The 144,179-nt window shown below is 40.6% G+C and overlaps 1 protein-coding gene across 2 annotated transcripts; it reads left to right on the top strand.

Moving 5' to 3' along the window:
- The first annotated feature begins 73,965 nt into the window (after positions 1 to 73,965).
- Positions 73,966 to 143,344, top strand: LOC306864180 (mitogen-activated protein kinase kinase kinase 1-like). 2 transcript variants are annotated; one of them, XM_079407941.1, is made up of 20 exons: positions 73,966 to 74,403; positions 108,501 to 108,651; positions 110,292 to 110,483; positions 110,758 to 110,952; positions 115,242 to 115,358; positions 115,446 to 115,594; positions 116,179 to 116,300; positions 117,600 to 117,681; positions 119,505 to 119,697; positions 121,013 to 121,261; positions 129,907 to 130,028; positions 130,608 to 130,699; positions 131,171 to 131,363; positions 132,456 to 133,713; positions 134,995 to 135,147; positions 136,634 to 136,796; positions 137,155 to 137,286; positions 137,755 to 137,897; positions 139,460 to 139,591; positions 142,051 to 143,344. In XM_079407941.1, the coding sequence occupies exons 1-20, from the start codon at positions 73,985 to 73,987 to the stop codon at positions 142,198 to 142,200; spliced, it is 4,407 nt and encodes a 1,468-aa protein (XP_079264067.1). In that variant the 5' UTR covers positions 73,966 to 73,984; the 3' UTR covers positions 142,201 to 143,344. The 2 variants fall into 2 exon arrangements, with proteins under 2 accessions (XP_079264067.1, XP_079264068.1); XM_079407942.1 differs by lacking the exon at positions 73,966 to 74,403 and adding an exon at positions 106,338 to 106,470 and having other exon boundaries at positions 142,051 to 143,342.
- The last annotated feature ends 835 nt before the right edge of the window (positions 143,345 to 144,179 follow it).

Below are 144,179 nucleotides of genomic sequence, written 5' to 3'. Positions count from 1 at the left end.
CGGCAGAGCAGGGAGCTTGACTGGAGCTGGCAGAGCAGGAAACTCCGGTGGAGCCGGCAGAGCGAGGAGCTTTGATGGAGCTGACAGACCTGGAAGCTCGGGTGAAGCCGGCAGAGCAAGGAGCTTGGATGGCGCCGGCAGGACGAGGAGCTCGGGTGGCACAGGCAGGGCGAGGAGCCTGGGTGGCGCCGGCAGGGCGAGGAGTCTGGGTGGCGCCGGCAGGGCAAGGAGTCTGGGTGGCGCCGGCAGGGCAAGGAGTCTGGGTGGCGCCGGCAGGGCAAGGAGTCTGGGTGGCGCCGGCAGGGCAAGGAGTCTGGGTGGCGCCGGCAGAGCAAGGAGCCTGGGTGGCGCCGGCAGGGCAAGGAGCCTGGGTGGCGCCGGCAGGGCAAGGAGCCTGGGTGGCGCCGGCAGGGCAAGGAGCCTGGGTGGCGCCGGCAGGGCAAGGAGCCTGGGTGGCGCCGGCAGGGCAAGGAGCCTGGGTGGCGCCGGCAGGGCAAGGAGTCTGGGTGGCGCCGGCAGGGCAAGGAGCTTGGGTGGCGCTGGCCCAGCCTCCTGGCCAACCGTGAGCTCCTGAATGGCCTCCTGGCCCTGTGGGGCATGGGAGGCTTTCCTCCGCCTCCTCCTCCGTTTCTGAGAGCGGAATACAGCGGCAACTTTGGCTGCCCCAGGGGGCGCAACTGCGGCATCCTCCGCCATCTCCGCTTCAGAAACCTTCTGAGCGTGCCCCGACGCTTCAGGAATCTTGTGAGCGGACACCGCCGCTTCGAAAGCCTCGTGAGCGTGTAACGACGCTTCGGAAATCTTGTGAGCGTGCCCCGACGCTTTGGAAGGCTTGTAATCGGGCACCGCCGCATCGGAAGCTTCGTGAACGTGCATCGCCACTTCGGAATCGGGCACCGCCACTTTAGAAGACTTGTGAGCAGATACTGTCGCTTTGGAGGAACCGCGAGCGGTCAATGCCGCTCGCACCGACATCAATGAAGGCTCCCACACACTGCGCCTTAGCTCCAAACACTCCAGACGTGGACCAGAGGCACTGAGCGCGGCCACCGCCATCTCCGCCACTAACTCCACTCTGAACGTTGAGCCGCTCAGCTGTAAAACCAAGTTGATGTAATCCTCCAACGACTTCTCTGGGTCCCAATATGGTACCCAAGACTTGAAGGATTCCGCCAGACCACCCCAGAAGAAGACCACCAGGCTCTCCCCATGAACCTCCGACTGTCGAGCCAATTTGGTGAACTCCCTGGCGTAATCCTCCATGCTCCGATCTCCCTGGCGGATGTTAAGCAACTTCCCCGCTGGACCCATTTCAGCTGGTTGCATTCTGTCACGACACAGAGCGAGAACAGATGAGGGCTGGGTCCAAGATGCAGGTGAGTGCTATTTATTTATAACAAAAGGCCAACACGGCACAACAAACACATATAAAACATAAACAAGGCAGGTTAACAGGCAGGATCAGGCAAGACATGAAACATAAGACAATGCAACCAGACAGAGAGACGGGTGCAGAGACACTTTATAGTTCATGGTGATCCGGATCAGCTGTGAGTGAACTGATTGTGTGAGACGCGTGTAATCATCCAGGTGAGTGCAATGTGAGTGTAATGAGATGCCAGGTGTGTGTGATCAAACAGGTGTATGTGCATAATCCAGTGAATAGAGTCCGGGGGAAAGGGGAATAGCGACCTCTAGCGGGGAAGGGCAAACCTGCAGCCCGGCCTCATGACATCTAAAGTGCAGTAATATTACATATATCTAAAATGCTGCAGTAAGCTGTTTTCATATGAAGTGTGCATATAGTATGGGATGTCCTATATAAGAACCGATCATCCATTTCTTCTTCTTAGAAATGGGGTCTTTTCGGGAATCTGAAATTAAACAATGGCACATTACTCTGCAGTAAAACGCAGCAGTAAAAAGGTATCATATGAGGTATGAATATAGCATGAGACGTCTTATATATGAACTGATCATTGTTTTCTTCTACTTATTAGAAGCCCTCTGAAGTAGAATAGTGCAACATTTCTTCAAAACGGTGTAGTAAAAACTGATTAATATGAGGTGTGCATATATTATGGGACATCCCCTATAAGAACTGACCATTCATTTCATCTACTTATTAGAACTGGGGTCTGTATAGGCCTCTGAAATAGAATAACTCCCATAACTCTCAAATGCTGCAGTAAAATGGTTTCTTATCAGGTGTACCTATAGTATGGTACGACCCATATAAGACCTGACCATTCATTTAATCTACTTATTAGAAACAGGGTCTTTATACCCCACTAAATCGAATAATGTCCCATATCTCAAAAAATGCTGCAGTAAAATGATTTCATATGAGGTGTGCAAATAGTATGGGACGTCCCGTTTAAGAACTGACCATTAATTTCTTCTACTTATTAGAAATGAGGTCTTTATAGCCCTCTAAAGTGTATTAATGTCCCATATCTCGAAAACGCTGCAGTAAAATGGTTTCATATGAGGTGCGCATATAGTACGGAACGTCCTGTATAAGAACTGACCATTCATTTCTTCTACTTATTAGAAATGGTGTCTTTATACCCCTCTAAATCAAATAATGTCCCATATCTTGAAAACGCTGCAGTAAAATGGTTTCATATGAGGTGTACATATAGTATGGGATGCCCCGTATAAGAACTGACTATTAATTTCTTCTACTTATTAGAAATGAGGTCTTTACAGCCCTCTAAAGTGAAATAATTTCCCATATCTCGAAAACGCTGCAGTAAAATGGTTTCATATGAGGTGTGCATATAGTATGGGACGTCCCGTATAAGAACTGACCAACTGACCAACTGACCAAAAAAACCTTGGGAGAAACCAGGCTCAGTTGGGGGGCCAGTTCTCCTCTGGCCAGGAGATTATTGTTTATTTATTGTTTACTTATTGTTTTTAATAAAAAATTTAAATGTACAAATGTATTATATTTCTATTTTATATTGTTGCAATTTCTAACAATAATAGTATTATGTAGTTAGGTATTTTATTATATTTTTAATTACTTTCTTTTATTTTTAGTTGTATTGTATTGTATTGCCTCTGCCGACAATCAGGGAGACATCATCTCCCGGCGCCAATCCACCATCTGATCAGGACATGGACTGAGAAACAGAATAAGAAAGAAACAGACAAATATTAGCGTAAAATGCCAATATAAAAGAGATGGGTCTTTAATCTAGATTTAAACTGACAGAGTGTGTCTGCCTCCCGAACAGTTAGGTAGATTGTTCCAGAGTTTGGGCGCTAAATAGAAAAAGGATCTGTCCCCCACAGTTGATTTTGATATTCTAGGTATTATCAAATGGCCAGAGTTTTGAGAACGTAATGGACGTGAAGTACTATAATGATATAAGAGCTCACTCAAATACTGAGGTGCCAAACCATTCAGGGCTTTATAGGTAATTAGCAAGATTTTAAAATGTATACAATGTTTAATAGGGAGCCAGTGCAGTGTTGACAGAACCGGGCTAATGTGGTCATACTTCCTGGTTCTAGTAAGAACTCTAGCTGCTGCATTTTGAACCAGCTGGAGTTTGTTTATTAAACTTGCAGAGCAACCACCCAATAAAGCATTACAATAATCTAGCCTCTAGATCATGAACGCATGAATTGAATTTTCTGCATTTGCCATTGAGAGCATTGGTCGTAATTTAGATATATTTTTAAGATGGAAAAATGCAGTTTTACAAATGCTAGAAACATGTTTTTCGAAGGAAAGTTTGCTATCAAAAAGTACGCCTAGGTTCCTAGCTGATAACGAAGAATTTACAGAGCAGCCATATTAAATACATATAAGTATTAGACAGTGATCTAGGTTATTACATGCAAAAGTTTTTGGTCCAATAATTAACACCTCTGTTTTTTCAGAATTTAGCAGTAAGAAATTGCTAATCATCCAGTTTTTGATATCAACTATACATTCCGTTAGTTTTGCAAATTGGTAAGTTTCATCAGGTCGCAAAGAAATATAGAGCTGGGTATCATCAGCATAACAGTGAAAGCTAACACCATGTTTCCTAATGATATCTCCCAAGGGTAACATGTAAAGCGTGAAAAGTAAGGGGCCGAGTACTGAGCCTTGAGGTACTCCATACTGCACCTGTGATTGGTATGATACCTCTTCATTTACTGCCACAAATTGATGGCGGTCAGACAAGTACGATTTGAACCAGTCAAGATTTAAGATTCAAGATTCAAGAGTTTTATTAGTCACATACACAATTATACAGGGTATAACCAGCAGTGAAATGTAGGTCAGGTCCGCTCCAAGGACAGTGCAATTATAAAGTATACAAATATTAAGAGAAGAAAAGTAGAAAAAATAAAATAAAAGAATAAAATAAAAGATAAGATAAGATAAGATAAGATAAGATAAGATAAGATAAGATAAGATAAGATAAAAAATATAAATATAAATGTGCAGGTCAGTATGTTGTTGACTTAAATAGTAATAAGAGGAATGTGCAAAAATAATGTGCAAAAGTTGTACTGGGTATTTAAATAGAAGCAATATGAGGTAGAGAAAAATTATGAATAGCTTATTGATATGGTGATATTTACATGGAGTCAAGTGATGTTATGACAGAGTTAGAGTTTAGGAGCCTGATGGCCTGGGGGAAGAAGCTCCTCCTAAGTCTCTCAGTTTTTGCCATCAGGCTACGGAAGCGCTTACCAGATGGAAGCAAAGTGAATAGTCGGTTACCAGGGTGATTTGAGTCCTTGAAGATTTTAACATCTCTATTTTTGCAGCGTTTGAGGTAGATGTCCTGCAGAGAGGGGAGAGCAGACCCTGAGATGCGCTCAGCTAAGCGCACAACTCTCTGTAGTGCTTTGCAGTCCTGATTGGAGCTGTTTCCATACCACACTGAGATGCGCAGAGTCAATACACTTTCTATGGTCCCTGAATGGAAAGTTTTCAGGATTGCTGGTGAGACCCTGAATTTCCTCTGCTGTCGCAGATGGTACAGTCTTTGCCTGGCTTTCTTGACCTGTGTTTGGATGTGTTTAGTCCAAGTCAGGTTCTCGGAGATGTTTACACCGAGGTACTTGAAGCTACTCACCCTCTCCACAGGGGTCCCACTGATCATAAGAGGAGTGTAGGGCTGCTGCTGTCTCTTCCTAAAGTCCATGATAAGCTCTTTAGTTTTGCTCACATTCAGAGAGAGACAGTTGTCCTGGCACCATGATGTGAGACTCTCTACCTCATCCAAGTATGCGGTCTCATCATTGTTGGAGATGAGGCCCAGAACCACAGTATCATCAGCGAATTTGACAATAGATGTGGAGCTGTGAGAGGACACACAGTCATGCGTGTAGAGAGAGTAGAGCAGGGGACTCAGGGCTCCTATGTTCAGAGTCATGGAGTTTGAGGTGAACTGGCCAACTTTCACCATTTGAGGTCTGCCGGTGAGGAAGTCTTGAATCCAGTCACAGAGTGAGGAGTTTAGGCCGAGGTCTGTGAGTTTAGATGCCAGCTTGATGGGGACTATAGTGTTGACAGCTGAGCTATAGTCAATGAATAGCAGCCTTACATAATTCCCATTGTTGCTGTCCATGTGTGTGAGGCAAGAGTGGAGAACGTGAGAAATGGCATCGTCCGTGGATCTGTTTGGGCGATAGGCAAACTGAAGAGGGTCCAGAGTATCAGGTATGGAGGAGCAAATGTGGCTCTTTACAAGTCTCTCAAAAACCTTCATGACTATAGATGTGAGGGCAACTGGGAGGTAGCAAGGGACTCATTAAAGATAGACGTGAACAAACCAGCGAGCTGATCGAACACGGACCTCAGAACATGGCTGGTTATCCCATCAGGTCCGGCTGCTTTCCTGACGTTCACTCTCTTTAGCGCCCTCCGAACCTCATCCTCCGACACGGTGATTACAGGATCATCGCTGCTCTGCCTGCTGCTTCCTGATGCGCTGGTCGGCAGAGACGCGCCGTTGCCATCGAAGCGGCCGTAGAAGATGTTTAACTTGTCGGCCAGCAACGGATCTGCTCTCACCTCCGCGGAGGATTTGTTTCCGAAGTCACAGATGGTCCTCAGTCCCTGCCACATCCGTCGAGAGTCGTTGAGCTGGAAATGAGACTCAATTCTCTCTCTGTATCTGTGTTTAGCGGCTCTTACTGCACGACGGAGAGCAGAGCACGATGCTTTGTACTCGCTCGTATTCCCAGACAGAAGAGCCTCATTGTAAGCGGCAGTGCGTGTGTTAACCGCGGCACGGATTGTTCTGTCCACCCACGGTTTCTGATTGGAGAATGTCCTTATCGTTATTGTTTCTGTAGCTTGCTTGGTTAGCGTGTTTACGAAGCTTAATGCTACATCCGTGAACTCGCTGACGTCAGAAGAACTCGCCCGGAACATGTCCCAGTCGATGTCATCAAGCGCCGCCTGCAGCATAGTCTCTGAGTGGGAGGACCAGCGCGTCACTACTCTCTGCACCGGAGGATCCTGAACGAGCCTTTGTTTGTATCCCGGTGTTAGAAAAATGGTGGCATGGTCCGATTTGCCAAAAGCCGGTAGTGAGCGGGCTTTGTAGGCATCCTTGAACTGAGTGTAACAATGATCCAGTGTGTTTGGTCCTCTAGTTGGACAGGATACGTGTTGATGGAAGTTCGGCATGACCTGTCTGAGGTTGGCTTTGTTTAACCTGTTAACGTTCAACAGAGCGACCTCGCACTGAACGCTCTTTGTTTGCATGTGTCATTGTTTTCTAATAGAATAAATGAAACGGGACAAAGTTAATCTTGACAAACTATATATCATTCTGAGGGTCTAAGCCTCAAGCATCGACGACAGATCACTGTTTTTCGATGGAAAGCTTATAAGGAATGAGTGGCACAAATTTGCTACATTTGTGTAAGCAGTACACATCCAAACACGAAGAGTAAAAAAGCAGTACGTACCTTTATCATTGTAATAACGAGCCACAAACGCGTCCACTGCTGAAATCCCAGTTTAGTTAGAGAGGTAAGGGTCCACAGAACAACATCCCAGCGAGCACTTTTAGTCCAGCGAAACAATAACGTTGTAATAAGAATGAATATTCCTTTGTTTACGTTTCATTTCTTCAGAGAGTTATTGTTCGCGTCCGTTATGGAATAAATTACGCTCAAAAACAGCGTCTTGGTGGTAAAAAAACAAAACGATGTTACAGCATACGGTTTTACAAACATAATGAGACCGTCTACGGAAAAAAAAAGTCTCAGAAAAGCGGAATATAGATTATTTGAATTTGGCGCTCCCTCCTGCCGGCAGTGACGCTTCTGTGACGCAACTGTCATCTGAGCGGGGCATAATTTAGCGATCTGCTTTATCCATAAAAAACTGTTTTTTTTTTCTTCTACATTTTTTATATGTGTGTGTGTGTATTGTGTGGGGAATGTGGCCATGTCTGCATGATTATAATATGTATGGACGGACATCAGCGTGTTTATTAGCGACTCTATGACGGCTATCATTGTGATTCATTGATCAGCTATTATTGATTATATGGTCCATCTGTTTGATTATAATCTGAATGGAAGCACATCAGCGTGTGTTTACTGACTCTATGACCATGTCTGGCAATATCACTTCACGTCTGGCAGTGATATTTATCATTGTAATAACGAATAACGAAGAATACTTCAGTATACATACTATATACAAAGCATTTTTTTTTCAATTTTTTTTCCTTTTTTATTACTCAAATAATTATTTTTGTATTTTTTAGTGCTCAAATAAATCTGTCTATTATTTTATAATTGAAAAACTATGCAGGAACATGTATAATGACTAAAATAGCTTGTATAATTCTGCAATCCATTTGGTGGTTATTTTTCCTCAAACAGGGGGGTGGGGGGGACTATAAATAGTTTCAGAAAAAATATTGCAGGAATCTCATTTTTCATGGTATCTTCTTCAAATTTGAAATATGAACTCATGAGACACATGGCTTTTGATCCATTACTTTTCTGGATTGCTCCAGAACTTATTTCATGTATTTGTATATGAAATAAAAAAACATTCAGTGTGGAAAAATATTTTTCAAGGCACGTCAGTGCCTATAACTTTTTATCTTTTTGAGCATTATCAACTCTGGATGATAGATAGTAAAGCCCAGAGTCTCTTCTTTCCAAAGATACCTAATTTGTTTGTGTAAGCACACTTTGTCACAAACTGTTACCATTTTAATTTAGGTAGGTTATTTTCACCTGCGAGGCCCTAAATGGGGGTGAAGGTTAACAGGTTAAGTCCCCCCCGATGAAGGCAGCGTCAGGATGTTTGTTAATGTAGCCACTGAGCACATCGTGAAGTTTAGACAAAGCCAAGCCGGTGTCCGCCTGTGGTGGAATGTACACAGCAGTAACAATGACCGATGAAAACTCCCGGGGCAGATAAAATGGGCGGCAAATAATGGAAAGATGTTCCAGATGAGGCGAGCAGGAACGTGACAGAATGGAGATATTCCTGAGATCACACCATTTCTTGTTGATCATGAAACATACTCCTCCACCCCTGGATTTACCGGCCTCTGCTGTTCTGTCCGTCCGAAAGACAGAGAAGTTATCACTCGGCATTACAGCAGTGTCCGGGACCGAGGACGAAAGCCACCTTTCTGACAAACAAAGGATGTTACAGTCCCTTATGTCCCGTTGGAAACTAATCCTGGCTCTAAGATCGTCCATCTTATTCTCCAAGGATTGGACATTAGCGAGGAGAATGCTTGGAAGAGGAGGACTGTGAGCCCTTTTCCTGAGTCTGACTTGAATTCCAGCGCGCTTCCCGCGGTGTTTCTTGATCCGTCGCCTCGGGGGGGTATTGTTTATCTCTGCGTTCCGAAGAATCTCCAGAGGCCACGCAGGATTCGTGGATAAAGTGTCCTGAAGCAGGTTGGTGTAGCGGTTACCAATGTCCAAAAGTGTTTCTATGTTGTAGGTGATCAGTGCCGACGTGATATGTGTAAAAAGAGAAAGTACACATATGCCAGGGCACGATCAACCATGCCAGGGCACTTCCTCTAATGCCAACATAATTTTCTAGTCTATTTAAAAGAATGTTGGGGTCGATAGTGTCAAACGCGGCGCTAAGATCCAGTAGCACTAATAGAGAGATATGAATAGAGAGTAATGTATACAAGGACGAAACTGGGCTGCGTTTCCCAAAAGCATCATAAGCATACTGTTGCTATTGGTTTCAATGGGTCTACGATGTACTTAAGCTTACAATAATTTTGGGAAATGCATCCCTGCTTAGTTCAGCCTCAAGCATTACTGTTATGTTGGTCCGACTCCATACAGAGTGTACCGGGACCTTGTGATTGCTTTCACAAATCACGAGCATCGCTGCTGCTGCACAATCACCACAACTAGGCCCGCCTACACTTTAATCACAGATTTTTTTTACACAAAAAACTTATGCTACTGCTTTTACTAGTCAGAATTTAAGTCTTGCACTACTGAAAGAAAAAAAGAAAAAATTCAGGCCAATACAAATTACTGATATTTTAACACCACAACTGGTCCTATAGCAAGGTCACCAATTTTAAAGAAGCCCTAGCCACACATTAATATGCTGCAATTAAACAAATGGTAAGATTTAGTGAAGTACTAACAAGTCAGTGAATAACAGTGCTGATGTTACTATCAGTAACAAATAGTTGGTGGTCACTTTATAAAGAAATGTTATACACCTGCACACATATGCATGCCTATAGCCTGAAGACGCAATGTCACCTTTTCCACAAATTCATTTTTTTTTTAGGTTTTTAAAAAAAAAAAAAAAAATTTAGACCCATTGTCAAGAGCTTGCTTTCATTGCTTTCCACAGGTGCCACAGTTGAAACCCTTTGACATTAAACTAAAAGTTCATAGGAGAGCACTTTAAACCGTACATGGCACCCTTTAACAGTTACAGTAACTAAACCAGCAAGTATTCCACCATCCTTTAATGGCGTTTCGGGGGCAAGAGAGACACCAAGAAAACTGCTTTGCTTAAAACATTTATTGGAGTTTCAATTCTGGAAGACATTAGCATCAGTTTACCAGAGTCTTTTAGCCCTTGACAGAGAAGCGGCTTGAGGAAGATCTGCGGGTCGGTTGAGCAGGTGCATTCTGGTTGTTCCTTGAACTGTAGCTACTCAGGACCTCAGAAGCACTGGATGTACCTTGACCAGCAACACTTGTATCATAGGGCAAGTGCTGGGACTCAGGGGTATACTTGGTAGAAAGGCTTTGAGATTGGAACGAGCCACCGTAACTGGTGCTACCACCATGTGCAGAAACTAACTGACCAGAAACTCTCGATGAGCCTCCTGCAGATGACAGGGAAGAGAACAGCATTGGAGAGCTTTGAGATGAAGAGCTACCCTGTGATGCAGTAGCATCAGAGGTCCGAATAGCTGGTGTCCAACGAGTGGCTGAAGGCTGCCATTTTTGAGATTCTTGGCTTTGGGACACAGAATAGCCTTGATATGATTGGCTGGACTGACTAGCAGCACCTTGGGGTGAGGACAATGACACACTTGCATAGGAGGACTGAGACCCAGGGGCAAACTGACTTGCATCTTGAGACTGGACAGAACCACTGTAATGGCTACTCACTCTTTTTGGGGCAAAACCAGTAGAGGATCCAAACGGAGTCCCAGAGCCGCCTTGAAATATAGAAGTAAACTGCTTCCGTGAACCCTGAACAGTACTAGGACCAGTAACAGCTTGGGGTGAGGACAGTGACACACTTGCATATGTATAAGACCCAGGGACAAACTGACTAGCAGCATCTTGAGGTTGAGGTGATCCACCATAAGCAGTGCTTCCCTGCAGGGTGAAGGGAGTAGAGGATCCTGCCTGGGTGCCAGAGCCCCCTGTAAAGGTAGATGTAAACTGCTTCCGTGAACCCTGAACAGTGGTAGATGGACCAGCTTGGGGTGAGGATAATGACACACTTGCATATGGATAAGACCCAGGGACAAACTGACTAGCAGCATCTTGAGGTTGAGGTGATCCACCATAAGCAGTGCTTCCCTGCAGGGTGAAGGGAGTAGAGGATCCTGCCTGGGTGCCAGAGCCCCCTGTGAAGGTAGATGTAAACTGCTTCCGTGAACCCTGAACAGTGGTAGATGGACCAGCTTGGGGTGAGGATAGTGACACACTTGCATATGGATAAGACCCAGGGACAAACTGACTAGCAGCATCTTGAGGTTGAGGTGAGCCACCATAAGCAGTGCTTCCCTGCAGGGTGAAGGGAGTAGAGGATCCTGCCTGGGTGCCAGAGCCCCCTGTGAAGGTAGATGTAAACTGCTTCCGTGAACCCTGAACAGTGGTAGATGGACCAGCTTGGGGTGAGGATAGTGACACACTTGCATATGGATAAGACCCAGGGACAAACTGACTAGCAGCATCTTGAGGTTGAGGTGAGCCACCATAAGCAGTGCTTCCCTGCAGGGTGAAGGGAGTAGAGGATTCTCCCTGGGTGCCAGAGCTGCCAACATAGCTGGAAGCTAGCTGCTTCGGAGAACCCTGAGCAGTAGTAGATTGCCTGGCAACACCTTGGGATGGGGATGATACACTTGGATACGAGTGAGACACAGGGCCAAGTTGACTTGCAGTATCTTGAGTCCGTGGCGATCTATCATAAGTGATACTTCCTTGCAGGTTGAAGGGAGTAGAAGACCCTGACTGGGTGCCATAGCTAGATGTAAACTGCTTACGTGAAGTCTGAACAGTAGTAGAGTCCCCGTCTACACCTTGGGGTGACAGTGCACACTTGCAATATAAACTATCATATGGAGAAGGAGAGCCAGGGGCAAACTGACTTGTGGTACCTTGAGCGTGGACAGAACTGCTCATTCCCTGCGAGGCAAAACCAGTAGAGGCCCCAAACTGGGCTCTAGAGCTGCCCTCGGAGGCAGAGGCATATTGCTTATGGGGACTCAGGACGCCTGCAGACTGACTGGAAGTGCTTTGAGGTGAGGAAATGGGTTTGGAGTAGCCAAGAGCATATTGACTAGAGATAGCTTGAGACGGAAGCAATCCACTGTAATGGTTGCCTCCCCGAGATGCAAACTGACCAGAAGCTCCCACTTGAGACAGAGAACCAACCTTTGAAACATCTCTATAGGAAGACCCGCTACTTGTGGCCTGGCTATAAATAGCTTGGGGCGAAGACATGGGAGCACTAACATATTTGGTAGGGGACAAGGGAGCATACTGACCCGGAGTGCCCTGAAGCTTGTGAGAAAAACTAGTAGAGCTACTACCTCCCTGTACAGAGACATAACGACTAGAAGTTGCCAACTGAGTGCTAGACCTGCTCTGGGTGCTTGGAGAACTACTAGGTGAACTTTGAGCACTTGTAGAATGGCTAGAAACCCCTAAGGGTAAAGCATCAAGCTTGTTAGACATCAGGGATCCTGGAGTATACGGACTAGAGGCACCTTGAGACAAACCACTGTAGCTACCTTCCCCCTGAGAAGATACAGGTTGACCCAAACTTCCTGAAAGTAGTATAGAGCTCCTTTGAGAAGTGAAAGTGGCACCTGGAGCAGATGAACTGCTGTAAGGGATGCTCTCCTGAGAGAACACAGGCAAAGAGGCTTCTGCTGATTGATGAACAGAGGTTTCCCGGGAGGTGGACAAATGCAAACCATCACTGGTGGACTGGCCAGAAATGCCAAGCTCGGCAGGGTAGCTACTACTCCCTCCCTGGGTAGAAGCGAGGTGTCCAGAACCACTTGCAGCATACTGGGTTTGCAAACTTAATCCACTAGCAGCACCTGAAATAGTTGATCCAGCAGATGTCAAGCTGCTTAAAGGCTGTTCATCTAGGGGCAGAGGCCAGGAAGCAGAGACAGAGCTGCCTGGAGCAGTTTGGGCATGGGACGTTGACTGAGAGCTGCTGGAACCACCGTTGACAAACTGGAGTAGAGGAGACTTTGACCTGCTCTTCAGGGGTTTGTTAGAGAACAAACTGGAGCCCACTTCTTCAACAGGCAAAGTCCCAGTCATACGGGCCTCTGACATAGAAGACTGGACAGCACGATGTGAGAAAGTGTCAGAAGGCTGACCCCACCGATCATGGCCATTGGAATAAGCTCCACCTATAGAGTTAAAGAAAGCGGAACACCTTTGTACACAAGTCCCACTAAACAAGCACCTTTGGAAGATAAAGCAAGAAAAGACAGAGATATACTGCACCTTTATATCCGTCAGCATTCTTCCAAAATAGCAGGAAAATTACTAGAAAGGGTAACCTACGAATGTGAAGAAAAAAAAACATTAATAAACGTTTGCAGAGTCATTCATAAGCACAGACTGAATGAATCAACTCACCTTTTCCACCCATGACAAAAAATCCACAAGTGCTCTAAAACTCCAATGTTCACGTTCTCAAACCCTTACAAACAATCTACAAATCCAGACATACATGCAGCTGGTGGTGCGTGTATTTTATAGGCCTTCACCAGTCCAAGTAGAGCAATTGACTAATTACATGAAATATTATTCACCTGGGAAACTTGTCTTTAAAAGATGATTGATGCTTGTTTTTGACACCCTCTGCAGTTTAAAATTTTAAAGCAGCTAATTAATCCCCGAACATTACTTTCACTGTCTACATCCACATACACCTTATACAAAATTGTATTTATTGGAGTATGTGCTAATTATATTACTTTTATCAAAATAATTTTGATATTAAAAGCATTAGTTTGCAATTATCATATTTTCTTCTCTATTATGTTTTGTTCTTTTTTTCCTTCTTTTTTTTGCAAAACTTTGTTGTTGTTTTTTTATTTTTGCTCAGTATTTTCTTTTGCAAATATGTGGCATGGATTTGAAAGAGTTATACTAAATTAGGTGGAGATTAAAAACAATCCTGTACATTTTCTTATTGCCTGAGTTAGCAAGCTACTGTACACGAACCAGGCTTAGACAAACTACAGAACTTCCTGGTGAAATGAATATGTACATTTAATGAGAAGCACCTTGTATTTTGTAAAGTCCCTAGTACCCTTTTGCATAAATTGCATCTGTATAGAAATTAATCAAGACCAAACTGTCAAGAACTATCAGCATAATCATTCATTTACATCACATCAAGTTCAAATGCATAATTTCTATATAGCGTACATGCATTAAGACAACAATCACTTAATTATGAATTCACTTGATATCACACACTTTACCACAGTACATATATTCATGGCACCAAAATAAATTATAATAAACATATTGCTTACACAAACATATATCACACATTTTTATACGAAATGTAAAATGACTAACAGTACATGTCTTACACAAAAGACAAATCTATTGCACAGTGTTTGGTTTTCCTACTTTGATTTGATATAAGGCCACTATGCTTTTCAATTCCTTTGTAATGCATTCTATGAACATATGGCTTCTGTTCACACTTCATGATAAATATGTACTTTTATATCTAGTGAATTCATTATAACGATGAAATATTCATAGAATACATTAAGCCATTATATATTCACTTCTGAAATACAGATACAGGCTGCTTTGTGATGTTCTAAAATCTTAGAACAAAGAGAAAAGTTGGCCTTTTCCGCACTGAATACCACTTGTTCAGAACACAGTCTGCCACACTGAGCTACAGACAACAAAAAAACTTTCACACTGCAGTGTGGCAACAATATTTATACAATATATGCTTTACTATTCAGCAACAATTTAATCTCAGTTTGTGTCCACAGTAGAAAGAAACTCACACTTGTCTCCTGCCACACTAGAGGAGAAAAAACTTTGGATCATGTTTACACAAACATCGCTGGAGCTTACATCGCGACTCCCCTCCCCCACCTCGGACAGTCTGATCACCTTTCTTTGTTTCTCACCCCCAAGTATTCACCCCTCATCAACCGTGTGAAGCCATCAGTGAAGACCATCAAAGTGTGGCCAATGGGAGCAGAGTCTGTACTTCAGGACAAGTTTCAACACACGGACTGGAGTATGTTTGCTTCTCAGGCTGCCAGTGGCTCTCACACGGACATTGACATCTATACCACCTCTGTACTGGACTACATCAATACCTCCATTGACAGTGTCACAACAGAGAAACAGATCACAACGTACCCTAATCAGAAGCCATGGATGAACAAGGAAGTGCGGCTCTTGCTGAAAACCCGCAACACTGCTTTCAGATCAGATGACGCTCAGGCCTACAGCGTATCCAGGGCTAACCTGAAGAGGGGCATCAAGAAGGCCAAGCACTGCTACAAGCTAAAGGTAGAGGAGCATTTTTCCAACTCTGACCCCCGGCGCATGTGGCAGGGCATCCAGGTCATCAGTGACTACAAGCCATGCAACTCCACTCCAACGGTCACAGACGTCTCCTTCCTTAACGAGCTAAATTACTTTTATGCTCGCTTTGACAACAACAACAAGGATACAGCCACCAAGATCACACTCTCAGGAGACCATCAGACCCTCAAACTCACCTCCACAGATGTCTGCACAGCATTGAGCCGGATCAACGCATACAAGGCTGCTGGCCCCGACGGCATTCCTGGACGTGTGCTCAGGACATGTGCAGAGCAGCTCGCAGGGGTCTTCACAGACATTTTCAACCTGTCACTCACCCAAGCAATGGTGCCAACATGCTTTAAGTCCACATCCATTGTGCCAGTGCCGAAACACTCCTCCCCAACGTGCCTGAATGACTACCGCCCCGTAGCACTCACACCCATTGTTATGAAGTGCTTTGAGCGACTGGTCCTGGCACACCTCAAGAACTGCCTCCCACCCACACTGGACCCACACCAATTTGCCTATAGAAGCAATAGAAGCACTGAGGATGCAGTAGGCACAGTACTGCACTCGGTACTCACACACCTGGAAAACAACAACACATATGCACGGATATTGTTTGTTGATTTCAGCTCAGCATTCAACACCATCATTCCCTCCAAGCTGACCACTAAACTTGGAGACTTGGGTGTTAACACCTCCCTTTACAGCTGGATTATGGACTTTCTGACCAACAGACCTCAGCATGTTAGGTCAGGCCTCACCTGCTCCACCACCATCACACTCAACACCGGCGTACCACAGGGCTGTGTGCTGAGCCCATTTCTCTACTCCCTCTACACCCATGACTGCAGGCCTGTGCATGGATCCAACTCCATCATCAAGTTTGCTGACGACACCACAGTGATTGGCCTCATCAGAGACAACGATGAGACTGCCTACAGGGAGGAGGTACAGCACCTGGCTGCATGGTGTGCTGACAATAGCCTGCTCCTCAACACCAGCAAGACAAAGGAACTTATTGTGGACTTCAGGAAGAAGAAAAGTGGAACGCATGACCCCATCCACATTAACGGGATGGTTGTTGAACGTGTCTCCAGCTTCAAGTTCCTGGGAACCCACATCTCGGAGGACCTGACCTGGACCACCAACACATCCAGCCTAGTCAAGAAGGCTCACCAACGCCTCTTCTTCCTTAGGACACTGAAGAAGAACCACCTGTCTCCAATCATCCAGCTGAACTTCTACCGGTGTGCAATTGAAAGCATCCTGACCAACTGCATCACAGTCTGGTATGGGAACTGCTCAGCTGCTGACCGCAAGGCACTACAGAGGGTGGTGAAAACCGCCGAACGCATCACAGGGACACCACTCCCTGCCATTGAGGACGTCCAGAGAAAACACTGTTTACGTCGAGCTCGCGGCATTCTTAAGGACTCCTCTCACCCTGACCATAGACTGTTTAACTTACTGCCCTCTGGGAGGCGCTTCAGGAGCCTCCGAACAAGGACAAGCAGACTCAGGAACAGCTTTTTCCCTACAGCTGTTTCCCTACTAAACTCTGCCCAATGATACCCCCCTCACACACCACTACAAACTCTTCAACCCTCCCCATCATTAAATCGATAAAAAAAAAAAAAAACCAATCTACACACTGAGTACTATGTACTGTAAATTTTTATTTCTATGCACTTTCAATGTTCATTGCACTAGTGTTTATATATCTTAATTTATAGCTTATTCATATCCATTTGTAATTTTTCATAGTTTTTGCTCATAGTGTACATACATTTACTGCACAATCCATCTGTATGTTCATATCACCCATCTGTATATCATACTGATAGTATTTAAAAACTTGCAAATTATGTCCATAGTACTACTGCCTTATTTGTATATTCTGTACATATGTAACATATTGTAGGCACTGTATATCCTGTACCTCTGCTTATTGCACTTCTGGTTAGATGCTAACTGCATTTCGTTGCCCTGTACCTTACATGTGCAATGACAATAAAGTTGAATCTAATCATCTAATCTAACCACATGAGGGTGAAAGAATTTTTAGTTTTGGATGGACTTTCATTGCAAGGTCAAGGTCATTTTTATTCATATAGCACCTTAACACAACATAAATGCTGACCAAGGTGCTTCACAAATAAAAAGATGACAGTCATACAAAAATACAGAGTTTAAAAACTTAAATCAACAACTTAAACCATAAAAACGAATGAAAATCAAGATGAGAATTTAACTCACTAAGACTAACATATCTAAAATTATGAATAGGGCTGAAAAAAGAGATATGATTTCAAAGATGATTTAAATGCAGATGAAGAGGAGGATAACCCAACAGATTGAGGTAACGAATTCCACAGCTTAGGGGCTAATACAGAAAAGGCTCTGTCACCTTTAGATTTCAAGTGGGACAATGGGACGGTTAATAGTTTGTCAGAGGATGATCTAAGAGATTTATTTGGGGGGGGGGGGGGGGTGGACAAATAAGGTCTGAGATCTAAACTGAAAACTGTAAACACGCATTGGAATATACTGTCAGTTACTATACAGCAATAAATAAATAAATAAATTCTGCATCCTCTGCCAAGTTGCATTACAGTATTGGTAATATCCTTATTTGTTATACTATAGCAGTTTCTTCTGACAAAAGATGTTTCCTCCCCTAGACAGTCAGCTCTCAGTTCTGCACAAATACATGTAAGAAGTACTTGGCTACAAATAAATTCAACAGTTACGAGTTTGAGGGTGTGTGGTACAGTATTTACAGTACAAAGAATAGTGAAAGTCCTCTCATCTGAAATACTGCTACTATGTACTGCAAGTGTAATGTGTAAGTAGTGTAAAACCCTGTAGATGAGCCTGCAGGCCAGCTTTCCTTATGGTCGTTCCATGCACAAGAACGTGGTCAACTATAATGCTTTATATTTCATCAGCAACAAATGACCCTTGACCTCAACCCCTTCATTTTTCTTTTCTCCTCCTATTCCTCTTTGTATCCCATTAACAGGATTAATTTTCCAAAACACATGATCACCTGTGCTCCTGTGCATATCATCCTGAGATTCTGACCTGTGTGTTATCAGTTTTGCTACTTAATGTTCACACAGGGATAAATGTGTGCAAGCATTTTTTGATGCTTGAGTTAATTATATTGTGTGTTTGTGTTTTCTGAATGAGAACATGGTTAAACCTGTGCAAAAGGATGGCGTTGTTTGTGTAAAGTTTTGCAGAAAACACTGAGCAAATTGGAACGTGTGTGCAAACAGGTGAAATGTGTTAAAAGTTTTGAGAAACGTGTCTTTATTTTGAGAACTGTATGAACGGTTTGGAAAATTGGGCCAAATTAATCAGTTATAGTGTGTTAGCAATCGAGAAAAACTCTAATAAAATGGATTTGATTTATTTTTTGTTGCAAAACTTTCATTTATTTATTTTCAACACCGCACCTGTCACGTTCCCTCTCGGGGGACAAGGAGGTGCGGAGACGTGGAAGTTCCAAACAAGGTTCTTTATTGGAATCCAGCAGACAGACAGGGAGCATGGGGAGAGACGAACATCAATGACGTTTAGACCGGACACAGGGGCTAGGAAACATAGGGCTTATAAACACAGGGAAATAAGGAACAGGTGTGGACTAATCAAAACACAGGGCTAGGGACTAATTAAACTAATGAAGACAAACGAGGACAGGAACAGGAAGGCCAAATATGGGCACGGGAGGTGGGGAAACACAAGACAAGGACTGACATTACGCCCCCCTCCGGAAGGCGTGTCCTCACGCCTAACACCATCCAATGGGGAGGGGGGGTGGGCGCTCTGGAGGCCTCCAGGGCGGTGCCCGTTCCAGGGGCCATGGCGGGTCAGGGGACTCGGGAGGCCATGGCGGATCTGGAGACTCGGGAGGCCATGGCGGATCTGGAGACTCGGGAGGCCAGGGCGGGTCAGGGGACTCGGGAGGCCAGGGCGGGTCAGGGGACTCGGGAGGCCAGGGCGGGTCAGGGGACTCGGGAGGCCAGGGCGGGTCAGGGGACTCGGGAAGCCACGGCCTATTTTTTTCGGGTCGTGTGGCCTTGGCCCTTGGCCCGGCCACACAGGCTGTGACCCTCTTACCCCCCCCCAAAATTTTCTTGGGGAAGCTCCCCCCTGGGAGCCACAGAGGAGCGGACTCTGTCGGGCGCTCTTGCAGCATGGACTCTGTCGGGTGCTCTTGCAGCGCGGACTCTGTCGGGCGCTCTTGCAGCGCGGACTCTGTCGGGCGCTCTTGCAGCGCGGACTCTGTCGGGCGCTCTTGCAGCGCGGACTCTGTCGGGCGCTCTTGCAGCGCGGACTCTGTCGGGCGCTCTTGCAGCGCGGACTCTGTCGGGCGCTCTTGCAGCGCGGACTCTGTCGGGCGCTCTTGCAGCGCGGACTCTGTCGGGCGCTCTTGCAGCGCGGACTCTGTCGGGCGCTCTTGCAGCGCGGACTCTGTCGGGCGCTCTTGCAGCGCGGACTCTGTCGGGCGCTCTTGCAGCGCGGACTCTGTCGGGCGCTCTTGCAGCGCGGACTCTGTCGGGCGCTCTTGCAGCGCGGACTCTGTCGGGCGCTCTTGCAGCGCGGACTCTGTCGGGCGCTCTTGCAGCGCGGACTCTGTCGGGCGCTCTTGCAGCGCGGACTCTGTCGGGCGCTCTTGCAGCGCGGGGCTGGACGGAACCAGCGGGAACTCAGGAGGGCCGGACGGAACCAGCGGGAACTCAGGAGGGCCGGACGGAACCGGCGGGAACTCAGGAGGGCACGTGCGTGGAGCCGGCACGGGAGGGCACGTGCGTGGAGCCGGCACGTGCGTGGAGCCGGCACTTGGGGGCGCTCGGGAAGCGCGGACACTTGGGGGCGCTCTGGAAGCGCAGAAACTTGGGGGCGCTCTGGAAGCGCAGAAACTTGGGGGCGCTCTGTCGGGCCGGGTTGTTCTCGGGTTGGGTTGGACGAAGATCGGTTTGACATTCTTCGACTTCGAAATCAATGCCATGTACATTGAGGACATAATTTATCAGCCCGATAAGAGAAAAACTGGACGTGGGGATATCGCAGCTGATGACATCCTTGTCCAACCCAAACCGAAAACACACACCGAGCGAGGCGTCAATCCAGCTCACCTCGTTGGAAATCTCAAGGAACTCCTCAACATACTCTACCAACTCCCGACCATCCTGCCGCAGACACCAAAGCCTGTCTTCAGCCATAGTGTTGTTGTAGGTCCGGTCTTCTGTCACGTTCCCTCTCGGGGGACAAGGAGGTGCGGAGACGTGGAAGTTCCAAACAAGGTTCTTTATTGGAATCCAGCAGACAGACAGGGAGCATGGGGAGAGACGAACATCAATGACGTTTAGACCGGACACAGGGGCTAGGAAACATAGGGCTTATAAACACAGGGAAATAAGGAACAGGTGTGGACTAATCAAAACACATGGCTAGGCACTAATTAAACTAATGAAGACAAACGAGGACAGGAACAGGAAGGCCAAATATGGGCACGGGAGGAGGGGAAACACAAGACAAGGACTGACAGCACCCCCCAGCCCCCCATTTTTTCTCGGGCTACACGACAGGGGGTGCTGCCACACCCTCAGCACCCCTACGTCCCGCGGTCATTTTTATTTTTTTACTATTATTTGTATAGCGCTTTTAACAATGCAAATTGTGTTAAAGCAGCTTTACATCAGCTTGATATAAAGCTGGGTGGCTTTATATCAGCTTTACAGTATTTAGACAGGGAATTAGTTTGTCGAAATAGTGTCATTCTCCTCTGGCCAGACAAAATCAGCAGTTTAAATCTAGGCTAAAGCAGAGTCAGATTGTGCAAAGGACTCATCATGTTCCTGTGGTCTTGTCCCGATGGCCGTTTAGGAGACAGGATCTTCACTGGGGATCAGTCTCTGGGGCTCATCTAGTTGTCCAGGTCTCCACTGACGTTCAGGGCTGTAGAGGTCATCTCTAGTGCTGATCCACCATCTGATCTGGATACGGACTGGATTCGGGTAGCTACGGTGACCTCGGAATAAGAAAGAAACAGACTAATATTAGCGTAGATGACATTCTTCTAACGATGTAACAAGTACATCGGGTGTTTTGGGAAGTGTTCCCCGTTCCGGTTGACCTAAATAATGCAGCCTAACAATCCTTTAACGGATTTGAATTATAGAAATGCAATAGTGTATTATGTGTAAACCAGGTTAAAGAGATGGGTCTTTAATCTAGATTTAAACTGACAGAGTGTGTCTGCTTCCCGAACAGTGTTAGGTAGGTTGTTCCAGAGTTTGGGCGCTAAATAGGAAAACGATCTCCCGCCCGCAGCTGATTTTGATATTCTAGGTATTATCAAAAGGCCAGAGTTTTGAGATCGCAGCGGACGTGAAGGACTATAATGCGATAAGAGCTCACTCAAATACTGAGGTGCCAAACCATTCAGGGCCTTATAGGTAATTAGCAAGATCTTAAAATGTATACGATGTTTAATAGGGAGCCAGTGCAGTGTTGACAGAACCGGGCTAATGTGGTCATACTTCCTGGTTCTAGTAAGAACTCTAGCTGCTGCATTTTGAGCCAGCTGGAGTTTGTTTATTAAACTTGCAGAGCAACCACCCAATAAAGCATTACAATAATCTAGCCTCTAGGTCATGAACGCATGAATTGAAGTTTCTGCATTTGCCATTGAGAGCATTGGTCGTAATTTAGATATATTTTTAAGATGGAAAAATGCAGTTTTACAAATGCTAGAAACATGTTTTTCGAAGGAAAGATTGCTATCAAAAAGTACGCCTAGGTTCCTAGCTGAAAACGAAGAATTTACAGAGCAGCCATCAAGTATTAGACAGTGATCTAGGTTATTACATGCAAAAGTTTTTGGTCCAATAATTAACACCTCTGTTTTTTCAGAATTTAGCAGTAAGAAATTGCTAGTCATCCAGTTTTTGATATCAACTATACATTCCGTTAGTTTTGCAAATTGGTAAGTTTCATCAGGTCGCGAAGAAATATAGAGCTGGGTATCATCAGCATAACAGTGAAAGCTAACACCATGTTTCCTAATGATATCTCCCAAGGGGTAACATGTAAAGCGTGAAAAGTAAGGGGCCGAGTACTGAGCCTTGAGGTACTCCATACTGCACCTGTGATTGGTATGATACCTCTTCATTTACTGCCACAAATTGATGGCGGTCAGACAAGTACGATTTGAACCATGCCAGTGCACTTCCTCTAACGCCAACATAATTTTCTAGTCTATTAAAAAGAATGTTGTGGTCGATAGTGTCAAACGCGGCGCTAAGATCCAGTAGCACTAATAGAGAGATATGAGTAGAGAATAATGTATACAAGGACTAAACTGGGCTGCGTTTCCCAAAAGCATCATAAGCATACCGTTGCTATTGGTTTCAATGGATCTACGATGTACTTAAGCTTACAATGATTTTGGGAAATATATCCCTGCTTAGTTCAGCCTCAAGCATTACTGTTATGTTGGTCCGACTCCATACAAAGTGTACCGGGACCTTGTGATTGCTTTCACAAATCACGAGCATCGCTGCTGCTGCACAATCACCACAACTAGGCCCGCCTACACTTTAATCACAGATTTTTTTTACACATAAAACTGTTATGCTACTGCTTTTACTAGTCAGAATTTAAGTCTTGCACTACTGAAAGAAAAAAATATATAAAAATAAAAAATATTCAGGCCAATACAAATTACTGATATTTTAACACCACAACTGGGCCTATAGCAAGGTCACCAATTTTAAAGAAGCCCTAGCCACACATTAATATGCTGCAATTAAACAAAAAGGGTAAGATTTAGTGAAGTACAAGTCAGTGAATGATAGTGCTGATGTTACTATCAGTAGCAAATAGTTGGTGGTAACGTTATAAAGAAATGTTATACACCTGCACACATATGCATGCCTACAGCCTGAAGACGCAATGTCACCTTTTCAAATTCATTTTTTTTTTAGGTTTAAAAAAAAAAAAAAAAAAAAAAAAAAACCCCATTGTCAAGAGCTTGCTTTCATTTCATTGCTTTCCACATGTGCCACAGTTGAAACCCTTTGACATTAAACTAAAAGTTCATAGGAGAGCACTTTAAACCGTACATGGCACCCTTTAACAGTTACAGTAACTAAACCAGCAAGTATTCCACCATCCTTTAATGGCGTTTCGGGGGCAAGAGAGACACCAAGAAAACTGCTTTGCTTAAAACATTTATTGGAGTTTCAATTCTGGAAGACATTTGCATCAGTTTACCAGAGTCTTTTAGCCCTTGACAGAGAAGCGGCTTGAGGAAGATCTGCGGGTCGGTTGAGCAGGTGCATTCTGGTTGTTCCTTGAACTGTAGCTAGTCACAACCTCAGAAGCACTGGATGTACCCTGACCAGCAACACTTGTATCATAGGGCAAGTCCTGGGACTCAGGGGTATACTTGGTAGAAAGGCTTTGAGATTGGAACGAGCCACCGTAACTGGTGCTACCACCATGTGCAGAAACTAACGGACCAGAAACTCTCGATGAGCCTCCTGCAGATGACAGGGAAGAGAACAGCATTGGAGAGCTTTGAGATGAAGAGCTACCCTGTGATGCAGTAGCATCAGAGGTCCGAATAGCTGGTGTCCAACGAGTGGCTGAAGGCTGCCATTTTTGAGATTCTTGGCTTTGGGACACAGAATAGCCTTGATATGATTGGCTGGACTGACTAGCAGCAACTTGGGGTGAGGACAATGACACACTTGCATAGGAGGACTGAGACCCAGGGGCAAACTGACTTGCATCTTGAGACTGGACAGAACCACTGTAATGGCTACTCACTCTTTTTGGGGCAAAACCAGTAGAGGATCCAAACGGAGTCCCAGAGCCGCCTTGAAATATAGAAGTAAACTGCTTCCGTGAACCCTGAACAGTACTAGGACCAGTAACAGCTTGGGGTGAGGACAGTGACACACTTGCATATGGATAAGACCCAGGGACAAACTGACTAGCAGCATCTTGAGGTTGAGGTGATCCACCATAAGCAGTGCTTCCCTGCAGGGTGAAGGGAGTAGAGGATCCTGCCTGGGTGCCAGAGCCCCCTGTGAAGGTAGATGTAAACTGCTTCCGTGAACCCTGAACAGTGGTAGATGGACCAGCTTGGGGTGAGGATAGTGACACACTTGCATATGGATAAGACCCAGGGACAAACTGACTAGCAGCATCTTGAGGTGATCCACCATAAGCAGTGCTTCCCTGCAGGGTGAAGGGAGTAGAGGATCCTGCCTGGGTGCCAGAGCCCCCTGTGAAGGTAGATGTAAACTGCTTCCGTGAACCCTGAACAGTGGTAGATGGACCAGCTTGGGGTGAGGATAGTGACACACTTGCATATGGATAAGACCCAGGGACAAACTGACTAGCAGCATCTTGAGGTTGAGGCGATCCACCATAAGCAGTGCTTCCCTGCAGGGTGAAGGGAGTAGAGGATCCTGCCTGGGTGCCAGAGCCCCCTGTGAAGGTAGATGTAAACTGCTTCCGTGAACCCTGAACAGTGGTAGATGGACCAGCTTGGGGTGAGGATAGTGACACACTGGCATATGGATAAGACCCAGGGACAAACTGACTAGCAGCATCTTGAGGTGATCCACCATAAGCAGTGCTTCCCTGCAGGGTGAAGGGAGTAGAGGATCCTGCCTGGGTGCCAGAGCCCCCTGTGAAGGTAGATGTAAACTGCTTCCGTGAACCCTGAACAGTGGTAGATGGACCAGCTTGGGGTGAGGATAGTGACACACTTGCATATGGATAAGACCCAGGGACAAACTGACTAGCAGCATCTTGAGGTGATCCACCATAAGCAGTGCTTCCCTGCAGGGTGAAGGGAGTAGAAGACCCTGACTGGGTGCCATAGCTAGATGTAAACTGCTTACGTGAAGTCTGAACAGTAGTAGAGTCCCCGTCTACACCTTGGGGTGACAGTGCACACTTGCAATATAAACTATCATATGGAGAAGGAGAGCCAGGGGCAAACTGACTTGTGGTACCTTTAGCCTGGACAGAACCACTGTAAGAACTGCTCAATCCCTGCGAGGCAAAACCAGTAGAGGCCCCAAACTGGGCTCTAGAGCTGCCCTCGGAGGCAGAGGCATATTGCTTATGGGGACTCAGGACGCCTGCAGACTGACTGGAAGTGCTTTGGGGTGAGGAAATGGGTTTGGAGTAGCCAAGAGCATATTGACTAGAGATAGCTTGAGACGGAAGCAATCCACTGTAATGGTTGCCTCCCCGAGATGCAAACTGACCAGAAGCTCCCACTTGAGACAGAGAACCAACCTTTGAAACATCTCTATAGGAAGACCCGCTACTTGTGGCCTGGCTATAAATAGCTTGGGGCGAAGACATGGGAGCACTAACATATTTGGTAGGGGACAAGGGAGCATACTGACCCGGAGTGCCCTGAAGCTTGTGAGAAAAACTAGTAGAGCTACTACCTCCCTGTACAGAGACATAACGACTAGAAGTTGCCAACCGAGTGCCAGACCTGCTCTGGGTGCTTGGAGAACTACTAGGTGAACTTTGAGCACTTGTAGAATGGCTAGAAACCCCTAAGGGTAAAGCATCAAGCTTGTTAGACATCAGGGATCCTGGAGTATACGGACTAGAGGCACCTTGAGACAAACCACTGTAGCTACCTTCCCCCTGAGAAGATACAGGTTGACCCAAACGTCCTGAAACTAGTATAGAGCTCCTTTGAGAAGTGAAAGTGGCACCTGGAGCAGATGAACTGCTGTAAGGGATGCTCTCCTGAGAGAACACAGGCAAAGAGGCTTCTGCTGATTGATGAACAGAGCTTTCCCGGGAGGTGGACAAATGCAAACCATCACTGGTGGACTGGCCAGAAATGCCAAGCTCGGCAGGGTAGCTACTACTCCCTCCCTGGGTAGAAGCGAGGTGTCCAGAACCACTTGCAGCATACTGGGTTTGCAAACTTAATCCACTAGCAGCACCTGAAATAGTTGATCCAGCAGATGTCAAGCTGCTTAAAGGCTGTTCATCTAGGGGCAGAGGCCAGGAAGCAGAGACAGAGCTGCCTGGAGCAGTTTGGGCATGGGACGTTGACTGAGAGCTGCTGGAACCACCTTTGACAAACTGGAGTAGAGGAGACATTGACCTGCTCTTCAGGGGTTTGTTAGAGAACAAACTGGAGCCCACTTCTTCAACCGGCAAAGTCCCAGTCATACGGGCCTCTGACATAGAAGACTGGACAGCACGATGTGAGAAAGTGTCAGAAGGCTGACCCCACCGATCATGGCCATTGGAATAAGCTCCACCTATAGAATTAAAGAAAGCAGAACACCTTTGTACACAAGTCCCACTAAACAAGCACCTTTGGAAGATAAAGCAAGAAAACACAGAGATATACTGCACCTTTATATCCATCAGCATTCTTCCAAAATAGCAGGAAAATTACTAGCAAGGGTAACCTACGAATTTGAAGAAAAAAAAAAAAACATTAATAAACGTTTGCAGAGTCATTCATAAGCACAGACTGAATGAATCAACTCACCTTTTCCACCCTCTACCCATGACAAAAAATCCACAAGTGCTCTAAAACTCCAATGTTCACGTTCTCAAACCCTTACAAACAATCTACAAATCCAGACATATATGCAGCTGGTGGTGCGTGTATTTTATAGGCCTTCACCAGTCCAAGTAGAGCAATTGACTAATTACATGAAATATTATTCACCTGGGAAACTTGTCTTTAAAAGATGATTGATGCTTGTTTTTGACACCCTCTGCAGTTTAAACATTTTAAAGCAGCTAATTAATCCCCGAACATTACTTTCACTATGTCTACATCCACATACACCTTATACAAAATTGTATTTATTGGAGTATGTGCTAATTATATTACTTTTATCAAAATAATTTTGATATTAAAAGCATTAGTTTGCAATTAATCATTTTTTTCTCTATTATGTTTTGTTCTTTTTTTCCTTCTTTTTTTTGCAAAACTTTGTTGTTGTTTTTTTCTTTTTTGCTCAGTATTTTCTTTTGCAAATATGTGGCATGGATTTGAAAGAGTTATACTAAATTAGGTGGAGATTAAAAACAATCCTGTACATTTTCTTATTGTCTGAGTTAGCAAGCTGCTGTACACGAACCAGGCTTAGACAAACTACAGAACTTCCTGGTGAAATGAATATGTACATTTAATGAGAAGCACCTTGTATTTTGTAAAGTCCCTAGTACCCTTTTGCATAAATTACATCTGTATAGAAATTAATCAAGACCAAACTGTCAAGAATTATATTTAATAACTATCAGCATAATCATTCATTTGCATCACATCAAGTTCAAATGCATAATTTCTATATAGCGTACATGCATTAAGACAACAATCACTTAATTATGAATTCACTTGATATCACACACTTTACCACAGTACATATATTCATGGCACCAAAATAAATGATAATAAACATATTGCTTACACAAACATATATCACACATTTTTATACGAAATGTAAAATGACTAACAGTACATGTCTTACACAAAAGACAAATCTATTGCACAGTGTTTGGTTTTCCTACTTTGATTTGATATAAGGCCACTATGCTTTTCAATTCCTTTGTAATGCATTCTATGAACATATGGCTTCTGTTCACACTTCATGATAAATATGTACTTTTATATATAGTGAATTCATTATAACGATGAAATATTCATAGAATACATTAAGCCATTATATATTCACTTCTGAAATACAGATACAGGCTGCTTTGTGATGTTCTAAAATCTTAGAACAAAGAGAAAAATTGGCCTTTTCCACACTGAATACCACTTGTTCAGAACAGTCTGCTACACTGAGCTACAGACAACAAAAAAACTTTCACACTGCAGTGTGGCAACAATATTTATACAATATATGCTTTACTATTCAGCAACAATTTAATCTCAGTTTGTGTCCACAGTAGAAAGAAACTCACACTTGTCTCCTGCCACTCTAGAGGAGAAAAAACTTTGGATCATGTTTACACAAACATCGCTGGAGCTTACATCGCGACTCCCCTCCCCCACCTCGGACAGTCTGATCACCTTTCTTTGTTTCTCACCCCCAAGTATTCACCCCTCATCAACCGTGTGAAGCCATCAGTGAAGACCATCAAAGTGTGGCCAATGGGAGCAGAGTCTGTACTTCAGGACAAGTTTCAACACACGGACTGGAGTATGTTTGCTTCTCAGGCTGCCAGTGGCTCTCACACGGACATTGACATCTATACCACCTCTGTACTGGACTACATCAATACCTCCATTGACAGTGTCACAACAGAGAAACAGATCACAACGTACCCTAATCAGAAGGCATGGATGAACAAGGACGTGCGGCTCTTGCTGAAAGCCCGCAACACTGCTTTCAGATCAGATGACGCTCAGGCCTACAGCGTATCCAGGGCTAACCTGAAGAGGGGCATCAAGAAGGCCAAGCACTGCTACAAGCTAAAGGTAGAGGAGCATTTTTCCAACTCTGACCCCCGGCGCATGTGGCAGGGCATCCAGGTCATCAGTGACTACAAGCCATGCAACTCCACTCCAACGGTCACAGACGTCTCCTTCCTTAACGAGCTAAATGACTTTTATGCTCGCTTTGACAACAACAACAAGGAGACAGCCACCAAGATCACACTCTCAGGAGACCATCAGACCCTCAAACTCACCTCCACAGATGTCTGCACAGCATTGAGCCGGATCAACGCATACACGGCTGCTGGCCCCGACGGCATTCCTGGACGTGTGCTCAGGACATGTGCAGAGCAGCTCGCAGGGGTCTTCACAGACATTTTCAACCTGTCACTCACCCAAGCAATGGTGCCAACATGCTTTAAGTCCACATCCATTGTGCCAGTGCCGAAACACTCCTCCCCAACGTGCCTGAATGACTACCGCCCCGTAGCACTCACACCCATTGTTATGAAGTGCTTTGAGCGACTGGTCCTGGCACACCTCAAGAACTGCCTCCCACCCACACTGGACCCACACCAATTTGCCTATAGAAGCAATAGAAGCACTGAGGATGCAGTAGGCACAGTACTGCACTCGGTACTCACACACCTGGAAAACAACAACACATATGCACGGATATTGTTTGTTGATTTCAGCTCAGCATTCAACACCGTCATTCCCTCCAAGCTGACCACTAAACTTGGAGACTTGGGTGTTAACACCTCCCTTTACAGCTGGATTATGGACTTTCTGACCAACAGACCTCAGCATGTTAGGTCAGGCCTCACCTGCTCCACCACCATCACACTCAACACCGGCGTACCACAGGGCTGTGTGCTGAGCCCATTTCTCTACTCCCTCTACACCCATGACTGCAGGCCTGTGCATGGATCCAACTCCATCATCAAGTTCATGGATCCAACTCCATCATCAAGTTTGCTGACGACACCACAGTGATTGGCCTCATCAGAGACAACGATGAGACTGCCTACAGGGAGGAGGTACAGCACCTGGCTGCATGGTGTGCTGACAATAGCCTGCTCCTCAACACCAGCAAGACAAAGGAACTTATTGTGGACTTCAGGAAGAAGAAAAGTGGAACCCATGACCCCATCCACATTAACGGGATGGTTGTTGAACGTGTCTCCAGCTTCAAGTTCCTGGGAACCCACATCTCGGAGGACCTGACCTGGACCACCAACACATCCAGCCTAGTCAAGAAGGCTCACCAACGCCTCTTCTTCCTTAGGACACTGAAGAAGAACCACCTGTCTCCAATCATCCAGCTGAACTTCTACCGGTGTGCAATTGAAAGCATCCTGACCAACTGCATCACAGTCTGGTATGGGAACTGCTCAACTGCTGACCGCAAGGCACTACAGAGGGTGGTGAAAACCGCCCAACGCATCACAGGGACACCACTCCCTGCCATTGAGGACGTCCAGAGAAAACGCTGTTTACGTCGAGCTCGCGGCATTCTTAAGGACTCCTCTCACCCTGACCATAGACTGTTTAACTTACTGCCCTCTGGGAGGCGCTTCAGGAGCCTCCGAACAAGGACAAGCAGACTCAGGAACAGCTTTTTCCCTACAGCTGTTTCCCTACTAAACTCTGCCCAATGATACCCCCCTCACACACCACTACAAACTCTTCACCCCTCCCCATCATTAAATCGAATAAAAAAACAAAACAAAAAAAACAACCAATCTACACACTGAGTACTATGTACTGTAAATTTTTATTTCTATGCACTTTCAATGTTCATTGCACTAGTGTTTATATATCTTAATTTATAGCTTATTCATATCCATTTGTAATTATATTCATAGTTTTTGCTCATAGTGTACATACATTTACTGCACAATCCATCTGTATAGTATGTTCATATCACCCATCTGTATATCATACTGATAGTATTTAAAAACTTGTAAATTATGTCCATAGTACTACTGCCTTATCTGTATATTCTGTACATATGTAACATATTGTAGGCACTGTATATCCTGTACCTCTGCTTATTGCACTTCTGGTTAGATGCTAACTGCATTTCGTTGCCCTGTACCTTACATGTGCAATGGCAATAAAGTTGAATCTAATCATCTAATCTAACCACATGAGGGTGAAAGAATTTTTAGTTTTGGATGGACTTTCCTTGCAAGGTCAAGGTCATTTTTATTCATATAGCACTTTAACACAACATAAATGCTGACCAAGGTGCTTCACAAATAAAAAGATGACAGTCATACAAACATACAGAGTTTTAATACTTAGATCAACAACTTAAACCATAAAAACGAATGAAAATCAAGATAAGAATTTAACTCACTAAGACTAACATATCTAAAATTATGAATAGGGCTGAGAAAAGAGATACGATTTCAAAGATGATTTAAATGCAGATGAAGAGGAGGATAACCCAACAGATTGAGGTAACGAATTCCACAGCTTAGGGGCTAATACAGAAAAGGCTCTGTCACCTTTAGATTTCAAGTGGGACAATGGGACGGTTAATAGTTTGTCAGAGGATGATCTAAGAGATTTATTTGGGGGGGGTATGGACAAATAAGGTCTGAGATGTAAACTGAAAACTGTAAACACACATTGGAATATACTGTCAGTTACTATACAGCAATAAATAAATAAATTAATTCTGCATCCTCTGCCAAGTTGCATTACAGTATTGGTAATATCCTTATTTGTTATACTATAGCAGTTTCTTCGGACAAAAGATGTTTCCTCCCCTAGACAGTCAACTCTCAGTTCTGCACAAATACATGTAAGAAGTACTTGGCTACAAATAAATTCAACAGTTACGAGTTTGAGGGTGTGTGGTACAGTATTTACAGTACAAAGAATAGTGAAAGTCCTCTCATCTGAAATACTGCTACTATGTACTGCAAGTGTAATGTGTAAGCAGTGTAAAACCCTGTAGATGAGCCTGCAGGCCAGCTTTCCTTATGGTCGTTCCATGCACAAGAACGTGGTCAACTATAATGCTTTATATTTCATCAGCAACAAATGACCCTTGACCTCAACCCCTTCATTTTTCTTTTCTCCTCCTATTCCTCTTTGTATCCCATTAACAGGATTAATTTTCTAAAACACATGATCACCTGTGCTCCTGTGCATATCATCCTGAGATTCTGACCTGTGTGTTATCAGTTTTGCTACTTAATGTTCACACAGGGATAAATGTGTGCAAGCATTTTTTGATGCTTGAGTTAATTATATTGTGTGTTTGTGTTTTCTGAATGAGAACATGGTTAAACCTGTGCAAAATGATGGCATTGTTTGTGTAAAGTTTTGCAGAAAACACTGAGCAAATTGGAACGTGTGTGCAAACAGGTGAAATGTGTTAAAAGTTTTGAGAAACGTGTCTTTGTTTTGAGAACTGTATGAACGGTTTGGAAAATTGGGCCAAATTAATCAGTTATAGTGTGTTAGCAATCGAGAAAAACTCTAATAAAATGGATTTGATTTATTTTTTGTTGCAAAACTTTCATTTATTTATTTTCAACACCGCACCCCCCAGCCCCCCATTTTTTCTCGGGCTACACGACAGGGGGTGCTGCCACACCCTCAGCACCCCTACGTCCCGCGGTCATTTTTATTTTTTTACTATTATTTGTATAGCGCTTTTAACAATGCAAATTGTGTTAAAGCAGCTTTACATCAGCTTGATATAAAGCTGGGTGGCTTTATATCAGCTTTACAGTATTTAGACAGGGAATTAGTTTGTCGAAATAGTGTCATTCTCCTCTGGCCAGACAAAATCAGCAGTTTAAATCTAGGCTAAAGCAGAGTCAGATTGTGCAAAGGACTCATCATGTTCCTGTGGTCTTGTCCCGATGGCCGTTTAGGAGACAGGATCTTCACTGGGGATCAGTCTCTGGGGCTCATCTAGTTGTCCAGGTCTCCACTGACGTTCAGGGCTGTAGAGGTCATCTCTAGTGCTGATCCACCATCTGATCTGGATACGGACTGGATTCGGGTAGCTACGGTGACCTCGGAATAAGAAAGAAACAGACTAATATTAGCGTAGATGACATTCTTCTAACGATGTAACAAGTACATCGGGTGTTTTGGGAAGTGTTCCCCGTTCCGGTTGACCTAAATAATGCAGCCTAACAATCCTTTAACGGATTTGAATTATAGAAATGCAATAGTGTATTATGTGTAAACCAGGTTAAAGAGATGGGTCTTTAATCTAGATTTAAACTGACAGAGTGTGTCTGCTTCCCGAACAGTGTTAGGTAGGTTGTTCCAGAGTTTGGGCGCTAAATAGGAAAACGATCTCCCGCCCGCAGCTGATTTTGATATTCTAGGTATTATCAAAAGGCCAGAGTTTTGAGATCGCAGCGGACGTGAAGGACTATAATGCGATAAGAGCTCACTCAAATACTGAGGTGCCAAACCATTCAGGGCCTTATAGGTAATTAGCAAGATCTTAAAATGTATACGATGTTTAATAGGGAGCCAGTGCAGTGTTGACAGAACCGGGCTAATGTGGTCATACTTCCTGGTTCTAGTAAGAACTCTAGCTGCTGCATTTTGAGCCAGCTGGAGTTTGTTTATTAAACTTGCAGAGCAACCACCCAATAAAGCATTACAATAATCTAGCCTCTAGGTCATGAACGCATGAATTGAAGTTTCTGCATTTGCCATTGAGAGCATTGGTCGTAATTTAGATATATTTTTAAGATGGAAAAATGCAGTTTTACAAATGCTAGAAACATGTTTTTCGAAGGAAAGATTGCTATCAAAAAGTACGCCTAGGTTCCTAGCTGAAAACGAAGAATTTACAGAGCAGCCATCAAGTATTAGACAGTGATCTAGGTTATTACATGCAAAAGTTTTTGGTCCAATAATTAACACCTCTGTTTTTTCAGAATTTAGCAGTAAGAAATTGCTAGTCATCCAGTTTTTGATATCAACTATACATTCCGTTAGTTTTGCAAATTGGTAAGTTTCATCAGGTCGCGAAGAAATATAGAGCTGGGTATCATCAGCATAACAGTGAAAGCTAACACCATGTTTCCTAATGATATCTCCCAAGGGGTAACATGTAAAGCGTGAAAAGTAAGGGGCCGAGTACTGAGCCTTGAGGTACTCCATACTGCACCTGTGATTGGTATGATACCTCTTCATTTACTGCCACAAATTGATGGCGGTCAGACAAGTACGATTTGAACCATGCCAGTGCACTTCCTCTAACGCCAACATAATTTTCTAGTCTATTAAAAAGAATGTTGTGGTCGATAGTGTCAAACGCGGCGCTAAGATCCAGTAGCACTAATAGAGAGATATGAGTAGAGAATAATGTATACAAGGACTAAACTGGGCTGCGTTTCCCAAAAGCATCATAAGCATACCGTTGCTATTGGTTTCAATGGATCTACGATGTACTTAAGCTTACAATGATTTTGGGAAATATATCCCTGCTTAGTTCAGCCTCAAGCATTACTGTTATGTTGGTCCGACTCCATACAAAGTGTACCGGGACCTTGTGATTGCTTTCACAAATCACGAGCATCGCTGCTGCTGCACAATCACCACAACTAGGCCCGCCTACACTTTAATCACAGATTTTTTTTACACATAAAACTGTTATGCTACTGCTTTTACTAGTCAGAATTTAAGTCTTGCACTACTGAAAGAAAAAAATATATAAAAATAAAAAATATTCAGGCCAATACAAATTACTGATATTTTAACACCACAACTGGGCCTATAGCAAGGTCACCAATTTTAAAGAAGCCCTAGCCACACATTAATATGCTGCAATTAAACAAAAAGGGTAAGATTTAGTGAAGTACAAGTCAGTGAATGATAGTGCTGATGTTACTATCAGTAGCAAATAGTTGGTGGTAACGTTATAAAGAAATGTTATACACCTGCACACATATGCATGCCTACAGCCTGAAGACGCAATGTCACCTTTTCAAATTCATTTTTTTTTTAGGTTTAAAAAAAAAAAAAACCCCATTGTCAAGAGCTTGCTTTCATTTCATTGCTTTCCACATGTGCCACAGTTGAAACCCTTTGACATTAAACTAAAAGTTCATAGGAGAGCACTTTAAACCGTACATGGCACCCTTTAACAGTTACAGTAACTAAACCAGCAAGTATTCCACCATCCTTTAATGGCGTTTCGGGGGCAAGAGAGACACCAAGAAAACTGCTTTGCTTAAAACATTTATTGGAGTTTCAATTCTGGAAGACATTTGCATCAGTTTACCAGAGTCTTTTAGCCCTTGACAGAGAAGCGGCTTGAGGAAGATCTGCGGGTCGGTTGAGCAGGTGCATTCTGGTTGTTCCTTGAACTGTAGCTAGTCACAACCTCAGAAGCACTGGATGTACCCTGACCAGCAACACTTGTATCATAGGGCAAGTCCTGGGACTCAGGGGTATACTTGGTAGAAAGGCTTTGAGATTGGAACGAGCCACCGTAACTGGTGCTACCACCATGTGCAGAAACTAACGGACCAGAAACTCTCGATGAGCCTCCTGCAGATGACAGGGAAGAGAACAGCATTGGAGAGCTTTGAGATGAAGAGCTACCCTGTGATGCAGTAGCATCAGAGGTCCGAATAGCTGGTGTCCAACGAGTGGCTGAAGGCTGCCATTTTTGAGATTCTTGGCTTTGGGACACAGAATAGCCTTGATATGATTGGCTGGACTGACTAGCAGCAACTTGGGGTGAGGACAATGACACACTTGCATAGGAGGACTGAGACCCAGGGGCAAACTGACTTGCATCTTGAGACTGGACAGAACCACTGTAATGGCTACTCACTCTTTTTGGGGCAAAACCAGTAGAGGATCCAAACGGAGTCCCAGAGCCGCCTTGAAATATAGAAGTAAACTGCTTCCGTGAACCCTGAACAGTACTAGGACCAGTAACAGCTTGGGGTGAGGACAGTGACACACTTGCATATGGATAAGACCCAGGGACAAACTGACTAGCAGCATCTTGAGGTTGAGGTGATCCACCATAAGCAGTGCTTCCCTGCAGGGTGAAGGGAGTAGAGGATCCTGCCTGGGTGCCAGAGCCCCCTGTGAAGGTAGATGTAAACTGCTTCCGTGAACCCTGAACAGTGGTAGATGGACCAGCTTGGGGTGAGGATAGTGACACACTTGCATATGGATAAGACCCAGGGACAAACTGACTAGCAGCATCTTGAGGTTGAGGCGATCCACCATAAGCAGTGCTTCCCTGCAGGGTGAAGGGAGTAGAGGATCCTGCCTGGGTGCCAGAGCCCCCTGTGAAGGTAGATGTAAACTGCTTCCGTGAACCCTGAACAGTGGTAGATGGACCAGCTTGGGGTGAGGATAGTGACACACTTGCATATGGATAAGACCCAGGGACAAACTGACTAGCAGCATCTTGAGGTGATCCACCATAAGCAGCGCTTCCCTGCAGGGTGAAGGGAGTAGAGGATCCTGCCTGGGTGCCAGAGCCCCCTGTGAAGGTAGATGTAAACTGCTTCCGTGAACCCTGAACAGTGGTAGATGGACCAGCTTGGGGTGAGGATAGTGACACACTTGCATATGGATAAGACCCAGGGACAAACTGACTAGCAGCATCTTGAGGTTGAGGCGATCCACCATAAGCAGTGCTTCCCTGCAGGGTGAAGGGAGTAGAGGATCCTGCCTGGGTGCCAGAGCCCCCTGTGAAGGTAGATGTAAACTGCTTCCGTGAACCCTGAACAGTGGTAGATGGACCAGCTTGGGGTGAGGATAGTGACACACTTGCATATGGATAAGACCCAGGGACAAACTGACTAGCAGCATCTTGAGGTGATCCACCATAAGCAGTGCTTCCCTGCAGGGTGAAGGGAGTAGAGGATCCTGCCTGGGTGCCAGAGCCCCCTGTGAAGGTAGATGTAAACTGCTTCCGTGAACCCTGAACAGTGGTAGATGGACCAGCTTGGGGTGAGGATAGTGACACACTTGCATATGGATAAGACCCAGGGACAAACTGACTAGCAGCATCTTGAGGTGATCCACCATAAGCAGTGCTTCCCTGCAGGGTGAAGGGAGTAGAGGATCCTGCCTGGGTGCCAGAGCCCCCTGTGAAGGTAGATGTAAACTGCTTCCGTGAACCCTGAACAGTGGTAGATGGACCAGCTTGGGGTGAGGATAGTGACACACTTGCATATGGATAAGACCCAGGGACAAACTGACTAGCAGCATCTTGAGGCGATCCACCAGAAGCAGTGCTTCCCTGCAGGGTGAAGGGAGTAGAGGATCCTGCCTGGGTGCCATAGCTAGATGTAAACTGCTTACGTGAAGTCTGAACAGTAGTAGAGTCCCCGTCTACACCTTGGGGTGACAGTGCACACTTGCAATATAAACTATCATATGGAGAAGGAGAGCCAGGGGCAAACTGACTTGTGGTACCTTTAGCCTGGACAGAACCACTGTAAGAACTGCTCAATCCCTGCGAGGCAAAACCAGTAGAGGCCCCAAACTGGGCTCTAGAGCTGCCCTCGGAGGCAGAGGCATATTGCTTATGGGGACTCAGGACGCCTGCAGACTGACTGGAAGTGCTTTGGGGTGAGGAAATGGGTTTGGAGTAGCCAAGAGCATATTGACTAGAGATAGCTTGAGACGGAAGCAATCCACTGTAATGGTTGCCTCCCCGAGATGCAAACTGACCAGAAGCTCCCACTTGAGACAGAGAACCAACCTTTGAAACATCTCTATAGGAAGACCCGCTACTTGTGGCCTGGCTATAAATAGCTTGGGGCGAAGACATGGGAGCACTAACATATTTGGTAGGGGACAAGGGAGCATACTGACCCGGAGTGCCCTGAAGCTTGTGAGAAAAACTAGTAGAGCTACTACCTCCCTGTACAGAGACATAACGACTAGAAGTTGCCAACCGAGTGCCAGACCTGCTCTGGGTGCTTGGAGAACTACTAGGTGAACTTTGAGCACTTGTAGAATGGCTAGAAACCCCTAAGGGTAAAGCATCAAGCTTGTTAGACATCAGGGATCCTGGAGTATACGGACTAGAGGCACCTTGAGACAAACCACTGTAGCTACCTTCCCCCTGAGAAGATACAGGTTGACCCAAACGTCCTGAAACTAGTATAGAGCTCCTTTGAGAAGTGAAAGTGGCACCTGGAGCAGATGAACTGCTGTAAGGGATGCTCTCCTGAGAGAACACAGGCAAAGAGGCTTCTGCTGATTGATGAACAGAGCTTTCCCGGGAGGTGGACAAATGCAAACCATCACTGGTGGACTGGCCAGAAATGCCAAGCTCGGCAGGGTAGCTACTACTCCCTCCCTGGGTAGAAGCGAGGTGTCCAGAACCACTTGCAGCATACTGGGTTTGCAAACTTAATCCACTAGCAGCACCTGAAATAGTTGATCCAGCAGATGTCAAGCTGCTTAAAGGCTGTTCATCTAGGGGCAGAGGCCAGGAAGCAGAGACAGAGCTGCCTGGAGCAGTTTGGGCATGGGACGTTGACTGAGAGCTGCTGGAACCACCTTTGACAAACTGGAGTAGAGGAGACATTGACCTGCTCTTCAGGGGTTTGTTAGAGAACAAACTGGAGCCCACTTCTTCAACCGGCAAAGTCCCAGTCATACGGGCCTCTGACATAGAAGACTGGACAGCACGATGTGAGAAAGTGTCAGAAGGCTGACCCCACCGATCATGGCCATTGGAATAAGCTCCACCTATAGAATTAAAGAAAGCAGAACACCTTTGTACACAAGTCCCACTAAACAAGCACCTTTGGAAGATAAAGCAAGAAAACACAGAGATATACTGCACCTTTATATCCATCAGCATTCTTCCAAAATAGCAGGAAAATTACTAGCAAGGGTAACCTACGAATTTGAAGAAAAAAAAAAAAACATTAATAAACGTTTGCAGAGTCATTCATAAGCACAGACTGAATGAATCAACTCACCTTTTCCACCCTCTACCCATGACAAAAAATCCACAAGTGCTCTAAAACTCCAATGTTCACGTTCTCAAACCCTTACAAACAATCTACAAATCCAGACATACATGCAGCTGGTGGTGCGTGTATTTTATAGGCCTTCACCAGTCCAAGTAGAGCAATTGACTAATTACATGAAATATTATTCACCTGGGAAACTTGTCTTTAAAAGATGATTGATGCTTGTTTTTGACACCCTCTGCAGTTTAAACATTTTAAAGCAGCTAATTAATCCCCGAACATTACTTTCACTATGTCTACATCCACATACACCTTATACAAAATTGTATTTATTGGAGTATGTGCTAATTATATTACTTTTATCAAAATAATTTTGATATTAAAAGCATTAGTTTGCAATTAATCATTTTTTTCTCTATTATGTTTTGTTCTTTTTTTCCTTCTTTTTTTTGCAAAACTTTGTTGTTTTTTTCTTTTTTGCTCAGTATTTTCTTTTGCAAATATGTGGCATGGATTTGAAAGAGTTATACTAAATTAGGTGGAGATTAAAAACAATCCTGTACATTTTCTTATTGTCTGAGTTAGCAAGCTGCTGTACACGAACCAGGCTTAGACAAACTACAGAACTTCCTGGTGAAATGAATATGTACATTTAATGAGAAGCACCTTGTATTTTGTAAAGTCCCTAGTACCCTTTTGCATAAATTACATCTGTATAGAAATTAATCAAGACCAAACTGTCAAGAATTATATTTAATAACTATCAGCATAATCATTCATTTGCATCACATCAAGTTCAAATGCATAATTTCTATATAGCGTACATGCATTAAGACAACAATCACTTAATTATGAATTCACTTGATATCACACACTTTACCACAGTACATATATTCATGGCACCAAAATAAATGATAATAAACATATTGCTTACACAAACATATATCACACATTTTTATACGAAATGTAAAATGACTAACAGTACATGTCTTACACAAAAGACAAATCTATTGCACAGTGTTTGGTTTTCCTACTTTGATTTGATATAAGGCCACTATGCTTTTCAATTCCTTTGTAATGCATTCTATGAACATATGGCTTCTGTTCACACTTCATGATAAATATGTACTTTTATATATAGTGAATTCATTATAACGATGAAATATTCATAGAATACATTAAGCCATTATATATTCACTTCTGAAATACAGATACAGGCTGCTTTGTGATGTTCTAAAATCTTAGAACAAAGAGAAAAATTGGCCTTTTCCACACTGAATACCACTTGTTCAGAACAGTCTGCTACACTGAGCTACAGACAACAAAAAAACTTTCACACTGCAGTGTGGCAACAATATTTATACAATATATGCTTTACTATTCAGCAACAATTTAATCTCAGTTTGTGTCCACAGTAGAAAGAAACTCACACTTGTCTCCTGCCACTCTAGAGGAGAAAAAACTTTGGATCATGTTTACACAAACATCGCTGGAGCTTACATCGCGACTCCCCTCCCCCACCTCGGACAGTCTGATCACCTTTCTTTGTTTCTCACCCCCAAGTATTCACCCCTCATCAACCGTGTGAAGCCATCAGTGAAGACCATCAAAGTGTGGCCAATGGGAGCAGAGTCTGTACTTCAGGACAAGTTTCAACACACGGACTGGAGTATGTTTGCTTCTCAGGCTGCCAGTGGCTCTCACACGGACATTGACATCTATACCACCTCTGTACTGGACTACATCAATACCTCCATTGACAGTGTCACAACAGAGAAACAGATCACAACGTACCCTAATCAGAAGCCATGGATGAACAAGGAAGTGCGGCTCTTGCTGAAAGCCCGCAACACTGCTTTCAGATCAGATGACGCTCAGGCCTACAGCGTATCCAGGGCTAACCTGAAGAGGGGCATCAAGAAGGCCAAGCACTGCTACAAGCTAAAGGTAGAGGAGCATTTTTCCAACTCTGACCCCCGGCGCATGTGGCAGGGCATCCAGGTCATCAGTGACTACAAGCCATGCAACTCCACTCCAACGGTCACAGACGTCTCCTTCCTTAACGAGCTAAATGAATTTTATGCTCGCTTTGACAACAACAACAAGGAGACAGCCACCAAGATCACACTCTCAGGAGACCATCAGACCCTCAAACTCACCTCCACAGATGTCTGCACAGCATTGAGCCGGATCAACGCATACACGGCTGCTGGCCCCGACGGCATTCCTGGACGTGTGCTCAGGACATGTGCAGAGCAGCTCGCAGGGGTCTTCACAGACATTTTCAACCTGTCACTCACCCAAGCAATGGTGCCAACATGCTTTAAGTCCACATCCATTGTGCCAGTGCCGAAACACTCCTCCCTAACGTGCCTGAATGACTACCGTCCCGTAGCACTCACACCCATTGTTATGAAGTGCTTTGAGCGACTGGTCCTGGCACACCTCAAGAACTGCCTCCCACCCACACTGGACCCACACCAATTTGCCTATAGAAGCAATAGAAGCACTGAGGATGCAGTAGGCACAGTACTGCACTCGGTACTCACACACCTGGAAAACAACAACACATATGCACGGATATTGTTTGTTGATTTCAGCTCAGCATTCAACACCGTCATTCCCTCCAAGCTGACCACTAAACTTGGAGACTTGGGTGTTAACACCTCCCTTTACAGCTGGATTATGGACTTTCTGACCAACAGACCTCAGCATGTTAGGTCAGGCCTCACCTGCTCCACCACCATCACACTCAACACCGGCGTACCACAGGCCTGTGCATGGATCCAACTCCATCATCAAGTTCATGGATCCAACTCCATCATCAAGTTTGCTGACGACACCACAGTGATTGGCCTCATCAGAGACAACGATGAGACTGCCTACAGGGAGGAGGTACAGCACCTGGCTGCATGGTGTGCTGACAATAGCCTGCTCCTCAACACCAGCAAGACAAAGGAACTTATTGTGGACTTCAGGAAGAAGAAAAGTGGAACCCATGACCCCATCCACATTAACGGGATGGTTGTTGAACGTGTCTCCAGCTTCAAGTTCCTGGGAACCCACATCTCGGAGGACCTGACCTGGACCACCAACACATCCAGCCTAGTCAAGAAGGCTCACCAACGCCTCTTCTTCCTTAGGACACTGAAGAAGAACCACCTGTCTCCAATCATCCAGCTGAACTTCTACCGGTGTGCAATTGAAAGCATCCTGACCAACTGCATCACAGTCTGGTATGGGAACTGCTCAACTGCTGACCGCAAGGCACTACAGAGGGTGGTGAAAACCGCCCAACGCATCACAGGGACACCACTCCCTGCCATTGAGGACGTCCAGAGAAAACGCTGTTTACGTCGAGCTCGCGGCATTCTTAAGGACTCCTCTCACCCTGACCATAGACTGTTTAACTTACTGCCCTCTGGGAGGCGCTTCAGGAGCCTCCGAACAAGGACAAGCAGACTCAGGAACAGCTTTTTCCCTACAGCTGTTTCCCTACTAAACTCTGCCCAATGATACCCCCCTCACACACCACTACAAACTCTTCACCCCTCCCCATCATTAAATCGAATAAAAAAACAAAACAAAAAAAACAACCAATCTACACACTGAGTACTATGTACTGTAAATTTTTATTTCTATGCACTTTCAATGTTCATTGCACTAGTGTTTATATATCTTAATTTATAGCTTATTCATATCCATTTGTAATTATATTCATAGTTTTTGCTCATAGTGTACATACATTTACTGCACAATCCATCTGTATAGTATGTTCATATCACCCATCTGTATATCATACTGATAGTATTTAAAAACTTGTAAATTATGTCCATAGTACTACTGCCTTATCTGTATATTCTGTACATATGTAACATATTGTAGGCACTGTATATCCTGTACCTCTGCTTATTGCACTTCTGGTTAGATGCTAACTGCATTTCGTTGCCCTGTACCTTACATGTGCAATGGCAATAAAGTTGAATCTAATCATCTAATCTAACCACATGAGGGTGAAAGAATTTTTAGTTTTGGATGGACTTTCCTTGCAAGGTCAAGGTCATTTTTATTCATATAGCACTTTAACACAACATAAATGCTGACCAAGGTGCTTCACAAATAAAAAGATGACAGTCATACAAACATACAGAGTTTTAATACTTAGATCAACAACTTAAACCATAAAAACGAATGAAAATCAAGATAAGAATTTAACTCACTAAGACTAACATATCTAAAATTATGAATAGGGCTGAGAAAAGAGATACGATTTCAAAGATGATTTAAATGCAGATGAAGAGGAGGATAACCCAACAGATTGAGGTAACGAATTCCACAGTTTAGGGGCTAATACAGAAAAGGCTCTGTCACCTTTAGATTTCAAGTGGGACAATGGGACGGTTAATAGTTTGTCAGAGGATGATCTAAGAGATTTATTTGGGGGGGGTATGGACAAATAAGGTCTGAGATGTAAACTGAAAACTGTAAACACACATTGGAATATACTGTCAGTTACTATACAGCAATAAATAAATAAATTAATTCTGCATCCTCTGCCAAGTTGCATTACAGTATTGGTAATATCCTTATTTGTTATACTATAGCAGTTTCTTCGGACAAAAGATGTTTCCTCCCCTAGACAGTCAACAAATACATGTAAGAAGTACTTGGCTACAAATAAATTCAACAGTTACGAGTTTGAGGGTGTGTGGTACAGTATTTACAGTACAAAGAATAGTGAAAGTCCTCTCATCTGAAATACTGCTACTATGTACTGCAAGTGTAATGTGTAAGTAGTGTAAAACCCTGTAGATGAGCCTGCAGGCCAGCTTTCCTTATGGTCGTTCCATGCACAAGAACGTGGTCAACTATAATGCTTTATATTTCATCAGCAACAAATGACCCTTGACCTCAACTCCTTCATTTTTCTTTTCTCCTCCTATTCCTCTTTGTATCCCATTAACAGGATTAATTTTCCAAAACACATGATCACCTGTGCTCCTGTGCATATCATCCTGAGATTCTGACCTGTGTGTTATCAGTTTTGCTACTTAATGTTCACACAGGGATAAATGTGTGCAAGCATTTTTTGATGCTTGAGTTAATTATATTGTGTGTTTGTGTTTTCTGAATGAGAACATGGTTAAACCTGTGCAAAATGATGGCATTGTTTGTGTAAAGTTTTGCAGAAAACACTGAGCAAATTGGAACGTGTGTGCAAACAGGTGAAATGTGTTAAAAGTTTTGAGAAACGTGTCTTTGTTTTGAGAACTGTATGAACGGTTTGGAAAATTGGGCCAAATTAATCAGTTATAGTGTGTTAGCAATCGAGAAAAACTCTAATAAAATGGATTTGATTTATTTTTTGTTGCAAAACTTTCATTTATTTATTTTCAACACCGCACCCCCCAGCCCCCCATTTTTTCTCAGGCTACACGACAGGGGGTGCTGCCACACCCTCAGCACCCCTACGTCCCGCGGTCATTTTTATTTTTTTACTATTATTTGTATAGCGCTTTTAACAATGCAAATTGTGTTAAAGCAGCTTTACATCAGCTTGATATAAAGCTGGGTGGCTTTATATCAGCTTTACAGTATTTAGACAGGGAATTAGTTTGTCGAAATAGTGTCATTCTCCTCTGGCCAGACAAAATCAGCAGTTTAAATCTAGGCTAAAGCAGAGTCAGATTGTGCAAAGGACTCATCATGTTCCTGTGGTCTTGTCCCGATGGCCGTTTAGGAGACAGGATCTTCACTGGGGATCAGTCTCTGGGGCTCATCTAGTTGTCCAGGTCTCCACTGACGTTCAGGGCTGTAGAGGTCATCTCTAGTGCTGATCCACCATCTGATCTGGATACGGACTGGATTCGGGTAGCTACGGTGACCTCGGAATAAGAAAGAAACAGACTAATATTAGCGTAGATGACATTCTTCTAACGATGTAACAAGTACATCGGGTGTTTTGGGAAGTGTTCCCCGTTCCGGTTGACCTAAATAATGCAGCCTAACAATCCTTTAACGGATTTGAATTATAGAAATGCAATAGTGTATTATGTGTAAACCAGGTTAAAGAGATGGGTCTTTAATCTAGATTTAAACTGACAGAGTGTGTCTGCTTCCCGAACAGTGTTAGGTAGGTTGTTCCAGAGTTTGGGCGCTAAATAGGAAAACGATCTCCCGCCCGCAGCTGAGTTTTGAGATCGCAGCGGACGTGAAGGACTATAATGCGATAAGAGCTCACTCAAATACTGAGGTGCCAAACCATTCAGGGCCTTATAGGTAATTAGCAAGATCTTAAAATGTATACGATGTTTAATAGGGAGCCAGTGCAGTGTTGACAGAACCGGGCTAATGTGGTCATACTTCCTGGTTCTAGTAAGAACTCTAGCTGCTGCATTTTGAGCCAGCTGGAGTTTGTTTATTAAACTTGCAGAGCAACCACCCAATAAAGCATTACAATAATCTAGCCTCTAGGTCATGAACGCATGAATTGAAGTTTCTGCATTTGCCATTGAGAGCATTGGTCGTAATTTAGATATATTTTTAAGATGGAAAATCGCAGTTTTACAAATGCTAGAAACATGTTTTTCGAAGGAAAGATTGCTATCAAAAAGTACGCCTAGGTTCCTAGCTGAAAACGAAGAATTTACAGAGCAGCCATCAAGTATTAGACAGTGATCTAGGTTATTACATGCAAAAGTTTTTGGTCCAATAATTAACACCTCTGTTTTTTCAGAATTTAGCAGTAAGAAATTGCTAGTCATCCAGTTTTTGATATCAACTATACATTCCGTTAGTTTTGCAAATTGGTAAGTTTCATCAGGTCGCGAAGAAATATAGAGCTGGGTATCATCAGCATAACAGTGAAAGCTAACACCATGTTTCCTAATGATATCTCCCAAGGGTAACATGTAAAGCGTGAAAAGTAAGGGGCCGAGTACTGAGCCTTGAGGTACTCCATACTGCACCTGTGATAGGTATGATACCTCTTCATTTACTGCCACAAATTGATGGCGGTCAGACAAGTACGATTTGAACCATGCCAGTGCACTTCCTCTAACGCCAACATCATTTTCTAGTCTATTTTAAAGAATGTTGTGGTCGATAGTGTCAAACGCGCCGCTAAGATCCAGTAGCACTAATAGAGAAATATGAGTAGAGAATAATGTATACAAGCACTAAACTGGGCTGCGTTTCCCAAAAGCATCATAAGCCTACTGTTGCCATTGGTTTCAATGGATCTACGATGTACTTAAGCTTACAATGATTTTGGGAAATGCATCCCTGCTTAGTTCAGCCTCAAGCATTACTGTTATGTTGGTCCGACTCCATACAAAGTGTACCGGGACCTTGTGATTGCGTTCACAAATCACGAGCATCGCTGCTGCTGCACAATCACCACAACTAGGCCCGCCTACACTTTAAACACAGATTTTTTTACACATAAAACTGTTATGCTACTGCTTTTACTAGTCAGAATTTAAGTCTTGCACTACTGAAAGAAAAAAAGAAAAAATATTCAGGCCAATACAAATTACTGATATTTTAACACCACAACTGGGCCTATAGCAAGGTCACCAATTTTAAAAGAAGCCCTAGCCACACATTAATATGCTGCAATTAAACAAAAATGGTAAGATTTAGTGAAGTACTAACAAGTCAGTGAATAATAGTGCTGATGTTACTATCAGTAGCAAATAGTTGGTGGTCCCTTTATAAAGAAATGTTATACACCTGCACACATATGCATGCCTATAGCCTGAAGACGCAATGTCACCTTTTCCACAAATTCATTTTTTTTTTTTAGGTTTTTAAAAAAAAAAATTTAGACCCATTGTCAAGACCCATTGTCAAGAGCTTGCTTTCATTTCATTGCTTTCCACAGGTGAAACCCTTTGACATTAAACTAAAAGTTCATAGGAGAGCACTTTAAACCGTACATGGCACCCTTTAACAGTTACAGTAACTAAACCAGCAAGTATTCCACCATCCTTTAAGGACCCGTCAACTTTCCTAATTTTTGAAAATGGCATTGTTTTTCACTCACTGAAAGTTTCATCTGTCCGCGCGCATGCAGCGCACCACTCTTTGCTCTCATCACTGCACGCACGATTGCACCCAAATGGCTCTAGAGCTGATCTTGATGTGCTTAATATAAATTTTATTTATTAAATTAGCGTTTGGTATTTATTTATTTCATTATGTCAAAAGCCTTCACGAATTCGGACCGGGGTCTGCCAGTTGGCGACCCCACTACCACTACCGTACAGACTACAAAAGCTGTGCCGGCTGAAATAGAAGCACCTTGTCAGGTATAAATCTTAACCTTCTGTTTTGGCTGTAGACGGGTCCGTATAGGACGGCTTTTGGGTCCGGACCAGGACCGCGGTCCGCCTGTTAGTGACCTATGGAGTAGAGGATCCTGCCTGGGTGCCAGAGCCCCCTGTGAAGGTAGATGTAAACTGCTTCCGTGAACCCTGAACAGTGGTAGATGGACCAGCTTGGGGTGAGGATAGTGACACACTTGCATATGGATAAGACCCAGGGACAAACTGACTAGCAGCATCTTGAGGTTGAGGTGATCCACCATAAGCAGCGCTTCCCTGCAGGGTGAAGGGAGTAGAGGATCCTGCCTGGGTGCCAGAGCCCCCTGTGAAGGTAGATGTAAACTGCTTCCGTGAACCCTGAACAGTGGTAGATGGACCAGCTTGGGGTGAGGATAGTGACACACTTGCATATGGATAAGACCCAGGGACAAACTGACTAGCAGCATCTTGAGGTGGAGGTGATCCACCATAAGCAGTGCTTCCCTGCAGGGTGAAGGGAGTAGAGGATTCTCCCTGGGTGCCAGAGCTGCCAACATAGCTGGAAGCTAGCTGCTTCGGAGAACCCTGAGCAGTAGTAGATTGCCTGGCAACACCTTGGGATGGGGATGATACACTTGGATACGAGTGAGACACAGGGCCAAGTTTTAATCAGTTGAACATTTTCAGGAAAAGCAGGCTTGTCTTTATTTGAGCTGTATGAAGGTCCAGACACAAATACAGATCTTTTCTTATTCCTTTAAAGACACAGAACTCACAGCAGCACAATTGAAAGATTCAATTGACTTTAATGCGTTTGTGAGAAATCTCTTAAGAAAACATTTCGTAGCAATTGACTTTCTACTGTAAGTTTCTTGCAACTGGCATGGATCAAAGCCTGGAGGCAACAACAGTCTTATTTCTCTGCACTGAAAAATACCATATGCTTGCTAAATATATGTCTAATATACATTTAGCTAATGCAGCATATTTTCAACTGCATATGTTTCTGTTATGTTCTGAAGATTGCCATAGTAAAGAAGAGTTTGTATTTAGATTAAAGCAATTATTTGGTCCAATGCAGAGTGGTGACTTGTGTCTTCTTCCGTTACTCTTTCTGTCAAAACCATACAGTATATATGGTTAAAAATGTGACATTTATCATGCTTGCATGCACTGTTGTTCGTATTTATTGTTTTACTTATTTCATTGGTTTTCAAATGTAAGTTTTTAAAAAATATTTATTTATGGGCTTTTTATGCCTTTAATTGGGCAGGACAGTGTAGAGTAGATAGGAAAGCTTTGGGCAAAGAGAGAGGGGAGCAGTTGCTGTTTCACTGTTCATAGAAATAAGGCCATGATGACAGATGAGGGAAGAGTACATGGAGGGAACTGACCTCCCTCAGGATCAACACTCTCCCATGTCTCTCTCTGTGTGTGTGTGTGTGTGTGTGTGTGTGTGTTTATCTCTTGCTTTCATTCTGATTAGTGAGTTCAGCAGTCCTTGATTCTTGTTGTATTTGTGTATAATTCCAGTGCTTGATTATTTAATGCATCACAGTGAATTAATTGAAACAATTAAGAATGCTGAAAGCATATTTTGAATGAACCTGTTACGGTTCGCTCCACGAAGGACTTCAGGAACCAGCGGGTAAATAGAAAAACAGATCTTTAATAACATAAGGATTTCCGAGTACAAGGAAACAATCTTTAAACAAAATTAATAGCTTTAAGACACGACAAACTAGACCAGGGAACTCAAGACTTATAAAGACCAGGAAACAAAAGAGCAAACGAGATAATTAACACAAAACAGGTGACAGGACTAAACGATGATTACTAATTAACTAAACCAGGACAGGAACTACCAAATAAGGTAAACACAGAACTGAACAGAAACTGACACATAACAGATATCGCCTCCCTCCCGGAAGGTGCGTCCCGCACCGTAACATACACATAACGGGCGGGGGGGCGGGCGCTCTGGAGGCTGGAGCCGGGCCAGGACAGGGAGGAGATCAGGGAAGCCTCCAGGGGGCGGATCAGGAGACACGGGAGACCATGGCGGATCAGGAGACACGGGAGGCCATGTCGGATCAGGAGACACGGGAGGCCATGGTGGATCCGTGGACACTGGAGGCCATGGCGGATCAGGAGACATGGGAGGCCCTGGAGGGACTATTTTTGGGGTTGGCCGAGATAGCACAGGGAGCTCAGTGGCCTTTGCCTTCGGCCCGGCCACGCAGGCCCGGGGTATATAGCCCCCCCCCCAAATTTTCTTGGGGAAGTTCACTCCAGGGAACAACTGAGGAGAAGCGGGCTCTGTGGAGCACTCAGGAGGAGCGGACACTGGAGGACGCTCTGGAGGAGCGGACATTTGGGGGCGCTCTTGCAGCGTGGATACTTGAGGGCGCTCTTGCAGCGCGGATACTTGAGGGCGCTCTTGCAGCGCGGACATTTGGGGGCGCTCTTGCAGCGCGGATACTTGAGGGCGCTCGGGAGGTGCGGAGCTGGACGGGACCGGCGGAGACGCAGGAGAGCTGGACGAGACCAGCGGAGACGCAGGAGAGCTGGACGAGACCAGCGGAGACGCAGGAGAGCTGGACGAGACCAGCGGAGACGCAGGAGAGCTGGACGAGACCAGCGGAGACGCAGGAGAGCTGGACGGGACCAGCGGAGACGAAGGACAGCTGGACGGGACCAGCGGAGACGCAGGAGGGCTGGACGGGACCAGCGGAGACACAGGAGGGAGCTCTTGCAGCGCGGACTCTCGGCGGCGCTCTGACAGCGCAAATTCTCGGGGGTGCTCTGGAAGTGCGACTTCTCGGGGGTACTCTGGGAGCATGGATCCGTACAGGACCAGCGGGGACGCAGGAGAGCTGGGCGGAACCAGCAGAGACGAAGGAGGGTACTTGCGAGGAGCAGGCACTGGAGTGCACTTGCGAGGAGCAGGCACTGGAGGGCACTTGCGAGGAGCAGGCACTGGGGGGCACTGGCGAGGAGCAGGCACTGGAGGGCACTGGTGAGGAGCATGCACTGGAGGGCACTGGCGAGGAGCAGGCACTGGAGAGAGTACGGGAGCCGAGAACTCCGGGGGCAGAGCCTCATCCAATAACCCCCCATCTTATGTCGGCGGAACTATCTTCGCCGCGGACGGCAGAACTGTCTTCGCCGCGGGCGGAATCATCATCGCTTTGTACGGCGGCACAATCATCGCCGCGGGCGGAATCCTCATCTTCGCCGTGGACGAAGGGCTGGGGTGAGTTGTGTTGGTTCTGGATCGGGGCAGGACGGTCTCCAGACACCGGAGCATCCCTTCCCTCCAGCTGAGTCCGGTGGTGTCTGGGAGGTCTACGGGGCGACGGTAATTCACCCCGATCCAGAACAGGGAGTTCAGCGTCGCGTCATCTAGCCCCGTCCATACATCGAGTCCGCTGAACTCCCTCGCAAACTCTTCCAGCGGTAAATCGCAAATGATGCGATCCGCAAACTCCATCTTCTGTTCAGTCGTGTCTTCTGTTACGGTTCGCTCCACGAAGGTCTTCAGGAACCAGCGGGTAAATAGAAAAACAGATCTTTAATAACATAAGGATTTCAGAGTACAAGGAAACAATCTTTAAACAACGTTAACATAACTTTAAGACACGACAAACTAGACCAGGGAACTCAAGACTTATAAAGACCAGGAAACAAAAGAGCAAACGAGATAATTAACACAAAACAGGTGACAGGACTAAACGATGATTACTAATTAACTAAACCAGGACAGGAACTACCAAATAAGGTAAACACAGAACTGAACAGAAACTGACACGTAACAGAACCCATGTGGCATATATATTAGCATAATGTTTTTGGCATATATATTGAAATACTGTATCTGAAAAATGTATTCTTTGTCGTATGGGAATGCAGGGAAGGTTAATATCAAAGCGCTGGTTTTCATCTACTCCCACCTGTTTTTTTCTAAAGCGCAGTGCCTGGTACAGAGCCTCATCTCCCTCCTCCTCCACGAGAGTCCTGTTACCAAAACAACCAGTGAGAGCATGTGAGGCTTTACAGCATATACAGTGGCCACACATCACTGCTCTATAGCTCTTGTTTTACAGCTTTTGACAATTGCTAAGACTCGATTTCTGGAACTGTGGCTCTTTCTCTTTAAACTCTACACATAAAACCCCCAAACACACACTATCATGCATTACATTTACATTTGTCCCACGCACACACAACATACAAAATGTCACACTTCATTCAAAAACTATTCATACATACTATTCTGTTATTTATGAATTTGATTTATGAGAAAAATTAGCTGTAAGTGTTTTAGAGTTTTTAAAAAGTTTGTTTTACAATATTGCAAACTGAGTGTATTTTCAGGTTTGCTATCCTCATTTGGACATTTGGACCGCACAATGTACACTGCCATTCAAAGGTTTGGGATCAGTGGGATTTTTTAATGTTTTTTTTAACAGAGTCTCTTATGCTAAACAACGCTGTATTTATTTGATAAAAAATACATTTCTAATACTGGTTTCCTATTTTAATATACTTTAAAATGTAATTTATTCCTGTGTTCAAAGCTGAATTTTCAGCATCATTACTCCAGTCTTCAGTGTCACATGATCCTTCAGAATCATTATCAGTGTTGAAACTGTTGTGCTGCTTAATATTTTTTGGAACCTGTGATATTTTTTCTTTGATTCTTTAATGAATAAAAAGTCAAAAAGAACCATGTATTCAAAATAGAAATCTTTTCTAACAATATTAATAATATAAGTCTTTATCACTTTTTATCCATTTAACACATCCTTGCTGATAAAAGTATAAATTAGTGCTGTCAAACGATTAATTGAGATGAATCGCATCCAAAATAAAAGTTTTTGTTTACATAATATATGTATGTGTGCTGTGTATATTTATTATGCACATGCATGTATTCAGAAAAATATCTTATGTTTATATATGAAATATATTTATAATATAAATTATATGAATATAAATATAGACATGTCAAAAACAAAAAGTGGGTTTTTTGTTTTGCAATGGAATCCACTTTTTGTTTTTGACATTTTGTACCCGCTCTGGAGCACCCATAGTCCCGCTTGTGATCACTTGATGCGCCAGATCCCAATCCCCTGATTTCTGATCACTGCCACCTGTCAGCACTAATCAGCAGCACTATATCCCTGCACTCCTCCCATTCACTCACTGTCTGGTCTCAAACTTTCCATGTTGACTAACCTGACCCACTTACCTTTTGTCTACTTACCAGTTGCCCCAGTGTTCCTATCCCTGTTCTCCACCGCTCTTGGTCTCCACCTTCTCCACGCTCCACTGTTACTTCCGGATCCCCTGGAAAAGGAAAAAGGACATTCACACTCGGATAAGCCCCTAGAGACATTCCCGTTCCCCACCTGCTTACCTGGACATTCTGCTCATCTCATTCCCCTCTGCTACTACTCAATAAACCTGTTGATTGCATTGCACTTACATCTGTGTCCTGTGTCTATCTGCTGACATATAGACGTGTATATACATGTAAATATTTTCAAAATATATTCTGTGTGTGTATTTATATATAATAAATATACGCAGAACACAAGCATATATTATGCAAACAAAAACTTTTATTTTGTATGCGATTAATCACGATTAATCATTTTACAAAAGTATTAAAAGTAATTTTCTTTTTAAAAAAAAGAAAAAATTTACTGACCCCAAACTTTTGAATAGTACTGTATGTTGTAACACAATTTCTATTTTGAAAAAACACTGTTCTTTTAAACTTTTTATTTATCAAAGAATCTTGAAAAAAGTATCACAGGTCCCAAAAAATAGCAGCACAACTGTGTCCAAGACTGATAATAAATCAGCATATTAGAATGATTTCTGAAGGATCATGTAACGCCGAGGACAGGAGTAATGATGCTGAAAATTCAGCACTGCATCACAGGAATAAATTATATTTTAAAGTATATTCAAATTGAAAACTGCTATTTTAAATTACAATATTTCACAATTCACATTTTTTTCTGTATTTTTGATCAAATGGATACAGCCTTCATGAGCATAAAAAACTTCTTTACAAAACATTAAACACACACAATGGTACAATAGTACAAAAACAATATTACTGTTACGGAGTAACGTAACGTGTGGATCCATATGCAAGGCTTTTATTGGTTAAAACAGGCAAGGGTCACACAACAACACAGATTTAGCACAGGCAAGACAAAAGAGTAATCCAGAGACAGGCGTGGGTCAAACGAGGGCGAACATAATCCAGAGGGCGAAGCAAACGGGTAATCCAACAGACAGGCTATATTCCAGGCAAGGTGCAAACATAGTCCAAAACAGCAAGACAAAAGGGATAATCCAAGGCAGGCTAAAATCCAAGGCAGGCAGAGAACACACAGAAGATTCAAGATTCAAGAGTTTTTATTTGTCACATACACAATTATACAGGGTATAACCAGCAGTGAAATGTAGGTCAGGTCCGCTCCAAGGACAGTGCAATTATATAGAATACAAATATTAAGGAGAAGTACAAAACATAAAATAAAATAAAAGAATAAAATAAAATAAGATAAGATAAAAAATATAATATAAATGTGCAGGTCAGTATGTTGTTTGACTTAAATAGTAATAAGAGGAATGTGCAAAAATAATGTGCAAAAAGTTGTACAGGGTATTTGAATAGCAGCAATATGAGGTAGAGAAAAATTATGAATAGCTTATTGATATGGTGATATTTACATGGAGTCAAGTGATGTTATGACACAGAGTTAGAGTTTAGGAGCCTGATGGCCTGGGGGAAGAAGCTCCTCCTAAGTCTCTCAGTTTTTGCCATCAGGCTACGGAAGCGCTTACCAGATGGAAGCAAAGTGAATAGACGGTTACCAGGGTGATTTGGGTCCTTGAAGATTTTAACAGCTCTGTTTTTGCAGCGTTTGAGGTAGATGTCCTGCAGAGAGGGGAGCGCAGACCCTGAGATGCGCTCAGCTAAGCGCACAACTCTCTGTAGTGCTTTGCAGTCCTGATTGGAGCTGTTTCCATACCACACTGAGACGCACTGAGTCAATACACTTTCTATGGTCCCTGAATAGAAAGTTTTCAGGATTGCTGGTGAGACCCTGAATTTCCTCAGCTGTCGCAGATGGTACAGTCTTTGCCTGGCTTTCTTAACCTGTGATTGGATGTGTGTAGTCCAAGTCAGGTTCTCGGAGATGTTTACGCCGAGGTACTTGAAGCTACTCACCCTCTCCACAGGGGTCCCACTGATCCTGAGAGGAGAGTAGGGCTGCTGCTGTCTCTTCCTAAAGTCCATGATCAGCTCTTTTGTTTTGCTCACATTCAGAGAGAGACAGTTGTCCTGGCACCATGATGTGAGTCTCTCTACCTCATCCAAGTATGCGGTCTCATCGTTGTTGGAGATGAGGCCTAGAACCACAGTATCATCAGCGAATTTGACAATAGATGTGGAGCTGTGAGAGGACACGCAGTCATGCGTGTAGAGAGAGTAGAGCAGGGGACTCAGAACACAGCCCTGTGGGGCTCCTATGTTCAGAGTGATGGAGTTTGAGGTGAACTGGCCAACTTTCACCACTTGCGGTCTGCCGGTGAGGAAGTCTTGAATCCAGTCACAGAGTGAGGAGTTTAGGCCGAGGTCTGTGAGTTTAGATGCCAGCTTGATGGGGACTATAGTGTTGAAAGCTGAGCTATAGTCAATGAATAGCAGCCTTACATAATTCCCATTGTTGCTGTCCAAGTGTGTGAGGGAAGAGTGGAGAACGTGAGAAATGGCATCGTCCGTGGATCTATTTGGGCGATAGGCAAACAGAAGAGGGTCCAAAGTATCAGGGCTGGAGGAGCAAATGTGGCTCTTTACAAGTCTCTCAAAAACCTTCATGACTATAGATGTGAGGGCAACTGGGCGATAGTCATTCAGGCAAGAGGGTTTATTGTTCTTTGGCACAGGGATAATAATGGATTTTTTGAATGAAGTGGGAACCACGGAGGTAGCAAGGGACTCATTAAAAATGGAAGTGAACAAACCAGCGAGCTGATCGGCGCAGGACCTCAGAACACGGCCGGTTATCCCATCAGGTCCGGCTGCTTTCCTGACGTTCACTCTCTTTAGCGCCCTCCGAACCTCATCCTCCGACACGGTGATTACAGGATCATCGCTGCTCTGCCTGTTGCTTCCTGACGCGCTGGTCGGCAGAGATGCGCCGCCGCCGTTGCCATCGAAGCGGCCGTAGAAGATGTTTAACTCGTCGGCCAGCAACGGATCTGCTCTCACCTCCACGGAGGATTTGTTTCCGAAGTCACAGATGGTCCTCAGTCCCTGCCACATCCGTCGAGAGTCGTTGAGCTGGAAATGAGACTCAATTCTCTCTCTGTATCTGTGTTTGGCGGCTCTTACTGCGCGTCGGAGAGCATAGCACGATGCTTTGTACTCGCTCGTATTCCCAGACAGAAGAGCCTCATTGTAAGCGGCAGTGCGTGTGTTAACCGCGGCACGGATTGTTCTGTCCACCCACGGTTTCTGATTGGAGAATGTCCTTATCGTTATTGTTTCTGTAGCTTGCTCGGTTAGCGTGTTTACAAGACTTAATGCTACATCCGTGACTCGCTGACAGAAACGAGATACACAGGCTAGGATCAAGACACGAATGACTAAGGCAATAAACAGGATTAAACTAGACTTTGACAAAGAAAACTCGGAATGGCTCCGTAATGTAGCTATCACTTGGAGAGCGATAAACGCTAAACAATACTTGGCGATCAGAAAGAGGAAGTCCATGGCTTATAAAGCGTGTTTGATTGGTTGCAGCTATGTATGTAATCAGTGCAATGGATGATGGGAAATGTATTCTGGGGTGACATGCAACAGTTTGTGTGAGAGTCAATGTAACTGGAAGGCAACATCTGGTGGCGAGCAGATCGAAAAACCACGGACAGGATTCGTGACAAGTACAGTTTTAAGTTTGAAAATCATTGTGTGTGAACAGGAACGATTTTCATTGCTATTTCACAATAATGAGGTACTTTTTCACATAATGGTAATTTTGGAAGAAATGTCACAAAGATAATTAAATAAATAAATTATCTGATTCTGATATGAAACTGATTGTCTCCTCAACTGCTCATTATTAGTAAAAGAAAAGTCATAATTCCTGAAGCAGTTTTATTGTGTCACTAAATGTTGAGTAAATGGAAAGGGGATCAGTGAAGAGCTCAAGGGCTGGTTAGGTTTGGGTGGGAACTACAATTAATCGGCTTTAATCACAGCAGTGGGGAGACTCAAACACATACCCCGCAGACAGTGTGTTCTTTTGGCTTGGCCAATTAGTCTACCAACTAATCTTATCCAACTGCCCCAAACAGATTTGATCCCAAAACAAGGGCCATGCATGTAAGGAGGCTTTAATTCCACAGCAGTCTTCAATGACATCATTGTTGAATGCAACAAAAGGTATATTTTTGGTGGAGTTGAGCGCTGCTGATGAAGTAATTCTGCTCATACATGTATGAACAGGCTGAAATGGTGGGCAGTCTCAACTAACATTACGATCAGAAGATAAAGCAAATGAGACGCATATTACTGCAAGTTTTGTCCATTCCTATGGAAGTTAATTTCCTCATATGGACATCAGCAATGTTTTCTGAGCTAACTATAATGGAGCTATTACTCTGATATTATCTTGATGCTTGGGATTTCCTTGTCTTTCTTATCTTAGTTCTTCTAACTACTTGCCTAGTGCACAGTACCAGAGAGCGGATGCTGAAGCAGGAGGTAATACTTTCTGTTCAGAGGATATAATGCTGATAGACAGCTGGATCTCATGACCATACAGTTTATTAGATCAGTGGTGATTTTTTTAGAAGCATGCACTCAGCTTTGTCTCCACCCAGACTGCTTTAGTTCAAATATATAAACCAAAACTTGTATTTGCAGATAATACTGTATAATATTAATGAAATGCCACTTAAGTGGACTTAAGACAGTAAACTTTCATGATATTTATTAACGTACTTTTACAATGTCACAGATCGGCCAGGCTCCCCCATCAGGCGATCACAACGATCTGCATCACCTGAATACTAATCACGAGCACCTGCACCTCATCACCACAGTCATCAAACCACCTATTTAAGCACACTCCACATTCACTCCAGCGTCTGATCTCGTACCGACTACGTGGACCCTACTCTGGCAAGACTCTAGCTGAGTATACTCAAGAATTCTACTTACCTGTTATCCTTACCTCCTGTTTCTGCTCCTTGTGTTCTCCTCCTCCTTCAGATCGTCCTTCTCTGTGGTCAGTGTGCTCCAGAAGATCTCCTTGTCTGCGTCTACCCCCGTATCTGTGAATTGAGGAAATAATATCAGTGATCATCATTACCATCCTTTGAATCTTCCATATACCAAGAAACTCACCCGCTATCACTCCTGCACTGTACTCCCAATCCAACCTGTTCAATAAACTGTAATATGATTTTACTTACCTCAGTGTCCCGTCTGCATAAATTACATACAAAGTGTAATAATGACAGTGTTAAGGTTTCAAGTATTTTCTAGTATTTTAAATTGTTTTATAATGTTTTGCTTTAAAGTACATTTATTTTGATTCGTTGTCTAGCATTAAAGCACATGTAAAGTTCTTCATCAAAATCTTAACAGTAGTGTGCAATTTTACATTTTAAGTTAAGATATTTTAAATGTACTAAATAGGAACTTTATCATTACAAATGTGTATGTTTTAGTTTACCATAAATGTTTGTCAGTGCATTCTTCAGTACGCTTTAACAATGTTTCAAGGTTCTACTTGAGTGAGTAAAAAACAAATAATAAATAGTACAAATTTTCCTATGATACTTTTCTGAATACTAAAGGAATAAAGAATAAGAACATCTATGAATTAATGGGAACACATTATAATATGTAAAGATTCTTAATATTCTAAAGATCTTAATATGCTTCTGGCACAGCTTGAAAGGCCATTTCTGGTAACAAGTTTTAACAGCATTTTGGAGGTTAGCAATACAGATAAAACAGAACGTTATGGCATGTGTGAATATGAAACAAAATTTATGAAAAGGAAATTTAGTGGTTTTGTGATATTGCATAAAAATGCTGGATAGAAACACCAAGATACAGTATAAATAAAATTCACAAAACTGACATAAAAACATTAAGTCACAGTTGTTGTTTAACAAGAAGTCATCTGACTAATTTTCTCAGATTGAAAAATGGGCATGTTTGCCATCAATTCAATGTGGAGTAACATCTTTTGTTAAAATTTCAGTGTAGTGCATGCACATTTATTGTGTGGAAATCTGTGCACTTTGACTATATTTATTCAGTTACATTTACTGTACATACGGATATCTATTTGGCAGACACTGAAAAGTGACTCACAGTGAAAGGTATGCTTTGTTTACAAACTCTGATGATTGATGTCACCGTTTTTCTCTGAAGTACAACCTGAAAACTATAACAATAAATTTTGTACGCTGATGTAAAATGTGCCATTCAAAACATGCCGTCAGAATCTGGTGGTAACAGTGGTTACAGACGTTGGCTGGCGCTCCACCTGTGCCTGCAGTGAGGGAGCTGTACACTGAAAGCATCTGCTTGATTGTTTTGAAACAGTTGTCCTGGGAGGTTAAGTTACAACATGCATCAGTCTGCAGTCTAAAGTTTGAGGTTTTGAATTTAAAGACCTTTTTCATCTTTGCAAAGACGTCAAAACTTTGGAATGCCACAAAGTGGAAAAACTAACATAAACGAAACCTAACAAAGACAGTCTGCTTCTTAGCAATTACCTGTTGACACCTTCATTTGATTGTCGTGTCATTTGATGCCATGATCTGAAATCCTTCAGTGAAACAGTTAACAGATACAGTGACAGATAAAGATGATGTGTCATGTTAATAACTTTAATGTATCCCAGCTTAAAGGAATAATTCAAAAATTTAAAGTAGCTGAAAATATACTCACCCTCAAGCCATCCAAGATGTACAGTATGAGTTTTTTTTTTGTCTCTTAATCAGAAGAAATGTTGGGAAATTTAGCATTCGCTTGCTCACCGGTGGATACTATGAATGGATGCCGTCAGAATGAGAGTCCAAATAGCTGATAAAAACATCACCCACAAGTAATTCACACCACTCCAGTCCATCAGTTAACATCTTGAGAAGACAAAAGCTGTGTGTTTGTAAGTTCATCTTTAAGAAGTTTTTAACTAGAAACTGCTGCTTCCAGTTAAATTTCAAGTCCATAATCCATAATATTGCTTTCTCCAGGGAAAAAGTCATGATTCATTAGAGAAATCTGCACAGATCAAGCACTGTTTACAAACCAAAATAGTCCGAAACAGCTTTAAGCAAATATGTGGTTGGATTTTGATGCGAGAGACAACAGGAGATGGACTTTTTCACTGGAGAGTTATTATGGATTATGGACTCATATTTTGTCCAGACTTAATTTTTTTAAAGTGATTGTTGTCCTAATGCATGAACGCTATATTGAAAATATGTGAACACTTGCTTCGTGAAATAAAACTTGATGTGATGTAAATGGATGATCATGCTGATAGTTATCAAATATAATTTTTGACAGTTTGGTCTTGATTAATTTCTATACAGATGTAATTTATGCAAAAGGGTACTAGGGACTTTACAAAATACAAGGTGCTTCTCATTAAATGTACATATTCATTTCACCAGGAAGTTCTGTAGTTTGTCTAAGCCTGGTTCGTGTACAGCAGCTTGCTAACTCAGGCAATAAGAAAATGTACAGGATTGTTTTTAATCTCCACCTAATTTAACTCTTTCAAATCCATGCCACATATTTGCAAAAGAAAATACTGAGCAAAAAAGAAAAAACAACAACAAAGTTTTGCAAAAAAAGAAGGAAAAAAAAGAACAAAACATATTAGAGAAAAAATATGATTAATTGCAAACTAATGCTTTTAATATCAAAATTATTTTGATAAAAGTAATATAATTAGCACATACTCCAATAAATACAATTTTGTATAAGGTGTATGTGGATGTAGACATAGTGAAAGTAATGTTCGGGGATTAATTAGCTGCTTTAAAATGTTTAAACTGCAGAGGGTGTCAAAAACAAGCATCAATCATCTTTTAAAGACAAGTTTCCCAGGTGAATAATATTTCATGTAATTAGTCAATTGCTCTACTTGGACTGGTGAAGGCCTATAAAATACACGCACCACCAGCTGCATGTATGTCTGGATTTGTAGATTGTTTGTAAGGGTTTGAGAACGTGAACATTGGAGTTTTAGAGCACTTGTGGATTTTTTGTCATGGGTAGAGGGTGGAAAAGGTGAGTTGATTCATTCAGTCTGTGCTTATGAAGGACTCTGCAAACGTTTATTAATGTTTTTTTTCTTCTTCAAATTTGTAGGTTACCCTTGCTAGTAATTTTCCTGCTATTTTGGAAGAATGCTGATGGATATAAAGGTGCAGTATATCTCTGTGTTTTCTTGCTTTATCTTCCAAAGGTGCTTGTTTAGTGGGACTTGTGTACAAAGGTGTTCTGCTTTCTTTAATTCTATAGGTGGAACTTATTCCAATGGCCATGATCGGTGGGGTCAGCCTTCTGACACTTTCTCACATCGTGCTGTCCAGTCTTCTATGTCAGAGGCCCGTGTGACTGGGACTTTGCCTGTTGGAGAAGGGGGCTCCAGTTTGTTCTCTAACAAACCCCTGAAGAGCAGGTCAAAGTCTGCTCTACTCCAGTTTGTCAAAGGTGGTTCCAGCAGCTCTCAGTCAACGTCCCATGCCCAAACTGCTCCAGGCAGCTCTGTCTCTGCTTCCTGGCCTCTGCCCCTAGATGAACAGCCTTTAAGCAGCTTGACATCTGCTGGATCAACTATTTCAGGTGCTGCTAGTGGATTAAGTTTGCAAACCCAGTATGCTGCAAGTGGTTCTGGACACCTCGCTTCTACCCAGGGAGGGAGTAGTAGCTACCCTGCCGAGCTTGGAATTTCTGGCCAGTCCACCAGTGATGGTTTGCATTTGTCCACCTCCCTGGAAACCTCTGTTCATCAATCAGCAGAAGCCTCTTTGCCTGTGTTCTCTCAGGAGAGCATCCCTTACAGCAGTTCATCTGCTCCAGGTGTCACTTTCACTTCTCAAAGGAGCTCTATACTACTTTCAGGAAGTTTGGGTCAACCTGTATCCTCTCAGGGGGAAGGTAGCTGTACTGGCCTTATTAGATTTCTCTGGCATCTAACTATCCAGTAAGTTAAACAGTGACTCAAAAACCTCGCTGGACACCTCAAGTCGTTTATGATTCAACTGTGAAACTGTAAAAATATACAAAAGATACAATCACTAAATATGAAATTGGAAAATTACAGATTGACAATAATGCAAGGATAATTAAACTAAGAAAATATACATCTTATTACCAAATAACCTTCTCAAAATGTATCACACAATAAATTTAACACTGTATACTTACAGACATTGCGTCTAACAGATGAAAAGAAAGGTGATGTTTAGAGATGTCACAGCTACCACATTTTGCTGAACTATTGCAGTACTTCCTGCTTCCTGAACTACGAGGCTGTCTGTGCTTTTCAAAATTAAAGTCCTCACTAGAATACACATTTACAAAATGATAAATCCACTAAAAAATCTAAATTCAGTCCTGCACACTCCCCGTCTGGGGTTTTTAGAATCCCAAATCAATATATAGCTTATCATTGGGTGACAGAAGAAGGACAAGTTCAGAGACGGGACGTGACAGGATCTTCTGAATGCCATCCTTAGTCACTTTAACATCAGCTTTCCTCACCAATCCATCTTTGCTTGGTGATGTTTTTGCAACGATTGCCATTGGCCACTCATTTCTGTTCACTTGAATGTTCTTTACCAAGACAATATCCCCTTCTTTCAAATTAGTTTTTTGTCTTGCCACTTTCGTCGGTGTTGCAAAGTACTAAGGTATTCTTTTTTCCATCTTGTCCAGAAGACATCTGCTAACCTTTGCACTTGTTTCCATTCTTCCTTAAGCAACTCATTATTCCTGAAGTCTCCAGGTGGGGGAAGTGTTGCACCTGTCTTTTGTGTCAAAAGAGTTGCAGGGGTGAGAATAAAAGGAAATTCTGGGTCAGAGGACACTGGGATTAAAGGCCGTGAATTCATTACTGCAGTAACTTCCGCCATGAACGTCGTCAAGACCTCATGTGTGAGATGGGAAGACTTCTCTTTAAGTAGCATGCAATCAAGAATGCGACTTGCAATCCCGATCATTCTCTCCCAGTGACCACCCATACGAGAGGCATGAGGTGGATTGAATATCCAGGTGCAATTGTGTTCTTTCAGATATTTCTGCACATTCTCTGAGCTGACACAAGATTCATCCATTTTGAGCTCACAGGAAGCTCCAACGAAATTTGGCCCACAATCTGAATGCAGTTGTTTAACTGGCCCTCTGATTGCAAAAAATCTCCTTAAGGCATTGATGAAACTACTAGAGCTCATTGCCTCGATTACTTCAATGTGGACAGCTCTTGAGCACATACATGAAAACATAACTGCCCACCTCTTGGAATTAGCTTGACCTCCTCTGGTCTTACGGGCAGTCACTTCCCATGGTCCGAAAACATCAACACCCACATAGGTAAAGGGTGGAGCTACTGTCAACCGTTCCACTGGCAAATCAGACATCTGCTGATGCTCTGTCTTCCCTTGCAGCTTCTTGCAGATTACACACTTGAAAAGCAAACTGCGTATGCACTTCTTACCTCCTACAAGCCAAAACCCGGCAGCTCTGACAGCACCTTCTGTAAAGTGTCTGCCCTGATGTTCCACGGACTCATGATAATGTCGCACAATCAGTTTTGCCACATGATGTGTACCCGGGTTGATAATAGGGTTAACTTCACAAGTTTCCAGACTTGACCTCACAATACGACCCCTTACTCGAAGTAAGCCATCGCTGTCAAGGACAGGAGATAGTTTCCTCAACACACTCTTATGAGGAAGGTTGTGAGTTGCAGTAATGCTTTTAATCTCTGTTGGATAACTCTCATATTGAGCATTCTTCAACGCAAGGATTTTTGCTTTCTCCAGCTCTTCTTCAGAAGGACCTTTGCAGCAGATATGCCATCCTCTGCAACTATCATCTTGCAAGCATTTGGAGAAAGATCTGGCAATGTGAATCAGACGTGCTATTGCACTGATGAGAGTGTTAAAGTTAGAGAATCTGCTCAATCTCTCAGAATTCCATGTGACCTTGGGAACTTCAGTAAGGTTTGAAACCACATGTGGGCGTATTTTAGAATCTGAGGTTGGGTCCACAAGCACAAATTACTTTTGCGATTCAGACCGAAGCTGAGAATTATGCAAGAAGTGTGGGCCTGTGAGCCATGAACTGGCACCTAGCGATGCTGCAGGTACAGATCTGGATCCGTGGTCTGCTGGGTTAAGCTCTGTGGGAACATATCGCCATTGTGCAGGCGAACTGGATTTATGTATACGTTGAATCCTGTTGTTCACGTAGACATAGAACCTCCGTGTTTGATTATGAATGTAGCCTAGTACTACCTTGCTATCAGTATAGTACCAGATATGATCAAAAGTCATGTCCATCTCTTCCACAATCAACTCTGCAATCTCCACTGCTAATACAGCAGCACACAACTCCAGTCTTGGGACAGTAATGTCTGGCTGTGGTGCTAATTTGGATTTCCCAAATAAAAGTTAACATTTGTGTAACCATGATGATCTTTCACCTTCAGGTATCCAACAGCAGCAATGGCTTTGACTGAGGCATCAGCGAAACACAAAGTTCTTTACTCTGAATATCGTACAGAGGAATGGACATACAAACACGTGGTATTTGCAGCTCTTTCAAATCTTGAAGAGATTTTTTTTTCCATTTTTTTTCCACTCTGCCTCCATGTCCTCAGGCAAAGGGGAATCCCAACCCTCACCTTGTTTGGTAAGTTCCCTCAACAGTAACCTTCCTTGTATAGTGACAGGAGCAAGGAATCCAAGAGGGTCATACAAGCCATTCACGGTAGATAGGACGCCTCTCCGAGTGAAAGGCTTGTCATCGTCTGAAACATGAAAGAGTCTGTTGCAACATTCCAGGACACACCAAGACTACGTAAGCTGGGAAGGCCATTTGAGAAAAGTTGCAGGTCTTTAATGCCCTCGGCACGATCTTCCAAAGGAAAGGCTTCAATCACATTTGGAAAGTTAGAGATAATCTTGTGCAGTCTAAGGTTAGACACTGCAAGCATTTCTTGTGTACGTTTAAGAAGGTCGATCGCCTCTGCCTGTGTAGCACATGATTTCAGCATGTCATCAACATAGAACTCCTTCTCCACCAGCTTTCTGGTGTCACTGCCGAACCTCTCTTCATGTTCTTTGGCTGCTCTCCGTAGGCCATAAATAGCCACTGCTGGTGACGGGCTATTCCCAAAAACATGCACACGCATTCTGTGATCCACAATTTCGTTGTCAAGGTCATTATTTCTGTACCACAGGAACCTAAGATAATCCCTATGATCCTCCCTAACCAGAAAACAATGGAACATGTGCTGTATGTCAGCAGTAATAGCCACAGGCTCTTTACGGAATCTCATCAGGACCCCTAGCAGGCTGTTATTCAAATCAGGGCCTGTGAGAAGTACATTGTTCAGTGAAACTCCCTCATATGGCGCACTTGAATCAAAGACAACTCGAATTTTGTCAGGTTTCTTAGGGTGGTACACCCCAAACAGTGGCAAGTACCACACTTCCTGACCTTGCTGAAGAGGTGGTGCAATTTCTGCATGCTCATTTTTTAGCAAGTTATCCAGAAAGTGTGCTTTCATCTGTGATCGTTTGTTCAGAGTGTGTCGCAGCGCGAGAAGACGTTTGAATGCATAGTCTCTGTTGTTGGGTAGACTTTGTCTGGGCTCACGAAAGGGAAGCGGAGCAACCCAACTGTTGCAGCTGTCTTGAGAAAACTCTTTGTCCATGATCTGAAGAAACCTAGTGTAGGAGAAAACTGAATAGCCAACACTTTCACCATCCGGCACTAACAGAATGGAGTCCTCAGATGTGGTTTCTAGAGGTTGTTGCCATTGTAGATTAACATCCAGTTTCTCTTTTACCTTGATTTGACTATAGCATGGACTCAGAAAGCTGTGACGGCCATTATCCAAGATGAAAGTCTTGAAAGTATGAACTGAAGATGGCCTATGAGCTCCTCTGAGACACACATCCCCAACGACAACCCAGCCCAAATCCAGTTTTTGAGCGAAAGGGGCATTATTTGGACCATTAATTTGTTTGTGTACTTTATGAACTTGCAGGATGTCTCTGCCCAGTAAAAGAAGAATCTGAGCATCAGAGTCGAGAGGTGGTATTTCTTGTGCTATGTGTCTCAAGTGGCTGTGATGGAACGCTGCACCAGGAGTTGGAATTTCTGTACGATTGTTTGGAATCTGATTACATTCTAGAAGAGTAGGGAGAGGTAGACTTATCTTTCCATCAATGGACTCCACAATGAAATCAGAAATTCTTCTCCCTGCTGTCTCTAAAAGGCCTGCACATGTTTTCAGTGTGTAGGGCAATGGAGTTGTTTTGATGTTAAAGATGTCAAAGAAATCTTTTCTCACCAAAGAGCGGTTGCTTTGCTCATCTAAGATAGCATACATCCTCTTTGCTTTCTCTTTGTGTCCAGCTGGATAGACGGAAACTAGACACATTTTCGAACAAGACCGTGCACTCAGACCTTCTCCGCAGACTTCCGTGCACTCAGATGTAACCTCATGACTATCTGATTTGTATTTCTCCCCGCCATGCTCTGAGGTAGGGGTAGATGACTGAGATTTCCAGGGGGCAGGACCTGGATGAAGGGCCGAAGGATGGCGATCACTACCTCATTCTTTGCATTGAACTTCTACAGTGCAGTTTTTGGCAAGATGGTCTGTAGAAGAACAGCAACGGAAACAGACAGACCGCTCTTTCAGGAACTGCATTCTATCTTGTAGAGATTTCTCTCTGAACCCTCTGCATCTTCTCAAAGGATGAGGTTTCCCATGTATTGGACCGCTTTTGTTCGGGCTAACTGATCTCTTTTCCTGTTCAGATTGTATTTTAGTTGAAGGATTAATTTGAGTCTTGTGAACAGATATTGGCATTTGTCTTTGTCTCTCAAACCTTTCTCCTTTCTCATATTTCACATGAGGAAATGTACTGAAACTAGGATCTGTACGTGCTTTTGCTTCTGAACGAACAAAAGTAAAGTCGTGACGTATTGTCAAGTATGGTGACCCATACTCGAAATTGGTGCTCTGCCTTTAACCCATCCAAGTGCACACACACAGCAGTGAGTAGTGAACAAATCCACACACACACACACACACACACCCGGAGCAGTGGGCAGCCATGCTGCGGCGCCCGGGGAGCAATTGGGGGTTCGGTGCCTTGCTCAAGGGCACCTCAGTCGTGGTATTGAGGGTGGAGAGAGCGCTGGACGTTCCCTCCCCCCACCTACAATTCCTGCCGGCCGGGGGCTCGAACTCGCAACCTTTCGATTACGAGTCCGACTCTCTAACCATTAGGCCACGACTTCCCACAAAATTTGCAAACACTGAGAAAGGTGGAAAAGCAACATGATGTTCTTGCTTGTATTTGGATCCAAATGACATCCACTTTTCTTGAATGTTATATGGAAGTTTTTCCACAATAGGATTCACCCCCTTAGAAGTGTCCAAGTATGCCAGACCTGGTAAGTATCCTTCAAACTTAGCAGCTTCTAGTTCTGAGAGGATGTCTCCTAAATCTCGAAGCTTTTGTGGATCTTTGTTTGTCACTCTGGGGAAGTCTTCTAGTTTGGCAAAAAGAGCATGTTCAATTGCTTCTGGAGAACCATATATTTCTTCAAGCTTCTGCCATGTCATTGTCAGCGCACCTGATGTAAACCGCTTTCAGTCTCTGTGCATGTTCAGAAGATTCTCTACCCAGGTATTTGATTCTTCTCCCTGCTGTCTCTAAAAGGCCTGCACATGTTTTCAGTGTGTAGGGCAATGGAGTTGCCCTACACATACAGCCCTACAAATACAGCGTCTTTCTCAGTCTGTTGTATTGTTGTCTTTTCACTGTACTGGCCTTATTAGATTTCTCTGGCATCTAACTATCCAGTAAGTTAACCTGTTACCGTTCACCAGAGCGACGTCGCACTGAACGCTCTTTGTTTGCATGCGTCATTGTTTTCTAATAGAATAAATGAAACGGGACAAAGTTAATCTTGACAAACTATATATCATTCTGAGGGTCTAAGCTTCAAGCATCGACGACAGATCGCTGTTTTTCGATGGAAAGCTTATAAGGAATGAGTGGCACAAATTTGCTACATTTGTGTAAGCAGTACACATCCAAACACGCAGAGTAAAAAAGCCGTACGTACCTTTATCATTGTAATAACGAGCCACAAACGCGTCCACTACTGAAATCCCAGTTTAGTTAGAGAGGTAAGGGTCCACAGAACAACATCCCAGCGAGCACTTTTAGTCCAGCGAAACAATAACGTTGTAATAAGGATGAATATTCCTTTGTTTACGTTTCATTTCTTCAGAGAGTTATTGTTCGCGTCCCTTATGGAATAAATTACGCTCAAAAACAGCGTCTTGGTGGTAAAAAAAACAACACGGTGTTGCAGCATACGGTTTTACAAACATAATGAGACCGTCTACGGAAAAAAAAAAAAGTCTCAGAAAAGCGGAATATAGATTATTTGAATTTGGCTCTCCCTCCTGCCGGCAGTGACGCTTCTGTGACGCAACTGTCATCTGAGCGGGGCATAACTTGGCGATCTGCTTTATCCATAAAAAAACTTTTTTTTTTTTTTTTTTTTTTTTTTTTTTTAATATGTGTGTGTGTGTGTGTGTGTGTGTGTGTGTGTGTGTATTGTGTGGGGAATGTGGCCGTGTCTGCATGATTATAATATGTATGGACGCACATCAGCGTGTTTATTAGCGACTCTATGACGGCTATCATTGTGATTCATTGATCAGCTATTATTGATTATATGGCCCATATGATTATCATCTGAATGGAAGCACATCAGCGTGTGATTACTGACTGTATGACCATGTCTGGCAATATCACTTCACGTCTGGCAATCAGAATACTTCAGTATACATGCTATATACAAAGCATTTTTTTTTTCCTTTTTTATTACTCAAATAATTATTTTTGTATTTTTTAGTGCTCAAATAACTCTGTCTATTATTTTATAATTGAAAAACTATGCCGAAACATGTATAATAACTAAAATAGCTTGTATAATTCTGCAATCCATTTGGTGGTTATTTTTCCTCAAACAGGGGGGTGGGGGGGACTATAAATAGTTTCAGAAAAAATATTGCAGGAATCTCATTTTTCATGGTATCTTCTTCAAATTTGAAATATGAACTCATGAGACACATGGCTTTCGATTCATTACTTTTCTAGATTGCTCCAGGACTTATTTCATGTATTTGTATATGAAATAAAAAAAACATTCAGTGTGGAAAAATGTTTTTCAAGGCACGTCAGTGCCTATAACTTTTTAACTTTTTGAGCATTATCAACTCTGGATGATAGATCGTAAAGCCCAGAGTCTCTTCTTTCCAAAGATACCTAATTTGTGTAAGCACACTTTGTCACAAACTGTTACTATTTTAATTTAGGTAGGTTATTTTCACCTGCGAGGCCCCATATGGGGGTGAAGGTTAACAGGTTAACCTTCCAGTTTATCCAACTATTGCACAATCCTTCATGGAAGTACACCCACCCACCCCGATTCACATCACAGCTCTTTGCGTCACAATTTTCCTTTCATTAGCTGGAAACAATAATGTCTATCCACAAAGCGGTTTCCTGCCTTTGACCAAACTGGCTCCCTATTTCTCTAGAAAGGCACTGCTTTGTGCATTGGTGCTCTGTTTATGTGGTATTCCACAGGAAGATTTCCATTTAATGCTTTTTCTAACACTCATGTGAAATTTACCCTTACATCAAATAACAGATAGATAATCTGTGGCAGCACTGTTGGAGTGCTAAACAATCCAATTAGAAAAACTGCAGTGTAATTATAAAATGAGTATTTGCAGTCCTGACTTGATTTGAGGCAGATCTGAATGCGTTTGGCTAAACTGCAGCATGTCCTCAGACACATCAGCAGAGAGGAGAAAGTCATATCACAAAAAGAAAAAGTTTTATTTTAATTTCAGATTATACCATTTAAAATACAAAAATAATAAAAGATGCATAAACTGTCAGGGGTGGTAAAGGAAGAGGAATCAGTTGCAGGGATAACGGATTTATTGAGACTCAAACAAAACAGGAACTAGCCACTGTACGAGAGGGTAACCAGGAGAGATTCCAGCCAGGTCCGTGGCAGAGATGAACAACTCAGCAGGAAGTGTCTAGGAAAGGGGTTTCTGAGAGATAGGCAGAGGGCAACAGTCCAAGAGCTATGAGGTAGACCAACTCCATAATGAACTCCAGGACGCAGGAAACGCCAACAGTGAGAGAGAGAGAGAGGGAGACTGGTTCCAAGAAGATGAAGGCAGAAGCCAGGCTGACTTAACTGGGGTCTCCTGAGGCTGGTGAACGAGGCTGACAATGGCTGAGCAGCTAGATGGACAGAACCAGAAGGGCAAGGAAGCAGGCGGTGATGGGCAGCCAGGGATGGGAGGGAGGAGGCAGGCAGTAGGGAGTCCAGCAGCCAGAGCCGATGGGGGAACTGGGGAGCAAAAGGGGAAAAAAAGGAAAAAACTAAACTAAAAGGCAGGAGCTCAAAACAAGGAACTAGATAACACTAAACTAAATCCAAAGAAAAAGCCCTAATCTCAAAAGGTATAAAATAAATTTGAGGAAAAACTGAACTAGACTTAGGCTTGACGACAACAACAGTCGCAAGATACCCATCAGAGACAAGAGCCATGTTAACTCAGCAAAGCAGAGATTCAACCTGACACAGGACAGAAAACAAGAGGAGAATATAAAGGGTGACTAATTATCTCAAACAGGTGTCAACCCTAACAAGATAATAAGGTAACAAGAGGGGCGGGGGTAACAATAGACAATAGACCACATGACAAACACAATTACCAACTGACAGCCATATGCTCCAGACAGACCAGGACACAACATAAACAAACCCAGATCAGACCGGCGCCTTAACATAAACAGATAGAATTATCATGCATTAAGAAACTTTTCATGCATTAATGTGTCAATTTTTATTTAATGCAGACTTTATCCATACAAATTAACACCATTGAGCAAGAAAATCAGTGCCGTAATTAGCTAACATAGTGTTTAACTCTAGAAAGGTTTTTATGATAAATGGATTCGTGATGACTGTGGATTAAAATGGCAATCCCATATATTAAATACAATTTAAAATGATGCAATGATGTAAATAACACGTGAATAATGTTGTGAATTTATTTAACCCATGTATGAGTTTGCATTTGAATATGTAATTGTAAATATGAAAATGTAACACTTTTTGTGCCCCTGGAATTAAGAGTGTTAAGCATTTAGGTTCATCATGGCAGGCAAGACAGCTTTTTGTTTGCATGTGGGATTTGGTTCTGTGGGAAGTTCTGGAAGTCTTTCGTCTTGTTTACTTTTGCTGCAATAGCATTTTATTTTACTTGTAGAAATTAAGCATGATTTTTCTCTAATCTCTCACTTGGCATTAAATAGGACACAGCTCTCAGTAAAAATCTGAAAGGTAAAAGTATGTTGAATGTAACCTTTAAGAATAGGGCCTAATAAAGTCTTCCAGTTTTCTCTGTAAATCAGTGCAAAAAAATACTCCTTAATTGAAATCTTTAAAACGACTTTTAGGCCTATGCTTTTTTGTTGCACCGTTGTTTTATTCATTACTCACCATTTTTGTCTTTCTCATTTTGTTTAACCTGCACTTGGGATCAGTACTGCTGACATTGCACACGTTGAGGCAGAAATACTTTGTGTCATGGTCAACGTGCGCAGGAAATGCAGAAGCTGCAGGAAGCCTGACTGGCTAAGAATAGCGCTTACTGATGGAGTGAATCTACTTGAACAGGAAATTGCTTCCTCCATGCAGCAGCCCTCGCCCTAAACCAGTCCTCAACCAACAGGACTTCTGCTTTCAAAAACCCATTTTTGCTGATTCAGGTATTTTCTGCTGCTTGCAATTCAGATAAAACACAATCAATGCACTGTGGTTTTTAAACCCAGAATTTTTTTTATTTATCTTCCAAATATATGTGGTCTATTCCATAAAGTGGAGTTACTATGTGTTTTCTTTAAAAAATAATGCTGCATTAAGCATACTCTTGAGAAAAAGACGTGTTTTTCATTGCAAGTGCACTTGTGTTCTTTAAATTAAAAAAAGTATATTTAAAAAACATTGCAGATAATATATAATATACATGATATAAGGTCACTTAGTTAGACTTTCATGACTCCTTAACACACTTAAGTATACTCTTTTGTAATATTATCTATTTAAAAGTTTTACTTTGAAGTATGCTTTTAAAAAATTACATTTTAATAATCTCGTCATGATTTAAAGTACACTTTTGGTTGGTCTCAGGATTATATTTTGTGTAACTGTTTTGTTCATATGTCTTGGTTTCACTCTTTCAGTTCAGTCTTTATTAGTTTCCTTAGTTAGTCCTTATACTGATTAAGTTAACCTGTTTATAATAAGTTCTCTTGTTATCCCTTTATATACACTAAGATTGGAAGCAATTATAATATGAGTGCATGCTGCCTGAATCAGAAACTGTTTTGATTTTCCAAAGGTTTTGTTGATGAATTAAAAATGAATCAAAGGTAAGATAAGTTTTTTTTAGTTAAAGTGCTCTCTTTGAGGAAAGAAATAACATTATAAGTGTAATCCAGTCAAATAATTAAATAAATGTTCAGATGTTGTTGATTAAATCGGTTGAACACTCTTTCACATGACAGAAGTATAAAAGAAAGCCAAGAACCTACTGTACAGCACAGCAGTTTAACATCTCGGCCCATCAAAGTGATGTACAGTGTTTGCAACGTTAACTGCTGCGTAGCGTCTGCCCTGGGCCAGAACAATTAAGACTATGTGCCAGATTGCTAGAAAGGAGGCTTCCCATGAGGGATGGAAACCCTCTAAAAGGTCAGATCTACCCTGAAAAATAATGCATTTGTGTGTAAATCCCATGATTTTTTTAATATATAAAAAGCACTTAATAATCACTGTTTAAAAAAATAAAAAAAATAGAATGGTAATTTTCTTCCAGGTACATTATCCATTTATTTTGTGGACATTTCCATGAACTCTAAAAAGCACAGCGCAATGCAAAAAGTCAAATAAATAACACAGAAAATTGATTCATACGAATATAGTCCATTGTGCCCTATTTTTCTGGATTTTTTTTAGAGTGTACAATTCATTGCAGCAGTGATGGGGCCAGAGCAGATTTAAGTGCCTGAAATAGTTTTTGCAAGTACACACTTCTTTGAAATTGTTTATTGATCTCTGACTGTTGAAGCCAGACATAAAGTGCCAACATAAATGACAAATTTAACAAACCTACTTATAGTCTTAGGCGCTTCAGAAGTTTGTGAAGAGCCTTAGGTGCTACACAAAGCATCTTTCCTCTTTCTTATGATGCTTATGTCAGTTGGAAACAATATCATCTTCTTCTTCTTATGTATCGGAATGAAAGTTTCCTACAATTCTAAAGTAGCCTACTAACCTCTCACTGCTCGTTGTAATTAGATGGGCCATTTTTGCTAACATTGTGGGCAGTTGTGATAATGAATTTGAGTTTCTGCTTGATTTTAGAAATAGCCCTTTTTAAAGCTTATAGCCTACTGATTGTATTCATCACCACACATGAATACTGTAATTATCTATCAAATTTTCTTTTAAACTCAGTATTTCATTTAAACTTTTTTCCAAACTTTATTCCTTTAATGATGATGAACAATAATGATAACATTTGGCAAAAGAGACTGAGTTGAGATGCTGATGCATGCACATTTTTTGCTCTTCATTTAGTTTTATTTATTGCTATAAAAATGTTGTCTTTTTCAGTAAGTTAAAAAAGACAGAAATATACATCGTTTTGTTTTTTTGTTTTTTAACCCAAAATCACATCAACATACATGGCATACTGGGTTGCCAGAGCTGTTAAAGCAGGGGTCGGCAACCTTTTCGGCATGATGTTGCCGACTCCTGCACTGTAAAAAAAAAAAATAAGTTGAGCCAACTTAAAATTTTAAGGCAACCAGCTTCAGCAGATTTTAGAGTTTTCTCAACTTATTTTTTTAGGAAATTTCTCAACTTTTTGTTGTATAAACTTAAAAATCTGCTGAAGCTGGTTGCCTTAAAATTTTAAGCTGGTTCAACTTATTATTTTTTTTACAGTAACGGTTCTTTTTAGTGTGTTGCTAATTGGTTTCTTAAATGTTCTGGTCAAAAGAGGCCACTGTCAAGACTTCATATTGGTCTTGAGTCCCTCCTTCATTGTAATTTTGATACTTCAATGATACCTCAAGCCATAAAGCTTGTTGAGGAGAAGTCTGGAATTACTTTTAAGGGTTAGGAGAAATTTTGTGTCAAATTTTTTTTTCACATAATAGCAATAATAATAATCCAAATAAATAAATAAATGACTGTCTTTGGGCTGGACGTTTTGAGTTGTGAAAAAATAGTTTCAGTATGTTTTCATAGTTTTCGACATTTATCTCAAAAGATTAAAGCCCCATCTTTAATTTCTGTGACACTGTGCACGTAGCAGATAAGTTCCCAGAGGAGTCCCTTAGCCCCTCCCTCTTTTGCAGACGACTCCTCCCATCGATCCGGAAGCCCCTCCCTCTCATCCTCCCCCAAATTCCCGCCACTCCCTCTCTCATAGAATCTATTAAGTGCCAAAAATTCAGGACAGAAAATGGCGACGGCGGGGAGCCGGACGTCGTCGTTAGGCGGATTATTAGACTCCAGTAGCGGCACAAACGTCGTGAACGGACTTCAAGGCAGTTCCAGCGGCTCCACACTTTCGAACAGCAGCGGGAAAGTGAAGCGAAATGCCGGGGAGAGTTCGCAGTGGAGGCGGAAGGTGAGGAGTGTGGATCTGGATAAATGCGAGAGCGGGACGGCAGCGCTGCACTTCCTCACGGTGTCCGGTCCCGGCTCGATCCAGACCGCCTTACTGCAGCAGAGCCTCGCCGAGCCGTCGCTCGCACAGAAAACCAGCGAGAATCCGTGTAATAGTGCTCAGGAATGGATGAGAAGCTCTTTAAAGAGCAGCGAGAGTCCCGGCGCTGAACATGGAGCGGCTGCTGTGGACCTAAACGCTTCACACAACAGGTACAAATAACTCCCAAACTCTTCCAAAACGTGTTTCTGTCGTAAAATGTATTTGGGGAAAAACACATTAGCCATATAAGTAATCTTCTCGCTGACAGAGCTCCTTGCTCTGTAATGTATGTGTGAGGAAATGCAGTGCAATCTTACTGGAAGCGATGCAGGTGAATTCAAACATTCTTCAACGGTTTCTTTATTTGTGCTGATCGGAAAGAACGGGTTAAAAGCGCAAGCTCAACTAATTAAACCTTTACAAATAAACCGACATCTAATTTAACGTTCACAACCTGGCTTAAAAAAGTAGTTTGAAAAACGTACAAAAAAACATCTGTTTTTTGCCCTTTATTTTTTACTTATTTTTCTATGGCTGTTGTTGGTCGTTCTCCAGTGATCTGTGACGTGTGTCCCTGCAGCACTGAACCAGTCTGAAGCAGCACTGATATATTTATAGCAATAACAACAATACACTGTATGGGTCAAAATTATACATTGTTCTTTTATACCAAAAATCAGTAGGATATTAAGTAAATATTATGTTCCATGAAGATATTTTGTGAATTTCCTATCGTAAATATATGAAAACTTCATTTTTGATTAATAATATGCATTAAGAACTTAATTTGAACAACTTTAAAGGTGATTTTCTCAATATCTCTATTTTTTTTGCCCCCTCAGATTCCAGATTTTCAAATAAGTTAGTTGCATTTCTGCCAAATATTGTCTGATGCTAACAAACCATACATCTTATTTATTCAGATGAGGTAACGTTATAAATCTAAAATTGACCCTTATGACTGGTTTTGTGGTTCAGGGTCACGTGTGTGTTTCTAATGTTGCATATGTTCAGTTCATATTCGAGTGTGTTGTTGGAGCCCGAGTCTCATGTTCAGCTCTGTGTTATGAATATGATGAGGATGTGTGAATATCATCATGTGAGAAAGCTGAGCGTCTGCGGGTTGAATGACAGCTGTTTTCAGCAGGATTTGCTGCAATATGAGCTGCAGGCTTTGAGACTGTAAAGATAATGAGAGATGAATGGAAGCTGAAACCTAAAGAAACTGCTGGAGAAAAAAACTGCGTGCCTTTGTGAGCTGTTTTCCAGGATAATCCTTGAGAGTATCCTCTGAGCACACAATTATTACGAGAGATTGTGCTGTCAAATGATTACATCCAAAATAAATGTTTTTGTTTACATAATATATATGTGTCTGTACTGCGTATATTCATTATGTATCTATAAATAATGCGCACACATGCATGTATACATTTAAGATATTTTATATTTATATATATATATATATATATATATATATATCGCATTGAATAACGCTGGATATATATATATATATAAATATTTATCATGTAAATATTTTCAAAATATATATGTGTGTGTATTTATATACATAATAAATATACCCATCACACACACATAATGTAAACAAAAACTTTTATTTTGGATGCAGTTAATCACGATTAATTATTTGACAGCACTGGTTTAATACTTGTAATTTCCTGTTTCATTGTTTACTATATAAATAACTAGTGCATGACATTTTAAAATTTGAGATATTGATATTGAAACGTGTGTGTATATAGCAAAAGTGTTAAACAGTATGGTTAAGTCACATGATGTTACTTTTAATTAGCCTGTTTGTTTTTCCAGTTTTATTGTCTCTCTCTTGGGTGTTTCTGAGCCATATAGGGATTCACAGTGACTCCAAACCATGTTTTACGTCACTGAGCTTATTCAACCCCTCAGGTGAGAACAGGAGCATCAGTCATTGTGTGTTCATGTGTGCTGGAGTCACTGTTACAGGTGAAACAGTCCTGATGAGAACAACAGGTGTTGAACCGTGTCCGTTTCTGACACTGCTGTTGAAGCAGATGTTCTTCGGCTTGAGTAATAGTAGGACAACTCATCGCTCAAACTCTTTTCGTTGAGAGATCAGTGCATCACCTTGAGCTGTTTTTGATTATGTTAAACGTGAGGAAGTGTGGAAGTTATACACCACTGTCGGCTCCAAAATAAAATATAATAATGGTTGTTTTCAAACTGGTTTCCCAAACACTCTGCCAGTCTTTTATTAGACGGCTAATTGAATTCTTCTGCTCTAAACTCACAATTGGTTGAGCTGGTATTGAGTCACAATTTAGACTTTTTGTGGGAATCAGCCTGGCTGACATGTAGATGTCTCAGTGAGGCAGGTGAACGTATTTAAACATGGAAAAAAAGTGACATTGGGGGTCCATATTATACAAAGTTTAATAATAGCTTGACAGCTGTTGAGCTCGCAGAGAAAACCTTAAGGCAGCGTTACTTTGGGTCTATTTACGCTTGTTCACTTCATGCATTTTCTTTGACTGGATGGCATTTCAAAACTCATTTGAGATAGATTGCAGTCTGATCGTACAAACAACTTCAGGAGATAGTTTGAGACTCTAGCATGAAGCATGAATAAATGCATCTGGCATTCGACTCTGTTGAATTTGCAAATAGCGTGGGAATTGAAGATCGGATTTATATTTGTTTTGCAGAAACTCGTTTATGTGGCAAAGTATAAATGGAAGAGTTTGAGAAAATGCATGAAGTGAAAACTGTAAATAGGCCCTTGTGAGTTTTGTTTACATTTGTTGCAGCAAACTTTCTTCCAAATGATTTCCAAAGACCTTGTTTTTTAGGCAGAAATATTGGATGTGATTTATTGCAGAAGTCATTTATTTCATTTGTGAATGTGGACTGAATTGCTTAATGTTTCTCAGCAGATCTGCAATCGGAGCTTGACATTGTGAAACAGCGGCGTGGTTTTCCAGCGCTGTCTGGTGTGCGCGCTGGGGTCTGGAGTTTCCTGTGTGCTTGACACAGTTGGTGTGCTTCCATTGGGTGTTCCCAGCCCACAGAATCGTAATTAATTTGTTTGCGTTTCTAACGGATGTGGCTGGGCTTTGAACACTCTCATTGAGCATAGACGGCTGGTCCAATGTTGGAGCAGATACTACCTCTAGAAAAGAAAATGTAACCGGCCATTGATTTAGTCAAACAAGAGTGTCAGATTAAATGGTTTGTTGAACTTGTGGGTCAAGATCAAGAAAGTTTCTTTACATAAAGGCTGTGTTTTTTTAAAAGAAATTAATATTTTTATTCCACTAGGACATATTAAATTGATTAAAAATTACAGTAAAGGCTGTTGCAAAAGGTTTCAAATAAAGGCTTTTCTTTTGAGCTTTCTATTTAAAGAATCCTAAAAAAAAGTGTTTCAACTTTGATCATACATTTTTCTTGAGCACCAAATCAGCTGAAGTTTCTGAAGGGTCATGTGACACTGACAACTTGAGTAATGATGCTTAAAATTCAGATTACAGCAGGAATAAATTTCATTTTACAATATATTACAATAGAAAACAGATATTCTAAATTGTGATAAATATTTCATGGTTAATTTAAAATATTTCACTGTTTTTATTGTATTTTGGATCAAATAAATGCGGCCTTGTTGAAAATAAGAAACTTTTTTCAAAATGAGCAAATCTTACTGACCTCAAACTTTTGCTCAGTAGTTTGTATGTCTGTTTGTTGGCTAATATATGGTGAAATTTGTTGACAGTTTAACAGACTTGTAAATAAGTAAGGAAAGACCGAAGGTGCATCCCAAAGATGCAAATACTTTCTTACACCTTGGATTCAAGATCTACTGTTGCTATTTAAGATGTGTCCAGTCCTCCATTACTAATTTAAAAAATGGCATGTTAGAACTAGCAATGGCTTTGGTTGTTTTTGAGAAATTGCAGTGAAAAGAATGCTGGACAATTGTGTAATATTGAATTTATACACCAGTTCAACAAAGTTTTCTGTGTCATGCGACATGAAATCAACGAGACATGGCGCTAAAACATAAAACTGCTTACCTCAGGCTTTTATCCCTTCTTTTGCTGCTTCCACTTTTTCAGCACACAAAAAAACAACTGCTGTGTGATTTATCATGCTCTTTTTGTTTACCGCTCGCGCATGCCAATGACGTTTTATAGTAACGTGCGTCGTAGCGTACGAGTGAATAGGTGTCATCATCGTACAGTCTAAACACATGTCGTAGTTTATTAGATCCTTGTCGCACAGTGTGGCATGCAATGATCTTATAGGATTGCTAAAATCGTGCAGTGTGTTTTGGGCTTTAGACTGCAATATCAGACTCTGATTTGGTGACTGGATCTAACGGCTGTATTTAAAAAAAAAATGCATTAAAAAATAAACCACCACATTTTTGTTTCAAAAATAGATTGAAGCTCTTCCATCTTGAATATTTATCAGCTCTTGAGATAAATTAAAACCTTTTATTATGAACTAACAAATGGTTGATTTTGAGAAACATTGAACGTTCACGCCAAGTAGTTTTCTTTGCAGGTAAAATACATTTTGTGTGATTATGCAGCGCGTTTTTGGTATTGTGAAGTATCTAATGTTTCGTTCGTGTCCTATAAAGAGCATGTGATTCATTGGCTTGTCTCTGTTAATGGTGGTCTGTCAGATCTCTAAAACTGACCTTTCCAGGGCCGCCCACAAATTAGCTACAGACCAACATCTGGGGCCAGAATGACTTCAGTGCTGAGCTGGCGCTCCTCAAACATTTGATCTCAAACACGTTCTTGACTGGCATTCTTCCTGTTGGAAATGTCCTCTCGACGAGCTCATGCTTGTAAGAAGACTCCCAAAGACTCGTGAGGTCCTCTGGAGCTTTATTGTGACAAATATAGCCTCTCGTGGGAGTCCGCGGCAGCCTAAAATAAAGATCTACGGTGTATGTGGCGTCCTAAACGCTCGCTGAGGGAGTGACTCAGTGGTGTTTGAGTGTGAAATGTGACACTTGTTAAAACTGAGTTTAGTGCAGATTACGCTTCACTTATAGATGATAAATTTAGCGTTCTCGTAGTGTTTTCTGTACTAGCATGTACATAAGGCCTGTTCACACTTAATGCAAGTGCTCTGTTTGAGGAAACTTTTTTTTTTTTTTTTTTTTTTTTTTTATATATATATTTATTATATATTTATATTTATTTATTTTTATAAATAAATATAAAAGGAACAGAACAGAGGTACATTTATGCAACATTGCTCTACACGTCTTGCACAAAAAAAAAATTATTCCTCACAATTAATACACAGAAACTGCAGCAGTGTTTTTAAAGGTCCACTGAAGTGCTTTGAAACACACCAGCGTTATTCAATGTGTTGACATAATTTCAACTGAAACAGGAAGACATGGCAGGACATATCAAGGAGTCAATGGGCAAATAGCTTTTGTAAATGGGCAATAGCTTTTCTTTTATATCACAGTTTTACCCAGAGCCGTTGAGCTTGGTAAAGCCACATTTGACATTGTGTGACAGCCACAATTTCATCCATATCGCTATAAAATGTTTTCCATTCTATTCGTTTTGTTCTAATTTATGAAAAAAAAAAAAACATTTATTGTTCTCTTTTGTAAGGCCCTTTGGATAAAAGCATCTGCTAAATGAGTAGATTAAAATCTAAATTTAAAATATAGCATTCAGTTAGGGCTGAGCGATTTTACCGATTGACCACAATTTTTAACAAGGTGGGTGGGGTCAAGACAATTGACATGAGCACATGGCTCAGAGAACTAAACAAGACCAGCCATGTGCTCAAACAAAACAAAAGCACATGGTCAGCAAAACAAATCACTAGCCATGTGCAAAACAGGACACGAACACGCAGCTAATGAGAAGACTCATAAGCCGCGTGTTCACAAAAAACAAACATGAAAGCAACACGGAGCAAAACAAAACGAGAAAAAGCATGCGGCCGAAACCGAACCGCGTGCCGAACAAACACACACAGAGGACAGAGGAGCGCACGGCCCGAGCGAACTCGAAATCGCACGCTCCCTAGCAAGAACTCCCTAGCAAGAACAAACCAAGAGCGCTCCACCACCGCTCCATCACGTACAATTCATGCCAGCGACCCGTTATATAACTGCATATTTAGCAAGAATTCACATGTTAATATTTAGCTAGCTTGATCGAGAAGGATCACTCAAATCAGAAAGAATGTCTCTATATGATGATGGCAATGGACATAAGCGGTAAGTTATAGTTCTCAAGGAATTAGTCTACATACTGAATATTTTCAGCTGAAAACATGATTTAAACAAGTACTACAACAAAACGTAGGTATTTTCATCATAAACAAAATTTGCACCTCAAAAAGCAGCTATTATAATACTGACAACCATGTTATTAGTCATGTGGACGTGGTAGGAAAAAAGTTTGCACACTAGTGTTCCTATAAGTCCCTTTGAAACTCTCCTGTTATTTTATTTTTTTAATATACATGATGAACAGAACTGTGATATTTCAAACATACTGAAATACTTTAGACACGGAGCAGTGTTTCTGATATCAGTGAGCGCGGAGTGATTATTAAATGCTCGGAGCGCGGAGGGGAAATTGTTGACGCTCCACTCCGCTCACATACTCCACAAAACTGTGGCTTTTTGTTTGACTGTCCTCCTACAGGATTTAACACAGAGTAACAGCTCACTGCCAGTTACAAAATACACTGCAACAGCCAGTCACAGGCAATTCTAGTTGCATTTTTCATCAATTAATTTCTTAAATTATCCTTTGACTATGTTCTGGCCTACCAACTAGTGGCCAAATTGTTTTTTTGTCCCGATGCCAAACTTGCTTGCCGACACCTGCTGTAGATGTCATTACTTCAGAAGTTCTAAAGAGTTTAAAAAGTTCTAAACCTTTTTGAAATATTTCCCTTCTTCTGCATTCCACAGACACATTTTGACATTATGCCATTTCCAGCACAGTGATGTAGTGCTGTGTCTTTGTGGCTTGTATTGTCTCTGTGGAGTGTTTTAGCATGTTTTGTCTAATGAGCGGAGGCCTCTCCATGGCCACCAGGAACTGCGTGTTTAAAGCCCAGGGTTAGCTGAATGATCACGCCTGGACGCTGGACACAAAGGCCCGGATATTTCCATACCCATTAGGCCCTGTCCGCAGGCACGGGGTCCCCCTCCTCGCAGGTTTTGTTTAGTTAACAGCAGGACGAGGCAAGCTGGAGATTACATGTGAAAAGTAAACACATGGGAGCGTGACTAATAAGGCCCAGATTACTGGTTAAAACAACAGGTCATGTGGCAGGCCTCGACGAGATGCCCTCAAACTCACCCACGGTATGAGCAAAAACACTCTGAAAACAAAGGAAATGTCTTAAACCATGTTCAGTCACTCTGTTCATATTCAGAGGTTTTGGACGTTGGTCCGAGTTAGACGTGTTCAGTAATGCGATTATATCATGGAAATGAATATGCACAATATTGTTATTGTGGGAACTTCAAAATAATATTATTTATTACAGATTATTCAGATTTTTTGAATGCTTTTTTAGAGTACTTTTCCCATCAACTGGTTACAATGCACATCCATTGTATGTTGCGTCAAAGGCGCGTGTGCACAGATGAGAGAGCGCATGGCAGAACATGTGAAGGAGACTCACTGAATGAAAATGCACATTCACAGAAATGCAGCCTTTACCCCGGGAAACCCCTGTAAACAAAACAGCTGCACAACTTTGGGTTTTTGAAACTTATTCAAATGATTTAAATAGCCATTCAGATTTGTGTATTTTCTAGGGTGTTCATCACAGCGCCAAATACTTAACAGGCTATTTATTTTCAGCCTTTTTTTGTTTTTTTTACATTTGAATCTGGACTACATGCCTAGATATTGTTTGAAAACGTTTAGATTCTTTATTGTTCTGAGACACTTTAAGGCTCCAATATTTAACATTAGTTAATTCATTAGATAACAAAATGCCAATGAAAAACTCTTCTAAACATTCATTAATCTTGGGTAATTTCAATATTTAATAACACATTAAAATGAAAAATTGCAACGGTGTTATTTAATGATCTCAAGCTAACATGAACTAACAGTTGTTTTTTATTTTTTTTAACAAATATTAATAACTTCTGTAGCAAATGTATTGCTCATTGTTAATGTTAATGCATTAACTAATGGCAACTATGAGGTCTTATTGTAAAGTGTTACCTATTGATCTTTATAATTCTTTTGCACTTTAATCTGTGGGAAAAAAAATGTATCAAATGAGGGCTGTTGACATACTGTGTGTTGTAACGGCATGGGAAAGGGCCATCGATTTTCCCAGCGTCTCGTTGGCCTCCGGGGACCGTCAGCGGGAAACTTGATTCGGCCTGTAAATTGGGAGTGACTGTCAGTTGATTGGCGCTGTGGATGGGCACGGAATCCATGGGCTTAGGAGGCGACACAAAGAGAAGCATTGTGAAACGCCAGCGCTGTTGTCATAATGAGGAGGATCCCAGCTCTGTGGCCAAAATAGAAAATGGCCAAGTGTCCCTTGACCACCTCGCAATCCCTCTGGCCTCTCGTGCCTCCCTTTAGCTAAAGTAAAGTTCAGTATGTTTGACGTTAGCATGGCCCCCTCCCAGCGTCCATCCGGGCAGCTGTCCTGGGACATTGTTCTGCTGTTGTCTTTTGTTTTACTCTGTCCTTTTGAGGTTGGGTTTAATCTCCATTGACCGTTTTCCTGAGTCTCTACCCTTGTTTGTCTACCCTTTTATTTTTTCCCCCTACTTCAGTGTTTGTTGGTTTCTCTGGATGCTGTCGGAAAGACTCTTTTAATGGAGATGGACTGTGCTGGTAGTTGGTCTTTGCTATCCTTTCCAGCACCGTGAGCTAGTAACCTCATTTCTCCTGCATGGACTGCAGATGTAACCTGACCTCCACCCCCACAACCGGGGTCAAAAAGTTACTCGTGATTTGGCCTGTTACTTTTGGACGCTGCCCACACTCCCTCACTGGAAGTGCATGTGAGGTTACTCAGGGAAATATAGCCCTTTATGTCTCTTCTATATAAATAGACACATGGGAGCATGACTTGCATATAATAAAACCCAGATGGTTTAGACTGTAAATGGTACAAAAGTTTCATAATTGGACCAAAAACGGTACAGATATTCAAAAGCTCAAATGTGCATGCATATGTTTTTAGTGAGAACTATTAAGATGTTAGTTAAGCTAAATTAACCTTGCAAGAAAAGTTTACTGCTAAGTCTACTATTCAACATTTATTTAACAATTATACAAATTAGGTTGAATATGTTGAATTAATATTCAGTTCATTGTTGCAACATAAATGAAATGTTATAAATAATTACAGAAAACATAATATTTACCTCTTTCCCACAATGTGTCTGCTTTGTTGTTAGGGCTGCACGATTTGGAGGGGAAAAAACACTCTTAAAGTTTTTACAAAACAATTTGGTTAGCTGTGGTTGCTAGAATAATTTTGTAAAAAAAATTATAAATACAGAAAAACTGTCAATACATTCACAGTACAAACTGTAAATTTTACATTATAAAACTTGTATTTTACAAATAAGAAATTTTAAGTGTAAAGCAGTAAATTCAGCAACACGCTGCTAAAATTTTTGAACTTTTAACGTACTGACAACCATCATAATAATGCAGTAGGTAAAAGAGAGAGCCACATGAAGAATCAAAGTTTATCACAAGCAGCTTTTCCACAAGCTGAAGTATACAGATGGTGCACAGTCATTCATGCAAACACAAATGGTAAGTCAAGTCACCTTTATTTATATAGCGCTTTTAACAATGTAAATTGTGTCAAAGCAACTGCACAATATCAAAAAATAGTGTCAATAATGTAAAATGAAAAGATAAAAAAAAAAAAGATTTTCAGTTAAAGGCATTTCATTATTGAATTCAGTGATGTCATCATGCAGCTCAGTTCAGTTTAAATAGTGTCTTTGCAATCAGGTCGACGATATCGCAGGAAATGAAGTGTCCCCAACTAAGCAAGCCAGAGGCGACAGCGGCAAGGAACCAAAACTCCATCGGTGACAGAATGGAGAAAAAAACCTTGGGAGAAACCAGGCTCAGTCGGGGGGCCGGTTCTCTTCTGGCCAAACGAACCAGCAGTTCAATTCCAACTGCAGCAACGTCAGATTGTAAGGGCTCAACTGGTTCGAGTGGTCTTTCCTGATGGCTGTCTAAGTGGCGGGGTCCTCACTGGGGAATTATCAAATGGCCAGAGTTTTGAGAACGCAGCAGACGTGGAAGACTATAATGTGATAAGAGCTTGCTCAGGTACTGAGGAGCTAAGCCATTCAGGGCTTTATAAGTAATTAACAAGATTTTAAAATCTATATGATGTTTGATGGAGAGCCAATGCAGTGTTGACAGAACCGGGCTAATATGGTCGTACTTCCTGGTTCTAGTAAGGACTCTAGCTGCTGCATTTTGCACCAGCTGTAGTTTGTTGATCAAGCGTGCAGAACAACCACCCAATAAAGCATTACAATAGTCTAACCTTGAGGTCATAAACGCATGAATTAGTATTTCTGCATTTGACGTTGAGAGCATAGGTCGCAATTTAGATATGTTTTTGAGATGGAAAAACGCAGTTTTACAGATGCTAGAAACATGGCTTTCAAATGAAAGATTGCTATCAAACAGCATACCTAGGTTCTTAACTGATGAAGACGAATTGACAGAGCAGCCGTCAAGTGTTAGATAGTGTTCTAGGTTATTACATGTGGGGTTTTTAGGTCTGATAATTAACACCTGTTTTTTCAGAATTTAGCAGTAAGTTATTCGTCATCCAGTTTTTTTTTTTTATATCGACTATGCATTCCGTTAGTTTCTCAATTTGGTTTCACTGGGCCGCGAAGAAATATAGAGCTGGGTATCATCAGCATAACAGTGAAAACACCATGTCTCCTGATAATATCTCCCAAGGGTAGCATGTAAAGCGTGAAAAGTAACGGCCCTAGTACTGAGCCTTGAGTTACTCCGTACTGCACTTGTGATCGATATGATACCTCTTCAATCACTGCTACGAACTGATGGCAGTCAGATAAGTACAATTTGAACCATGCTAATGCACTTCCACTAATGCCAACAAAGTGTTCTAGTCTATTTAAAAGAATGTTGTGGTCGATAGTGTTGAACGCAGCGCTAAGATCCAGTAGCACTAATAGAGAAATACAACCACGATCAGATGATAGAAGCAGGTCATTTGTAACTCTAATGAGAGCAGTCTCAGTACTATGATACGGCCTAAAACCTGACTGGAATTTCTCACAGATACCATTTTTCTCTAAGAAGGAATATAATTGTGAGGATACTACCTTTTCTAGTATCTTTTTACAGAAAAGGGAGATTTGAGTAAATTAACTAAATCTGTGTGTAATTAACTAAATCTTTGGGGTCAAGTTGTGGTTTTTTAATGAGAGGCTTAATGACAGCCAATTTGAAGGTTTTCGGGACATATCCTAATGACAGTGATGAATTAATAATAGCCAAAAGAGGATCTATGACTTCTGGAAGCAGCTCTTTTAGTAGTTTAGATGGAATAGGGTCTAACATACATGTTGTTGGTTTAGATGATTTAACGAATTTATACAATTCTTCCTCTCCTATAGTAGAGAATGAGTGGAATTGTTCCTCAGGGGATCTATAGTGCATCTGATGCGATATTGTAGCTGACGGCTGCATGATTACAATTTTATCTCTGATAGTATCGATCTTGGAAGTAAAGTAGTTCATAGTCATTACTGCTGTGCTTTTGGGAAATGCCAACACCTGTTGATGCTTTATTTTTCGTTAATTTAGTGACTATTGAATAAATGTCGGGGGTTATGTTTGTTTTCTTTTCTGCGCTGTTGGATATGCTGAGGAATTGAGATAAATCAGGAAGATTATTTGCAAAGCAGTCCTTTGTAGTAGAGGTGATGGTTCTACCATACTTGTAACAAGGTGTAGAATTTACAGTTTTAGCTATGTGGAGTTTACACAAGACTAGATAATGATCTGAGATAGCATCACTTTGCTGCAGAATTTCAACACCACTAACATCAATTCCATGTGACAGTATTACATCTAGAGTATGATTTCGACAATGAGTAGGTCCGGAAACGTGTTGTCTAACCCAAATAGAGTTCAGAATGTCTATGAATGCTGATCCTAATGCATCTTTTTCATTATCGACTTAAGGCCATTGCACACTGAGTCCGAATTTTTCTTCCGAAATTTTCGCACGTTGAAAAATAAATACGACCTCACGTTTTGTCAATCACGTTTGCACACTGCCTCCGAAATTTTCGTCTGTCAAAAAAAAAGGTTCGATTTTTTTTTTTTTTTTTTTTTTTGCGTTATTCGCATCCGTATAAAGCATTTTGAGATGCTTTGAGAAGGTGTTTTGACAATTCAGAGCCACCGTACAAGCGAAAGCCAAAATCCAAAATAGTGTCAGACAAATTAATACACTTCGTCTTGCAGCACAGCGCACTTTATGACAAACAAATTGCGGAATACAGAATATAAAGAACTGCTGTAGCCTATTTTTTATGCCTGGCGCGCACCTTTCCGATGCCGCAGTTCGGTGTGTGTGTGTGTGTCCATACCTCAGACAGTCTCTGTTCAGGATAAATTGGTTCACGGTCTTTTTATTATGTGGATTCAGTATCGCTAGCAAAGTATCAAACTGAGGCATTGACATCCTGAAATAAACTTTGAATCTCTCGAGATAATCCCGCAGCTCTTTGATAAAGAGGTGGAACCTTCCTCTCTGCGCAATCTAAGGATTGGATGGACCCAATATTTCCTTTTTCTTTTTTTAAAAAGAGAGAGGACAACAAAATCATCCTCACTACTTAAAGACATTTTGTATAGTTTTGCGAATTTTTTCGCAACGGATTAATTAAAACGTATCGGACTCAGTGTGCAAGACGAATTTTTAAGATTGTGCGTGACGAATTTTTAAGATTGCGAATGCGAAAAAACGCATGTGAAAATTTCGGACTCAGTGTGCAGAGACCTTTAGATATTAAAATCGCCAACAATTAAGACTTTATCTGCAGCCAGTACTAACTCGGATAGAAAATCTGCAAATTCTTTAATAAAGTTTGTGTGGTGCCCTGGTGGCCTGTATACAGTAGCCAGTACAAACATCTCAGGGGATTTATCACTAACGTGTTTCTCTAGATAATAGATATATGCAGCACCATAACTTCAAACTAGTAACACAATGCAATAAACATTCATTAAACAGCAGATGTAACCTAAATCCCAAATGTATTTTGTAAACTGATAACAAAAACTATTAAGAAACATGATTATTTAAACAAAATACGTTCATATGTGGAGTGTCCCACAAGGAATTCTGGAAATATCAGTTTACAGTTTTTGACTAAATTATATGTTGATTTGTTCTTTTAGTTCTAAAAACAAAAACAAAATTATATGAAATGGGCTATCTTTTAGATCTTTTACCATTTGTTTTCCCTGTAGTGGTTTTACAGTATTTTGCAGTTAAAATGACACTCCTTTTTTTACAGTGAAGTTAGAATTTCTAAAATAAAAACAAGACATATTAATGTTGTAATATTGTGTCATGGTCAGCTCACTTCAGAGCCGAGGATACTACATGTCACTCCAATCATCACCAGTATCTGCGCTGTACTTTCATGCCCCATAGCCATCTCACCATCAGCTGAAAATACAAGGAGAGCTTTCTGTTCCAGTCCCTCGGCTGCTTTCTGAGAGTCAGGGTGAGCAGGGTTCAGTCAGTGCTTAAACGAGAGCTGCTGAGCGAGAACTGGTCATTAGATTTGTCACTGACTCTTCTCTGCATTCATCTTCTTTGAAGGCAATTACAGTGGTGCTTTAATGCAGAGCGTGTGTTCAGCAATAAATTCTAAAATGATTGCAGAACTATTTTTTTAATTCAGTGTTAAAATTGATAGCGAAAGGCAGAAATACATTCCCAAATGCTGTATATAAATGCAGTCAGATTGAATAAGGTCAATCACAATGGTTCTCTGCAGTCTGTTTAAATTATCATGTTTGGCAAACAAGCAGTGGAGATTTTTACTTCTTCCATTTGATTCATATAATTCCATAAGAGTCGCCCATAATGCCCATGTGTGTGACACAAATTATAATTGTTTAAATTAAAGAATTTAAATTAATTGGTTGATAATTTAGAGCTTTGTGCAGAAATTTACAACGTACGTGTATTAATATTGTTTGTGTAATAGAAACTTCGAATACTATGAACAATGAGGTATTGCTGTTTTTAAATTTGTTTGGATATTGGTTGACATGCAATTTCCCAGATTGCATTTTATGTTTGGATGGAAGAACAAATGCTACTGGTCTCTATAACCTGACTGCTGTGCTGTTATTGAACCAGTGACCACTTTGTTGCATGCTGGTCTGTTGTTGTAAGAGCATGGATTTAAATTACTTTAACATTATTTCAAATCAGAAATTGAACTGTGGTACATTTGGTTTCTCACACTAAGAAAAACAAAGACAAGCCGGATGTAACATGGATGGCAGATATGCCACACTGGTAGCTGAGAGATTTTGTCATTGTGTCTCACTTAAACTCATTATTTTCTGCTAATAGAAAATAGTTTCTCTCAGTAATATCCTTCAGCAAGTAAAAGATTTTATTTGCCATAAAAATAAAGCATATGTATTAGGTGACAGTGAATGAACATCAGTTTGTAAGCTAACCTAAATGTAGTAGCTGGTCCAGAAGAAAAATAAAAGATAACATCTAGTGGGCGACCGATATATCACCAAGGCCGATATATCGGCTGTTATTGGGCATTTTTCAAATATCAGCATCGGCCGCTAAGTTTTTCTGTTTGGCTGAGGCGTTCGAGGCAGGACTTTTATTTTGACGGCGCTGAGAATGGCAGCGCTTGAGCACACAGTGCTCACATTCTCCCTCTTGTTTGCTGTCTGTTTTGTCTTATACGGATAGAAGTCTGTCTAATAATCAGAACTGGTAAACAAAGGAATTAAAAGTATACAAGAAATATTATAATGATTGCTGTTATATTATTTGTAGTAGAAAGGCAAACATTATAATACTTTCTCGTTTGCCTTCAGCATTCAGCAAATATGCATTTATGTAATTTAAACAAATCTTTGAATGACTAATGAATATTTAATTTCACAATTTACCTTGCGAACTTAGTCGAATCCAGTTGTGATATCTTGGGAAGTGTGCATTTGTATCCTGCATGATCGCGTGTGCTCTGCGTGACGGTCGGTCAGTGTGAATTGAATGCTTTAAACTCGTGATTTTAAATTATGCTGCACTTTATCCATTTGCCCACTGTCATATTCATGTTATTTTCACGGTGTGCTGTATGTAAAATGAGTTTTACTTTGGCTTTTTGAAAAAATATGATTCCCAATTTCACACAAACTTCCCAGAAGAGTGCCCTGTTGGTTACAGTGTTCCTTTTTAATTATATTTTTAGCAAATAATTATTTATTTGTGAAATACTTTGTCATCTAAAGTATGTTTATTTTACACATTTATTTTGTAACAATTTTCTAATTTCAAATTTCTTGAATATTAATTAAAATTATATCGGCCATCGTCCACCCCGCTTTCCTAGATATCAGCATCGACTGTCAAAAAACCAATATCGGTCGACCACTAATAACATCCTAATTATTGATAACAATACTTACTTAATTACTTCTTTCTTTCTTTCTTTCTTTCTATAATGAGTTCATTCATTTATTTATTTGACGTACAAAAAAAATCAGTCTAGTTTTCTGATGTAGCATCATTTTGAAAAGACCTAAGTAGATTTTCCTTTTTAATTGTCGTCTATTTATTTATTCAATTTTGGTTTATTACACAAGTAATTTGTTTACTGTTTAGTTTGTTATTGGTCTAGTCTATCCTAAAAGAAATTTAGGAATTACACAAACTTTAGACTTTTTTTTTTTTTTTTTTGCTTTTCCCTGCAATCCTAAAAATGAACAGAATGTCATGAGACATGAAATAATGTTTTGACTCTGTGTGACCTAGAAAGCGTTTAATCACTCCAGCAGTGTGAAAGAGCTCTGGAGTATGCAGGGGAGGTAAATATAGACTTTATTCATAAGTCATTAATATCCTTTCAAGAAACCTGTGCTTTGTCAGCACCATTGACATCATTTATTAACAAGGATGTTGACTGTAAAGTTACTTTTTATCTGAGTTAAAACTGACCCAGAGTTCATTCTGAGGATGGAGTAAATGTTTAACATGTTTTGTGTTAGAGCTGGTGTTCATGTGAAACCAGCACTGGAGTATATAGGTCATCATGTGATCCGTGCACGTGGCGCATCAGTTATGGATCGGAATGGGATTTGCAGTCTAAATATGTGATTTTGATTTTTATCAACTTTGGTTAATTGATTTGAGCAATACCGTTAGCTGATATGACCAAAAAAATCAAGCCAGAATTTCTCTCTGTGAGCTTTGGCTGCACCAAACATGTCTGGATATTTCTTAAAAAATATATTTTAATGCCAGACGAAACAATGCTGATATTCTCAACAAACTAAAACAGAAATCAGGAGAATTTACTATGTATTTACTCGGGTAACTCTAGATTGTTTCCATGGTATTGTGGCAGAAATGTGGGGATATTCATATACATTTATATTATATTATTAATGTAGTTTATGCTTAATGTGTTTACATTACTATTTTTCTTTACAAATCGTACAGTTAATTGAACTAGAAACCATATAGTTACTTTTTACCATGGTAGTGTGGTTTTACCTGTGGTTATGATCTACAAATGTATGATACTATGGAATACCAATGCTTAATTTTAATAAGGTGAAACTCAATCAGAATGTTTACATTTTACCCTATAAAAATGTTTAACAAAATGCTAATGAAAATAAATTTACATCTGCATCCCAGCTCAAGGTACTGCTACTGTCAGTTCAAGCTACTGTCAAATATGCTATTTCAAGAGACGTGTAATATTATTAATTAATGTTATTAATTCTACCTCAGTTCTTCCAAATCAGGTGCTACTGCTCTCAAAATGTTATGAAATGTAATTCATAGGGTCTCTACTCAAATGGTCAAATGTCCCATGACTACTTTTAATATTTCTGAACCTGGAGCACAAAACCAGTCATGAGTAGCACAGAGATATGTGTAGCAATAGTCAACAATACATTGCATGGGTAAAAAATATCTATTTTTCTTTTATGCCAAAAATCCTTATGATATTAAGTAAAGATCATGTTCATGAAGATATTTTGTAAATTTCCTACTGCAAATATATCAAAACTGATTTTTTAATTAGTAATATGCATTGCTAAGAACTTCATTTGAACAACTTTAAAGGAGATTTTCTCAATATTTAGATTTTTTTTTGCACCCTCAGATTCCAGATTTTCAAATAGTTGTATCTCAGACAAATATCGTCCACACATCATTGGAAAGCTTATTTATTCAGCTTTCAGATGATGTATAAATCCCAATTTCCAAAAATTGACCCTTATGACTGATTTTGTGGGCTTGGGTCACGTTTAACCTCAAAGTCAGTGATTCAGTATGAAGTATGTTCCTTTTGTGATATTTAGACACTTGCTTGGAAGAAAACTGGTCTTTATCTTAGTGGATCATGATTGTCTTGTTTATTACAGCTTCGTTAACTGATGCTACAAGGACTAAATGCAAAGTTATACTTTTTTTGTGTGTGTGCTTCTATAAGCAAGGCTGCTTTTACAGCATGTCCAGTGTGTTTGGGAGTGTTGTTTGTGTACGTGCTCCACCTGTGTTTCCAGCTCGGTCCACGAGTCCTGTGTTCCCCTGTCCCCTGCAGGGCCTGTGCTCCACTTCCAGCGCCTCTCATCAGAGCTCGCGGCTCAATCGTACTGACATCAGAGCTGTGCGTGTGTGTGTATATACACAAGTGCCCCGTGATGGAGATGCAGGAATGAGATCAGGAACAATGTCCACAACCTATCACACCCACAGCACTCTTGTGAACACGCGCACTCAAGAACTGTCAGGAACACAGCGAAAGCGCGGATGTTGTGCTGTTGTAGCTGTAGCAGTGTGTGGGAGCGAGGTTAGTCGGCCAGTCCTGCTGAGAGACGGTGGGGGTCCTGCTGCTCTGGTTGGGTAGAGTGAAGCGGTCTGCTGGGAGGAATTTCTCTGCATTCCAGTTTCATGCCAGAGCAGTGTGCAAATTGAAGGCTATAAAAACACATGCAAATATGTGAATGTAGGCTATGCTGTGCATTATGTAAAAAAATAAAACAAGTAACAGGAGTGTATTGACTTCACTAAATAATCAGGAAAAACAGAACCACAAACTAAGTATAGAGCCCTGTGAAATCAGTTTTCATTCTTCAAAATTCCGTTTTTATGTTAAATTTAAATATTAGCGTTCAAAAGCATACCTAATCAATTTAAATCATGAAACCTATACGGTTTAACAGCACTTTGAAAAATTAACTTTTTAGGTTTTTTTTTCCTAAATTCCTTTTTAATGGTTTAATTACATGTCTAATCAATTTAATTAATAAAACTTTAGCAATATAATATTTTTTATTAAAATCTTCACATTAGGGCCTTCAGAAGTGTTGTAGTTTTTCAGAAATTCTTTGATTTGATTGGTCATCTCGATCATTTTGACATGGACTAGCGCTGCTAGAGCGCTGACCAGACCAGCTGGTAAAATTCTCCATTAGGAACACCCATTCACTTTCCTGTGAAGACTAGTCCTAATGAAGGTCATCTTCAACACATTTGTGTTCATATTGCTTGATTATTGACGCCTGTGATCCTACAGTAAGCACAAACTCACTGTACTCAGAGCTGAAACCCTAAGCCCTGTCTATTGTGGACATGCTGGGACTCTCTTCTGCAGTTTCACTCGCTGTACAGTTATGATATTGTGATACCGTGACATGCATTGAATTTTGACGTATGGCGATGTGTGTATCACATTGTGAGTGATACCCAACCTAGTTTTTTCCTTATGTTCCCTTGCTAAATCACACAGGGTTTGTTTGTTCCAGACCTAAATTAACACACACACACACACACACACGAAGATGGTTTTCATGCAGTCTCTTTCTCACTTATAGTGCATACAAACCTACTCCTATATTCACACAATAATGTTTTATATTCAATGCATCTTCGTTTTTTCCCCTAAGTATTTTCAATTCTTTAAAGTTAAATGTGATTTTATTCATAACAGCAAGAGTATTTGTCATTTTATTTCATTTCACCTTTTTATTTTCTTAAATATTATCTGACTGCCTTTTTTATTTATACTTTTATTCAGAAAAATGCATTAAATTGATCAAAAGTGACTAAGATATTTATAATGTTACAAAAGATATTTTGAACTTTCTATTCATCAAAGAATCAGGGGACAAAATCACTGTTTCCACAAAAGATATTATGCTGCATGTTGATTTTGTACTTGGACTGGAGCAACGGCTGGTGGAAATTCAGCTTTGTATTACAGGAATAAATGACATTTTGCATTATATTAAAATACAAAACTTACTGTAAAATTACTGTATTACACGGTCTTACTGTACTTTTGATTAAAATGGTGAGATAGTAAGACTTCCTTGTTCAAATGCATTAATAAACTATACTGACCTCATACTTTTGAATGGTACACTCTCAGAAAAAAGGCACAATAGCTGTCACTGGGATGATATCCATTCAAAAGGTGCACCTTTTATTTACCCCTAAAGGGGGCATATTACCTTAAATGTACATATTAGTACCTGAAGTCCATACTGTTTGAAAAGGTACCACCCCAGTGACAGTTTTTGTACTACTTCTGTTTAGTGAAATGTAATCGATACTGATGTAACTGATGGCTCAGTTCATAGACCCGACTAATTGTTGGCCGCTGTTTTCATTATGAATACTTATTAATAGTCATGCAGCCCTACTGTTTTTGTTGCCCTATCACTGAAGATGCACAGATTTGAAAGAAGACAATTATGTGAATCTAAAAATAAACATTACATTCTAGATTTATGTCTAGCTTATAGCTCTGGACAATCTTTCAACCAACTTAGAGGTTCATTCTGGGATACAGAGTTCCCATGTATGCCGGCTTTATCTTCACTGCTCCATCTGCTTAAAGACATACACAAAACCAAAGTACCGTTACAGCTAGGGATGGGTACCGAGAACCGGTATTTTTTTGGACCAGTACGTAATTGGGACAATACTTCCGGTAAGCTTCAGGAAAAACGATATTGTTATCGATACTTGCATTGTTTTATCTCCGTATACTTCAATGTTAATGACGAATTAGAAGCTGCTGCTTGACATTTTTCTTCACTAAATGATGTGGCCGTCGTTCGCTCGACATGCGTGTGATATCCGTGCACATGTGCAGTGTGTGTTTGCGTGCAATCAGTCATCGCGGTAAGAATGAAACGTGTTGGCTCACGTTACAAAACTAAGCGTTGTCAGATGCAATGCAGTAGTGTAATAGTGAACAAAGGAGGCAACACCAGTAATATAATGAAACATTTACTAACAAGAGACATCTACCTCAAGCAATGCGCCGTATTTACCATGTCTCCCGGCTCCAACTGCAACTCGCGAGACACATTCACATCAAATGTTGATTCAGCTGTAGTTACACTCACGAGACGCTGCACTTATTCGCAATCACAAAAGTACATTATTTGCGTGTGCTTTAGTTTAAAGCCTTGCCGGTTAAATATTTAATTCGCATGCTGCTCTGACGTGCGCTTATTCAGAGCGCGTGCACCTGAAGCATGCGTACACTAAGGCCCCGTTTACACGAATGCGTTTTCGTTTTAAAACTGCGTTTTAGAGTGAAAACGATCAACGTTTACACTGCCGTTTCAGAAATGATCGCAGTTTACACTACACAACCGAAAACGCATGTCACATGACCATTCATGCAGGTACAACCATAGATATGAATAGGTAGATTTCCTATTATTTAGATGGCGGATGCCAAGTTATGCGTTTTAAAACGAAAACGCACTAGTGTAAACGGGGCCTAAGAAGCCGGTTAAACAGCACCTGATTACTTCGTTATCTTAGTTATCATCTGATTGCACTAATACTGTCAGAAACACACAAGGTTTACATATAAACACAGTTATGTCTAAAGTGAAAGTAAACCGTTGAGAGAGAGAGAGAGAGAGAAACAGATGCGTGCAGGTCTTAAAGTGACAGAACTAAACATGCTGGCGATTTTCATTAAAGGGATAGTTCCCCCCAAAATTCAAATTCTGTCATTATTCACTCACTGTCATGTTGTACCAAACCTGTACTCATTTTTATTCTTGTGATGAACACACACGGAGATATTTTGAAGAATGTGGGTAACCAAACAGTTAGTTCCCACTGACTTTGATAGTAGGGAAAAAAATACGGAAGTCACTGGGGACCAGCAACTGTTTGGTTACCCACATTCTTCAAAATATCATCTTTTGTGTTCAGCACAAGAATAAAATTCTTCAAAATCATTTTTATATTTAACAGAAGAAAGAAACTCATTCAGGGTTAAAACAACCTGAGAGTGAGCAAATGATGACAATCTTCATTTATGGGTGAACCTTTAATCTTAATAAAATAAAACACAAAGAGAAAAATAACTCCTGACTGAAGAACTTTAATACAGTTGCTAAAGTTCAGCAGTAATAAAATAACTTGACATTTTCAACAACTTTTCACACACATTTTTGCACCAAATAGTATCGATAACAGTATCGGTATCGATTAAAATGTAAACGATACCCAGCTCTAATTACAGCTGGCTTTTTTTGCAGGTGCTTCTTACGGTCTCTTACTTTGATTAGGAGAAATGTTGACTGCTTAATTCATTAATTTTGTGGTTTTAGAGGGGTTTCTTGTATAGTCTCCCAATGTTTCATTTGGATTGAAATAGATCTGTGCTTTGACTTGGCCACGTTTTGGGTCATTATCATTTTGGACAGTTCCGCTAATATTATATAAACCCAGAAATACCAAATGTAACAAACTCGCAAAGAAACATGTGCGTTGTTGCTAGGATATGCATGACAGATGGAAACAAACATGGATGTACTGGAGCTGACCGCAGAAGTTGTTGCCACTCTGTGTGCTGAGTTGCAAAATAATGAGGCAAGAGCGTTTGGATGCGGTCTTGGGTGGGTTGAAGCGCCTGGTACTGCTTTTACAGATTGCAGTGCGAGGTTAGTTGTGTTATTAGGCAAGTTATACTCTATGATGCGTGTTCTAAAATCAGCTCAAAATATGTCGGATAACTTTCAAATGGATTGAGAATCATAGTCTGTAGTAAAGAAAATCATACCCATTAGGTGAATTATTATTATTATTATTTTTTTTGTATGTGAAATGTCAGCTCTGACTTTTAGCAAGAAGCTTTGACTCGTCCAGACTGCTAATCTGGGAAAAGTTGTGTAGTCTGTTCTAGCCTTGAGCATTTGCTTTGTTTTCTCTGAAGCGCTCTTGAATTTGTTGTAAAATGGATCATTAGACATGATGTTATGGTGCCTTTTGAAGCCGGTCTGAAAGCGGTTTCCTAACAAGGTGCCTTCATAAACTCTGTCTCTCTGCGTTTGCTTTGACATTTGACTTGTGCATGCTAGCCTGTAATATTTACAAAAGTTAGAAGTGCACCAAATCAGAGCATTATTATAGTGGACAAAACTGAGAAGAAAACTGTTCACACTTACACTCGTGTGTTTAGTATTATCTCCAGTGTCCTTTCTCAGTGGGGGTTTACTTGTACAAAACAAAAATCTGACTTAATGTTTTCACTGTTTCATTATGCCCAACAACATTTCCATTTGTCTGGACAATTTAATAGCCTGAAAGAAAAAAACCTGCTATAGGATAAGCTTCGCTAGCATAAACTTGTTTATATATTTGCTCATTTCTTTTATAGTCTATAATCTATATTAAAAAAAAATAAATTATTATAAGGTTGACATCTCAGAAATAAAAATTTTCAGGGTTTTTTCCTTCATGTTCAGCTGCCTGTCTGAGTTTGCAGCAAACAACTATTCTGTCGATTTCAGTTAATTGTGTAAAATAAGAGCAATGTGTAGTGATTTTATTGGAAAAGCATGGCTGTCAATATCTTGAACTGTCTTCAAAAGAGTGTGCAAACTGCAGGCTATAAAAAAAAAAAAGGTTTTAAATACAAGCATTACAATAAAGGGCATAAAAAATAGGAAAATTAGAGGAATCAAAATGTCAAATTTTAAACATTTAAAGTAACAAAGTAACATTTCCTCTTCTGAACACACATTATAATTGTAAGGGATCACTTGATTCATCAATCCTATCATTTAATATTTATTTTTTATATATATATATATATATATATATATATATATGCATACCTCAAACATTTTTATTATGTCAGGCTATTATCTAAAATAAAAATGTTCAATTTTGCATATATGCTATTGAACAGCATAAGCACTTTGTGAAAAACACTTGACACCGAAACCTGTTCATGTGAAAATACATACTAATGAAGTGCACTCATGCTTCGGACAGCGTGGGTCATGCGACATTTACTTCAGCCGAACAGCAGAGCATGGCGTTAGCAATGCCAAGAAAATGGCCCCTTTCGCAGGAAGTTGGAAGAAATATTGAAGTTGCATTGGATAAAAGCGTCTTTCACATGCAGAAATGTGAATAATGTACAGTAGGAAAATATTTAATAGATTAGTATGATTAGTAATAGTATTTTTATTCTAATATATAATTGATTAGTAGAAAAATACTGTTTAAACAGAACATAAGTCTAATATACAGATCTTCAGCTGACAGAAATATCGTAAATTTGGCTGAAAATGTGAACAGAAATAATTTTAACATTGGAGTATTTTTCATATGGGGGGGGGGACAGGGGACGGTGTGCATGTGAGAGTTTCTGCATGTACAGTTTTGCATGACCTGTCTGGTAGAAGCAGAGAAGCTTCTGTAACTAAATAACCAGCGTTCCTTTCTAAGTGGATAGTGAGCCTTTTGTCCTTTGTGTTCTTAAGCACTGTGTTGTTGTACAGTACAGATCTGCTTGCATTAGCCAGAAGTATATATTATATTTCAAACGGTACGATATCATAATTTTGCTCAATTCGGTATGTCATACGCTGCAGTTGCGAAATGCACCCGCATTTCACAACTGCAGTGCTTCCCAAATTGCTGCGCAACTGGTAAATGTGACAACAGAACAACGAGATGGATCATCAAACAGATTAAACTCTATCAACGCACCCGAAATTAATAAATAAAGAGAACAGGAGAAGTGAAATATGGCATTACTTTGCATACAAAACCGATGACAAAGGTGAACGAACTGACCATACTGCACCTGAATGCAAGCGTTGCTATAAATCATGTGTTTCCACAGAGACAACACATCAAACCTTTTTAAGCACTTGTCACTTGCTCATCCTGATCTTTTCAGAAAATTAAGAGATCGACAGGTGAGTGCATCATTCATAAATTCAGATTTAATTTGAACTTTTATTTACAACTGATCAACGCATATACAGATGTGATACAGCAAGCTCAAACGTGCATGTGAGACGCTAGAACAGTGAAGTTTGTCACGTAATGCATGCACTTGCATTTCATTCAATCGAATATTAATTGGATTTGAATTGAGCATTTTTACTAGATTAATTTTAGTATCAATAATATGAAGGGAATGTTTCTGCCGCGCTGCCGACCGCTAATATGACGCCTCAAAATGTTTCTAAACTTAAAACACCATTTTTGCCCCGTTTGCGTTTGTTGTTTTTCTACTTACACAATTATTTTAAGTGTAAAACATTATTTACAATACACAGCGTGGTTTTTTTAAATCATATTTTTAGGGGGGACAACACTCAGATTAGGGCACGTACTCCAAACTAAACCCGTGTCTGGGATTTGTAGGTTTTGTCTTTAGCCATGAATTTTCATTTTGGTGCAAAATGACCAAATCGGATAATATGATACTTTTCCTAGATGGTATGTGTGTGAAAAAATAACATGATGGAAGACCATTAATATTGTAAGCGCCCCCCCCCCCCCCCCTCCCCGTGGGGCTTTTCTTTCCTGAAAGCTCTCAGGTGTACAGCAAGTCCGTGATTGAAAGTGTTCCTAGTTTTACAGTGTGACCCAGTTCAACTGTAACTGAGTGTGGTGATATCATGGTAAGGCTCATGTCAGTGGTAGTTAGCAACTTGTTTCATGTGTTAGTTAACATTACAGCCGGAACCTGGTGGACGACCGTGACGACTAAATTGTTACATTTATATAGCGCTTTTCTAGGCACTCAAAGTGCTTTACATACAAGCGGGAATCTCCTCAACCACCACCACCACCACAAAGTTTGCTCTCTGTCATGCCCCCGTCATGCTTAAAGGCAAGGAAAGCTGATTAACTTCACTAAAGCAGTAGACACTAATACTTCATGCCTGTCCCAGTTCCTTAAAGTTGTTTTTTGTAGCTGTTGGCAGGACAGTGGTGTGTGGTTTCAGAAATGGCCAACGAACAAACATGTAGTTTCCAAGGCTTCCTGCATGTGACGGCCCAGCGAGCAATGGCAGACCATATGACCAAATAAATGCCCATTTGTGTTCCCTCTCACTGCCTGTCTATGTTTGGAGTGGTGTGACCAGTGGTCGAGCTGTAAACAAAAACAATTCAGGGCAGATGGTGTGAAGTATTTTCCCGTAGGTCCCATAGCTAACTTTTACATAATGATTTCAAAATTTGTCTAATTTTTACACATTTTAGTTAGCAAAAAATGAGCTTTATTAAATGAACTATAATTTATTATCTGTTTTTCTTATGGGGCATGAAATGGGGGGAATTTTGTCAATGGCCTGGTACATTAGCTGTTTAGGCCTGTCATGGATAAATATGACTACAAAACTGCCAGTAGGTGGCAGCAAATCCTGTTTTAATCACTGATTAATTGAATCATTCAGATCAAAGGATTAGTAAAAAAAACGGCTGATTCAATTATAAAGGAAGCAAGAGCTTTATGAATGAATCATTGGCTCACTTGATTTATTCAAACGGATTCATTCAGGATCATTCTAACTGCATTTTATATACTTCATCACACAGTGAATGCTTTTGGACTCTCAAGATGTGTTTTTGTTTGTTTTTTGCAAAGTCAGTGACATACTCAATGTCATCTCTCGGTACCATTGATCCATCCCTCAGTCACACACAGCACAATAATGTGGAAGGTCTTTAAACTCTAATCAAGGAAATATCATTTTGTCTCATCATTCTATCATCTTTTTAAAAAACAGAAGTTGTAGGCTACTTGAACCATTTTGTGCGACAAATGACAAACTTGCTTGATCTTGTGCGCAGTTCATTACAATATTGAGTTGGCCTAGTATCGCGAAGCCAGACCTTCAGACTGACGGCTGAAGGTCTGGAATAGATGTCCACTTTCATTGGCCAAGACCCGCCCATGAGGCCGTTTGACCGACATGTCAAACAACCAATCATAGTTTGTTTCGTTTAGCATCACGTTTCGGGGCGTGGAAATGTCGCCATAATAACAAACCGGTTTGTTAAACTCTCGGATGTATTTTAAAGATTCTATGCTGCAAACATTAAATATTTTACATGCTTTTAGTTGAGCCTGATAAGCGTTCGTCGTCATATTTGTAAACACGACGGCTTTCTTCTTTCATGAGGGGGTTTGGCGCCACGGCATCTTTGTTATCTTTGTTTAATTCAACCAGTCAGATGACAACTTCGACATTCCTGAAGTGTTTCCAGAAAAGTGTGCCATATGCATCAGATGTTTAGCCAACGTTCCGTGGGCGTGACGTCTGAGGCTGAGACTAGAGTTGGCCAATCGCCATTTACTTCATAAATTATAAGTAGAGAATTTTATCATTTCATTTGCGCAAGTTTTACATAATACACTTTATTAATCTAAAGTGATATTTGATACGATCATGTGATTTAAAGGATATTTGATAATAATGTAGCCACTTTAGTTATTTTGTAAAGTTTTTATTTATTTATTTTTTAAGAGCTAGTACTATTCAGTAAGTAGAACAAGTGTTCATCATGTGGAGTCATTGGCTATTTCTTAATTTTCTAGAATGCACAGAACTGGCTTGCGATCTTGTGGAGGCCGGTGTGATCTTGAAAGAACAAATTTGGAAAGATGCGTAAAGCATCCTTTAAGATGACAATTGTGATCTTGTTGCTCAATCGACCATCCCAGCGTATTAGAAGTAGATAATTTTTAATCTGCCAATAAAAGTATTGCTTTCTCCAGGTTTTTAATACTTTTAAAAAAATCTTAATTGTGGGTGATATGACACATATTAAATTTCTCATACCGTGAAATAAGATTTATCACAATAACTACATATATCTCTTTATGGCAATTTTTTTTTTATTTGATTAACATTAATGACACAGACAGCAGCAGGTTTATTAGGCTGCTGACCCTTTAAGACAAACTGCGCTGATCCAAAATGCTGAAACGCATCCGGGTTACACCCGACTGTTTACATTTATTTAACACATAACTGACTGAAGACTTGAATACTGCACATGACAGGGCATTTTTAAATAATTGTGTGTATCTGACCATTCAAGCGCATTAAGATGTGAAAGAGATCTGAATTCACATTCTCATGCATCCAGTATAATGATACACACATAGGAGAACATTTAGAGCTGTTAAACTGGCAAATGAAGGTTTCAAAAAGTATTAAATAAAAGGGTGCCGTTAATTGTGGCCAATATGTATTAGAGAAAAACATTTATTTCATAATGATATTTCCTCCCATTTTAAATTCTTATCCAATGAAAGGTTAGATTTTTGTGAATTAAAAAAGTAAAAGATCAAAAGGATTAACAATGCAGATTAATTTTCCCAGCCTTCTTTAATCATATTTACGAAGGGTACCAACAATTCTGACCACGTCTGTACCTAATAAAGTGTCCATGAGGTTACGGGAAACCGCTCTAATTCTGCTGCTCCATAAGCGCCGCCTGCTGTCAAAGAGTGGATTTACAGAGAGTTACAGTTACATTCAGCCTGTGTGCAGTTTTTGTCTGGCCAAAAATGGACCCATTTTGCATGACCCGCTGTAAATTGTGACCGGTTGATGAAAAACAAGCTTATGTGAATTCTACACATTAAAACAATTCGAATAAGGTAGGCATTATTTATGGAGCAGATAAAATACATATAATCATTTATTAATCAATTATCATTTTGATTTAAACCCTTTTGTTTATTTAAAGGCTGAAATGTGAGCTTTACCATTTTATGAAACTTTTTCAAAGCTTTATTTGAGCATTTCAGAAATGCTATTAGATAAACTATTGTCAGTCATGTTGTCATTTAAAATCCGGACATCATTGGTAATGTTATTGTTTTCGTGTTTATGCAAACAAAAAGTAATATTTATTGTTTGTTGATTTTAAACAATTTGCGTGTCAGTACTTTTTGAGCATTTTGAGCATACTGATGTGATGACTTGGGTCACTGTTCTCATACCGTTACATCTCTAGACGCAAGATCAATTAAGAACGCATGTTGAGAAACAGCCATTAAATGCTGGTTAAATAAAGCATCCCAAGATGCCCCTCATGGTTTTGATTGTCCAGACTGTGCAGAGCTGGAATCTGAACGAAGGGTTTGCTGTATGTTGTGTCATGAGTAAATCTCTGTGTTTCACAACACTCATGCTCTCATTGTTTACCAGTTATTTCTGCTTTGTGTGTTTGCTTTAAAGGTTAGTTTGTGGCTGGTTCTTTGTTTCTGATAGCTGGTTTAGTTCCTGTGCCGAGCGCTTGTTATTTGAGTGCGTGTTTGGAGTCGTTCTTTAGCGTCTGAGTGTCCGGCCCCTCCAGCAGAGATGTGCTCATTGTGTTCAGAGTAACCCGAGCGCTGAGAGCGCGGCGGCCCATGAGAAAGGGTGTGCACAGCTACAGGCCTGCAGTCTAGGCTTACGTGCAGGGCTGAAATGGATTCCCAGCCGCTGGCTCTTCCACATCCCACCTGCATGGCCACAATGCCTCTTTGTTCCTGCCCCATGGCACTGTGGGATAGCTGTTATCCGAGAGGCAGGGGTTGGCCACCACCGACTTTCTCATTCTAAGTAAAGATGGTGAATTCCTGCTATCCAGTTTCGTTTTGGCTGGCTCGGGCTCGTGAGAGCTGCTTTCTCCTAGTGTGGGAGTGAGCTGTTCTGTTGTTTACTTGCACGCTTACAGTGTTGCCGTTTGATTCACGTGCTGTTCTCATCCAGAGCACTGAGTGTGAGAGTATTTGTCAGTGCAAACAATCATCTGTACACGGGAAAACCTGACACCACCTGCAGTTTGATAATGTAACATTTATCAAAATGTTCTTGCACAATGAGATCAATTCCTTACTATTGTTAATACCAGTGCTGTTACAACCTGCTAATGAACACGCATACTTATGTTAAAGTGCCCCTATTATGGATTTTTGAAAATGAGCTTTCATGCAGTGTGTAACAGCTCTAAGTGAACGAAAACATCCTGCAAAGTTTTAAATCTGAAAGTGCACTGTGTATAAAGTTATTGTCTCTCAAAAGAAAGAGTCGACTCTGAATCATTGAAATGAGTCGTTTTTAAAACGAATGCCAAGCCGTTTCATGTTAACGCCAACATTACATTTACATTTATGCATTTAGCAGACGCTTTTATCCAAAGCGACTTACATGGTATTCAAGTTCCAGTTTTTACATTTTACCAGCTCTTGAAACATTAGCATACTGCCCACCCACTTGTTGCACGTGCAGACCTGACCGTTGGTCTGAATGAAAATGCTAATTCATTCTTTGCCCACTAGGTGCTGCTTTTGGAGCATTGAAACTGCTCACAAACACTGCTTTAAATGAAATCCAGACAAACACATTTTAAAAAAAGTTATAAATTGATTTGCATTTTAATGGGTGAAATAAGTATTTGATCCCCTATCAATCAGCAAGATTTCTGGCTCCCAGGTGTCTTTTATACACTGAGATTAGGAGCACTCTCTTAAAGGGAAGACGCCTGTCCACAGAAGCAATCAATCAATCAGATTCCAAACTCTCCACAATGGCTAAGACCAAAGAGATGTCCAAGGATGTCAGGGACAAGATTGTAGACCTACACAAGGCTGCCAAGCAGCTTGGTGAGAAGGTGACAACAGTTGCTGTGATTATTCACAAATGGAAGAAATACAAAATAACTGTCTATCTCCCTCGGACTGGGGCTCCATGCAAGATCTCACCTCGTGGAGTTTCAATGGTCATGAGAACGGTGAGGAATCAGCCCAGAACTACACGGGAGGATCTTGTCAATGATCTCAAGGCAGCTGGGACCATAGTCACCAAGAAAACAATTGGTAACACACTACGCCGTGAAGGACTGAAATCTTGCAGCGCCCGCAAGGCCCCCCTGCTCAAGAAAGCACATGTACAGCCCGTCTGAAGTTTGCCAATGATTCAGAGGAGAACTGGGTGAAAGTGTTGTGGTCAGATGAGACCAAGATCCAGCTCTTTGGCATCAACTCAACTCGCAGTGTTTGGAGGAGGAGGAATGCTGCCTATGACCCCAAGAACACCATCCCCACCGTCAAACATGGAGGTGGAAACATTATGCTTTGGGGGTGTTTTTCTTCTAAGGGGACAGGACAACTGCACCGCATCAAAGGGATGATGGACGGGGCCATGTACCGTCAGGGCATTGAAGCCACCCAGGGCATTGTATTCCACCATGACAATCAGAATCAGAAAGAGCTTAATTGCCAAGTGTTTACACACAGTACAGAAGTACAAACATAGTGCAGACAACATATAATTAAGGTAATAAAAATACTAAAAATGACCCAAAACACACGGCCAAGGCAACAAAGGAGTGGCTCAAGAAGCAGCACACTAAGGTCCTTGAGTGGCCTAGCCAGTCTCCAGACCTTAATCCCATAGAAAATCTGTGGATGGAGCTGAAGGTTCGAGTTGCCAAACATCAGCCTCAAAACCTTAATGACTTGGAGAGGATCTGCAAAGAGGAGGGGGTTAAAATCCCTCCTGAGATGTGTGCAAACCTCTGACCTCTGTGATTGCCAACAAGGGTTTTGCCACCAAGTACTAAGTCATGTTTTGCGACGGGGTCAAATACTTATTTGACTCATTAAAATGCAATTTATAATTTTTTTTTCAAATGCGTTTTTCTGGATGTTTTTGTTGATGTTCTTTCTTTCACTGTTAAAATGAACCTACCATTAAAATTATAGACTGATCATTTCTTTGTCAGTTGGCAAACGTACAAAATCAGCAAGGGATCAAATAATTTTTTCCCCCACTATATATATATGTATGCATGTATGTATGTGTGTACGTACATTTCTTTTTGTTGGGTTCTGCTGCAAAACCCCTGAAAACATAAGGCAGCATGTTTTTTGTTGTTGTGTGAACTCTTACTGACTCAATGAAAATAAAAACCTTTAGAAGAGCATCTCTACCCTCTTCCTGCAGAGTACCATAATTATCTTTAACACACCGCTATTATTGTCCCGTTTGCTTGACTTTCCGTTTTGAAACTACGGTTGGCTGTATTTTTAATATGGCATGTCAAATTAAAACAGCCCATCCCTCTTCCTACAAGACCTGCTGCCCAGTCCAATAAACACACAAGCAGGTGGTGTCATCTCTCTTCTTTTCCTGGAGCTTACTGTAATTTCATGATCAAGTACCGTCAAACTGTGTAGAAAAAATGGTAGTGTTACTGTTATTTTATTTTTTTGTAATTTTAGTATCATGCTTAAACATTGTTTTAGGTTAATGTCAGTTCATTTGGTTAGCCCCACAGTTTTTGGTGAAGTATTAGCAGTCGGTTGGTCAGCAGATAACGCTTCTGTAAAATAGTTGCTGTTTTTGCAGTTGCTGAGACGTCACTACACTTCCTCATTTGATTTGACTGGGGGGGCACAGGAAGTCTGGCTTTCCTGTCTTAGGGTTGTTATTGTTATGCAGCGCTCACTGCTGCTCATTGAGGAAGCTGAAAGAGCCGATGGGACACCAGTGATCCTGCTGCTCGGTAAAGATGGAGACCCACAGCGGCCCACCTCTCGCTCCTCATCCTGCTGCCACATGTGGATACACGGCTCCAAATGGGTGCTTAGACTCTCTCTCACTGCCTGTCTTTCTCAGTTCTGTTTTCATTTTCTGTCTCTCTATCTCTGTCTCTGTTGGGTGGTTCAGGGGCTTTTCCATCATTCATTTTAATGATGGTTAATGAGACCCTCACTTGTGATTTTGATTTTGTGTGAATTGGTACATGACGGGTAAGTTCTTTCAGAAAGATAACGCAGTGTTTCCTCCATTCACTACAGAATAATTCAGTCTCCTAAGAGTCATTTATTCATGGATGAGACTGCTTTGCATGTATCACTGCATTTGATAAATCGCTTGTGTTGTTCCTCATGAGGATAGTGCTGTTGGTTTGTATTAATTTCATTTTTGCCAGTCTTTTATTTCATCACATTCAGTTTTGATTGCTTTGACTACTTTTGGCACAGAATCTGCACAAAGTTCAACGGCTGAAATTTGGCATTTTTAATTATCGGCATCAGCTAAGTGTAGTGTTTGGGACTTTTATGTTAACAGTGCAAAGACACAGGACCCCATTCTAAACAACTTAATTGTTGAACAAAGACAGGTAACTAATAATGTCTATAGTATTAGAAATCATTAAAGTAATTAGAATTAGAAATGTTGAATTAAACCGTCTAATTACATATGTTTGTCTTTTCTATTTTTATTAAATATGATTCCCAGTGGTCACATGCTTAACTGATTGTGTATACTGTTTGTTAGTGTTGAATTCATTTTCTGTCATGCTTTAAACAATTTGGTTTTTTTTTTGGTAGCAAAAAAAATATTATTAGTGCTTTCTAGGGCTGTCAAAAAAAAAATTTAATTCCGAATATTCGTCGAATTTTGCATTCGAATGTCATGTGCGTCAGGCAGCCTTATCAGTGGCACACGAGATGCCATGACCGTATATAAGTGTCATTGCATTTTAATGCTTTTCATAGCTTATCCAGTTAAACCCACTGGATGCGGTGCTGCTACGTCGTTCATTCTAAATATTGCGGAAAAAGAGACCATCAATGCAGAGAGTGTTTACGTCAAAACTGAAACAAAGCCATTCACACAGAACGAATATTTATTGCATTTTCTAGAGAGACGTCTATCACCATTGCACTCGCGTTTCGCATGTTTAGAAAGTCATGTAAAATGAACGTAAGTTCAATTTTTAAAAAACATGTCTCAAGACTTTATGGACGTTTTTTCCCCATCCCACTGCATCTCATGTTTTTAGATGAAGATAGTACACTTTGTGATTGGTTTTCAGTCCTTTATTGAACTATACATACATGATGCTGCTTTGTTTCTAATTGTTTAAGCAACTCAATTATATATGGTTTATAAACATTATTTTAAACATTATGCACTTTTTTCATAGATGGTTGTTATTTTATTGCTTTAATGAACGTGCATTAGTAATATTTTGCTTGATTTTGGCAAAATATAAAGCTTTTTTCCCCCTAACTGAAATTATGCCTTTTAAATTCAAATATAATTTGAATATTGATAATATGTAAGTACAAAATTCGAATTTAGTTTTTCAGCCATTTTGACAGCCCTAGCGCTTTCACACTAGCACTTTTGGTGCACACCGGGTTTGTTTGACATCCGAGTTTGATATGTTTGGGTGAGTGCTGCCAAACTCATGCACACTTGCCAGATTGCTTTAAAACCAGAGAGAATGTTTATCTAATTTCTGCTCCACTCCAGCAGAAATGCTCCCAACTCAAATGCTCTTTTTTTTTTTTTTGTGTGTGTGTGTTGAGTCTGAACCAGAATATAAAAGTGAGGCAAGCAATGTTATTTTTCTGCCGCCTCGTTATTTAATTTTTTTAATTTATTAAATATGCATTTCATTGCATATCTCTAAGTTAAATAGTTTGATATTGGCTTTATATTGGCCAATGGTTAAACCTGATTAGCCATCAAAAAATCAGTCCAAATCAGTCTGCCCCCTAGTACACATCTGTGCTGATTGTAGGAAAATATCTGTGCAAATATGGCAAAAATAAGTTATTTTACACACATGCTCATTAACTTTCTTCTCTTTGCAGTCGAGACATGGAGAGCAAGGAGACTCTGCGTGGGCTGCAGAAGATGGAGGACCGGCCAGAAGAGCGCTTGATCCGAGAGAAGCTCAAGGCCACCTGTATGCCCACCTGGAAGAGCGAGTGGCTGGAGAGGCGGAGCAGGAGAGGGCCGATGGTACGGGGCAGTTAAACAGTGATCATCATTGTTCATTTTCTGTTCATCACTAGGTTTTGTTTTTCTGCAACTGTGTGTCAAACAGTTACTAAAGTTATAATAGTAAGAGTATATAATTAAGCTTTCATTTGTTAACGTTAAATACATTAACTTGAACAGTACCTCTGCAGCATTTATTAGTCTTAATGTTATTTCAACATTTTACTAATAGTTTTAAATTGAAAGCTGAGTCTGTGTGCCTCTGTTAACATGAACAAGCAATTAAAATTGTATTGTGTAAACTAAGATTAACAATGAACAATATTTTTATTACATTTGTTAGTTTGTTTAGGTAATGCTAATTATAAAGGTAGTTAAAAAAAATAGTTCTGGCCTCACAGACAAATCACATACATTTTTATAATGACTTAGTCATTTATCAATAGTTTTTTTTTAACTAATTAAATGGTTTCAGTTACCAGCCTAAGGGCCAGTTTTACGAAACGGGTCAAATTAGCGCGAGAGTGCAATTCCAAAACAGCGCAAATGGGCGTGGAAATTTCTGCGGGTGATTTACTAACAACGCGCAAATTAAAGAATGCAGATGCAACATCTCATTTACATATCGACCAATACAATATACCAAGTACAGTGCAAATTAGAGCAGTCGCAAATAAAGAAGCCACAGCCAAAAATGAAGGTTTGCTAGAAGTTTTGATAGAGCTGGTATTGTGTGACTCCTAGTTGAGGGTTCAAAGCCGTCTTTTATTTCCTGAAGCAAATAAAAAATAACATGGCTTGGCAAACAATATGTTCGGATAATGTATTCTTTCCAAATAAATTAATACGTGTGGAAAAATCCTCTCCCTTCTACCACGCGTGTTCTTTGATCAGGTGCAAAAATAACTGTCCACGCCTTTTCAGCGCTAATTCATCTCTGCGTGTCTTTAGTAAAATTTGACACTACTATTTTTACGGCAAAAGACGGTTTGCGCTGGCGCAAGCTGTTAGTAAAACTGGCCCTAGTTGTAATTGGTGTCAGGTACATTTTTTCCCGCACATTTTCTTCTAATCAGAACACAGTCACCATTCTGTTCCATTTTATTCAAATGGCATTACTGATTTTCTACAATACTACTGTTAACAATTAAATCACTGGATTAATTAACTAGTTAACTATTGTTAACTACTGTTAATGGTTAAATAATTTAATCACATGCCCTGTTACCAAAAATAGTAGGAAAATGTTTGGACTCAGAAACAGGAAGGGAGAAGTTCTGAAGTGGAACGGCTCCTCCTGAGATCAGCGTGCCTTCCTTACATAACCATCAGAACAATCGACCCTGTTAACAGACTTTCACACTGTCTGCCTTAAAGCTCCACTGCAGTGTCACTGCAATTAGACTAATGTTTTCTCACTGGAAAGAATAATTTACAGTAATGCAAAACATTAACAAGAAGGCTTTTAAACTGGCATCTGCCTGTTAACAGAGCAGTTATTGATCAGTGTCAATTTCAGTGTCTAAATATTGCCCATTATGACACATAACTACAAGACAAAATAAAAAGGCAAATGAAGGCACAGGAAACAGGTTTTGAAATGGTTTGGCTTTTGTTTTATGGGATTTGTATCAGTGTTTTCTTGTGTCATTGTATCTCAGGTAGTGAAGCCCATTCCTCTGAGAGCAGACGGCACTGAGGCCGGAAGCGACAATCACAGCTCATCTTCCTCTCAAAGCAGAGGTCATCGCAGCCCTTCACCTGGACCTTCCTCCTCCTCATCGTCCACCACTAAGACCGCTGGGAAGCCTGATTCTCCTGGTCTGCGCAGACGGAGAGCCTCCCCGGTGCCTGTGAGTTTTGAGACGTTTTCAATTCAAATTTAATCTAGTTTGAATTTGGATTGATTTGTTTTGTATGGATGCTTGTTTTGAAAATATCACGTGACAGGGATTCCACAGGTCTGGTTCAGCCAAAAAAAATGTCATCAAGACAATAGCATCACAATGCATCTCTACAAAAGACTCAACCAGCTTGATTCAGTTCAAGTTTCAAGTTCAATTTTCCAAGTTAGCATTTAGGTGGTCTTAAAAAGTCTCTAAATCTGTTTTGAATGTGTGATTACAGAGTGGGAGGGTGACGCCCCCTCGGAGAGCTCCCTCACCTGATGGCTTTTCCCCATATAGTCCAGAGGAGACCAACCGCAGGGTCAACAAGGTCATGAGAGCCCGCCTCTACCTGCTGCAGCAGATAGGACCCAACTCGTTCTTGATTGGCGGAGACAGTCCTGACAACAAATTCCGGGTGTTTATTGGTCCACAGGTACGCTAAAACAGGCCTCTGACATGCCATTTGACAAATAAAGCTGAAATGACTTTATGTGAGAAGACATGTATGTATATATATATATATATATATATATATATATATATATATATATATATATATATATATATATATATATATATATAACTAACTAGGCATGAAACTAAAACAGCTGGGAAGTCGGTTGCCTGGGACAGCGGCCAATTATCTACAGGGTTTCTGCAGGTCTTAGAAATGTCTTAATTTGCCCTTTCACCAATAAAGGCCTACAAAGATCTGAAATCAGAGCAGAAAGTCTTAAATTTATAAATATGATGATCTTCCTTAGAATTTCTTTTTTTTTCAAATAGCTAAACATCAAATACCTAAACATTAAATCAAGATACATATACTTGAGAAGCAAAATGAAGATATGAAGTCTTGTTTTCTTGGAAACTAAACAAAAGTAAGTGCCACATGCTTAAATTTCTCAGAAAACAAGATTTCTTGCGTCAATTTGCTTCTCAAATAAATGTATCTTGATTTAAGAATCGTTTACACTACAAAACAAGGCTTTACTTGTTTCTTTAATTTATTTGTAAAATTTATTAAAAAGTGAAGGAGATCTATTGGAAGTTGTTTCTTCAAACTTTGAAGCATTGCTTATACAACACTTTTACATTGAGAGACCATATTGACACATTGTGTTCCATTCAGTTTATTCTTTAAATTTAAAAAAGGGGTCTTAAAGGGGTCATATGACAAGATTTCATGTTTTCCTTTGTCTTTGGAGTTTTACAACCTGTTTGTGCATATGTAACACCCGTAAAGGCGCAAAGATTAAAGTCTGAAACCCAAAGAGATATTCTTTCTAAAAGTTACGACTCGTCCATGCTAGGGATGTTGAAATTAATCGTTGCATCGCGATGCAGACGTGGACTATTCTGCATCGATGCAGTAATAGGCCATAATCCTATTGGGGGAAGTCGTGGCCTAATGGATAGAGAGTGGAACTCGTAATCCAAAGGTTGCGTGTTTGAGTCTCAGGCCGACATGAATGGGGGAGTGAATGTCCAGCGCTCTCTCCACCCTCAATACCACGACTGAGGTGCCCTTGAGCAAGGCATCGACCCCCCCCCCCAACTGCTCCCCGGGCACCGCAGCATAACTGGCTGCCCACTGCTCCGGGTGTGTGTTCACGGTGTGTGTGTGTGTTCACTGCTGTGTGTGCACTTTGGATGGGTTAAATGCAGAGCACGAATTCCAAGTATGGGTCACCATACTTGATCATGTCACTTTCACTTAATCGATTATAGCCTACTGAAGTCATTCGCATAGGCGCTTGTCACGTTAGTATAAAAAAAATTCACCCATTATTTTTAAATTTGAAACCTGGGCACATTTTTGGAAAAAAACCTTATAGTGGTGCGTGTGTGTGCTAGAGAGAATTCATTGTACAGAATATCCATGCTGTGAGACACGTGTGCATTGCTTGACTTGTACTTCCGCCTGCCGTTATTTCAGTGTTTTACTTTAGATATGCCGTCATTTCTGCCGTTTGGAATGCAGTACTATTAGATGCACGAAACTCAGACTTTCATGTGCGCTTTGTGTTTGTTGTCCTGAAACACCATCACGGCTGCAGTTAAATGCACTTGCATCTAATTTTATGATAAGAAATTGATGTGTAAACAGTCAGTTATGTTTTCAGAATAGGACAAAACATCTGATATTTCAAAATAGATCTGTGTGACAGATGGCCAATCAGAGCTCACCGTGCTTTTCAGAACGATGAGCTTTTGTGCTCAGAGAGGAGAAACAATAATGTACGGTATGTGGAAAATAATGTGTTTTTTGAACCTCAAACCACGTAAAAACATTGCATTACACCAAATACACAAAACAACGTCATATGACCACTTTAAATTTGCCTTCATAAAAATGATAGAAACCCTGTTTCTATTCTAGTGTTCTTACAGTGGTGTGAAAATGAGTTGGCCCCCTTCCTGATTTTTTATTTTATTGCATGTTTGTCACACTTTAATGTTTCAGATCATCAAACAAATAAAAAAAATAATCAAATATAACACAAGTAAACACAACATGCAGTTTTTAAATGAAGGGTTTTTCTTATGAAGGGAAAACAAAATCCAAACCCACATGGTCCTGTGTGAAAAAGCGACTCCAGCAAACCACAGTGAGAGCCATTATCCACAAATGGAGAAAACACGGAACAGTGGTGAACCTTCCCAGGAGTGGCCGGCCGACCAAAATTACCCCAAAATTACAGACGACTCATCCAAGAGGTCACAAAAGACCCCACAACAACATCTAAAGAACTGCAGGCCTCACTTGCCTCAGTTAAGGTCAGTGTTCATGACTCCATCATAAGAAAGAGACGGGGCAAAAATGGCCTGCATGGCAGAGATCCAAGAAGAAAACCACTGCTGAGCAAAAAGAACATAAAGACTCGTCTCAGTTTTGCCAGAAAACATCTTGATGATCCCCAAGACTTTTGGGAAAATACTCTGTGGACTGACGAGACGAAAGTTGAACTTTTTGGAAGGTGTGTGTCCCATTACATCTGGCGTAAATGTAACACAGCATTTCAGAAAAAGAACATCATACCAGCAGTAAAATATGGTGGTGGTAGTGTGATGGTCTGGGGCTGTTTTGCTGCTTCAGGACCTGGAAGACTTGCTGTGATAAATGGAAACATGAATTCAGCTGTCTACCAAAAAATCCTGAAGGACAATGTCTGGCCATCTGTTCGTGACCTCAAGCTGAAGCGAACTTGGGTTCTGCAGAAGGACAATGATCCAAAACACACCAGCAAATCCACCTCTGAATGGCTGAAGAAAAACAAAATTAAGACTTTGGAGTGACCTAGTCAAAGTCCTGACCTGAATCCTATTGAGATGCTGTGGCATTACCTTAAAAAGGCGGTTCATGCTCGAAAACCCTCCAATGTGGCTGAATTACAACAATTCTGCCAAGATAAGTGGCCAAAATTCCTCCACAGCGCTGTAACAGACTCATTGCAAGTTATCACAAACGCTTGATTGCAGTTGTTGCTGCTAAGGGTGGCCCAACCAGTTATTAGGTTTAGGGGGCAAGCACTTTTTCACACAGGGCCATGTGGGTTTGAATTTTGTTTTCCCTTCATAATAAAAATTTGATTTTAATTAAATTTGTTTGATCTGAAACATTAAAGTGTGACAAACATGCAAAAAAATAACTGCCACTGTACCACTGTATACATAAATACAGAATTCATGGCATTTCCTTTACACCGTGTCTACACCGGACGCGAGAGGCATTGCATGGCACGACAAAATACAATAGTCAATAGAACACAATACATTATAATCAGTGATACTATCTACACTGGATGCGGTGTGGCACGACAAATCCCCGACCGTAAACTGATACCTTGTTTTATTTATGACCTGCTGACACAAAGTTCAAATGATTTTAACGCTCGCTTTGTCGCATCCAGTGTAGACAGACTTTAGCTGTTGCGGTACGACGCGTTAAGTGTTAAATGGGCGAGCACTTCATACATCAAGAGCCGTTTCCAGTTGCTATTTGCGAGGAGGCCAGCGAAGACCCGCTTGCTTGGTGCCGGTGGAATAATGAGACAAGATACCTGGCCACGATTGCTTAAAATACATTTGCGCAAAAAGCACACCATCTGAACGCGTGTTCAGTGCGGCTGAAACATCGTAACACCAATGAGGTCCTCCCTTAAACCGGACAATATCAACATGTTTGTTTTTCTGTGAAGGAATTTAAATCTAACATTATATAAGCATTAGTGTTTACGTTCTAATTGTTATCAGGCCAACGCAGATTTTCCAGCATGTGAATAAAGTTATGAATTATTTAGGCTAACGTTACTCATTTAGGCTGCTTTCTTATTTAACTGTATTATTTCTTTGATAGCCTAGTGTTTTGCAGGCTGTGTGTTGCTGTGTTCACGGACGGAAGTGCTAAAATAAACCCATACGTTTATTAATAGTTGTTTGAGTCGTGCCCGCATTTATTTTTTTGTTTCAAAATCTGCCACCGTCACAGCCCTAGTTATCAACTGATTTTATAAATAAACATCCTAATTTCTATAGAACAAACAGTATTTGTAAAGAAAAATGGTATTCGTAAGGAAAAATGTAAATACAAATGTTACGTTTGTAAAGAAAACTTTGTTTCCATGCCTAATATATTACAGTATGTATTCTTTGACATGATTGTCACTACTATAATTTGTTTTTTTTTCATCATAATATGGTGTCTGTTATGTTGAGCAGACGTGTAGCTGTGGCCGAGGGACGTTCTGCATCCACGTGCTCTTCGTCATGCTCAGAGTTTTCCAGCTAGAGCCGTCAGACCCTCTGCTGTGGAGGAAGACCCTGAAGAACTTTGAGGTGAGGAGACTGTAATGCAGCCAAAACACGACGAGCTCTGTGCATTTGCTCAAGCTCAGCACACACTGATACTGTGATCTCATTCAGGTGGAGAGCTTGTTTCAGAAATACCACAATCGCCGCAGCTCGCGCATCAAAGCTCCCTCACGCAGCACCATCCAGAAATTTGTGTCTCGCATGTCCAACTCTCACACGACATGCACCTCCAGTGCCTCCCCATCCAGCAACGAAAGCAGGTTTGTAAAGCTCCAGAGACCCTCTTATTTGGCTGAACTATACGATTTGCATTCTTGAGTAAAATAATTCAATCTGAATTCATCGTTTGTTGCTATTATAACATCATATACAGTGCCTTGCGAAAGTATTCAAACCCCTTCAATTTTTTCATGTTTTATGTTGCAGCCTTATATGTTAAACTGATTAAATTACTTTCCCACATCAATCTACACTCCATACACCATAATGACAAAGCAAATAACTAAATTAGAAGTCATTTAAAGCAGTTTAAAATAAGGCTGCATCATAAAAAGTGGGGAAAAAAATGAAGATGCTTTTATCTCAATGGCTGAGTGGGCGAGCCAAGTTTCTGACCCCCAAAAAGGTGTAGTTATTGTACTGATGTTTCTGTGAGATGCTAGTAAGTTGTCAAAAGGAGTCATTTTTGAGTTCAGTTCATTCTTATCTCAAAAGTCCAAGGAAAAATGGATTCCTCATGATATGACCCCTTAGAAGCCAATTATATTTATCCTCTTTGTCAAAGTCCTTGTGTCTTAGTAACTTTTTTTTAAAGCTGTGCATGTGTATCTACTCCTGTGAGCAGCATGAAGGATGAGGAGGAACAGATGTGCCCGATCTGTCTGTTGGACATGCTAGATGAGGAAAGTCTGACGGTGTGTGAAGAGGGCTGCAGAAACAAACTCCACCATCACTGCATGTCTATATGTAAGTAGCAGGAAAAATATCAGTGCTCATATTCCAGATTATCCCACATCACCTGGGGCCTGTTTCATAAAACAAGTTTACCAAATAAGCCGGGTTTATTTCAGTTAGTCTGACTTATTTTGAACCAAATCAGCTGACAATAAATCAGACTAATTTAAATAAACCTGGCTTATTTGGTAAACTTGTTTTTATGAAACAGGCCCCTGGTGTTATATTTCGAATGATCACAGGAGCTAGCATTGACTGTCCACATCACAGGACGCAGAGCCTATTTATAGGTCCAGACTATTTTACAAATACAGCCCACATAAAGTAAATGCAAAACACACTTTCAGAACCAAATAGTCTGATTTACAAAATTGTGAAACTTTACAAAAAAAAAAAAAGAGATTTTAAATTTGAGCTCAGTTTCAATTTGAATTGATATTTCGGGCTAAGAATTTACATTTATTTGAAGAAAGGCCCTTCAATCTATGTCCATCCAGCAGTATAAGTATAAAGTCAAAGATATAAAGGCTTTTGAAGATATTTTCAAGTTTTAAAAATGCTCATTCATTGTCTATATGACAGATCTCTTCATATGTTCTCCCCTCTTGCCAGTTTAAAAACACTGAAAAACAGCACAACACAAAGTTGCATGTTTATACAGACCAACAATTAAAAGAAAAATGCTACAGATGAATACAAAAATTGGTCCTTTGTGAATTAGCAAGTGTAACCAATAAGATTCAGCTATTCAACAAAAGCTGTATTCAAACCTGAGTGACGTTTGTTACAATTCTCTCTGATGCCAGTCGGATATTAAAAGGTGCAGTATGTGGAAGATTAGTGTGCAAATGGTAGATCAGGTTAGTCAAAAAACCCAAGGAGAAGTGTTGGGAGAATACAATATCAGCAATCACAGACGTTCACTCTCAGACAGGATTAGATTTCTTAAAGGACTGTTGGAAAAATTAGGTAGTTTTCTCTGGAATTTTTAACAAAAGCTGTGTGAGAAAAAAAACAGACTTGGCTGAATCAGACAGGATTAAAAACACAAAGTACGTCTGCGAAACAAATTTTAATAACTTCAGAGAAAACTAGTCCAACCTAAATAGGCTAAATATTGCAGAGAACTCTCATAATCCCTGCAAAAACTGATTACATGTAATAACAGGAACACTGCGCACAGAAGATGATTTGAAGTGACTAGTTGTTTGTTGAATGATCATCCCTGACCCATTTCTAGCCCTATATCCCCTGACAGCCTTTCATGTGGTGAGTTGTGTGAGCATCTCTTGTGTTCTGTTCATTTTTCAGGGGCCGAGGAGTGCCGGAGAAATCACGACCTGTTAATCTGTCCTCTGTGTAGAGCCAAGTGGAAGTCTCATGATTTTTACAGGTACATTTGCATTTTAGTCATTTAACAGCCACTTAACAAATGAGGACAAAAGAAGCAAGTTAGCTTAACACGGTACATGTAAGAGCAAGGTTGTTGTTTTGTTTAAATAATAAATAAAAAGAAAACAAGTAAATATAATAGAGAATGCTAGTGTTAGATGCTCTTTTTTTTTCTTTTTAAAAATAGAATAGAGTGCTAGTTTTAGATGGTCAAGTGTAGTTTTTTTATTATATATATATATATATATATATAAGACAAGTAGATACAATAGAATTAGAATAGATAGTGCTGGAGAGTTCATGTATAAATAAATGTACTTTCTGAAGCTGAAAGCGACAGTTACAGACGTTTTATGAGCATTAGGACAGAGTACCTCATGAATATTTTCGTATTTAAGGAGGTGGGCAGTTGACTAGCAAACCCATAAGAAAAGAGTCCCACATAAACCCAAGCAGGCAAGAAGCTAATTGGACGCAACAAGCCCAAACACAGATGGAGTTTAAGAAATCTGCCGTCATCAAGCCCAAGCTGTCAGCACTCACTAATGAAGCTGGCAAAACCAGTGCTGATGCTTCATTCAGATTGGTCCTGTTTGTATTTACTCTGAGATGTGGGACTGAGAGGAGGTCGTGTACAGGTCAGGATATGCAGAGTCTGGTGTCGACTCCTCTCTGGTGGTTAGGTAAGCGAGACAGGCCGGCACCAGCCATGTTTGTGTGTCTGCCCAGGACTGACATGCTAGCGGCTAGTCAGTTTTTGGTGTTTTACAACTTCCCGCAAACCGTCCAGAGATTCGCCCCACACACAGTGACGCCCGAAACCAAATCCTGATGTTTCTTCTTTAGGAAACAGCAATTATTTCTAATTTCATGAAGTAAATCCCCTTCATTTGTTATGGTCTTACCATCTCAGGTTACAAGAACACAAACCACGGGTTTGGTTTGTTGCCTTTTGAGAAGTTCCTGTGGTATTAGACCTTACACGTGCATTTTGTTTTTGAGACACTACAGAGACCATTAATGTAACCTGTCTTCTACAGTCAGTTACCATTTCAGTGCAAAAATGTTAATTATGTGCCATGGAGCTGTTTGCTTGTAATACTTTGACCAGTATTTCAATACCCAAGACTCAATGCTGTGAGTGTAGCAGTTTTTTCTAAATGTAAATACTGCAATGATTAAAGCACTGTAACTAACACTGTCTGCTAATCGTTCTGCCAAATAATTTACTAGAATAAAAGGTGATTAATGACTAAATTTACATTCATGCATTTAGCAGATGCTTTTATCTAAAGTGGCTTACAAAAAAAAGAACACAATCATAATCAAGAACTGTGTTTTGAATGGTTTGCCTGAAGACGAAGTCGAATGAATTATCTCTGCTAAGAAACATGATAACCAAACGTGGTGTCATGGTACTTCAGTTGGCACAGTAAGATGTGATTTATGCCGTACACTACTGTTCAGAAGTGTTTTTTTTTTTTTAAAGAAGTCTATCCAAGGCGGAGTTCATTTGATCGAAAATACAAGGACAATAATATTATGAAATTCCAATGTATTGTTACGATACAAAATAACAGTTTTCTATTTAAATATATTTTAAAATGTAATTTATTCCTGTGATGGTAAAACTGAATTATTAATGCAGTCTTCAGTGTCACATGATCCTTTTTTATAGATGTGTATTTTATGATACTTTAATGAATAGAAAGTTCAATAGAAAAGCATTTATTTGAAATAGAATTTTTGGAAACAATCAATATTAATTTCTTTGCTTGGACAAATAATCTGATAAGCTGTTTTTCTGTGTATTTATGTGTGTAGTTATGAAGCACCATCTACACTGGAAAGCACAACAAACCGCTCCCAGAGTCAAACAGCTGCTGCTTCTTCAACGTCTTCATCGGTTCATACTGAGAGCTCGAGAACGGGCCAGGAGGGCGACTTCTCTCTCCCGCAGTATGGAGTGCAGCACATTCCACAGACATACACAGAGCTCGCCGAACCCTGGATCAAGGTGTGCTCAACATGCAAACTATACTCAAATAAGATCATGCTTCCTGTCTTCAGACAAAAATGCATTAACATGACCATTCATAAGCAAAAAAAAAAAGACCCTTTTCATGTATTCTTTAAGAGCATTATATAACACTTGTGTGAAGGTGATCGCCGCCTTAAAGTTAGTTACTGCAGCAAACGTTACACACCATTGTGAGAGAATTCTGATGGGGAATAAATGCTGTAGCTTTGAAACATTTACTTGCTTGTATGTTTTGGATCGTTGTATTGTTGCATGACCCAATAGTGTATCCGCTGCAGTTTCTGGACTGATTGCTTCACTTTCTCCTGGAGAAGTCACGGATTCAGAGCAGAATTTACTGCTTGCATCAGCTAAACCATCACACTAGATAGGCTTGAAGGTCTTTGGATGTTGCTCTTGGGGTCCTTCTGGATAATTTTTACCTTGGGTTTTGGCAGGGTGATCACTCCTTGGATGATTAGCAACTATTTCAAACTCTTCATTTGGATAAAATTGCTCTGATTGTGGTTTGTTGGAGCCAAAGAGCTCTATAGCTGTCTTCGTAGCCTTCTCCAGACTGATAACTCTTTGATTTTTATTACAAAGCCATCAGAAGACCTTCTTTTCCTTCCTTTTTGTCATGATGCACTTTAGCCTAAAAGGATAGTCTGGCCAAAAATGATAATTCTTTCAGTTACTCAACCTCATGTCGTTTGTATGTAAACATGTATGCCTTTCTTTCTTCTGTGGAACATAAAATAAGATATTTTGAAGGATGTGGGTAACCAGTTTCAGTTCCCATTGACTTCCATTGTATGAGCATAAAACATAATGTCAGTGGGAACTGAAACGGTTTGGTTCCCAACATTCTTCAAAATATCTTTTGTGTTCCACAGAAGTCAGTCCTACAGGTTAGAAAAAACATGGTGAATAAATGATTTCATTTTGGGTGGACTATCCCTTTAAAAGCAGGCAGAACAGGATTGATTTAATAATTGGCCATAAAAATAATCGCCGTATTGGCAAAACTCACTACTTATTAAAGATCATCTTGCATAAACTGACATGCTTGACTCGTGTTTTCATCTAAATTCTCATTAATGTAATGCAAAAAAAAAGTAAGTGCAGTTATAAGTATACATTATGATGGTATCTTTTCTTCTTTTTTGTGGTTAATGGTCATGAAAATGTTACGCTGCAAGAAAACTCTTTTAATTTTGTTATTACAGTTTCTTAATGACGTTTATTAACTGACGTGAACTGTCCGGCTGACTTTCTCTGTGTGGTTTTGTTTGTTCATGCTCTCTCTCAGGTGTTTGGTTTGGAGTTGGTCGGCTGTCTCTTTTCCCGAAACTGGAACATCAGAGAGATGGCTCTTCGGCGGCTGTCACATGACGTGAGCGGCGCCCTCCTCTTGGCCAACGGCGAGCATTCATTGGCGGGGGCGGGGCTTGGGACAGCTGCAGGGGAGGTGTCTGGAGACGTGGTGGTGGAGTCCTGCTGTAGCGTGCTCTCCATGGTCTGCGCTGACCCAGTCTACAAAGTCTATGTGGCAGCACTGGTGAGATGCTTACACCTCTGTATTCTTGACACCACCCTTGCCTCTGCTACAGTATCAGACAGGGTTTCTGCACGTCTTAATTCACCCTTCTGCAAATTAAGCCCTTAAAAAGGCTTAAATCAGAGCAGAAAGACTTAAACTCATGAAGTCATGGCATTTAAAGGGATAGTTCACCCAAAAATGAAAATTGTCATTAATTACTCACCCTCATGTCGTTCCAAACCCGTAAGACCTTCGTTCATCTTTGGAACACAAATTAAGATATTTTCGATGGAATCTGAGAGCTCTCTGACCCTCTATAGACAGCAAGGGTCCTTACACAATCAAGGTCCAGAAACGTAGAAAGTACATCGGTAAAATAGTCCATGTGACATCGGGGGTTCAACCATAAGTTTACGAAGCTACGAAAATACTTTGTGTGCAAAAAAAACAAAAATAACGACTTTATTTAACAATTCATCTCCTCCGCGTCACCCTGGTGCCATTTTGGAGAGTATCACAACGTATGCGTGTGCTTTGATCTAAACGAAAACAACGTATCCACGTGGTGCGGCTAACACAAGGTCTTACGGGTTTAGAACGACACGAGGGTGAGTAATTAATGACCGAATTTTCATTTTTGGATAGTCTATCCCTTTAATATTATATGAACTGAAAAATGTAGTTCTTCCTCGGTATTGTTGATTTCCAGTTCAAATATCTAAACATCTTTGAATCTAGACATTTACTTGAGATGCAAATGTAAAACGTCTTAAACATAATTAATTGTTTATACTTGAAACAAACTTTCTCTAGGGATTCAACGATACCATTTTTTCAGAACCGATCCGATACCGAAAATTGAGTATCTGCCGATACCGATCCAATCCGATACCAGCACAGTTTTTTTTTTTTTTTTTTAAATCAATGTAGAATTTCTTTACTTCTCTGTGTTGACCAAAACATCATGCTTTTGTGTGTTATACACAATCTACTACATATAGACAACTTAATTTTAATGAAAAATAACAAATGAAAAAATATATAATCATAATCTATGACAAAAATACTATTATAAGCTAGGTTAGTGGATAATTCAGCAGCAAAAGATACTCTAGAAAAATCACGGGTTTCACAATTATAAAATCTAGTGAAACATTTTTATTTACAAATAAAAGTGAATAAGTGTAGGACTAAATCTGGTAAAATGTTACACATTGCTCTTTGTATTGTTGTAAAATACATTCATGAAAAACAAGTAAATACATTTATATATAAATATATACTATAAAATACATTTCTTTTACATCTATAGCACAGTAATGAAGGCAGCAACATATGATAGATAGGACAGAACAAGAAAGACTATAAATAATCTTTCATTGCACTGTAACGTAATACGAGTAATATTAATATGTAATTTAAAGAAATAGTTTAATTTAGCTCAAAGGGAATCATTTATGATTTTATAGGGATTTGAACAGAATAGGGATGTAACGATTACCGGTTTGACGATAAATCATGATAAAATTCCCCGCGGTTAGTATTACCGTTTCATATTTTAATTATCATTAAAACCGTATTCGATTACCGTGATTTAAACAACTCGCGATAAATAAATACTGTCCGGCATAAAGCAGAGTTTTCAGTAACAGTCTCACGTGCGCACAGCAGCACAGTAGTTTCGTTCTGAGTGAAAATAGGGCGGAAAAGCTGGGAGGTTTTAAAAGAGTGCTTAGGGAATTATACAAATTAATATATCAATGAATTAATTATATGAATGTACCTCTGAAGGTTCGGACTGTCTTCAGAAACGATTTGATGGCATTTTGTTCTCATCTTCGCTCCATGTAATACCTAAAGGAAGTGTTCGCGGAGTTCACAGGAATCAGCTGTAATTCAGCTTTTCCGTATAAAGCGCCACCTGCTGCCAGAGAGTGGATTTACAGACACTTATTTACATTCAGTCTGTGTGCAGTTTCTGTCTGGCCAAAAAATTGACCAAAAAATTGACCAAATTTGAATGACCTGCTGTAAATTTTAACAGGTTGATGAAAAACAAACTTATGTACATTTAAACAATTCATATATGCTATATAGAATTATTTATGGAGCAGGTAAAATACATATAATCATTTATTAATTATCATTTTAATTTAACCCTTTTCTTTAAAGGCTGAAATGTGTGGTCTACCTTTATGTTAAACTTTTTCAAAGCTTTATTTGAACATTTACATTATTTATTTGAACATGCTATTAAACTGGTGTCAGTCAAGTTGTCATTTAAAATCCAGACCTCATTGGTAATGTTATTGTTTTAGTGATTATGCAAACAAGTCATTTTATTTGCTGTTTGTTGATTTTTAAGTATGAAACTTGGTGAAGTGATTTATGTTTCGGTACTTTTTGAACATCTCCAGCACATTTTAACAATACCGTGATAATACTGATAACCGTGATAATTTTGGTCACTATAATCGTGATTAGAAATTTTCATACCGTTACATCCCTAGAACAGAATCAGTGTTACGGCGATTCACTGAACGAGCACTGGATATTAAAATACAAAATATAGTGAAAACACTATTAAACAGCACAGTAACAAGATCGGCAGATTAAGACATTTAACTTGTGAGCAGAAAACACAAGATACTTCTCTTTTCAATATAAATCAGATTTTATTTATATAAACCTAAGAAATAAACTAATCTAACACATGAACACAAGCATTCACACATTGCAGAAAGAGAGAAAGGATGAGTTTAAGAGAATGGAAATGTGAAATCCCAACAACCTGAACAACCATCAATCACTTATTTAACCCTCGCTTTGAGTTTCTCAATGAGGCTAAGATTTATATTAAAGTCACCAATTAAGAACTTGGAGGCGTTACTTGCTTGCTTTGCCTGTGTTAAAGGATTAGTTCACTTTTAAGAAAACTTTTGCTGATAATTTACTCACCCCCATGTCATCCAAGATGTCCATGTCTTTCTTTCTTCAGTCGAAAAGAAATTAAGGTTTTTGATGAAAACATTTCTCCATATAATGGACTTCAATGGGACCCAAACGGTTCAAGGTCCAAATGACAGTTTCAGTGCAGCTTCAAAGGGCTTTAAACGATACCAGGCGATGAATAAGGGTCTTATCTAGCGAAACGATCGGTCATTTCAAAAATAAATAAAAAAGTTTAAGTTTTATAAGCACAAATGCTCGCCTTGCTCTGTTCTGTGATGCGCGTTCATGACGTCACGTAATACGCAATTACGTTGAAAAGGTCACGGTTGACTTAGGCGGAAGTACTTTTGCGCATCCCGTGCGCTGAATGATGCACTTGAATCGACACGGAGTCACAGCGCGCAACCCTCATAGTCCGCATAGACAAGTTCAAAGTACAAAGGGAAGAGATATTGATGCGTAGTGTATTAAATCTGTGCGAAAGTTTATCGAGCCTTTTCTTTTAAGTTTTAAACCTCAGTTAATGTGCACTCATGACGCGCAGTTTGAACGCTGAATGGAGGATGACAGACAGCCGCAGCAGAGAGAAGAGTTTGTGAACTTTAATTTAATGACTTAAATATTCATCTGTACCTCACATTGAACTATGGAACAGCTTCAGGAATATAGTGCACGAAAACTTTATGGTGCTTTATAATGTTTTTGTGCCTTTCGCAGGGCTCAACATTAACTCAGAATAGTATACGCACAATATCGGATTTGGATCGGCCTCGTCTGACCGATACCCGATCCGGCAGAAAATGCCAGTATCGGAGCCGATACTGAATATCGGATCGATGCATCCCTAATTTTCTGCTCCCTAGACATTCACATTGAGAATATGTTGATGTATTGTTGCTTTTGTTAGTGTCATTTTCTTTACTTGCTCTCTTTAAAAAGTCTTAAATTTACCTTCATCAAACCTGCAAGAATTCCCAATCAAAAGGCAGATTTAGGATGCATATAAAACCGTATCAAAGCACAAAAACATCACATCAATTACGCTGTCAGTAGTACAATAGCGCACTGCCTGTTAGACATGACAATGAATCAGTGTGTGCATTAATCAGGCTGCACTGGTTTCATGCGCTACATCTCAGGTTACATGCATAGCGTACATGCTTTCTGGATTGTTTAAGCACTTATTTGAAGTGTCGTGCATGCAGAATGGTGAAGCACTGTCACATGGACTTCCTTGACCAGTGTTTCACATGCCTGACCGCTGCTGTGGTCATGTGAACATTTCAGTCACATGAGATGCTTACAGCGTGATGCTTCTGTTAGGATGATCGAGAGATTGCACAGTGCTGGGAAGGAAATTGCACAATACTGCACCAAATCTTCACCAAGAGCATAAGTTAAAGTAGATGAGTTTTGGGTCAAAACATTGTCTTGGTACTCTTTTGTCTTTAGTTTTGTTCACATCAAATTCAGATTTTCAGCTCTAATGTGGATGTTCACGTGAGCTAGTCTGAATGGAAAACACTCCTTAACTGAGGCAGTTAAAAAAGTCCTGCCCTAATAGAGTACAGTCCAGTTCTCCATCATGCCAAGGACACATCCAAATTGGGCTGGGTGATATAGCTAAAAATCTCAATTTCTCCACATTTTTACTATATTCAAAATATATTTAAATATCTTTTGCTTTTGTTTGTCACCCACGAAAGACATGATTATTGTTACGAAGTACATTAAAGTGTTTATTTCTGAAATAAAAAATCTAATTAAACCTAATTTTTAAAAATGTAATAATTTTAATCTAATTATCTAATATCTAGACAAAGCAACTACTTTCTGCTTCGTAGCAAATAAACACAAAAGAAACATTTAAAGTATTTATTTGAAGGTACCAATATAAAAAATTATACAAAAAGTGCAATCTGATGAAAAGTTGTCTCAAAGTGTTCTTTGAAGAACAAAGAAACGAATGACTTTTTGAATTGACATTCAGTCCTGAATAATGTTGTCAATCAGAAACTTTCCAGTATGTAGTTAGCAGCATGAATAATATAATTTATTCATATAGTAAATGGATTATTAAACGAAAGCAAGCCAAGATTGCTCCCTTTATAATGACTGAAGCTGTCAGTCACTTCAGTTCAGTGCAGGCTCACTGACTGCAAATTTGCGCAAACTCTGTTAACCTGTTTAAAATAAAAAATCTGTTTACACTGCACAGTGAATCTCATTTACATTGTGTTTACAGTTTTTGGTGGTTGTAATGTCAGGATTCGCAAGCATGCAGAACTTGAGCTTGCAGCCATGCGGTGAACAAAAGCACTGGCATTTTGAGCAGTATTGACTAAATTATAAAATTTAAAGGGGTCATATGATGCTTTTTTAAAAATCATTATTTTGTGTATCTGGTGTAACCGAATATGTTGACATGCTTTAATGTTCAAAAACACATTATTTTTCAAATACTGTACATTATAGTAAGTCCTCTATGCCCCGCCTCTCTCAAACGTGTCGTTTTCTACAAAGCCCCTCCTTCCAACAAGCGCAGTCTGCTCTGATTGGCCAACTGGCACAGTGCATTGTGATTGGCCGAACACCACAAGCACTCGTCGAATACGAGTAACGCCCCTTTCCATAATCACAAGCTTTAGCCTTCAAAATAAATGTAAAGACCGTTAATAATGTTGTTAGTTTTACCATCAGTTCAAGCCCGAGAGGGGAACAGAGTCGCGTGACAGACACAGTGATGAAGCTCTTATGTGTTTGCAGTACACAAGCTGCGGTGTGACCGTGTCTCCCTCTCTCACACACGAGAGCACACACACAACGCGTAAAACTCCGCATTTGAGCAGTCGATAGCAAATACTTAAACTAATAACAAAACATACAGTCGCTGATTCAGAAGCGCCAGATTGTCATAGCACAGCCAGAATTACCTCCTCTCCTAGGTTCACGAAATGGTCGTCCATAAAATGCGTTGTGATAACATATGGGTTGTGCTGTTCTGTTGTAAGTAATCTTAATGATTCCTAAAAGCATCTACTTTCGGAAGATCAAATAAAGTGCTTTTGCCTAGAAACACACAGCATCTCCCTGACACGGCTGCATCAACACTACTCCAGTTACTGAAATCACGCCCTCTTTCTTTGCGTGAACATTTGGGCGGCATTACGCAGATCTTCCCACATCGTGACGTAGACATGTGGGGGCGTGTTTAAATTAGCCGTTTTAGGGGGGGGGCGTGGCAGAGTCTTAACTTTTATGAAGAATATCTCTTTTGCTTTGAGACTTTAGTCTTTGCAACTTCAGGGATCTTATTTATGCACAATCAGCTTGTAACACTCCAAAGAGAAAGGAAAACTTGAAATTGCATCATATGACCCCTTTAAATGCCTCTGATTGCACATTGTGATCAAGAGATCAATAGACATTCTGTGATTGGCCACAATCTGAGTCTGAGATTGGCCACAATGCTCGACTCTTCAAAAACATGTAAATAGAAACCATTGATGCTCTTCATTCAGTGCACCCAAATACTCAATCACTTTGTTGTCATACTCGTGAGATGAAAAATGGCTTGCAGTATTTAGAAAGCTAAACTACACTTAAAACTTTATCATTACCACTGTTCAGCCAATAAAAATGACAAAAGTCCCAAGAAATAAAACAGAAATCAGGCCTCTAATGTTTTTCACTTGTGCCAAAAAGTAAATTTTGGTTCTGACTGATATCCTGTACTTATTTCTGCTAGATATAAAAGCAGTCTAGATAAGTGTTTTGCTTTGGTCAACTTTGATAGGAGGTTATCAGAACCGTACTGAGTTCAAAAGTGCAACAAACCACGCTGGCTAGTTTTAAAGTTCACTTCAAACCAGGAAGTCTGGAAACAGTGGGGATCCTCAGACTGAAGCTGGGAAAGAAAGGTTTCTTTTTTTCTTTGTCTCTTAACCCATTTCTCTTCCTTTTAAAAAAACAAAAACAATAGCTCTTGCTGCTTGGACTTCTGGGATGGTGTCTTGCCCTCGGGCTCTGTGCTCCAGTGAGCCGCCTTTATGAAAACAACAAGCTTTTTGTCCTTTCGGGGCTTTCCAGCAGTTCTTCGAACACGCACCAGAAAGAGGGTCGTCTCTATGAATGAAAAATACTACAGACAAAAGCTTTTGGGATGTTACCTTGCGTTAGACTGCTCTGTAAACACTGCAGCGTAGTGAAGTAGCCGTTTATCTGAAGTCTGCTTGTGTACTAAATGTGACGTGTTAAAATGTCATGTTTCACTATTTATTCTTGACTTGGAGTTATTTTGTTTGCGGAGAGAAGAGCATTATTTGAGTCAGGATTGTAGCCTTTTAGTGTGTTTGTGTGTGTGTGTAGGCGGTAGAATGTGTGTTTGTTTTCAGGAGAGGAGTGTATGGTGGGTTAATCAATGCCGGGCAGCGCTCCAGTGCGATGTGCTATCAGTCACCACTCCCAGCTCTCTCTGGGAGTCAGGGTCATGGTGAACTCTTTCTCACACACTCACTGTACAGCACTGTTAGAGTAGAGTCCAGTGCTTCTAGACTAGAGCATCACAGCCTTGTTCTGACTGCAGCGTTAATGCAAATAATAAAATACAACTGAACATATACTCGTGTGTGTGTGTGTGTGTGTGTGTGTATGTATGTAGGCAAGCAAAGTAAAGAGGCTTATCAACTTTTAAAACTCTTATCTACCATTTTTTTTAATTGCTGATGTCAATCAGAATCTGTCACTTTGTAAAAGCTAAGCAAGTTAACCAGATTGTGTGACTTTGAAACCTTCAGAATTCAAGAAACATTTAGAAACATAGCTCTCAAAACGAAAAAAGCAAACTAAAAGGATGCTCAGTGTAAGGCTGCATGATTTGGGGAAAAAACTAACTGAGATTTTTTGGATTATTGTGATATATTTAATGTTGTTGTCATTGTTTTTATTAATAAAAGCTCCATGTTTGCTGTACTTGTTGGTAGGGCTCTGCAATTTGGCCAAACATTTTGTTAAATGTAAAATATATTAATATAATAATAAAAATAATTGTTGTTTTACTACTAAATTTATTAAACAAAATAAAAATATTACTATTGTAATGTTTCATTGAAAAAAAATAGTATTTACAAAATTGCAGTTCAACTGTAAAATTACAACATTTAATATTTATTGCTTTATTTCTTTGGTAACACTTTAGAATCAGAACCAATTCTCACTAATAACTAGTTGCTTATTAGCATGCCTATTATTAATATATTGTCTGTTTATTAGTAATTATAAAGCACATATTCTTCATGAGCATACTCTGCGTCCCTAATCCTACCCAATACCTCAATTTAACAACTACTGCACTAAATATTAATAAGCAGCTAATTAGGAGTTTGATGGTTCATAGTTAATGGTTTGTTAATTGTGAGAATTAGACCTTAAAAGAAAGTGACCAATTCTTAGTTTTTAAATGTTAAATGATTAAGCTTTTATTTTGGCAGAAAACCCTTAAAGCTCATTTTTGTTTAGAACAACAGCTAATTTATATGCACTTTCAATATTTCAGCTAATTGCGCATCTGTCTTTGGGTCATGAGGCTAAAAAAGCAACTGGAAACTTCTTGTAGACTAGAGAATCCACAACACAAGCCACAGTCCTGAATGTGGCAACACTGTTTGTTTGTGCTTGTGTGGATCTGTGTTAAGAGTTGATGTTTGTTTCAGAAAACCCTACGAGCGATGCTGGTCTACACCCCCTGTCACTCTGTGTCAGAGCGGACGCGATTACAGCAGCTGCTGTGGCCCGTGGTGGAGACCATCCTGGTCAAGTGTGCAGACGCTAACAGGTACTCACTCGCTTGAGAACGTCTCTGACTGGGGCCTGTTTTTAATACACAGTGGAGAAAGGAGTTCATTAATGGTGATTTGCCCTCAGGTGAACAATCAGAAGATCTGCTGTACATCAAATCATATCTCAGGCTGTCCTGTAGGCTCTGGTCTAAAGTTAACAAGCTATCGCCACCTAGTGGTCAGGCGCTGTAACACAGATGAATAATACATTTTAGTGTTTGCTGAAGTGCTGATTTTTTTTTTTTTTACGAGTTTTCAGTATGCTATTTTCTCCACCACACCTTCCTAGTCTTATTGTAAATGATTTAGGGGTGCATGTTATTCTAAAGTAAATAATGGTTGTCTTTATAATCTTTCTTTGTTGTAGGCACCACTATAATATTGTTAAATTCAGCTTTTTTTTATTATCCGATCAGTACTTGATGGATGAGCATGTATCACCCTTTTTTGTAACATTATTTTTGTTCAGAAAATGCATTCACCCTATATCAGTACAGAAAAATGCCTCACAATGTTGTTGACCTCTAAATGCTCTTGGAGTGAGTTAGCTGAGTGTGTATTTTTTGTGCTCGTAGTCGCACCAGTCAGCTGTCCGTCTCCACTCTGCTGGAGCTGTGCAAAGGGCAGATGGGGGAGCTCGCTGTGGGAAGGGAAATCCTCAAAGCAGGTACAAATCATAGCTGTAATAGTGTATAAGTGTCCCACATTCCACACTTTTTATTTTAGCTATTTTGAATAGTGCATAAGTATGCAAATTGTGATGCACATATACATTAGCTTTGTGTGAGAAACTGGAAGCTTACATTTATTATTGACTGATAAACTAACAGTCCACCATAGCTCTCAAAATCTTACTTGTGTATGTGCATATTCAAAGTTGGCATGCCAAGACCTGTCACAGACATGAGACATGGTGGAAGGGAAGAGTTTTAGTGAATAACAAGTATACCTCTCATAAAGCGATTATAAATGCCTTGTATAAAAAGTACTTTAAAGCACAGGTTTGGAATGAGTAATGACAGAACTTGAAACTTTTTGATGAACTGTTCCTTTTTGCAGACATTCTTTTCTTCTCTTTCTCTTTGTAATATTTGTTTGCTTTTTAATAAAGATGTTTTCATCTCTGATTGTCCACCAGGCTCTATTGGTATTGGTGGAGTTGACTATGTCCTGAACTGTATCTTGGGCTCTAAAATGGAGGCCAATAACTGGCAAGCACTGCTGGGTCGGCTGTGTCTGATCGACAGGCTCTTACTGGAGTTTCCTGCTGAATTCTACCCTCATATTGTGTCTGGTGGAGACTGCAGCCAGGCCCAAAACATTGTGGAGAGGTACAGATGCATCCAAATCTTACTGTGCTTCTGTTCTTAATTTGTTAAATATGAACCTTTATAAAGGTTATCATTTTTGCAACCCTGTTAACAAATGTTTTGGGAAGTGTTTGTGTGATTTCATTATTTTCAACGGATAAAATTTAAATAAGCATAAAAAGGAAGTAAAGTTTATATAGTTTTTAAAAAATGTGTTCCAGAACAAGTACCAGGATTGTAGATTTAACCTTAGGTCTTACATAGCCAGACCTTCAGACAACAGGACTCCATAGCAGCTTTGATTGGCTAAGGCCTCCCCCCAAAAGGCCGTCTGACCGACATGTAAAGCAGCCAATCGAAGTCAATGTTCCTGTAATAACAGACTGGCATGCAACCAATAGATCATTCATTCAAGAACATCATCTTCAGTCTATGCTGTAAACTTCACATAGTTTAGAAATCCAGTGTTTAGTTTATCCTAATAAACAATAATTTTCAGAGTTTTAAAAATGGCGGCTTTCGTCTTCCATGAGGCGGTTTGGCTTCATGACAGATTTGTTTCCAGATGTGTGAAAGAGAGTGGCACACACGCCTACTGAAAAACCTATAGCATTCAGACAATCAGCCAACGGTCTATAAGCGTGACGTCTGAGACTGGGCCTAATTTATCCCAAGATAATTTCTTTATGTAAGCAAAATGGACAATTGAGTCAAATTGAATCGAGAGCTTGTGAATCGCAATCAAATCAAATTAGGAAATATGTTGTGATACCCATCACTCATTAGGAACTTGCTAGATCGGTGTCTGTTTGCGTTTTCTTTTGTATTTAGTGTTAATAATCATCATGCTTTAACAGGGTCGTAAACAAAATGAAGGCAGTGTTAGGGAAAGTTACTTTTAAAAGTAATGAATTACAATATTTTACTATTACATTATTCCAGAAATAATATTACTCCAGAAAAGTAACTGTTACTTAGTTACTTCTTATGGAAAGTAATGCATTACGTTTTCATAATGTTTTTGAATTAAAAAGTAAAGGGAAACCGGTTTGCACCCTCTTTATGCAATGTGCTTTACTGTATTTTTTTATTGCATTTATTTTGTCTTTGTAGGTATCATAAGCTGCTGCCTCTTCTGAGTTTCGCGCTGCAGTCCATCGATAACTCTCACTCCATGGTGGGTAAACTCTCTCGCCGCGTCTTCCTGAGCGCCGCCCGTATGGTAGCGCGTGTGCCTCATGTCTTCGTTAAGCTCCTGGACATGCTCAACGTCACCAGCTCCACTCATTACGCCCGCATGCGCCGGCGTCTCCTGGCCATCGCAGAGGAGATGGACATCCTAGACGCTATCCATCTGGGACTAGACGACCTACAGACCGGGCACAGTTCACACTCCAGCACTTTCCTCCAACCCTCAGCCCCCCATAACTCCCCATGCGCCACCGAAAGAAACTCTCCCACCCCTGATCTACAGCAGCCCAACACCAAGGTGGCGCTTTCAGGTCAAGCCAGTTCAGCTCCTGTGGACGATATAACAGAGAGACTCTCAAACGTCGTCACAAGCCCTGCTGAGTTTCCAAAGCCCCCCGTTCAAGCCCGAAACAGATCTGCGAGTCAGTGTTTGAACTCCCCGTCATCCGGTCAACCCCCAAACATTCCTTCTCTGTCCATGGCCAATGCCTCTGCCTTCCCTCCAGATAACCCCAAAGCCCTGCCGCAGAGTTTTGTGCCTAACAAACTCACCCAGTCCTCACTCAATACCCAGCACAAGTTGCCTCTGCAGAAGGGTCTCAACGGAGGCGTCTGTAAGGAGCCGGAGAAGCTGCCTTCGCCCGTGTTTACCCAAGCTCGACCATTGAGTCAGATCCACTGGCCCAGACCCTCTCGCCCCTGTCCCTCTGCCTCATCCGAAGGAGCTAAAGCTTTAAGCCCAGGAACGAAGAGCAGCATGAAGCTGGACCTTCAGGAGGCCAGGTCCAGAGACGACGCGGTCTGCAGAGGTGGATCAGCTCTCATCCCCAGCGAGGACTCGGTCTTCATTCCAGTGGAGGAGAAATTCCACGGTCTGGACGCCTCGGCCGATCTCAGCTCCAGCATAGAGGACCTGCTGGAGCCCTCCATCCCCGCGGCAGACAGCACGGTCACCTTCCAGTCCGAAGTGGCAGTGCTGTCACCGGAGCAGACGAACACGAACGACGACACGTACAGCGAAGACGTGACCCAGAACCAGAAGTGCAAGGAGAAGATGGAAGCTGAGGAAGAGGAGGCGCTGGCGGTGGTCATGGCCATGTCTGAGTCGCAAGACGCCTTGCCTGTTATCCCGCAGTTACAGGTGGAGAAAGGAGAGGACGTGATCATTATTCAGGTGGATGTAAGTGCATGATCATAGTAAACTTTGCCCAAAAATGAGGGTGAATTGTTTGTACACTGTCACGAAAAAAATGTGCAAAAACTGTACAGTGGTGGTCAAAATGATTAGAACGCTAGTATTATCAGCAGCTAAAAATGGTTTTAAGTCAGTTATTTCTATCTTTTGTTGTATTGTGTCAGAAAATATCAGTTTACATTTCCAAATATTAATTTTTGCCATTAATTGTAATCCAATGAGATTTTAGTTTGCTCCACTCAGAGATCTTATCTGATCATCATCCAGTCTGTCTGGAATGACATGAAGAAACAGAACAAACGGAGACAGACTAAATCCAAAAGAACTGTGTCTCCAAGATGCTTCAAGAAACCTACCTGCAAAGCTCCTGAGAAACTGTGCGCAAGTGCACTGAGGGCAAATGCTGCTTTAAACGCAAAGGATGGTCGCAACAAATGTTGATTTAATTTAGTTGATAGAAGTTAATTGATAAAGAATCTATTTATGATATTTTTGACAGCATCCTCATTTTACAGCATTTTTACAAGTGCGTAAAACTTTTAACAGTCCTGTAGATTTGCAGGTAGGTTTCTTGAAGCGTCTTGGAGACACAGTTCTTCTGGATTGAGTCTATCTCCGTTTGTTCTGTTTCTTCATGTCATTCCAGACAGACTGGATGATGATCAGATCTCTGTGTGGAGCACAAAAATCTCACTGGATTATTACAATTCATGGCAAAATGAATGTTTGGAAATGGAAACTGATATTTTCTATTGACACACTAAAGCAAAATAAATAACTGACTTAACCATTTTTAGCTGCTGAAAATACTAGCGTTCTAATAATTTTGAGTACTGTACCTGTAGGGGTACAAGAACATGTCACTGGAGCAGCACCCTTAAAAGGACAACAAGAATCAGACTTGTAAACTGTGAAGGTCGCAGGTTCAAGTGTCAGTACCAGTAGGGGAAATTAATGAACAGTGCTTGGATGGGTGAAGTGCAGAGGACAGATTCCGAGTATGGTTTACCATACATGGCCTTTGCATCACTTCATTTTACTATTCGCGATTAAAAGTAATAATATGCCCTCATAAGGTGCTACAATGAACCTTTTAGCAGTAAATAAGGTACAAAGAGGTTCCTTTCAGAGGACTGCCCCAGTGACAAGCTGTTGTACCCCTTAAAGTTAGAGAGATTTGACTGCAATATATCATCTTGTGTATTATTTTACGATAAAACGGTGTATTTGGCTTCATTTTTCCCCAATTTACTTTTTCATGGTCAGACACCAGAGACTCTGCCTGGTCATACCAAAGCAAAGCAGCCATACCGGGAGGGCATGGAATGGCTAAAAGGTCAGCAGATTGGCCTGGGTGCCTTCTCGTCATGTTACCAGGCTCAGGATGTGGGCACTGGCACTCTGATGGCTGTCAAACAGGTGAGAATATCTGTCACACACCACACAGCACTTCATATGAGATTATCACCATGAATTTGTGATCTTCAGGTTGCAAGCCTCACCTTTGAAAACGTTACTGAACAGTCCTACCTTAGCAAATTTTGATGTCCACCATTTTCTCAGACAAGCCTTTGCTCTTTTCTAACACGTTTATGGAGGATCTGTGTTAGTTGAAATGCAAATTGACAAATTATCCAAAACTGCGAAGTTCTCTGGTCATTTATAACAATAGTGAGAAGCTATCTACCTTTTTCTTTTACCTTTACCTTTTTTTGTAATATGTGACCCACAAAACTAGTCTTTTTTGTCAAGTAACACTAGTCAAATGTTATTTTTTTTTTATGGAATAAATAAGCTTTCCATTGATGTATGATTTGTTAGGATCAGACAATATTTGGCTGAGATACAACTATGTGAAAATCTGGAAACTGAGTGTGCAAAAAAATCGCCTTTGAGAAAATCGCCTTTAAATTTGTCTAAATTAAGTTCTTAGCAATGCATATTACTAATCAAAAATGAAGTTTTGATATATTTACGGTAAGAAATTTACAAAATATCTTCACGGAACATGATCTTTTCTTAATATCCTAGTGATTTTTGGCATAAAAGAAAAATGGATAATTTTCACCCATACAATGTATTTTTGGCTATTGCTACAAATATACCCCAGCGACTTAAGACTGCTTTTGTGCTCCAGGGTCACATATATGTCTATATTTCGTAACAATTACATTTTACAGCATCCGTGTGAAAACAAACCTGGAAAGAGACGTTAGGATTTGGAGAGAAAAATGAACGATTCTCAGTGAATTCCAGGGAATTATTCACAGTTTATATCGTAAATTAAATCGGGAGACCACAAATGCACAAGATATGTTGTCTTTTTTTCAATTACTTACAGCGGAATGCAAAGGAAACATGAAAATAATGCAGTGGGCTGAAAAGAGCTATAGATATCGTTGTTATATTATTTATTTATTTATTTATTTATATATATATATATATATATATATAAGACAATTAGTGAAAATGTACAGCCCATATTCAATCAAAATGACAGATAAGGATTATTTGTAGCACAATTTTAGGATCTGAAATGATTTGTTGCAGTCTTTTTAAGTGTAACGTCCCCAAACTGGAAATGCCTCCCATAATTTAAAACGCAGTAGGCTCATCAGGCAAAAGGTGGATACCCGGGCTATACCTGGAAGACTACCTTCCTGCAGTCTTCACTTCCAACCCTGCTCCAGTAATCCTAAACACCTTGATTAGCTGCTCCAGGTGTGTATGATTAGGGTTGGAGCTGTGCTCTGCAGAATGGTAGTCCTTCATGAGCAGGGTTGCAGAACGCTGACGTATACAAAGGCACTAAATATGGACACAAACAGGGCTGAGTGTGTGTTGTTTTTGGCAGCAATGACAGAACATACCATATGCAGAGTTAACACTGATTTTTATTCCTCAGGTGACGTATGTGAGGAACACATCCTCTGAGCAGGAAGAGGTAGTGGAGACACTACGAGAGGAGATCCGCATGATGGGTCTCCTCAACCACCCCAACATCATCCGAATGCTTGGGGCAACCTGTGAGAAGAACAACTACAACCTGTTTGTGGAGTGGATGGCAGGTTGGTTGTCCACAATCATGTCACATAAGCAAACTTTTGAGGGCAAAACGGCTCCATTTATCAGTTTCAAACAAGCCGTTTTCTCTTGGTCATGGTGGTGCATCCACATGACTAACTTAAAGCTATTACGAAATCTATCCTCACACAAATTCCCAATTGCATGGATTCTTTCTTATTGAATTTGATGGATTTCCCCCTCAAAAATGACAGAACAATGGCAAATGTGACCGTACCATAAGTAGTGTTGGGATTCTTTTGACTACTCTCCTCTTTACAAGCAGCACTTTTCAGAGTCGCTGTTTTGCCCGATTTTGCCCTATTCCATAAATGTAATACTTTGACTCCTCTGTTTTCTTAGGTGGCTCTGTGTCTCATCTCTTAAATAAGTATGGTGCCTTTAAGGAGGGTGTGATCATCAACTACACCGAGCAGCTCCTACGAGGTCTCTCTTACCTCCACGAGAACCAGATCATCCACCGCGACATCAAAGGCAAGCTACTGGAGCTTGGCTATAGCAAACACTGCTACTGTCTCTGTACTAGGAGGAATGGTTTCCTTCCTACTTTGTGTCCTCTTGTCTTGATAGATGTAGAGGGTAGTGACCTTTTTCACTTTTTTGGGTGTGTTTTAAGTTCTGTTCCCAACCTAATCAGGTACCTTTATTGCCTACTGGGACAGCATCATACAGTAGATGCACTCCCTACTCAAAAGCTACTCCAAAAGCTTGGCAGCAAAAATACTCTACCTTTGCAGGTTTTTGGCCAAATTGTAAGGTGGCATTGCATGTGTCATTCACAATATGGGGCAATCGCAGAATGCATTTCAAACAAGCTCAGTTATTCTAAGATGAATAAGTCAAGAAAATTCTGCTACATTTGAGAGCAGCTCTCTACATAGGCAGTAGCAGAGCAGAGCTTTATTGCGTGTGTCTATACTCACAGTCTTATGATCATTGCAGGTGCCAATCTACTAATAGACAGCACAGGCCAGAGGTTGCGGATAGCTGATTTTGGGGCAGCGGCACGTCTGGCTTCAAAAGGCACCGGTGCGGGGGAGTTTCAGGGTCAGCTCCTGGGAACCATTGCCTTCATGGCTCCTGAGGTAAACGTGTATCTAAAAATGCAATACCTTCCTCTTCACTGCAGTTAAGTGTTTAAACAGACTGTGTTTTGTGTTACATGTGTGGTTTAGTGTTATAGCAAATCTCACACACAATATTAAATCTACTTGCATTCAAATTGGACAGTATGTTTCAGTGGCAATGTTTCTTTTGTTTGCCATATTTATTGATATGTCAGTGCAGCTGAGACATCCATCTGGTATAAACTGAGGCGCACAATAGTCACTTTGCTTGGGTCTATTTAATTCAACTACTTAAAGAAGTTAGCCTGCTCAGACTGTGCTCAGCTCTGGGGGTTTGGTTGGAAAATAAGAGACTGAGAGAAAGAGAGACCTTCCCAGACAAAAGAAAGCTTGTTCAGTTTGAAGAGGTTTCAGTAATGAATACGCTGCCGGTGGAGGCAGGGCCAGCTGAACTGCTTCCTAATTAAACAGAGTTTGGGCACACAATAACAACAAGGAATTAAGGGGTAGGCCAATTGTTGCCGCCTTACAAGAACTGCAATTTACTTTCATTTCAAGTTACTCAGAGATCTAAATCCTCTTTGTCCTGGTTTCCTGACTGGCCACGTAACCATGAACACCACACAGAGAGGTCACCAGACTTGACCACGGTTTTGTGGAAAGACATTTAATTGTCCAGAGCTTAGAGGGCAAGGAAAGTTGTGCACCTGGGTGCCCTCAATTCACAATACATGGTGTGGAGAAATAAAACATTTGAATTGGATCAGTTCATCACTTGAATGTCTGGCTGATGTCATCTTTTAATTTGTTTTGTTTTGGCCTTTTAATTTAAATGTACTGTCAGTAAGTCAAGTCTTTTAGATGGTTAACTCACAAAATCAATTAAAGCAACAGAAACAACATTATAGGATACAGTGTGTATTGTATATTGAATATATGCAGAGTTCTCTTCATGCCTGTACTTTTTTGTTTAAAAATGAAGCAGAGAACTTTTAATTCATACAGTATCATTCAAACTGATAATGTAGAAGTGGACCTCTTGATGCTTTTTAGGTTTTGTGCAGGATTTCAGATTAAAACTTTGTAGCACAGTTTTGTCCTGTTTGGACAACTATTATTTGTAACTATACTTGTATAACTAATAACTGAAATGTTAGGGAATTATCGACAAATGTACTGTGGCTCATTTGAAACGAGATACTGCGGCGAGTTGCAGGGATTCTGAGGGGCTTTTATTTTGGAAATTCCTAGAGCAGAGCACTGAGAGTGTGGGGCTGCAGAATAGCCGTCACGCTCTTTCTCGTCTGTGACTCATGCTGCGAGGGTGACTGTGCATTCAAGGAGTAAAGCAGTCGCTTATTGATGAGAGATGACAATCTCTCCCCGTTCTCCGAGTTCTATGAAGAGGACAGATCAGAATGAGCCCCTGCATGCACCTGCTGCTTGTCAGTTAATGGCAGTTGTGTTAGATTTTTATATTTAATTTTCTTATGTGTTTTTCTTGCAACTATATTAAATGGTCTGTGCGTTTCTACATGCGTCTCAAGTGTCATTAGGGATTGTGATTTCTGTGCCTGCAGGTGCTGAGAGGGCAGCAGTACGGTCGCAGCTGTGACGTCTGGAGTATGGGCTGTGCTATTATCGAGATGTCCTGTGCGAAGCCGCCCTGGAATGCGGAGAAACACTCCAACCACCTGGCACTCATTTTCAAGGTGAGAATGGACCTGTGTGCACATGTCTTAAGATCAAAAAACTGTTTAGCTATCAGGGCTCCTACGGGTTTTGGAAAATTATGGGAAAAAGAAAGCAGTATGGAAAATATTTGTTTCCAGACTTTTGTGCCCATTTATTTTTTTTATAATTAAGAATTTAATGAAAATACATGTATCGTACAAGACGTTTGTTCCTGGCAGCTGTGTAGTGATTCTTTAGTGATTGTCAAACATGTCTGAATGAATTCAAGGTGCACTTTTTCATTATGCAAAATGCAGGCTTTTGGGTTTCTTCTCATGATATTCTTAGCACCGTATTACATAGCCTCAAGGACCTTTGCAAAAATAACAAATATACAGACATTTATGTGCACATGAGAAACCATTAAATTTAGCATATATTACAATTACACTGAGCCACCTGTTGTGCCATCAGCCCATTTCACAGTGTGGTTTAATGCAAAGTATGCATTAAAGAGACCTAAGGCCTTGGAATTTGGCATACTGCCCTAACTAAAGCCAAATTTTAAACACTTTTTTTACAGTACCAGTCTTTTTATAGACCCTTGAACTTGGCACATTTTATACCATCAGCCCATTTCATGTCATGGTTTATCTGCCGCCGCAGAGGATGTGCTAAATTGGGCATTAGGCCTTGATATTAGAGGAACTACTTAAAGAAAAGCCAAAATGCTCTGCTTTTATTCATAGTAAGATGACAGTGATGCACAAATGATTTAGATTTTATAAAACTAGAAATTGTAATGTGTAGGCGTGCAAAAAATTCCCATGCACGTTTTGAATAGTTTCTCGAGGGCTTAAAAAACTTTTATTGTGTGCATGTAAAAGTCTGTATTTTTTATTTGTTTTTGTTTTTTTGTTAAATATGGTCTGAAAATCTACTGAGAGGTTTGGAAATTTGAGTCTGGAAAAGTATGGAATTTTGAAATGGAAAATGGGTTGGAACCGAGTTATGTTTGCTAAAAATTCAACCCATATATCCAGGGTCTCTGCAGCTACTTAAGTCTTAAATTTGGCTTGATCAAATTGAAAGGGATAATTCACCCAAAAACTGAGTTTTGTTTCTTCAGTAGAACCATAAAGAAGATTTTTAGCTGAAACTGTGGTCCTTGGTGAGTCATAAAATTCAAGTCAGTGGCTACTGTAATTTTTGAGTGTCAAAACAACAATATCAAGGAACACAAAATTATATAGTAGTGGCTCCTGGTGATATATCGAGGTCTTATGAAGTGAAGTGTCGGTCTGTGCAAGAAACTGAATATTATTTACAGCATTATTGCCTGTAATCCAGAACCTCAGGCAAATGGTCTGGAGTGATGAGCGATTCATGAATGAGTCATTCTTTTGAACCGGTTCTTTTTAGTGAACTAGTTGAACCAGTTCACCAAATCAGACTGAACCATCTGAAACAGTTCACGGCTCGAGCAGCACAGATCTACAAGTTACTAGTCAAAACTCACCACAACTTACCACAGTTTCAGCTAATTTTCATTTTGTGTGACAAATTTAATTTATTTGGGTGAATACAACATAGTTTACAATATTACACACATTTAAACTCGTTTAACAAGCATTTTAGACATTAAAAAAATGTAACATTTTAAAAGTAGAATTTTAATTTGATGTAATCACTTTTGACCGTAATTCTTGTGCTAATTCTCGTGCCGGTGTGTCGCTGAAATCTGAGCCGGTGATGGGACTGCGAACTTCAGACCGCGGCCTCGCGTTTCTCTCGTAGCTGAAAGATGCTGTGACTGACTCCTTAACCTGCCCACAAACAAATAATACTGAGATTAGAGAACATCAAATTCAATTCAATATTATAACGAATAAAATCAGTTTGTAATGCAAGGCAAAAGCGTTTTAATCATGCGAAGCGACCGCTGCTGAGTCATTTATCTGACTGACATCTCGTCATGTTGTGTTGCGTAAAATATTATTTACAGCACAGTAAAACTTTATAAATGACATAAAATGTATACAAACCTTTATTTCGCTGAAGTGCACCAAATCAGCGGCGCTGAGAACAGCTTTCTCCTGTAGAGGACTCAAAAAGCCCGTGCTCTCAGCTGGAAACGGGCTTAACCCAGCAGTTGGGTAGAAAAAACCAACTTAGTTGCAGAAAAACTACCCAGCGCCTGGGTAAAACAATATTAAAAACAACCCAATAAAATGACCCAACATGCTGAACCCAGCAATTGGTTTAAAAAAAAAATAATAAACCAGCATTTTTTTTTTTAGAGTGCAGCATTAGGGTTTGGCTTAGGGTTACTTGCATGTAAGTATGCATAATTAATTGTTATTATAGTATTGACATATAACAAGGACACCTTAAAATAGTGTTACCGTATTTTCCCCAGCACTGACATGTGTATATCTGAACTCCTGTCTCACTTTAAATGTGTTAGCAGCAAACTAATCCACCTCTCCTGTCCCAGATCGCCAGCGCTACCACAGCGCCCACGATCCCGCCCCACCTGTCTCCAGGCCTGCGGGACGTCACCCTGCGCTGCCTGGAGCTCCAGCCCTCCGACCGGCCGCCCTCCAGAGAGCTGCTGAAGCACCCCGTCTTCCGCCACAGCTGGTAGAGCCGCGCCGCGGGACCTCAGACTACTGAAGCTCATCCTGCTGTCATGCTCTTCTGTCTTTCTCTAGCCGCAGTCACTGAAGAGGGCCCTAAATGCTGTAGCCTCGATACCTGATGCAAAAACCCGCTAGCACATGTGAGTGTCTGTATGAAAGTGCCATGTCTGTTTGTAAGTTCAGATCTGTGCTCACCTTCTGATAAGTCTTGTCGTCTTTAGTAGCAGAGAGGCCGAGATCAGTTCATCTGTTAAATCCTCACATTTGAACACTTCTGGTTTTAGTGTTTGTGTTGCGCCTCATGATATGTTTTACACCACGAATATGTTTTGGTGAAAGACAAATCTTTGCTAGTTGAGCTAGCACACCGCTGAATGTGAATGCTTATGATGCCGGTATGGTCCGCTTTTCCTTTCTAAGTGGAGATCTTATGTATAAATGTCTGCTTTTACTTGTTTGGGTGTAATCGGGAACCAAAGCTATCACCCAATTTTAGACTGTGATGTGTGTCTGTAACTCTGATTTTACTTGTTGGAAAGTCTCACTGGAACATCGTTTCTGATCTCCAACTCCATTTCAGTTTTAATGATGTGATTTGACTCCCGATTCAGTTGTAATTTCAGCTGTTAATTGCTCAGCCATGTTTTTGGTGCTCTGTTCACATTCACGAAAATCCGATTAAGCTTCCTAAAGGAGTATTCACCACCTGTACCTGAGTATTTCCTCGCGTGTTATTTACTCCGTTTCATGCGGTTGAACATTTCGGTGGAGGGATCATATTTAGCTCATGATCATAAACATTGTTTTCCCAAAAACAGTTGACATTATGCATGTTCTGAAGACGTGTCAGGTGTATGAACTGTAGCTCTTCAAGTGTTGTTGCTGTTGAAAAGGTTTTTGACAAATTTTCAGAGACTATCGATGACCTTATTTGGACTCCTTTCACTCAAATCTCAGAGTTTTAAACGTGACAATTTCAAAACTATTTTTAAAAGTAAAGTTATTTAATGCTAAAGGCTGATCAAGCTTGAAGAGTTCAGATGTAAATATGAATTTTGGTAGCTAAATGTATTTTACTTGACTCCTGATATTTTTTTTTTTTTTATTGGAAACCACACTTCTCATCATAAATACTTATTTTGTTCCTGCATTTGGGTGTTTTTTCTTTTTCGGTGCGTTCATAAAAGCTTTAAAGTTATGCACTCTTGTCTGTTTATATACTGGAAAGGTGTCCGTTTCAGTCAGCTTCATAAAATCGAATCAGTATTACTTGAGTTTTTCCACATCTTCTGTCATTTCTTTTCAGTTCGATCATCTCAAGCAGCTTGTTGCTCACTGTATGTTATTATTCTGTTATTTCATGGGCTTTTTTTTGATCGGGGCTGAGCTGACCTGTATGAAAGGATGCTGTTTCTTGTCACTTGGTGGTACTTTTTATGTGAAGATTGTCTATTGCTGTTTTATTCCAGTCTTTTCTACCTCAGGTGTCCTCTAGAGTTTTCTTCTACCAAAGTTCACTTTCTCGATATATATAAATAATTATATATATAAATATATATTCTTTTATTATAATTTTATATCTCTCTCTCTTTTTTTTCTCAAAGATCTCCAGGGCTTAAGGGCTAACTTATATTAGCTCCTTTTATTGTGCAAATACATCTCTGGGTTCAGCGAAAGAAGAATTTAATTGGCTTAAGCTGTATCTTTTAATCTTGTGTAGCTTTTGTCAAAAATGTTTTAATTATTAGGTTTTTACCCCATTTGAAACATTTTATAATGAAATCTACCTATTTTGGTCTTTATAGCAAATAAAACGTATAGGAAAATCTCTCTCTCTGCCTCTTTGTTTCACATTTTGACCTTTTCACCTGGAGCGGGTTTTGACTTGAGTAGGTTAACAGTCAAGTGTCTGTTACTATAAAGATGAACATCAGTACAGTTTTCCATGTTTTTTGGTATAAACTGTGACCGTGTAAAACTCTGA

The sequence above is a fragment of the Barbus barbus genome (assembly GCF_936440315.1).
Source record: "Barbus barbus genome assembly, chromosome: 45".
NCBI classification, from domain to species: domain Eukaryota; kingdom Metazoa; phylum Chordata; class Actinopteri; order Cypriniformes; family Cyprinidae; genus Barbus; species Barbus barbus.
Note: the sequence above shows the minus strand (reverse complement) of the source record. Positions and strands in the feature narration are given on the sequence as shown.

Bases quoted from the DNA above. Each gene is read 5' to 3' on its own strand.
- LOC306864180 (XM_079407941.1), top strand. From the start codon at position 73,985: ATGGCGACGGCGGGGAGCCGGACGTCGTCGTTAGGCGGATTATTAGAC. The intron at 110,953-115,241 runs GTACGCTAAAAC...TATGTTGAGCAG, and splicing joins GGGTGTTTATTGGTCCACAG to ACGTGTAGCTGTGGCCGAGG. The intron at 115,595-116,178 runs GTTTGTAAAGCT...TCCTGTGAGCAG, and splicing joins CCATCCAGCAACGAAAGCAG to CATGAAGGATGAGGAGGAAC.